This window comes from Caretta caretta, chromosome 16, assembly GCF_965140235.1.
Source record: "Caretta caretta isolate rCarCar2 chromosome 16, rCarCar1.hap1, whole genome shotgun sequence".
NCBI lineage: Eukaryota > Metazoa > Chordata > Testudines > Cheloniidae > Caretta > Caretta caretta.
In genome coordinates, this window is record NC_134221.1 from 19,324,741 (window position 1) to 19,467,879 (window position 143,139).

A 143,139-nucleotide genomic window follows, 5' to 3' on the forward strand; every position below is an offset into this window, starting at 1 on the left:
TCAGGGGAGGAAGGAGGAAGTGTGTCAGGGCAGGAAGAGTACGTGAGTCTGTCAGGGGAGGAAGAGTCCGTCCGTGTGTCAGGGGGGAGGAAGGGGGGAGTGTGTCAGGGAGGAAGAGTCAGTGAGTGTGTCGGGGGGAGGAAGAGTCAGTGAGTGTGTCAGGGGAGGAAGGGGGGGTGCCAGGAGGAGGAAGGAAAGCTCGCGGCGCGGGCCCGGGGGAGCGGAGCCGTGGCCGGCCAGGCGAGGCCAGGCGGGGCGGGGCGAGGCGAGCCCGGCCGATCCCCTCCCCCGGGCGGGGTGCGCGAACCGCCCCTTAAGGGCGGCGGGGGCCGCCCCTTGGCGGACGGGCCTGAGTTCGGGGCTGACTTCGCCGCGTCCCCGGCCGGCCGCGGAGGCGCAGCCCGGCCTCGAGGGTCCCCGGGCAGCATGGAGCCGAGCTGGCTGCTGGGGGGCGCAGCCCTGCTGCTGCTGCTGCTGCCCGCGCTGCTGGCGCTCAGCCCCGCCGCCCACTTCCAGCTCAAGATCGGCGTCTACTGCGTCCTGTGCCTGGCGGCCTCGGCGCTGGCCGTCCCGCTCTGCCTGCTGCGGCACGGCGGCCGCACCGTGCGCAACATGAGGCGAGTGCGGCGGGAGCGGGGGGGCCCCGGCCCCGCTCCACCTCCGGCCCCGCGAGCGGCTGAGCCGGCTTGGGAAGCGCCCCCCGGTGGGGAGCCGGGCGGCCGAGCCCCCCGGGCAGCCTGTGGGGAAACTGGGGGGGAGCGGGCGAACCTGCTGAGCGAGGGGGGGTCTTGGCTGGGCCCTTCGGGTGCTGCTCACTCGTGTGCCCCCCACCGGGGACCCGCCAGCTCCACTGACCCTGCTCTGGCCCTTGCGCTCCTGGGCTGGGGGGCGCTCAGCGCTTTAAAGGGGGGCTTGTTTGCCAGCTGGGTGTGACAGGGCGGTCGCTGGGTCCTGGGGCCGCTTGTGAACACGCTTCTGTGCTGCTCGGCCCTGCCGTTAGCCAGTGTGGAAAGGCTCCACACCCCGAAACGAGTCTTATGTTGTAACCCCAGCGTTGTCCTCGTGATAGCCCGGTTGGACTCGCCCTTCCTTTAGTGATGGCCCCATCCAGTAGTCATGGTGCTGCAATCCTTTGCTGTCAACGCAACAGCTAGGTCACAAATACTGTGTTGTGACAGCTCTGAATGGCTTGAGTAATAGGAGGCTAAAACAGGTAACTGCTTTCTGTTGGCTTACAGGCCTTGGTAGCAGGCAACACTGGGAGGAGGAAGAGCTAGGATGTTAATGCCTCCCCCCACCCCCCAAAAACAACACACCTCCTTAGAGGCTTACAACCAAAGCACTGACGGCTTTTAACTCTGGTGGTTAGGTACCGTAAGCTATGGAACTGTGGCCCATTTACCACGAGTAGCTTGCCAAGGGATGTCAGGCCACAGGGTGCTGGCTCTCTTCCTTTCCAGTTGTTAACCTGCATTAGAAGGTGCGATGGCTAAAAATACATTAAATACTTTCCTAACCTTGTTTGTCCCTGTATCCAGTTGCTGTTGCAGCCCCAAGGATTCATAGATACTAAGGTCAGAAGGGACCATTATGATCATCTAGTCCGACCTCCTGCACGGCGCAGGCAACAGATGTTAAAGCTATTGCAAATTGGCAGAGAGGTGACCTGTGTCCTTATGAAGGAGAGGTCTTCATGAAGTTTCTGTTAAGATGTGATCTGCCCCATAAACATCCTTGGGACTCTTTATTATTAGAATGTCCTCCTTTCTGCTTCTTAGGTGTGTAGTTTTGTTTTGAAGTGGGAGTGTGGATTTTCTATAGCTTTAATGCATTCAGTTGCTAGTTGGAGGACATGTATTAGTTGGACAGAGGTTTTTTAAATACTGTATGACTCAAGCAGTTTTAATCTGTTCAGTTTTTTATCCACCCCATTGCCTAGAGTCAAACACAGCAGGCTGAGGGGGTGATCTGTTAGATTGAGTAACTTGTCACTTACGCAATAATGCACCTGATTACTGAAATCGCCAGAGGAGGATGTGAAAGCTTGGAAGTCACTTAACGTAAAAGAAAGGTAGTGAGCTGTGTTCGGGCCTAGGTAACCTGTTCCAGTTGGAGCCCTGATTTGTTTTGCCTCTGCTTAACAATCTGTCCCAACTCACATTTAGCTCAGATACTCCGCTTCCTTCTCCAGACCTGAAGAAGAGCTCTGTGTAGCTCAAAAGCTTGTACTTTATTGGACCAACTTCTGTTGGTGGAAAAGATAAGACTTCTGTTTGCATTGCTACATTTAGAGGTTATGTTGCTCTGATTCTGACAATGTTCAGTCCTGGTTGGGGTGAGGATCTTCGGGAAATCGCTTAGTCACACAAGAACACTTTTTTTGAGAACACTTGGGACTTTCACAGCTGTAGTATCTTTTTGATCATGCTGGTTCTGGCACTCCTGAAAGTGGTGTTGTACAGAGTCCAGACAAGCTGAAGATGGCTGTAGAATTTCCTGTCACTGTCCTGATTTACTTGGGAGATAGATCCCCTGACTAAACAAAAGTGTCTTTGCTTTTGCAAGGGGGAGACCGGGGGGCGGGGGGGAGAGAAGCAGGGAGGGCAACTGAAAAGAGACACTCCATATTACCATTTCTTGTTACAGGCACATATGTGTCCTGACCACGTCCCAGAAATCTACAAATGTGAAAAATCCATTGTGGTAGCAGGGAGCTAAGGTGCAGGTGTGATGGATTTAGAGTGCGGTAGTAAATTATTTTTATTTTTTTTTCTCTGGACAAAAAAATAAGTACATATTTTTGAGGTCTGTTCAAAAGCGTCTGGCAGTCCAGATTTGGTGCTGGTTTGCCTATTGACGAACCCTGATTTAGAATGGCTGTGCAATAATTAATGAATACTGTATGTTGCCCAGGTTATTGGGATGCTTACTGTATGACTGTATTTGTTTAGTTTAATGGAGGGCTGGGGTGGGGAGAAAATGGCTCAAGACAGGCCACTGCTCAGCAGACACTTGAGAATTAGGAGATGATGCCAGGACAGGAAAGGGCCTCGGAATACAGGCCATCAGAAGAGTGGTGGCAGGTTTAAAAAGGAACACTATGGGCGATGGGGTGTATTTTGGCAAGTCAGACTGCGATGCAGGAACCTGCTAAGGTGTCTGTAGAAGCTAGGCCTGCCTAGGTTACCATCAGAGGATTCTTAGGTAAGATAGACATGCTGGTAGACTTTTTTTAACATCTAAATGCTTTGTTCCTACTGCAATATAAACAGTACTTGGTTTTAAGAAGGCTGTTTTGTCACTGTAGAATCTGTAGACTGTTGGTCAGACGCCTTTGGAGTCCAGCCAAAAACGCAGTCAAACCTGCGGGATAAGAATGGCTGATAGGCCGGCCCCTAGGTAAGAGTGGGAGAACTGTGGCATTCCACCCCAGGAGAGGTAAAGGCGTGAGAGGTGCACTCAGACGAGCAAGTGTTCAGAGATGCTGCTAGTCCTATAACTGACAGGACTGTATTGAACTGGAGCAGGACCGTAAAGCCTTTCCCTCAACTGGGAAATGCTGTTGCTCACTCCATGCTGACGCCACTTGGCTGTATTGGGAGCCTTCCTGTCAAAGGGCTGCTGGCTTTTTAAACCATCCTTGGGATTCCTGCTCAGAGCAAAGTTAAACCTCTTTATTCCCCAGATATGTCCATCTACAGTTATAGCTGTCGCTTCTGAAAGTGGTGTGTCCCTTTGCTCTTGTCTGTATGTTGGAGCTTGGCTACCAGATTCTGCTTCTGTTCTCTCTACACACAGTGCACATGTGGCAGCTTCATGTTTATGTCCGCTGCCACGGTCCTCTTTCCCCATGCCTCCCCACTCCTCAAAAAGTAGTTTGAAACAGCAGTGATTATGGGTTAGTTCAGCATGAGGGTGCTTCTGCATTGGGGTCATATGAGGTTAATTATAATCTTGTGAGCAACCAAAGGAGTTTTCAGAGAGCAAACACGGATCTATCCTGACGCATAAAACTGTCAGCTTTGTCTGTTAACTCTCAAGTGTGTATCTGGAGGTGCTGTCTTTTGAATAAGATGTGAAAACACGGGGCTGACCGGTCGGTATCTAAGCGGACCCTCTTCTGAAGTGTAGGGATGTTAACCTTTTCGAGTCCTAGCCAAATTCTAGTTGTGGTTTCACATCTGTAAATTCCTTGGATGGTTTCCATGGTCTGACATCCTTATTCATGTCCCATCTCTAATTGTAGCTGTGTGCTATTAAGCAGCTTCTGTGTACCACCCTGGAGGTAGCTATGTGTTAGTGGTAGGTGGAATGACATGCCCCTGGATAGTAAATAAAGATGGTCTGAGACAAACGAGTGGTTTTTTGTAGTCTTACTACAGTGCAATGGTAATAATCCTGTTGTGGAAGTTTAGTAGCTAGAGTGTGACTTCTATTGGCACATGATGTAATCTGGGATGCAGAGGCCAGAACTCTGTGTTGAGCTTGCATATGAGCAAAATGAGTTGATTCAGAATGGCTGTTTCCCTGCATGCTTCAAATCTATATTTTAAATGCAAAGGTGTAGCTGTCAAAACAGTGCCCTGGTACTGCTGTATACCTTTTGACAGCAGTGGCCTGCCATGGCCAGAGATAGGAATAGTCTACCTAGTTTTCCCTTGAGCTGCACGCAACAATCCCTGCATCTTTGTGTCCACCTCTTAAGCCATTCATAGTGCACAACAACAGATACTCAAAAAGAAAAGGAGTACTTGTGGCACCTTAGAGACTAACCAATTTATTTGAGCATGAGCTTTCGTGAGCTACAGCTCACTTCATCAGATGTATACCGTGGAAACTGCAGCAGACTTTATATACACACATGAATATGTGATATATAAATATCAATATGAATATGAAATATGTTTTATATTCTCTGTGTGTATATAAAGTCTGCTGCAGTTTCCATGGTATACATCTGATGAAGTGAGCTGTAGCTCACGAAAGCTCATGCTCAAATAAATTGGTTAGTCTCTAAGGTGCCACAAGTACTCCTTTTCTTTTTGCGAATACAGACTAACACGGCTGTTCCTCTGAAACAACAGATACTGATCTCTCAAAACTCAGGAACCGCACTGCATGTTACCTACTTGTATCTGACCTATCTATTGGCTGTTTACATATACAGCTGTCTCTTACAGAACACTAGTCTAACAGGAACCAGTATTATTGTGCTAAAGAATATTTCTGCAAAGTATATACAACATACTTCAGCTGAGGATACAGAAGGGCTTGTAGGAACCACCACAAAACTGAAAGACACCTCAATCTATTGAGACTATACAACTGTCCTTTCAAAGCAGGCCGAAAGTGTGCTTGATGTAAAAGTACTTTTATAAAAGCAAAAACTTCTTCTCCTGGGCTCTTGCTGTTGATCTCGCTACCATGACCTCTCTTTAGATCTGGAGGAAGGAAGAAAAATCTAATTGTACTTCATTTGACCTCCGAGGCGGTGTTCTAATGTTGTCAAAGCAACCGCTGTACTTGAAAGGAAAGTCCTGCTACAATGAGATGTTTAAAATTTCCTTGGGTATAACTGAGAACTCTGAATCTTTCATCACTTTCCGATGTGTATATTTCTTGAGATCTTGCCTTCTGTGTGGACCATTGAGTCTTTCTGACAGATCAACAAAATAAAAATTCTGTTGCCTTGATAAAAAGCGTTCTGTAGCCGTGGGTAAAAAATATCGGCACGTTGGGGAAATTTTCTTTATGATATCATAGCGTTTGTAGTTGCAACACTTTGGTCTGAAGACTTTTTCACTTCAGAAAGAGAACAATATTCAAGGGCTTTCCCTTTTCCAACAAGCATTCTTTGGAGAGCTGACTGACTTGTCCTTGTTTGGCTCTGCTGGCTGTCTGTTTTTTAAATTAGTTCTCCCTATATCACCACCCAGACATCTCAACTACTCTGGTCTCCTTTCCCTTGCCTACGTGTGTGTGTGGGGGGGAAGGGGGTGGTAGGGAAGCAAAACTGCAGTAGAAGTGTGGTGGGAGAGTCAAGAGCCTGGATCCCTGGAGTGATAGGTTTGGCCCTCCTGCGTGAGGGGTGGGTCTGACGGATTTTTCACCAGAGTGGGTGGGGAGTTGAGACCAGCAAGAATAGTGACTTGTGTAGAGGGACTGCAGGCAAGAGAGTGATCAGAGGACTGACGTGGCAGATGGGGGAAACTGAAGACAAGATTTTAGAGTGGTAGCTATGTTAGTCTGTATCAGCAAAAATAACGAGGAGTCCTTGTGGCACCTTAGAGACTAACAGATTTATTTGGGCATCAGCTTTTGTGGGTTAGAACCCACTTCGTCAGATGCAAGATGTAACTATTCCGATAACCAGGTATTGTACTTCCTCAAAATGAGTTTTTTGGGATGGGGAATGCAGTGACTCAATGCATGTAAAGGCATACAAATAAGCCACCGTCCTCCACTTCCTGGGATGTTGCCAGCATGGCCCTGTGTGCTGCAAAGTTTATACATAACTGACCTAACACAGTTCTGCAGTTACAAACGCCCCTGGGAAATGATCCAAGTAGAACTGTCTTTCATGGAATTAAAAGTCCAGTGGAAATGATTTCATTAAGATTCAGAGGGTTGTAGAACTGTCTCTATCTTGGTGTTAAACTAAACTGTGCCCCTTTAACTGTAAATGTGTGTTGTACCAGCATGCTGCTTGTGTAACGCAACCGCTGCACTAGCTGCCTACCTAGTGCTGCTCTGTGGTGGTCATGCATCCTGGCAGGCGTATGATGACTTGCTTTGCAGTCTATGAACTCTGAATGTATTGTGCCATGTTAGCAGGATCGTTCCCTCTGAGACATGCCAATACCCCGGCCCTCTGATTGGATGAAAAGACTAAGCACAATGATGAGAATTACTATCATGCACAAAGTATCACACTTTTTATAGATGTGGGGCATCAAGGTGCAGAGGCTCTCAGGGCCACAAAGGGTATGTCTGCACTGCAATTAAAAACCTGCAGCTGGCCTGCCGTAATGCTATGCCTCGAGGCAGCGCTGGTTCTGGGATCTCAATATTGGGGGCGGGGAAGGTAAGCTGGTATTTTGGTGCCCCTGGGTATTACTAGTTAAACAACCTTTCAGGAGTCCTGGGCCAATTACCACCCAGGGTGGCAGATAGTGCTGGGCCTGCCTAGAGGCAAACTGCCTTCTGAGGAAAGCTGGTGGTGGGGGCTCCTGGCTTTAACTTGTTGTGGTTAGAACAAAGGTCAAGTTATTTTAAAGTCCAGCTCCACTGTGGCGGGATTGCACATGCTGAATGAGAGACTTTCTGGCATAGCCGCTTCCTGGATTGTCTGTGAGCCAAGTCCCCTGCTGGGAGGGGGAGAGTATCCATGTTGCATCTCCTGTTTGGTACAGGTTTCAGAGTAACAGCCATGTTAGTCTGTATTCGCAAACAGAAAAGGAGGACTTGTGGCACCTTGGAGACTAACCAATTTATTTGAGCATAAGTTTTTGTGAGCTACAGCTCACTTCATCGGAAGTGAGCTGTAGCTCACGAAAGCTTATGCTCAAATAAATTGGTTAGTCTCTAAGGTGCCACAAGTCCTCCTTTTCTGTTTGGTACAGAATACACTATTGCTGTAGATAAGGGGCGGGGCTGGGCTGACCCTGCCTTTTCCAGGAAGGACAGGTGCCAGGCTTTACAGCAGAGCTGACGGTTAGTTTGGGGGCTGGTGTTTTGAGCACAGCTGAACTGCCTGTGACTCTGTGTGTGTGTGTGTACGTACTTGAAATACAGAAATGTGCCTTGGTATTTCTGTAAGCAGTTAGTGCCTAATTCAGCTTTGTGTTTCAGCTCTGATCCAGATGAATTGAAGTGTGAGCTGTGCACCTGCAGAAGCTCTGGATTCAAACTTTGAGTTATGGGACCCAAATGTTTGCTGGGTTAATTCCGTACCCAGGTGCCAGTGATTCCCGTACTGTTGTCTTCAGGTAGCATCACTGAAGTCAGTGCAGTTTATTCTCAGTCTATCTCCAAAGGTGGTAGGAAGGGTAGAGGGTGGGTGTGTGTGTGTACACCTGCACACACATCTGGGAGAGTGGGGGTCATGGTATGAGGAGTAAGTGTAGATTTTGGCTTTTAACCCTTAGCACTAGTCTCCGGGCATGTCACCTGGCTCCATTCTCTAGTCTCTGCACCTAGACTAGTGGATTAAGGTTTAACCTGCACTGATGAAAGTTGACTAAGTGAATGATGCACACAGCTTAGAGATACCCATGGCAGGCTTTATGGCCTGGTACAGAGATCCTTGCCCCTACCGCTGATTCAACTCCTGGCTCCATAACGTCAAACCCAACATGACTGAGAAGAGGTCACTGTGTGCCAACGTGAGGCTCAGATGTCACTTGTTACACACAGCCGATTGTGAAATCCCATTAAAGCTGCCAACATGTAGCCTGCCCCATTAGAACTTCAGAAGGATGAAATGCACCCTGCATTGACAATATATTCTGGTGCTGGGGGAGGGGGGTGCACTGCAGTTAGACACCCGCAGCTGGCCTGTGCCAGCTGACACAGGGCTCAGGCTGTGGGGATGTTTTAATTGTGGCATGGAAGGTCTACACCAGAACGTCTGGCTTGGGCTGCAGCCAGAGCTCTGGGACCCTCCCACCTCACAGGGTCCTAGATTCCAGGCATCAGCATTTACACTGCAATTAAACAGCCCCACAACGCAAGCGTTGTGAGTCTGAGTCAGCTGGCACAGGCCAACTGTGGGGGTTTTAGTTGCTGTGTAGACATGCCCTTGGAAATACATTCTTAGGTCTCTGATAACATGTTGGTTGATTAATTAGACTTAATGTTTTAGTTTAACAATCAAGTGTGGCTTGTTGAGGCTTGTGAAATCCAGTCTGGTGGTCAGGAAGCTCTCTCAGGTGAGGGCCTGTGACTTGTACGGAACGTAAGTGTCTCGTTTTAAAATAAGAACTTGGCCTCTGGCATGTAGTGTTGAAAAGAACCTTACAAACATGAAGCGAGCACAGCTGAGCCAGTGTTGTTTACACACACAGAGCAGAGGCCCTGGAGTGACATCGGGGATCTGACAAAGCTGCAGCAGGTTGGCTGCTCTTTCTAACCCTGTGGGCAGCCATGAAAACTATCAGCTAGGTCAGTTTAGTACAGCTGCTACTCCATAAGACTGAGCAGCAGTAGGGTCAGGAACTGGAGGAAGACAGGCAGGATTTATCTGTACTACAGACTACAAAGCCTGGACAGTGTAGCTATGCCGGTAGAAACCCCTAGTTACCCCATCTGAGTAACCAGGGAGGTAAAGGAATGCCGTTTCCTCCTGTCCCCTGCGGACTCTCTCACTAGCATGAGGCTTATGACCTTTGTAATACTGTCCCCACATGTACTGGAGGAAATCCTAGCTGCAATGCCCCTCCTCTTGCCCAGTTAGTGTTGCTGAATGAGTCGGGCCCTGTGTGCTCTGGCTCTGCTCCAGATCAATACTTCACCCTTTATGGTCTGAGCAGTTTCAGGACAACCCCCTCACATGTTGTGCAACCTGGACCTTCCTCTTACAACATCAAGCCACCCCCTCATTCTTGCCAGTATGTGCTCTTGGTTAATATGTAACCAGCTCCTCCTGTTGCTTTCTGCAGAAGCCTAGTTTCCTGAGCAGTGACCTCTCCTCTGGTTTGGCGAGGGAAGGGAGGTGGAGTTGGAGTTGGAGTTGGAAATTGGGTCATTCTCATGGCTAGGATACTGGTGATCCTTGTGCTGACTTAGTCACATTGACTCTCCTAACCCCACCACACAGTCCCTTTGACTTTGTGCCTGGAGTGAGACAAAACGGGCTAAACCTCTGCCTCTGATTCCTGCAAAGAACGAATTGGTGTGTGTGTTTGTGCATGCTAGTTCTGAGCAATTGCCAGTCTCCTGTTCGTTCCTCTTGTAGTAAAATGATCTGTCAAGATGCAGACTTGAATGCAGCCTGGGTTGGTAATCACTGGAGGTTTCTATTTGAGTGTGTGGAGCACTGGCGCATTCGGACACCTTGAGAACCAGAAAAAAGGAAACCTACTTTATTTGTAGCTTCTCAGTGTGACAGGGTCAGGCCAGATAGCTACAGGAGAATTGTTTGTTTGTTTTGTTTTGTTTTTTGGGGGTGGGGGTTTGGTTTTTTGCAGGAGCATTTTCTTTATTTACATATAGAAAATATTTTCGCGAAGCATCGTTTACTTCAGAGGAATGAACCTAGATGAGTGGGTGGCACTGATACCAGGTCTGCCAGGTGTTTCACTGGCTTGTAAGTGATGGAAAACTCACCCAGGTAGTGGCCAATCATCTCGGGCTTGATTTCCACCTGGCAGATATAGTAGCTTCAGGTTAAGTAGGTTCTTTTTCCCTGGGTAAGGTAACAGGGAAGGTTCCAGAACAATCCAGAACTTTCTGGAAACAATTAAGGCAGACAGGCTGATTAGAACATCTGCAGCCAATCAAGAAGCTGCTAGAATCAATTAAGGCAGGCTAATCAGGGCACCTGGGTTTAAAAAGGAGCTCACTTCAGTTTGTGTGGCGCATGTGGGGAGCTGGGAGCAAGAGGCGCGGGGAGCTGAGAGTGAGAACACGGACTGTTGGAGGACTGAGGAGTACAAGCATTATCAGACACCAGGAGGAAGGTCCTATGGTGAGGATAAAGAAGGTGTTGGGAGGAGGCCATGGGGAAGTAGCCCAGGGAGTTGTAGCTGTCACACAGCTGTTCCAGGAGGCACTCGGGACAGCTGCATTCCACAGGGCCCTGGGCTGGAACCTGGAGTCGAGACTAGGCCCAGGTTCCCCCAAACCTCCCAACTCCTGGTCAGACACAGGAGGAGCTGACCTGGACTGTGGGTTCACAAAAACGGCCAAACTGAGGGCTGCCGTGAATCTCCGAGGCGAGCAAATCCGCCAATAAGCGCAAGACCCACCAAGGTAGAGGAGGAACTTTGTCACACCAGACAGGAGCCATTAGCTTCACCCTGGAGGCCAGTTGGTCTCCTGGAGGCCAGTCCATGGGCTGTGATTCACTGAATTAAATGACAGGTTTCAGAGTAGCAGCCGTGTTAGTCTGTATTCGCAAAAAGAAAAGGACTTGTGGCACCTTGAAGACTAACCAATTTATTTGAGCATAAGCTTTCGTGAGCTACAGCTCCACTGAATGCATCCGATGAAGTGAGCTGTAGCTCACGAAAGCTTATGCTCAAATAAATTGGTTAGTCTCTAAGGTGCCACAAGTCCGCCTTTTCTTTTTACTGAATTAAATGAATCTTATCTCCGTCCCCTTCTCTGTGGGTCCGTGTCCCTGGTGCAAACCACTCCTGCAGCTGGAGGAAGTGGGGCTTTCTCCCAAGTTTTGGCGTAGACACTGTGCGGAGTAGGCCACAGTCATCCGGACTGACCGGCCCTGCTGTGTTGGGATCAGTGCTATGCAGAGGTGCTCACGTTGCATTACCTGGGCTATGTCTGGTAGATAGAGGACTTGAGTCTTCTAGCACCAGTCCTGCCGATATCCGACCACGTCTGGTATTCTGCTGACCTGACTAGTTTGGGGAGTGAGTGCTGTCCTGTCAGTGACTCCCGCTGGCTCGCTTGGCGTCTCTCTAGTAACCCTAAATCAATAGGATTTAGTAATGATCCAGGAGGAAAAGTTGCCCTCTCCTGACCTCGCTTCTGTCTAGGAAAACAAGTAGCTGCTGAGTCAGGCTAGTCAGACGCTTTGATCAACTTTGTTAATAGCAAATCGTTTTTTGACAAAATGAGAATCTTTGCAGAAAGCTGCTGCTTTTCTCACTCTCGTTTTTTGTTTGGTCAGAAATGGCTTTGCCTGAATCTGGTGTTTTCCACAGTTGAACTCTTCCTGTGGGAAAACTTGAACATGTGAAAAATTGTCAATTTTCATCCATTTTCTGCAGGGAAAGAACCGGTCCTGACCAGCCCGAGTGCTGGCACAGAGCCCCATGTATTCTCCCTTGGGTGTGGGTGTTGTCCGCCTCTGGCATGCCACTCAGCTGGCTGTAAAAGCCCCAGTCCGTTCAGTCCAAACCAAAACTACTTGCAGAGTTCTCTCAAATTTAGTTGGGTTTTTGAGGAGACTGTACTGTCCTGAGCGTGCAGGGCTTGGGAAGAACTGAGTGGTCCCCTCCCAGAAGCCATGCTGTAATGAAGAGAATCCAGGTAGAGCAGGAGAAATGCTTGGAGTGTCCTAGTGGATAGAGGATGGGGACTTGGGAGAACTGGGTTCTATACCTGGCTCTGTCCCTCTTCTGCTGGGCTTGGGCCTCAGTTTCCCTATCTATAAAATAAGGATAACACTTACCTCCTTTAAAGTATTCTGAGGTCCACAGATGAAAAGTGCCGTATAAGAGCTAGGTGGAGATGATAGGGAGGCGAGAAAACACTAATTTGTAGTATGGACAAGGGTGCTCGTGACCAACTGCAGGCATGCTGGCTTGTGTGGCTAAAACTCTGCTAGTAACCAGGGCAGCTGATCATGTCTGCCCCCCTAACCGAGGCCTAGCTTGGGACATGGGTGTATGCGCCTATGTTTTGCTCCCTATGGAGGGTAGGAATCTCTAACAATGTTGATGATCTGCTTTAGCCAGCCTCTGTGCAGAGCTGGGAGGTAAAGCATCTGGGAGACTGCTGCTCTGTGTGAATGCCCCTGGACATGCTGGCTCACGCTGAGGTGCTGTGTGAGTTCAAATGCATTCAGCCAAGGTAGGTGGGGAGGTGGGCGCAGCTGCACAAACAGTTGTGCTGGCAGAAGCTGCCGTGTGGGCGCAAATGAAACTGCAGCCTTTGCCCTGTCTGGCTACAGAATTGCTGCTCCCTGCCGATGGGGAGGTGGCAGCCAGCGGGAGCTTTGGAAATGGCCATCTCTTTTGCTGGGGGGCTTATTGGAGAGTGAAAATGCTCAACCCAGGCAGTCTCAAGCCTGGTGCAGGGGAGGTGGGGGGAACTTCAGTCTCGGCAAGCGGGGCTGTGCCTGGCTGTCCGGCATGTTCATGTGGAAAGGTGGGAGAGAGCTGCTGCTGCCCATGGTGTGAGAAGGTCTGGTTAGGGTGCTCGCTCCTTCTGCCCCCAAGCTGAGAGCCACTTTAACAAGACACCCCTCCCTCTCCTTCCCCTGCCAGCATTAGGGGAGCATGAAATACTCTGATTCCTCATTAACCTTCCCCAGGTTCCAGATGTGCTGTCACACCTTCATCTTCATCATCCTCCCCTGTAGGTGGCAGTAGCTATACACGCACACCTGAAACAGCCAGTATGCGCTGGTCAGCTGATCTCTGGGCCCCACACTCCAATTCTGAGCTCAAAGGACCCTGTCCCACCACTATGGCTTCTAAGCGCAGATCCAAACACACGCTCTTCTCTTATTAGATCAAGTCTTTTGTCTTAAACAGTGTGCGTGTTACAGTGAGATTTTCTGGCACTTAAGCACAGAAAATAAAATCCGCTCGTGTTCAGGTGTTCCACACACACCCCATCTCTCTTATCCCCTACATCTGCTGAGGGAGGCTGTTGGCTTCCAGCACACTCCCAGCATACACGCTTGCTTCCTCTGCCTCTCCGATGGGGACACCTACTGGCTGCGCCATCCCCTGCCCCCCCATAGCTGTTAGCATGCAGGAGGTGAAGGGCTGAGCGTTGGAGCAGTGAAATATGGGGTTTATCCAGCACAGCAGGCTCTTTGCATAGGTGCTAGAAATGTATGGGCAGCTTATCTCTGGTAGCTGCTGAATGCCCTGGCCCTGTGTCATTGCTCTGTTCGTCCCAGCCCTGTGGCATGCCGGGAAGAGGGATGGGAGGCTTGCAGTTGGAAGTTCTGGTTTTTAACTGTTAACCTTAATTTAAATGAAACTCTGGCTTGGCACTTAATTCCATAAGGGCTCCACCCAGCTGTGTGGGTGGTAGGAGCAGCACCCTAATCTCTGCTTGCTGGCAGGAAGCTTGTGTGCATCCTTGTACAGGGTGGGGTCTTGGTTCTTGAGTCTGCACGAGTCATCCTGTCTCTGCTCCATGGAATTCCCTCAGCAAACAGCCAAACTCTCGCTTTCTTTACTAGAAACTAATCCAGCTGTTTCCAGATTGCTGTAAATTGGCTCCCTTGGTTTCAGAAACAATGACTGCTTGTGCTGTAGGGCGCTGAGCCCAAAACTCAGTCACATCATCAGTGCTCAGCCCAATGTCTTGCCACTGGGTGCTGAGCTCTCCTGAAAACGTGGCTCCTGCCCAAAGAGTCCGCAGCCTAAAGCAGTAGGCAAGACTGAGTGTGTTGGGGAAACCCAACAGTGGGGCTAGCATGGCCCATCTCCAACAGATTCAGGAAATAACTTTTCTCTTGCCAGAACTTCTGAAGCAGCTCTTCTTAGTGCAGCAATGGGGTCTGTGCGGCTGGACCCCAGTACCTGTGTGGGGAGCCCCATTGAAGCCAGTGGTGCTCCCTACAGATACAGAGCTCTCCTCTGAGTTCATTGCGGGATTGAACCCTTGCTTCTTTGTAAAGAATAACTGGCCAAGATGGCACTGAGAAGGATCCCAAGCTGCTCTGTGCCTTCCCGCAAAGCTCTTTGGAGTGAGCATCTCTCCAAATAAGTTGCATTAGGCAGATATCTCAAGTAGCATTACATAAGGGCTAATGTACCATGTCTAGTCATCTTGTATGCTGGAAGATGGCAGGTGGTGAATCTACTGACCTGGTTCCTGTAGTAGGCTGTTTCACTAGACAAAGCTTTCCCCCTGCAGATGGCAGTGTCTTACAATGATGGTGCAGATAGATGTGAAGAGAAATAAACAAATGACTTCCAGGGAGAGGTCTACAAAATCCTGTAGTTTGTGTGTTTGATCATTGAGCTCAGTAGAGAACTTGTTTGCCCTTTGTTTATATGGGCCTTTCAGTTATGTAGCTTGGACTGAGAAAGTCAAAGCAATTTCCCAGACTGGGGAAGAATGTCACACCTTTTTGGAGCACAGCAGGCCTGTGGCAGAGTGCTGGCGTCAGGGGGCGAGCAAATGGTAGTTTGATTGACTAGCCTTGGCACTAAAGTGTCCTATGAGGGGTTCACTGCTTCTCTGCACACCTCTGATCTGGGAGGGCGACTGTTCTGCAGAGCAGTGTGCTGTACTGCACAGAGGAAGCTGGTCCAAAGGTACCCTTGTGTAAGACCTTGTGCGGGGAGGCTGTCGATGAGGGTGGGGTTATGTGACAACTGTTTTGGGACAGGAATTGAGGGACGTTACATCCTCCTGCCCCCCCTAATAAACTACAGGGCAAATTAGGCAGCTTCCAGCTCATGCAGGGATATCCCAGGACATGTGTGAGAGCAGGTAAATGAGAGAGGTGTTGACACCTTTTTTGGTCCTTAGGCCTGTTCCTCTGCCTTAACAGATTCTTTCTCCTGCACTAGTGCTGCATCTTCCACACCGTAATGCAAACATTGTCGACTCCATGAGACCTGCTGCCCTGACTTCGCTTCTCTTTTCTCTATGCAGAATCATCAAAAATATCGTCAAGAACTTCAAGTATATTTATGGCCTGAGGTTTGAGGCAACAGGTCTGGAGAACTTCCAGATCAAGGAGCCATGTGTCATCGTGTCAAATCATCAGAGCATCCTGGACATGATCGGTGAGTTGCTTGGGTTGAGAAAGAAGCTGTCTCATTTGAAAGTGAACTGTTGGGTGCACCTAGCTTTGCTGTTGGGGAAATCCTGCGCTTGCCCCTGATTTGGGGAGTCTCCAAGCCTTGTAGTGGAAGAGGCTCCAGGAGACCTGTCTGTATGTCACACAGTGCATTGGTCAGTTCTGCCTATGGGAATTGCCATTTACGATGTTGAAAGCTACAGCAGTGTTTTGAGTGGGGAGATGCACAGTGTAATGGGGTATTGGGTGAGCAGGGAGGGGTATACTTGCGGTTGGGCTCTCTCCACAGAGCAGTGGAAGTGCTGAGCTCTGTAGCCTGGTACGTAGTGATCTAGGTATTGCCAGACTGGATCAGACCCAAGGTCCATCTAGTCCAGTATCCAGTCCATGACAGTGATCACTGCTAGATGCTTCAGAGGCAGATGTAAGAACAGCAGTGGGATAATCAAACACAGGCACGCAAGAGGGACTCAGTGTGGCTTACAGCAGGGGTATGAGAGTCCTAGTTTGAATGGTCACTGACTGGCTTCGTGCCCCCTCAGGAGAAGAATGTGGCTCCCCCCCCTTTTTCCTTCTGCCCATGCTCTCTAGTGATCCTCTGCAGGATACTTTTTACTACAGCTCACTGAGGCTCTGAACAGGTTTAGCTGTACCACCCCAATTACTGACCCATGGCAGGCATGGGTCAAGTCTTAGCCTTCAGTTGAGTGGAAAGGTTCTTCTGCCCTTGCCCTGAAATAAAGGCCAAGGTCTCCCCATGGCTTAGGGCCTGTTACTTCATTCAGAATTTGAAGGCTGTCCTATTAGGAAGGTTGGCTTGCAGCCCTCTGTCCTGCAAAGACAGAAAAGGCCAGCCATGCAGTGAGGTATGTGGAGTGACACCTGGAGGCCATACTTCCACTTTCTCCAGGTTGGGACAGTAATTGGATCCTGTGCATCATCCTTCCATGGGTAGATATGCCAGCTGGAATGCCTCTTGTTGCACTGTCTGGCTCGCTTGGGTACGTCCCAAAGGCTTGTTCATCTTAATAGATAACGTTAGCATGACAGGGGTAGTGAAAGGGTTTTAACAACAAACCACCAGAAAATAAGCTAATGGAGCCCTTCAAACGAGGGAGGAGACTCTGGTACACCTACTTTCTAGCTGCAACCTGTCTGGTGGCTCAGCAATTGAAACGACATTATTATTATTATTTATCATAGTGCCTTAGCCTGTCATGGACCAGGAAGCCATTGTGCAGGTGCTGTACAAACACAACTAGAGTCTAGGATCACCTGTTTCTTCCAAAGGTGGTGGTGTTGTAACCCCATCTTGCAGACAAGGGAGTAAGCAGGGAGGGTCTAAGGCAAAGTGAGGAGTGATGGCAGAGTTGGGAATAAAACCGCAGTTTCCTCCATCGCAGCGCGATGATCCAGCCATTGGCTCCTGCTGCCACCCTGTAAGTGCAAAACATTAAAAAAATTGCCTTTCTGGGCTGCAGCCCCTGTTAGAGAGGAAGAGGCTCCCCTAGCCATGGCAAGCATATGGGTCCCTTCTGCCATGCTCCTGCTGCAGAACCAAGGAAGCCCCTGAGGCAGAGCTGTTGAACAGGTGGTTATTTTACATCTCCTTCCCTTCCCCTCCCACCCACACCCCTTTCTCGTTCCATCCTCTTATGACTAAGTCTCTTCGGTGTCTAATGCCTGAAAGCTGCTGAAAGGCACGTGGTGGTTTGCGAGCTAGCGATGCTTCTGAATCAGCAAGGGATCATCTTTGCAAAGCTCTCTGGCTGCTGCCGCCCTTCCTGTACATGCAGCCTGTTGCACCCATTCACTTTGGGTGCTTGGCAGCAAGCCTGGGTTGGGTCACTCGTACACTGCCGATCTGGTTTGTGGGTGGAGAGAAGGGTTTTCTTGTTGTCATGGCTTATTGTGGGTGGGCTTCTTACACTCTCTCCCTTCACCCTGGGCTTAGGGTTGATGGAAATCCTCCCAGATAACTGTGTTCAGATCGGCAAGAAGGAGCTGCTGTACATGGGCCCTGTGGGCCTGATAATGTACCTGGGTGGTGTCATCTTCATCAACAGGAAGAGTACGAGCAATGCCAAGACAGTGATGGCCCAGGTTGCCCAGACCATGTTGGATGAGAACGTGAGTACAGTATATGCCAATAGGCTTTGTGAGTGCTGGGCACTGCTTGCATTTGTTACCAAGTAGAGGGCTGCATGTGCTGGAATATTAGTCAGACACTGGATTAAGGATGCGGGAGGGTGGGATACTATGAGAAGTATTGTCTGACCTCTAGTACCTGGTGGCTAGTGTAAACTTCAAATGCCAGCCCTGGCTGTAGCTATATCCTGCAGCAAAATCTTCTGCGGGGGTTCCAAACAACTAGGAACAGAGGCATGCTATCTATGATCCGACAGAACCTCTCTAGAGAAGTTGTGGGTTAATTCTACAGCTAACTTTTGGTGTGCCAACAAATGGACTTCATGGTTTATCTCACTGTCTTACAGGTGAAAGTGTGGGTGTACCCGGAGGGCACGCGGAACGGGAATGGTGACTTGTTACCATTCAAGAAAGGAGCTTTTCATCTCGCTATACAGGCACAGGTAACGCTGGTCAGCTTCTTTCACAGCCAAAGCACTATACGGGCCTTCCAGTGAAAGGTCTACCTATGGTGACCAGATACTGGCAACACGGGGTTCTTTAGCGGTCCAAAATGGGGGCATGATAAGACACCCTTTGAAGTGAACACTGTCTTCAGAGCACCCAAGATAGTAAGTTGCAGAGAGAAGCAGCTTTCTCACCGGGCTCCCAGAAGTATGGGAGCCTCCTTTGAAAATGGCACCTGAAACTTTTTCAGATAAATGGGTTGGTGGGGACTGCCCTCCTTGGTGCATGGGGAGGAGATGATGGCCAGCCAATACCATGGCGTAGCTAGCATTCTCCTCCAGGACAATCCCATGAAACGTGATCAAATTCTGGCTAACTTGGCTCCTTCTACTACTAGCTTGCATTATAGCTTCTAAAGTCCTAGTTCTAAGTCACACATCTAGCCTGCAATAACTTGGGTTAGAACCCGCCTTTGTCAATTAGATCCCTCCTTTAGCCAATTGAATCACTTCCTCGGTGCTGCCTGCTCTACAGTGCATGGTGACCCGGCAGGTGCTGTGGTGTCTGCGTTGTTTAGCACAGTGCAAGACGGGACTGATTGATTAGTGCCATATCTTGGAAGAAACCAAGATTTAAAATGTGCTTCGCTACATACAAATGCTGCATAACCGGGTTTAAGGACTTCTCCATGTTCCTGCAAGTACAAGAACTGGTGACTCGGCAGGTTCTGGAGAACAGCCCTATACTGGGAGGTCTGGGGGATCAGCTTGTCCAACATTGCTGAAGGCTGCAACGTTTCTTGAGTGATCCCACTGAAAGTGCAGAAGGTGCAGGTGCTGCCTCTTGGTGGCCCTCCCGCAGAGTACTCCTGTGGGGCAAGTCTTAAACTTGAAATGAAAGGCACCTTGGAGTAGCTATTAAATATGGCGAACTATGGTGGCTTTAAACCAGTGGCTCTCAACCCTTCCCGATGACTGTACTCCTTTCAGATGTCTGATTTGTCTTGCATACCCTCAAGTTTCACCTCACTTAAAAACCACTTGCTTAGTAAATCAGACATAAAAATACTTTCTCACTTTTTTACCATATAATTATAAAATCAATCAGAATATAAATATTGTACTTGCATTTCAGTGGGTAGTACACAGAGCAGTATAAACAAGTCATTGTCTGTATGAAAATTTAGTTTGTACTGACTTTGCTAGTGGTTTTTATGTAGCCTGTGGTAAAACTAGGCAAATCTCTAGCTGAGTTGAGGTACCCCTGGTTGAAAACCATGGCTTTAAACCCCTGCCTCTACCAGATCCATCAGACTTAATGGTGACTGAGCACAGGCTTCAGTGTACTAAACCTTAGGCTCTACATGCAGCAAAATGTATTTTCCCCCTCAGCCCTAGATGAGCCAAACCATTGAAAAGCATCTGGAATGGGTTTGCAGATCTATAGATAGGACAAGCAGTTGCTTCTGGGAGCATTGTTCCTCTTGTATATTTAAATTTGTTTGTGCCAATGGCTACCTCCTTCCTGGGGATGAGTTACTGTGAGGACGAGAGCCCCTACTGCAGGGTGTGATCTAGCAAGCACTGGGGCAAGGAGAGCATTGGATGCCCCATCTTGCAAGCTTGTCAGTATGGGGCTCCTATAAGATTGAATACAACCTCAGGGGTAAAGAAATGAATGCAAGTCCTTAACACTGGAGTCTTTGTTAGTGCTTGTTCCTTTAAAGCAGCTTCTGGACTCCATTTCTATGGAAATGGCTGCTCCTTCCTGTGCAGCCTGTGGCATTGTTTTATAGGGTCTTCAATGCCGTCTCTTTTTCTTAAAATGACAAGATCCTTGAGTGGCTAATAAGGGAGCACTCAGAACAGCTCCTTATCTTAATTGTTGTTGTTTTTCTAGAATTGCTGAGTGGGTGGGGTAGAGTGACCAGATAGCAAGAGTAAAAAGATCAGGACAGGGGGTCGGGGGGTAATAGGTGCCTATATAAGAAAAAGCCCCCAAAATTGGGACTGTCCCTATAAAATTGGGACATCTGGTCACCCTAGGATGGGGTCTGGCCTACCACTGTGGAGCAGATGCTGCAGCAAAGGTGGGTTTAGGGGAATTTTGAGGACCTGGGAGGATTCCATTCTGCTGAATGGGGACCAATTGCAGTAAGCTAAAGGTCTCTCAGTAGATTCCAGTGTCGACCTCGCCTCTAAGCCCTAAGGCCATGCCACAAGGATGTTGTCTCAAGCTGGCACCATACTGCAGTTCTGCTATTAACTGGGGCCCAGCAGTGTAGCTTATTCTGTAACTCTATCCAGTAGCCACTTGACTGTCTCTCAGCGATATCTGCCAATACATGTGGACCTAACCCTAACACCCGGCTGGGGCAAGCCAGAGGTGAACTTCCCAATCTGAATTTTTTGCCAGATACTCAGCTGCTTGGAAGAGATGCATGATTTAGCTTGAGCAACTGTGTTCCCTGCCCACCCTCCCCAAATCTGTTAACTCTTCCCCTAAAAAGGCTTAAATATTTTAGGTGACGATGCCACAGAGGATAATTTAGACCAGATTTTTGGCCTAAATTATCCTAATTTGGATAGCCATCAGTTACTGCCTCGCCAGACAGTGCGAACAGTATGACTTGCATCTTAATATTGGGGTTTCCTTTAGCACATAGACAGGCCATGGGGAAATCCTTGAACTTGCGTGACTTGCAGGCAGCCTTGCTTCCCTGTCTTAATCCAAGAAATGGCTCTTGGCAGGTATCCTGCAGAAGTTGGACCTGAACCTAAAGAGACAAGAGTTTGGCCTAGATTTAGACTGGGAGGACAAAATCTTGGACTGCGTTAGTTCTCCTCTTCTTGGTCGTGCTGGTTTCCCACATTGGTGCTTTGGTCTTGCACCAGCTCTCTTGTATCCAAAACAGGCCCCCAAACAACAAACCTCAACCTCTCCAAAGCTTTGGGAGCACGTAGGCATGCATATCCTGGTTTAGACACACCAAACCTCCACAGTGTGACACAGGCTCCATAGCCAGACATGCTGTACTCTCAGCTCAAGCAGGTTTTTTTCTTTGCATATGAAGATCTCAAGCTCAGATACTACAGTGGTAGGTTCCAGGGAGAAACCATAAGACTTCTGCGCTTTGGGCAAATGAACTTCAGTCTTGCTGGCTTAACCATTGTTGGCTTATGGAGGTGTCTCTGCAAGCCCTTCTTGGCTGCTGAACTGATCTGAACCTCCAAAACCAAAAATTGTTCCTGTCTCATTTGTGGAGGGCAGATTAACCACCAGTGAATGTTACTCTCTGCTGCACTAGAAACGAGGCATGTTTCAGAAGCTGTGCCACTTGTGGGCTGAAGGTTTGGTGCTCTCTGAGACGTGCAGGTGTCTGATTTCTCGCCACTCCCAAAGCAGAATCCTTCAGTGGCCCCAGCCATTTGCTGACCGACCATCTGATCTTAAATCTCTGGGCTTTTTTTAAAGTTAAGTCCATGCTGGTGAAAGATGCAGCACCACAGCCCAGGGAAAGTATCCTTTTTGATCTCTAATGGGTGCGGTGCAGGCAGCAGCCATGCCAACCTAGAGCCGCTATCTCCCAGGAGAAACTTGTCTGCAGCCCTAGAAACCGAATACTTCCTGGGGCTTTATATGCTAGTTGCCACCCCTTCATTCTGAAATGGCTGCTGCTAAGCATCTGACAGCCCTGTATTTTGAATGCTTATGTATTCCTGTGTGTCATTGGGGTTTGGGAGGGAGCATATGATTCTAGTCAGCCATTCCTCAGGCCTTGTCAACCCTCCAAATGCTTTGCCAGGATAGCTAGGCTAACGCTACCCGCAGTGTAGACACAGTGAGGTGGCAGAAGGAACTGTCTGCTGGTGTAGCTAAACCCCCTTCCTGAACAGCACTTCTGTGCTGACAGAAGTGCTCTTTTATTGACACAGCTGGGTCTACGCTGTACACTTTTGCCAGCATAGCTAAGTCGGCTGAGGGGGTGATACTTTTTTTCCTTTGCATGCTGCTAGCCAACATAGCCCAAAACTTTGTAGCGTAGACTATGCTCCAGTGCACATGGCATCCATCCCGCTCTCTGTTGTGCATCCTGGGGAAACAGCCACAACTTATACAGGCTGTGGTCTGGATCGTTTAATTTCCAACTCTGTGTAGTGGCTGGTTAGAGGAGTTTATTAAACTGTAACATGGTAGGTTCTACAGCTGAAGATCAACTCCTGTCTGTCATCTAAAGTAGTTATCTTTTGTGACCATTGTACTGTGACCATTTTTCTCTTCACCCAATTCTTTCTTTCTTTCTTTTTTTCTTTTTAAATACAATTTAAATGGTCTCCAGCACACTGGAAGCGGATATCGCTTGCAATGGTGCAGTGGCCTGCTGAGCAGATACATGGAGGATTCTAGTTTCCCAGGCCGCTACTTTGGAACTTTACGAAGTTCACTTGAAGCGGAGTAGCTAGGCAGTTTTCTTCCAGGTTTCTTCAGGCTAGGAAGTCCTACCAGACTCTGAAAACCAAACACTGTACTGCTTGCTATCTCAGGTCTATTCTGTGTTTGTGGAGGGCATGATGTTTGTATGTAAACAAGCTTCAATATACCAGGAGCAGAAGGGACCATAACTGACAGTGAAGCAGAAAATATTGAGATTGTAGCTCTTAATCTATTTCCTGTATATTTGTCTCCACCTCCTTGATCTCTAATGGGCAGATCAAACCCAGTGTGGAGCCTGTGACTTGATTTAAGCCAATTGCAGCTAAAGACCACAAATCAATGTACAAATTAACCACCCAGTAACAAGTCATTAAAGATGGATTTCTAGAGACTGGGCTAAGGACAACATCTGACAAGGTGGCTGGCTTCATTTACATTCTCAGTAAGTTGCCAATGATAGATTAAAAATAGCTGCCTTTACTTCTCCATCTTTCTCTGTGAGAGGCATTGCCTTGCTCATAAATGATTGCAAACAGTGATTCCTGTTCCTAAATGTTTAACCAGCACTAGCTGGCCTGCTCCCTCTTGTGTGCTCAGAGGCATTTGCGGTGCATGTTCGAGCTGCTTTTCAACCTAGGGAGTTGCAGGGTTAAACGTGGCTGAGGAGGATGGTGGCTTGAGGAGGTTTTGAATTGGGAGAGTAACTTTGTGGCTAAAGCACTGGCCTGAGACCTCAGGTCAATTCCCAGCACTGCTGCAAGCTCCCTGTGACCTTAGGAAAATCACTTGGGCTCCACAAAGGTGTGGCAGTGTCTAATTTTCAATGGGAGTTAAGCTCCTAATACCATTCTGAAGATCCAGGCCTTAATCTTTTACTCCATTTTACATATGGGAATGGAGAGAGTAACTGACTCCTACCCTCTGTTGGCTTTGGGGACTGTAGGCTCATCAGAGTTACGACTCTGCTCTGTATTTGTAGACAACCTAGCACAATGGGGGCTCAGTGTTGGTGGGTGCCAGGCTATTGTAATACAAAAAACCTCTAACTTTCTGGTACTTTTTTCCTCCCCTTTAAAGGTTCCAGTTATTCCTGTGGTGTATTCCTCGTTCTCTTCATTTTACAATCCAGCCAAGAAGCTATTTACATCAGGTACTGTACTGCTTTGAACCCCTCTTATTTATGGGTGGACTCTGTATTTCTGGTCTCCCAGCAGAAGAAAAGCTGGGCTCAAGGCAGAGTTGTTGAGACACCTTTATTTGGGCATTCCTGTCACAGTGGCTGTCCTCTTACTAAGTTCTGTTTGTTCAGTTTCTTGGAGTCTTCCAGAGCCGGATTGTCCAAGGCACTCAGTACCTATGATCAGGGCTAGATGGTTTGTGGTGGGTTGTTTGTTTGTGTGTGTTTGTTTGTTTTTTTTCCCAGCAGAGCTGGTCTCAGATAGTGCTCAGTCAATTGAGCTCTCTTGACCATCTGGCCCTTAGGTGCCCAAGTAGGAGCTCAGCTCTTCTGAAAAGCAGCCTCCAAATCTCCTTCACTTAAACTGTTGCACTCTGACCCCAGTGGTGAGAGTAGCATATGGGCAAGAGGGGGCAATGCTTGGTGCTGGGCCAGGATTGTTTCTATGTGCTGTGTTGGGCCAGCTGCTCTAAGATGCAAAGCAGGGTGCATTTAGGCACCTCTGGGGACCAGGGATCAAATTCTTGCATCTTACAAGCGTCTTAAGCAGCTGCTAACCTTCCAAAGCCCCCCAGATTACTTGGCTCAACAGGCAGTCTCCCCTGGGAAGGGTGGGGAGGCCCAGGGATAGAATGTCAGGGGATGCTGTCGGTGGGTCACAGTTTGCTCTGGCAGCATATCGTATGCCCGGTTCCTTTCAGCTCCTTGCTTCAATGAGCAAATCCAGTAAGGAGTCAGTGACAGCAGCAACTAGAAGCTTTTTAGGATAATCCTTGGAGAAAATCATCTGCTTCTGTCTCCTTGCTCTTTTCGCTCACCACCAGGCCACTCCTGTCCCAGTGTCCCTCATCTGGCATCTCAATTCTTCTCCCATTGTCTGCGGGTTTAGTAATCTCGCTGCTGGGCTTGTCCTCCAGAGGTGATGAGCCTTGGGCTAGGGGGCTGTAAAATGGAGAGGACACTGACCTCCTTTTGAAAAAGCACTTTGAGATCTTTGGATGGAAAGTGCTATGTAAGAGCTAGGCTGTGGTCTTATTACCTAAAGAGGCAGCTCTGGACCTGTGGTAGAAATATCTCTACAGAAATTGGGGCGTAGGGAGAGGGGTAAGCACCCTGCTGCACTAGAGAATTGGCTGAGGCGTGGTCCAGTTAACTCTCATCTGGCCCATACTTGCAATAGATGATGGACAAAAAGAGAATGTGTGAACAAAGCATCTGACACTGTTGTGTTGTGCACAGTTGGCAATGTCCTAGGCTGTCGTAATCAGCAGATGCTTCCTGTGCTCCGGCCTGCTTCCCCAGCACGTGCAGGCTAGGTCACTGGGTTGGCTTTTTGGCTGACCTGTTATCTCAAGAATATCAAATGCACCTGGTCCTGTAAGAGACAGCACCTAAAGGGCTCCTGCTGCCTCCTAAACACTCTTGCAAGGTGAGGCTGGAGTTTCTTTAACTGATCACTCAGGAGCTTTTGGCGTCAAAGGAATGAATTGTAATTCTCTCCCCAAGGACTTCCTAAGTGTTGTCCTAGCTGGGTTCGGCAGCACCTGCTCTGCCTGACGGCTCTACCCAGCCCTTGTGACAGTAAAGGGCACCCTGAGAACTGAGTAACTAAGAACTTCTTTCAGAAGTAGCTATTGTTACTTTTCTTGAGTGGGTACTTAGCAGTCCTGTTGAGTCCCGTAAATGCCATTGCATGCCACAGTGGTTCCTGCTGCTTCAGAAGAGAATCTGGGGGGTATGTGGCTTGCTCTAGCAGGCTTGTTGCAACAGCAGGGTCTGTTGGTTTAATTATCCAAAAAAATCTTGCTCTGCACAGCAAAAACCACCACCAGAGAACTGTACTGCTGGGCAGCCATGGGGAGGGTTGCTGGCACTTCTTACAGTCTGGGGAAATCCAAACAGGATTGCATGGGTTCCAAATGAATGTGTGCCCCCATGGGTGGGAGGGTTAAGGGGGAAATATCACCTAGCCAAATCAAAAATGTGAGCCAAGTGGCCTGGCCTCAAGTGAAGCGCACCTTGGCTTGATTGTGGCTTTCAATGACCGGGACCTAAGCAGATTAGATAAGGCCAGAGGGTGTGTAGCTCAATTGAGGAGCAGAAGTAGTTTACTTGCAGAAGCAAAGCTTTAAAGATCGAGTGGAAGTTTCTTGTTTCAGACCATGCTCTTACTGTGTATGTATTAACTTACCCCTATGATCCCACCAAATACCTCCAAGGATCTAAAGGTTCCCAGAGAGTAAGATCTTGTTCCAGGTGGTTCAATTCACTCCCTAGGGTGAGGCCTAAGACACACTTGGGTATTGAATGTAGAAATGCAAAACCCTGGGTGTCACAGGCCTTGTATGTTGCGTAACGTTGCTGCTCATGACACGACACAGGTCCAAGAAAATCTGCTCTGTTGAATGCTAATAGCCACTTGCTTGTGTATGTAAGTGGGTTATGCTGTCAGAATCCTTTCTAGAGAATCTTTGTTAGTAACAGCTACAAAAATTACCCTGCTTTCTAAAAAGTCACACCGGTGACCTTTTGCAATGGACTCTAATTGGAGGCTCTTACGGTCTCTGCCACTAGCCTGGTGGGGACAGGGAAAGGAGTTGCAAGTTCTGCCAGGTTCGTCTGTTTGCAGCATTTCCTGCAATAGGAAGCCATGAACGCTTGGAGTCTGAGTTCCTGCTGCCAGGAACTTGTACACAGCCTTGTGACACAGATGAAAATGAACTATCCCCACTAATGGCTGTTCCCGCTGATGTAATGGTGCACTTAAACTGTATCGTGGTAACTAGCACGTGCGAGCTTTGCTATGCTGTCTGCTGTGGCCATGTCTGCTGGGCTACCGGGAGTTGTGAAGTTGGGGATTATGACTGGTATCTTAGTCATAGGGAGGGTGGAGAATGGCCATCTAATGGCCAAATGCAGAACTTAAGTTCCTTCTCCTGTTCCTAGGTAAAATCCGGGTTGAAGTGCTCCAGCCAATTGAGACCAAGGGCCTGAAGGCTGAGGATGTCACGGACCTCACGGAGAGATGCTACTGCACCATGAGGGAGACCTTTTTCAGACTGTCTGGCATGGCAAATGAGGCGAACGGCTCAGGGCACGGCCCTCAACAATAGTATTCCCAAATAGCAGGGACTGAAAGGACTTGTTTCAATTGCCAAAATATCCAAGGGGTTTCTCCCCGTCGTTTGCAGCAGGTTTGGACAAATCCTAAGCCTCTGCTTAGGGTAACCTTAGTTGACAAACACCATTTGTTGGGCCAGTTCTACTGTTCAGTGAATCTCTTTGTGGGTTCGTTATCTCCCATGGGGAAGTGTCTCCTGCACTCAGTTTCTCAAACACCCTACAAGTGCTAGTGAAGCGCTCCTGTCCTGATGCCCAGTGCAGTGACCATTCTGAACTCTTCTGCAAGCTCAGACCACGCAGCTTGGACAGTAGGTGTTGCAGAACACCACGTTAAGGTCCTGGCATTGACGCTGTAAGCCTGACGCTTGCCAGAGCCAATCCACTGGATGCCAAAGACCGTGTTAGGTACATCTTTGCAGCCTCCAAAGGATTAAAACTTGCTTTCATCCTGTCCCTAGCTGTTGGTGCTTGAGGAGATGAGGGTGGGAGCAGTTATTCAGACAGCGCTCTTCATGCGGCTGCACTCCACTAGTACATTCCCAGTGCTTATGGGCAGAAACTGATGCCCTAGTGATAAGTCTTGCTCACAGCTGAAATTCAACTTCTAAGGTCTCAGTTTCATTCTTTCTCGCCTCCGACACAATTTTGGTTTTTGCTGAATCAACCGGTTGGGTTGTTGTTTAAAGACCCACTAAGCATCTGTGATTCTGCTCAGACAAAGATGGGAGACCAACCGCTCACCGCTTCCTGATGGAATGGCCAAGTCCTAGGACGTAGCAGGGAACTGAAATGTCCAGGATTCTCTTCCCAGAAGTCCTGGGGCAAGCTTTAGACAGATGTCAGTCCCTTATTTGCCCTCCAGACAGAGTGAATTCCCCACCAGTACTTCTAGCAATCTTGCAGCCTAAGGCTTTCTTTAGGTGGGCCTCTACACATGCTTCCTTTGGGCGCTGCTGGGCTAGGACAGATGTGCCTTATGGGGCCAGCTACTCTTGATGCTGTCCCTTAATGAAGTCAAGTTTCCATGTCCACTGAGTGGACAAGCTCCATGTGGACTTATTTAGGGGTGGGGCAGGAGGGGGAAATGTGGAGACCTAAAAAACCCAACCAAACCTGCTGTATAGTGTCTTAGTAGGTTTTATCCAAACACTTAGCCTGATGGCTGCCGTAAAGCAAACCTCTATGGGGATCCTATCTCTAAACAAAATCCCTGGGGTTTGTAAGTGATGCATGAACATGCCAAGAACTAAACTAAAAGATGAGAGAAACCCACAAAGAGACAGGGACTCGTCTCTGCTCATCCCCATTGTTTTGCATTACAGCCAGCATCCCTGACTTCATATTTAGTCTTTTACTCCACCTGATGGCTTGCTTTTAGCATAGTGCCAGGTATGATGGGCTGAGGGAAGGGTAGATCTGGCACTTCCTTGGTATTTGTTGCAACACTTTCAGTGCTCAAATGTGTTTTTTTTTTTTTTTTTAATTGTTTTTAATCTAGGTTTTGTACCTAGATTCTTTGTTGCTGCTCTTTCTTCCTAAGGGCTATCCTCTGCTGTTCGACACATTGCACGTCTGAAGCATTGACCAAAAGACAGTGCCTGCCATACAAACATGTCTTGGAACATTCGCCTTACTAGGACTGTTCGTGTCAGTTGCAAAAGCCATGGTGTTGGAGATGTAAAATATGCTGGATGGGAGAGGGGTATGATGGCCCTGAACCAGTGTTTCCTTTGGTCTGAATTTACCAGCTGGGAAACAGTAGCTGGAGGGATTCCCGGAAACTGAGTTTCAGACTCTCCTCACCCAGCAGTAGAAATGTAGAGCCCCTCTCAAAGGGAGTAACAGCAGAGATGATGCTCTCTGGGGGAGCAGGCCTTAGCCATGAAAACTCCCAGGGATTTGATGAGAGGCCTTGTCAGCTTGAGGCAACATTCCCACAAAGGCAGTGCATCTCCTCTTGTAAAGTAATCTTGTGCAATGCATCGTCCCCAAGCCTCCTCCTGCTCAGTGGGTGGCAGTAGAGATGATGCTGTCTCAATCACTGAATTCCTGTTTTTTCTTCCTATAAAGGACACCAAATCTAATGCTTAAAAAGCACTAATGCAGAACTGGGAGAAACCAAATAGAGGATGCTGGGGGTAGGTAGCTCCACAGGGCTCAAAGCTGTAGCTAGAGCTGTGTTTACAATCTGGTACAATCCAGATTTCAGAACTGAAAAGCAGGAGGGTTTTCTTCTTTTACTGGTTCTGTACTGAAATCAAAGCAGCACTTTTCCCCTTCCATAAGAACGGCAGACGACATGGCTATGTAGTTGAAGCAAACATCCAAGTTCTTGTGGAGATTTCATACCCTCCTGCCCAGCAGCTCCGGTCTGGAGTGAGCAGTTGGGATGGTAAGGTCGTAACGGGTGGATATTTTTCTTTGGCCAATGATGACTCTGTATCAGATGTATAAATCTAAGTCTGTCTGTTTATGACGGAGGTGGGAAAAGAGCTTGAGCGTGTTCCATTCTTTTAGTTGTTTAAATGTATGTTTGATCAATGTACATTCTTATAAAGCAGTTATTTAAATAGAAAGTCTTGTGTGGGGTTTATTCGAACCCAGGTGGGGTTGAACTTATTGCCTGGAGGAGCATTGCCTGGAGGTGGAGGAGTGTACCCAATATTGTCAGTTTCCCCTTTGGTATCTGAGAATCTGTTGCTACCCACACTTTTGCCCCCTGTGAGTGTGGTGAGGTAGTGGGTGAAGAGAGCTGTGTCTGGACCAAATCTGTAGGAGGTTCTGCCACTTCCACTCTCAAATGCATCGCTGTTAGTTTGGGCACAATACATGTCAAAGATTGCATGGCCGTAGGGATCACTGCAGAGATCCTGCCCTCATTACCAATTTTGTAGAAAATCTTTAGTGTTCTCGCAACCAAGCACTGAACAGCTTGGGTGAGGTTGGCCAAGTGAGCTTCCTGCTGCTAATGAGCTGGACTGAATGACTCCTGCATAAGGAGTGCTTTTGTCCAAGCTTTGCAGGGAGGACTTGTTTAGACAGGGTAATGTGTGGAGCCCTACAGATCCAAATTTTGGATTTGCATCCACTCTGCCATCCACAACTGCAGAGATCTGTGGATATAAATCCAGTATCTGCAGACGAGTGGGGCTCTGTATGTGCTATATAGTAACATGCTGTATGGACATAGCTACAGAGCACTGGGTGCCTGAGTATTGCCTGGCATACAATCCTTTTCACCCAAGTGTGGCTGAGGCTCTGGGAACACAGCCTGGGCTCCCTTCCTCTTAACCCAAAGGTAAGTACCCTCTCCTCCCCATAAAAGCACCAGAAGGACAGATGAGCTGGTCTTGAGTAGCTTCCTTACCAGCCCTTCCCTTCTGCTCCCCTATTTCCCAGCAGCAAGCCCTCCACTAGGCTCAAGCAGAGCTGGTGACCACACTAAAGGGTTCCAGTAACTTCAGGCCTTCTAGGAGCCATGCTCCTATGTATGTGTGGAGGGGCTGGACATGTTCCCGAGGCAGCTGTTTGTACCCTCCACTTCCTGCTGGATCCCATTGCCCCCTTCAGGCAGTGAAGAAGAGAGATGCTACTGCAACCCTTCCCCATGGTTACCATGATGATGTTCCCCCTTCCAGAGGCAGGAGCTGGGGAGAGATGCAGACCTCTCTACCTGCAGCTTCCTACCTGGGTGTGTGCATTTAAATCAAGTTGCACCTTGGCTCCAAGTGAAAGGAAGCTGCTACCCTCCTCAGCCTGACTCTGCTTCAGCAGTAACTGTGCCCTTAAGCTTCCATGAGTGAAATCATGACCTAGGGTAGAATAACTGGATTCCACTGGGCCTCCTTCATGGCTCAGCACCTTGACCCACCAATGACAAGCCCATGCTCAAGAGCTGTACAGGCCATAACTTTAATACAAAAACTGCACCACCCTACACAGTGCTCGGCTAATAGACCTCAAGTCTCCAGCTGTTTATAAGTAGAAAAGCATTGTACCATAGAAGACTCATTAGTTTTCTAGAAACATTAGGACCCTTCCTCCAGCAGCCTTAAGATAACCATGTGAAGAGGCATGAGCACGGCAGGCTTTGCCCGCAGCAACCTGGCAATGTGCATCTGTTCCTACTTTAAATACAACTATTCTACCACTCCTAGTTCCAGTCTGAGCCAAGGCTGGTTTAGCTAGCAAAACTGGCTGGTTATCTTGACACATAGGCAAGCAAGTGTGCCAGGCTTCAGTGTGTAAATGATGCCAATTTTTAAGAAGCAAAGGGATTATCCCTCTCCTCTTGCCACACCCTCTAGCATTTCAAAGGGAGAATATATACTAGTTCTCTCAGGGGCAAGGTTTTAGTGACCAGATTTGACTTGGTCCATTTTGAATCTGTGTGAATTTCAGGTATGTGTAAAAAGGAGGTGGTGGAAAAGCCAAGGAGCAGAATCCAGCCCTCCTGTATCTCTATCTGCTGCTCTAACAGTGAAGCAATGTGTGGTTTGGCAAAACTTTCCCCCTGGGTACTAGCAATAGCAAGGTCTGGCTATATAGGCTCTTAACAACGTAGACTTCTAAGCTAAACAAGCTGCGGCTTGCACAGATCATCTCATGCTGCGGTACCACACAATTAATTGTTGGCCCAGGATTTCACCTCACTCTCCGTCACAAACAAATTAAGCACCAAATGGTTTTGCTTTTAGCAAGTCTTGTGTGGCACTGGCTGATGCTGTGCCAGCTGGCCAAGCGCTTGGAAGAAAGTGTTATAACCCTGAGCATCTCATACAACTTTGCCATAGGGGCAAAAAATAAATCCAATTTAAAATCAGTCTCTAAGCACCTCAATTCTTAGAACAACACACTAGGGCCCTTCGTATCAAAATAAGCTCTTTATGCCTCCATCCCACATCGTCCTGAAGGCGTCGTGGCCTCTTTCGCCAGGCTGGGTCAAGAGGTGCTGAGACAGGAAATCCAGGGTTACAAATTCACTCTGCTCCCATAATGAAGTACTGCTTCTCTTGTTATTAGCGTTCGTTCTTACATGAACCTGAAACCAGACAATTCCAGAGCTAGCGTTAGTCTAGGGGCCGGTGATGGGGCTGGGGCCTGGTCTACACACTGATTTTGTTTTAGTATAACTTCCTGGGTGTGACTGGACTTTGTTTTAAATTGGGTGTAAAGCTTCACAAGCTCAGCCAATCTGAGGGTGTTTGTTTGTAACGGGGGTAACTTTTGACCAGCACAGCTGATCAAGTCCCAGATTTCAGGGAAGGTCCTAGGCATTTATGGGTAGAACCCTTACACAGTCAGTCTGGGAATGAATTTAAACCCAACCGTCTAGTAACATCAAATGCTAAACTATTAAACCATAGCAAAATAACGCTTCCAAACCACACAATGTTAGTTGAAGCTAGAGGATTTTAAGGGCCTTGTTATTTGGTCTTTTATCCACAAAGCATTTCACCATTTAACACATCTATTCCACTCCCTAGGGGGCTCAGATTTTTCAGGACACAGTACAGTTAGGGGATCCAAAAGTCACTCTTATCTCAGTGCTGTAGGGTCACTAAGCTACAACAGGCCTCATTCTAAACCAAGAACAGCTGCATTTTTCTATTTGTGGCTGCTGATTGCTGCCCATGCAGCCAGCCAAGTACCCTGTACATAGAACAGTGGGGAAGAAAAGCTGTGCCTGCGAATGAAGCCTGCGGACACCACTTCTTAAAAACCTGGAGTCCTGCTGAGGATGGAAGGAAGGGAATTCCAGCTACCTTCCTAAGCCCTGTTCAGGGGCAGGTTCTGCACCATCAATACGCTTTAATTGAGTGTGATGGGTCTTAGTTTCCATCTTAATTTTTCAACATTCTTGTTTTCAAAGGGCAAAAACATCCAGCTGGCAGGATGTGACCTGGCACAAATTAGTGACAGGTGTGAACTGTAGGCAACATCACAAGGTCGTGTGTCAATATTCCAGTTTACAGCACCACATTCCAGGGTTGTGCTGGTGATGATAATGTGTACTTAAAAGACTGAGTGAGCCTATTTCAAAAAATGTCACTACAGAGCAGTAACTCTGGGGTAGTTGACATTTTCCCACAAACCTATAAGGAGGTAACTTTTGACCAGCACAGCTGATCAAGTCCCAGATTTCAGGGAAGGTCCTAGGTGGTTGGTTGGTGTTTTTTTTAAAGCAAATAACAGAAAAAGTTTTGCCCCTTTATAATAGGAACCAGCTGGAAATTGACTTTGTCTTGTAGGGCCTGTGTTTTTACACACACACAAGCAACTCTATGGGAATTAGGTATATTGTAGGACTTCCTCCACCATTTAGAGGCAGAGTAACTAATCAGGAATTAAGCTGTATTGTTGCTGAGCACCAATTCCTGAGTGGACAAATGATTGGGTTTCTCCGCAAGTTTGATCAAAAGCATTTAATGGAAAACAAGGCTTTCAAATGCAAAAGTTGTAAACGGCTGGCAAATTACATACTAAAACAAAACACACTAGAATTGTAATGGGGAATAAAACATTATACTATCCCAAGTAGCAGTGCTCAACTGTGGGCTCTGTACACTGAAATTAATGCAGCTGTGTGAAAACCCAACCCTATACAAGGCTGCATGGTGAAATAAGTATCAACATAAAGCTTGCTGTTAATTTCCATGACCCACATACTAGCTGGATAACTACAGCTGACATGAACATGGTGGTGGGAAATTAAGCCCCATGCCTGGTCATTATTCAGCTCGTTCTACTTTTTCAGAAGCGAAGGTTTTCATCAAATGCTTTTGTTCAAAGTTGTGTAGAACTTGCCTGTTCTAAACAGCACTGATTTGCTGCACTGCAGAAAAAAAATTTGTAGAATTTTAGGAGCAACTTCCCCCAGTGTTCCCTGTACTCATGATCTGAACTAGTTCTGTACTCACCAAACTTACTTGGACTGTTAACTTTTGTATTGTGTTTCACTAAGGAGTGAGTTCTGACACTGCACCCACAAACCCTAGAATCTGAGGCAGTTTCTGATGTAGATGCTTATGGCCCCTGAACAGCAGTGGCATGAAAACGAGCTGAGATAATATGTATCCTTGCCACCATGCAAAAACATGTGATCTCCATGCAGCTGTTTATCATCTTTGGATGCTGCACTAATGGATCGGGTTCAGCACCCGCACAAACAGCTTTGAAATGAAACTGTGCCTGTTTGTAACCATCTTTTATTAATTACAAGCTGATGGGTTTGGAGTTGGCATGGAAGTAGATTAACTGTGGCATAGACATAACCGCTCCAGTTGGTCTGCACATGCGGGCTATGCCTGCCATTCTACTTCTTAGATCTGCTTTACAAGAGGGAAGCAGTCTGGCATTTGTACTTTAAATGGCCCATTTTTTGGTGCATTCCTAAGGGGTAAATCAGAGCATGTCACTGCTCCCCTCAAGTTAGTGATGTGGCTTTTTGAAGTGAGCTTGTCTAGATAATGAACTGGAGCGACATTCCCAGAGTGTTCTAGCAAAACGCAGGTGGTGATTACTCTTTAAAAACAAGGGCTTCTCATAGGCTGAGGAGGTGAAGCGCTGCCCAGCGATTAGAACTCAGCAGCAGGACCCTGTCTGCCTTACAGTGTCACTGTAATAGGTGCAGGGGGAGAAGAGAACTCCCCGGTACAATCTCTAGCAATAACCAGAACCAAGGGCCTTCTCCTTGCTGAGCACTGCCAAACTACTTACACGTCTCCAGTCGCTCCTCCAGGAAAGAGATCTGCTCACTCAGGGACTCAATTCTATCCAGCTGCCGCAGGGCGTAGAACAGCTGGCTGATGGGGTCGGTGCTGACATCATCCGCTGCTGATGGCATGAGGTTATGGAATGGAGCCAAGAGTAACTGGAGTTTCTTTTGAGAGCGAGAAAAAGAGAGGAGCTGTTAGTTTTCATCCCTCTCTGTTACACTATCAGACCCACCCAGCGTGACCTGCCAACAGCTGATACGGCCAGCGCGGCCATCTCCAGGGCTGGCAGAGCCGAGGGTTGGGGTAGTTGACTAGTGCTAAGAGGGCTCCTGGCGGGGAGAGTTGTTACAGTGGTCACTGCAAGCGGTGGGCGACGCAGCTGGGAATGCTAATACCAGAAGACAAGACTAGATTAGGTGGCGAAATTAAAAATAGAGCCGTTGAAGGGCAAAAATTCTGGATGTGAACAGCTGTGCAATGACGCGCTGGAGACAAATCTTCTGACTGTGAATTACAAGTGCATCAAAAAAAGGCTGAAGTACGAGCACCTGCGTCTCTGTCTGCGCTCGCTGACGGGAGCTCACCTGCTCCAGCACTTCCACCCGGCTCCTGAGGGCTTGCATTTCTTCCTTCATTTCACTGGAGGCGCCTGCCATGAGCAAAACACCACAGGAATTAATAAAATCCCTCAGAGTGAACTGTCCTCCTCAAAATCGGGCCGTGATGGTGGAGCAAGGGCGGCCACCTCTGAGGCACAAAAAACCCAGGAGCCCCTAAATGGGCAGAGTTGGCTGTGTGGACTGAGCCCCCTGACGGATTTCCCAGCCATCCTGGGAAAACCTGGACAGGTGCCACTGGCAACCCTAGGCGGAGCAGCAGCCGAAGGGTTAACCCGGAGGTCTGCCGGACTGAGGGAATGAGCTGGCTGTGCTCTGCCACCCCAAATGCCACCCTCTGACATGCTTGTTGAGACCAGGATGCTCCCTTCGCTGTTCATTGACCAGCTGCAGGAATGAAAACAAGCGACAGTTCCGGCTTCCCCCCTATCAATCTACGTACAAGCTAGACATCCCCGCCGAGAGTTTACCAGCAGCTAATCCAGGAACTTTGGCAAGCGGTTTGTGCAGTAATGACCAGCCAGGACACCAGTGTCTGATTGAAAACACACAACTGCCCTCAGTTGAGCCCCCGAGGAGGGCTGGTTCTTACTGAAGAACGTGGTTCTTTGCACTGTAGCAAATCACAAGGCATTGAAACACAGAAAGCTGTCCAAGCCCCAGCCTCTGACCCTAATCCTGATGGGCACATTACCCCACAAACTACAACCAGCCTTGGTTCTTCAGGCTGAGATCAGTTCACCTTTTTCCCCCTCACAGGGTAGTAAAGCATGGGTCCAAAATGTGTGTGTGATTCGGGGAGGGGGTGGGATTACCTTTGTTCTGAACAGGAAAGAGATGAATGTTTAGAATTATTGCCCGGCTGTAACTAATTGGGTGGAAACACAGGAGGTTACTCCAGGGCCAAAGGATATTAATTAAGAGAAGGCCGTCAGCCTCTGACACTTTTCCTTAGAGAGGCTCAGGTGCCAACGATATTTAGAAAGTGATTCATTTTCATTCCTTGGCTTTGGCAGGTTTTCAAAAGGCAGTTTGGGGTCTGGGATCCACAGGGCCCTAAAGCTGCACTCCTCTGGCAAAGCAGGAAGGGTCTGACACCCGGCCCACAACAGTGGGCTGCAGCAAGGTACAATTAGCAATGGGATGCCCCATTGCCCCGTGCTAGCAATTGTCCTTGTGCATACGTGATTGAGCAGGGCCTTGCTTTCACTTAATGAGCTCGCTGGAGCCTGCTCCCCGTCCGCAAAGCCCAAACAAATAGCCACTGATGGTCTGCTGAACGGCGCAGGTGTTGCTAGGCTGGGCTGTGGTGTATGCATGGTCTGTCCTACCCTTCCATGGGCTTGGATGACAGCAACACGGGTTGGATCCACAGCAGAGGCGAGCCAGCCCAGCTTCATTGACTTCAGTGGGGCTGTATCTACCCAGTGTGAAGAGTAAAAGGGCACCTGCACCCTTCCTCGAGCACTGTCCGCCACGCTGCTGCTGTCCTCAGGGCTGGGCAGCTGGGGTAGCAAAGAATTTGCTCAAGAGGGTGGGACTCTATCCCGTTCAGCCCTCTGCCTCCTGCATAGGACTAGCGATAAAGCTGGAGCCGTGGGTGGAACTGTGCCCCTTGTACCACGACAGAATTATTGACAAAGAAGGCTACGATTCAGTCGCGGAGGTCACGGCAGTCACAGATTCCATGACTTTACCGGACCTCCATGACCTCTTTGGCTTCAGCGCCCCTGCCCTGCAGCTGGAACCCGGACCGTGCGCTCCCCTGCCCCGTAGCTGGGGCTGGAACCGGGGCTGTGTGCCCCTGCCCTGGGGCTTCCTCCGGGGGCTGCGGTTGGGGCCATGTGCCCCATCCTCCAGCTTCCACTGGGGGGCCGGGGCCATGCGCCCCCCTCTTGGCTTCCCAGGGCTGTTGCGCCCCTTCCCCCCTGTGGCTGAGGCTGTGCGTCTGCAGCTGGATCTGGGACTGTGTGCCCCTGCCCCCCAGCTCCAGAGCCGGGGCTGTGCGCCCCATCCCCTGTGCCTACTCCCCACCCCATGGTTGCAGCCGCTGGATCCAGGGCTGTGCGCCCACCTTCCCCCAGGGTTCAGATGGTCCGTCCCTCCGGGACTCCAGCTCTCATTCCTCCCCACCACCCAGCCCGAACGTCACAGACAGCTCACAGGGTCCCGTGTATTTTTGTTTGCTGCCCGTGACCCGTGTGTCACGTTTACCAATAACCGTGACCAAACCTGAGCCGTACTGCTAAACGTGCTGCAGTGATGCAGGAGGAGACGGCCACGATTGCCCCAAAGGCGGAAAGGTGCCCTGCCCCGGTAGCTCTGGAGAGGAGAAAGCCGAGAGGGCAGGCCCCGGGGGATCACGTCCACGGCCACACGGGCCGGCGCAGCCCTTCCGCCCCGCGCTGCTCCCGTCTGTCGCCAGTGCTGGCCGCAGCGCATTATTACTCACGGTACGAGTTTGAAGTGTCACAGCGCGTACCAAAAGTAATAATGGGCCGGCACCAGCGTCGCCGCCACTCCCGTCCTCGTGGCGCTGGAGTCACGCGCAGAGAAGAGGTGACGGTGCGCTGACCCCATTGTCTCCACGCTGATCATGGCGTCTCAGGGGCTTTGGAAGCCAGCTACTGGCCAGGCCGAAGTCCCACCAGCGAGGGGGCGGTCTCGCCCAGTAATCGGTTAAACCTCACCGCGAGCCATTAGCCCCATTTTACGGCCGAGGCACGGAGTGGGCCAGCGACTGGCCCAGGTCACAGGTCAGCATCGAACCCAGGAAGCCTGGCTTCCAGACCCCTGCTCTAGCTCCTAGAGTCCCCCGCTGCCTCACACCCTTTGGTTAAGGCTATGCAATTAACATCCAGCCAAGCAGTAAAATGCCCAGGGACTCGCTCCAGCCCATGCAGGGGTGGCTGTTACCTGATCGATTGAGGGCGGGGAAGGCAGAGGCCTCTGTCTCAGTGGGCGGTGCCGAAGCATGGCATGATTTCCCATCGGCGGAGAGCCTGTGCCCAGCCCGACAGGCACAACCATAGCTCCCACGCGTGTTGACACAATGCTGGCTGCAGCCGTGGTGCGGGCCAGCGCATTCATCCACATCTGAAAGTACAGAGGTTAAATTCACAGGGGCTCGGGTGAGTGTGGGCCATCAGGAAGCAGCCCTTGTGAAGACAGGGTGAGCACAGAGCGCGGCAGATTGACACCACCAAACAAGACATGGGCCCCTCACAAAGAGCGTACAGGGGACAGCTAAGACTAGAGAGCAGTCAGCCATCCCTTGTGAGACGGCTTAATCCAGGCTACAAGTTGGGGAGACCTGTGCGGTGACAGCAGGCTGGATTAGTTAGAGAGCACCTCCCAGGGTCTGTCCATACCCAGGCTGCCCCAGTAAAGAATCTCTTTTGCTATCAATGCAGCCAGCTTGGGTCTCTCTTCTAGCAGGAGCTAAATTTCATGGCCCTAATTCGCCACTGTGTTACTCCCATTTTTACGCCACTGATGCTGCACCAGGTAAAATGGGAGTAGCCCCGTGACGCATCAGGCCCAGTACGTCTAAAAAGGGCAAAAACAAAGCCCCTGATCTGAACGCTCCCTAATTCTGGAGCTGGATCCCACTTCCCCCCGATCGGGTGAGCACTGTTCACCGCTGGCTCTGGCCACGCACCAGCCCATCCCTGGTGAGGTGCTATTAGCCTTTCACGTGCATGTGTGTGAAGCCCAACAGCCTTGCCTCACACGGGGGCAGTTATTAAAGCCGTGCCCACAAAGTGAAATGAACATGACAGCTCCCCCCACGTGCCTGAGCAAGTCTGTTCTAGGCACCAGGAAAATCTCTTGAGCTGGGCTCCAAGCTGTCACTACAGCCTGCCAGTGAGTCGTGCCTACTCCACACACATGCTTTGGACTTACAAATGCGCCAGATCCTCAGCTGGGGGACGTTCGTGCCGCTTCACCGGCTTCAAGAGAGCTGATTTACACCTGTCAGGCCTCTGCCTCCAACCATGAACTGGACTTATTGGGCCTCTGATTTAGCCTGGGATGGGTTTTTACACCATTTGAATCCACATTTACTCCTGCGTTACACTGTGGTAAGCGAGAGGAGACCCAGCTCCACCGCCTGCACCACAAATAGATTTTATTGAGCTGCGCTGTACCGAGAACGGCGGCAACACCTTGCAGGCCTCCGGAGGTGTAACTCAGCAGCGCTCCCTTGCCGTCCCCGGAGCCAGGCCGATTCGCAGCAATTGTGGGACTAGCTCACGATTCTGGTGGGTCTCTGCTAAGGCTGAGCGACTCCCACCCACATGGGACATGGCCTGGCACACAGCTTGCCCGAGCGGTGCCTATGGAAAGGCTGCGACAGGACTGAATTCCTGGGCTGGGGCTGGGCAGGCCTGTGCCTGCTCCAGGTGTGTACCATGAAGCCCCCCCAAAATGAGGCTTCTCGAATAAAGTGAGCAGGAAAGGCCATTTAGGGAGAGATTCTCAAGTGGTGTAAAGCAGCCGAGCGCCCCCCCCCCATCACGGGCGCGTCACCCATTTACCCCAGCTGAGGCTCTGGCCTGTTTGCTTTTCAATGGCATCCAGCCGCAGCACTCACAGAAGGGGGAGGGAATGGAGGGAAGGCCTCCAGCGCATCTCCCACAGCTAGCACCCCCCCACACACCCCCAATCCACCAAGCAACCCGAATGCCTTACCCCAATCTGCCAGCTACAAGCTAGCTTCTGCCTCCCTCTGCTGGGTCAACAGTGTTACGCCATCCAAGCCCTCCCTGCTGGTCTGTGGGAGCTGTGGGCACGAAACAGCGCTTCCCCTCCCCACGCTGCCCCCAGACCTTTGCTGTCAGCGAGAAGTCCAGTGACCTGCCCAAAGTCACCCAGTGCCAGAGCCCAGATCCGCGAGCCAGTCCTATCATCCCTCCCCCAGCACTGCCCATGATCGACAATGCCCACGCCCCTGGGAAGGCAGCCCTTGTTCTAAATGACGGGGCTCACCCACGAGGAAGCAGGGAGCGTCTTTTGCACAAGCACCTGGCCTGACCGTTGGTGAAGGCACAAGGGCTAGGGCAGCACTAAGCTGCTGAAGATGCCTGATGGCCCATTACATGCGTCGGGTCCAGTGCTGATGCCTCGCGGAGGGGCTGACCAAAAGCATGGAATGGAGGCACCATGCAGCTGGTGTCACGGGTGGGGTAAGCGTGCTGGGTCCACCTTTGCAGGCAGGTCCGTGTAAAGACTCTCTGGCAGCTAACAGAGCATGGAGTTACTCTCTCAGCCCACAGCCTGGGACGTTGGTGGTGCATGGCTCAGGTTCACTCCCTGCTGAGAGCCAACAGAGGAAACCATGAGGCCTGGGTGTGCTTCACAGTGCCACGGGCCTATCCAGGAGATTCTTGGCAGCCACAGCAAATCACCGTCTACGGGTCACCTGCTATATTCCGCTGCCCCCCCCTGCCCCGCTCCCATCGCCCCGGCAAAGGGAATCCCAGGGAAGATACAGAAATACAAAACAGGGAAACCAGAGCCGTTACCTGTCTGGCAGGATTTCCCCCTCCAGCCTGGGGGACAGGTGCATCTGTCTGGGGCTGAGCAGCTCCCTCCATTTTGACAGGGCACCCTGCAAATGGCTGTAAAACAGTAACGCATGGTCACCATGTTGCCGAGGCAAATGTCCGGGCCTCCGCCACATGCAGCTCCCACCATTGCGGATTCCTGTTGTCGGGGAGATTTTATTACACACTTGCGAACTCCTGTCCATGCCTTTGTGCCACCAGCAGAAGTCAGGAGACTGTTAAAGGGGAGTGAAACCATGGGGCCGGATCCTCAGCGGCTGTCAATACCCATAGCTCCGTTAAGATCAGTGTCACGCGGCCCCTTGCCACCAGCTGAGGACCCCACCCCGTGAATGCCACAGCCTCCATGTGAATCAGATCTGTATTACGCTCAGCACGACCAGTGAGGCTGACAGACGTTCTGCATGAGACAAGCGGTAGAATACACCACCGTGACTCACAGAGGGCAAAGGCTGTGAACGCCCCGATCCCATGGGCCAGCAACGAGACGACGTGTGCAAATAGCTGCTCCCAGTGGATGTAAGAGGTTCGCAATCCGGCCCAGAGTTGGTCAGAGATCCCTGAGCAGATCAGAAAGGAGACGTCAGCCCCAGAAACTCAGTATAGGGTGACCAGATGTCCCGCTTTTATAGGGACAGTCCTGATATTTGGGGCTTTTTCTTCTACCGTCTCCTATTATACCCCACCCACCCCCGTCCTGATTTTTCACACTTGCTGTCTGGTCAGCCTAACTCAGTATTTTCATACAGCCTTCTAATAACTCCGGGAGCTCATCAAATGAAGCAACAGATCTAGGACGGTGTCTTGAATGGCACTGAGGTGATGCCTGGAAAGCCTTTCCACTTGTGCAATAAACAGTCTTTCATTTGTAGCTTAACCCATTCCAGCCCTGGAAAGAGGAAGACATCTTTAGAGTCTGCGAAGGAAGTGGGGTGGGGGGGGTGAAGAGGGGGTCTGCAGCAGCTCTCAATCAGTGACAGGCTCTGGGAAGCGTTAGTATATCGCAGTCTGGTTTGATCAGAGATCAGCCTCTGATGTGCTTGGCATTCCCTTTGCGCTGTTCATCACTATTTCCCCTGAAAAGCAGAGCTGTTCCATTACCGCTGATTTATGCGGAAAGGGTTTATTAATTTCTCCTCTGGTATACGCCAAGCTAATAAAGCGATATATGCACACGGCAAGCAAAGCAAGGCTATAAATGAATGGCTAATTGAAACCGATTTGTTCTCACAGGCGGATGTTGGAAGGAAAAGTGCCTGCCTAGTACAAGAGCGAATTACACTAATTTCAGACAGATCTGGTAACAAGGGCAGTGACTGGATAGGCTTTTGAGGCACACAGAGGTCGTGATCAGAGAGGCGCTGCGAGCCCTCGGCAGGGTGTTAACAGCCCCTGTCTGCACTGTATTTCCTTTCCACCAGCTGCACTGTGTTTCCTTCTCACCAGCATTCTGTACTAGGAGAGCCACGCCCATACTTTTCATTCAGAGATCTCAAAGCACAAACCCTTTTGCCAACATGGGGGTAGTAGGTACAATCCCTGTGTTACGGATGGGTGAGCTCAGGCTCCAAGAGGGTGTGATTGGCCCCTGCCAAGTCAATGGCAAAGTCAGGAACAAAATCCCCATCTCCGGACTCCCAGGTCGGTGCTCAAGCCAGGCTGTAGCTGTCCCTCTCAAGGCTATGGGACTGATTCTGCTCTTTTTTACACCAGTGTAGATCAGGCAGAAAGCCAACGACATCAATGAAAAGAGACAGGTGTAAAACCAGTGTAAGGGAGAGCAGGACCAAGGCACCAAAGGGGAGATGCTGCAATCTCATCACGATCCATATTCTTCTCTCTCTGCCACTCATTTACCTTTGCTGCATCCGACTGCGTGGGCATTTGCCCGTCTCCATCCGGGGCAGCACATATACATGGGCTGGGAAAACCTCCTGTAGGCCAGGCGATAGGCAACCTTGTATGTGGTTCTGCAATAAGGTTCAGGAAAGGAGTTAGGGACTGAGCCCATATGGGGTGCGGAGAAAGCCGACTGCTTCACCCTGGGGAGAGTCACAATCCTTCCCCTGCCGTGCTCCTAGGGTTAGGGAGTAAACCAGGTCATCCCTTTGCCACTTACTTCCCCTGTTGTGCCAGCCTGGCTCTGCCGACTCCCTATCCCTCCCTGCCCACATGCTCCCAGGAGTAGGGGCCAGGCCCGCACCCAAGATTCAAGTACTGCTGTCTTTCCCAACAGGGGTACCGGGGAATGGTCTTCCTCCCTTTAGGGTGCAGGGGTGATCGCTCCTTATACACCTCTGAACAAGCACCCCGGGGAGATGCTGTGTCTCTGGGCGAATCCTTGTCCTCAGCTTCCCCGGAGACTGTAATCCAACCCCGGAGCAGACTGGCTATGCCAGATGCCACCTGTCTGTCTGCAGCGATGGCGCCCATCATTCCCTGAAGCAGGCTGCTCTCCTCACCTGTACGAACTGCAGAGCCAGTGTCCCTGGCACGTTGTGAGGTAGGGCTGGTAGACAGGCTGCACGTGGGACTCCACATACGAAGCGGCTCTCTTCTGCATCTCTACAGAGCACACCCTGCGGCTAGACAGAAGGCATCGTGTCCCACACAAAGCGAAAGCGACAGGCATAAAGCAACGGGGAATCAGGCCCAAAGGCAGGTGTAGGAATGCAGGTAAGGAATGTGCTCTGAAAACCCCTCCATGGGGCCAAATCCAGCTCCGTCTATGCAACTGTGTCCTCTTACTCCATGGCTGCATTTGGCCCATGAGGGACCTGATTCTCAGCTAGTGTCAATGGCCCCATGCCTCCAATGGAGCTGTGCCAATTTCCACTAGCAGAGATTCTGGCCAAGAACCTCACAGAGAGTCAGTTAAGATGCAATTGCTAAGGCCCCCGTAATTCCTCATTTACTGGAGCAGAGTTATTGGGGTGCAGTTGGGAAGAGGAGCTGATAGGGGCTTCCAAAACTTAACATGAGTAAATCCCTTGAATATCAGCTCTATATCCTGCCCCACTGCAGCAGGCCTCACGCAACTGAGAGCTTATATTCTACACATATCTCGACGAGGTTCTACACCCGCAGGTTCGCTCCCTTCCCCCCTCAGAGCTGCAAAGCTACTCTACAGTTTGCTGGCTGGCCATCTCCAATCTCCCTGAAAACAATGCCATTCATTCCAATGTCGGGAACAGGTATCCGCAGCGAACGGGCTGCTGGGTGACTGCATGCAAGGTCTCAGAACAGAGGCCTACACAGACTGCTGTAAAATTACCGTACAAAGGAGAGGAATCCAAATCCATTAGTGGGGGGGAATCATTTTCCCCTGAACAGCAGATTAAAGGGGACATGTCAACGCTGTAAGAAAAATCATTTATTTTTTAGCTGGCCTTTGATTTGTTTTCGTTCCGAGACCGTGACAGCACTGAAAAACAACACCTAGGTGATGACAAAAATCAACAGCAAGGACCAGATTCTCTTCAGTGTGGTAAAATCCCTTCCACTAAGTAGCTCTAAATTTGCACCGGGGTTGCTGAGATCAGGATCTTCTCCCCCCCCCCCCCCACACACACACACACACACAATGTAAAAATTTCATGAAATTCACATCCAAAGAGTTCTTGGTTAAAGATTTTTGCACCCTTTTGCCAGCTTGCAAGGTTCTGTTCAGCTGGATGTTGTCTGGCACAGATCTTAGCCTCTGGAGTAGAAGCCCATTAAGAAACCCGATTATTTGTGGCAGCTTCCCAGACAAATTAGAAACTTGAACTAAAGTGCTGAAAATTAACACTGATACCAGATGCCTTCCATTAACTCAGAATAACTCATTTCATCCTGCTGGATTAATGGTATGAAAGAGGCAGTTTTGCTGACGTTATTATAAAGATCTATCTACTCTGGCTGTGTGTATGTATATCAGCAGCCAGCCTTGTGTGTGTGTGTGTGTGTGTGTGTGTGCGCGCGCACACATGTGCATGTGCACAAGACAGAGAGATTCAGCTTGTGGACTTCCTTACTACAGGACTGCAAAAGATTCAATACTGTAGCAATGGGCTGGGTCATTCACTGTAAAACCATACGAGACAGGTCAGAACTACAAAACTGGGGTCCAGATATCAATATTTCCAAAGTTAGTGGGAAATGAGTTAACTCGGGGAGGAGGGGAGTCAAATCCAGACTTCCCTAAATTTTAAGATGGCAGTCAGGGGGAAGTTTTGCTTTGGAGCTGGGATGCTGTTTTGACCCATTAGAGAGCTGAGGGCTCGTTGCCCAGCTTATATCCAAATCTGAATTTCCCCCCAGTTCAAAGTGTTTCGATCCAGGGGTTTGGTTCAAACCCATCTCTAATAACAATATTAATAGCAGTTATGCATGATCAGATAGGGGACATCAAATCCCATGCTTCAAGGCACAAACTGATTGACACGGTGGTCAGGAAGGAATTGTTCCACCATCTACAGCATTGCTGAGTTAGGGGTATGAGATGTTGCCCTAGTTTGATGCCTCTCATATTGGCTGCTCCTTGTGGCAGGATATTGAACGTGGTGAACCAGTCATTTGTGTGTGCGTGCATATATACATGTGTACGGGCTGGGGGGTGCATCTGGAATGTGTAAGTGTGTGTGAATGCATGTGGGTGGGTGTGTTGGTAGTGTGTTTGCACTTATGCTTGAAGGGGGTGTTATGCATGCAGGAGTGTGCACTAAAGACACAATAAGAAATCTTTAGCTGTGTGTGCTCTATTTAGCTTTTTGACTCCCCAAGTCAAGTGACAAAGATACTCTCTTTGTATATGCTGCATGGACCTAGACCAATAAGCTTGAATGTATTTGGATGGCTTTCTGCTTTATGGACGCAGCAAACAAACACCACAAACGCTTGCTAACACCTACACTACCCCAAGAAGCATCTTCAAGGTTGTCTCTTGTCTGTCCCCACACCTAGAAAGAGGCTCATTCATGTGCAGCAGACTGGCTGAACTTGGCCTTTCATGTCTCCTTGAGCCTGGCCCCCTGAAAGGCCAATCCTTATTGTGGCTTGCAGAGAAGCCCAGCGGTATGCATGTGGCAAGCCAGACTTCTGAAGGATGGACAAAGAAGAGGCTTACCCTGACTGGGCAAAACGCTCAGTGCTGGTCACACCAAGGATTAAGACAAATCCCGTGAGGAGGCAGCTGATTCTCTGCATTTCCTGTCCTCTGCTGGCTCTTTCTTTCCTGCTGTGCGATATTGTGTGGCATGAAGGGGTGTCACTCTTCAGTGGAAAGCACTGGCTCTTACTGCATGTCTCTCTTCAGTGGGGAATCCTGGAACCAGAAGAATAATGACCTTACCAAGCAGCGTCCTTTCTGGGACGGTGACATTTCAATAGCCCCCTTTGGCCCTATCGAAAAAGACAGCACAGGGGAGCAAGGTGTTTTGCTGCTTTCACTCCAAGGAACTAGGAATTTCCCTGCTGTGCGCTAGCAAAGCAATGCGGGATACGCTCTTACAATGATGCAGTGGGAGCTAAGTAGGTTTTAAAAGTGAAGCAGCAAAAACAATAATTTCATGGTGTTGTTTCTGGCTTGGGACTCATGCCATCTGAGTTCAATACCCAGCTCAGCCAAAATCTCCCGGTGTGACCTGGGGCAAATCACTTTAGGTGCCCCATCTGGCACTGGGGATAAAAATATTTCCTTTGTCTCGTTAGACCCTAAGCATTTTGGGGCAGGGACTGGCATTTCTTATTTGTCTGTACAGCCTCTAGCACGGCCTCGTTGTTACTGCACGATTAGTAACATTAGGATAGCAGTCCCACTGATGGGTTTTAAAATAAACAAACATCACTAATGCCGGCCACCCACTGCTCACAAGTAACCCTACGACGACAACGGAGCATGTGCAGCCCAGCCCTCACGAGCGAGTCGCCCTGTAACAACAAACCAGTATGTCCGGCCAACGCTCACAACCAACCCTACAATAACAAAGCACCCATGCAGCCTGCAGCTCACAAGTCACTCTGCACTGACAACCCAGCATGTACAGCAGCCTTCCGATACCAAACCATTGTGCATGTACCAGCAAGGATAAGAAAAGAAGGTAACAGAGCTGAGCCTGCAGGGTGTTCCATGTAAAAGTGCTTAAAAAAATTAGAGAGGGTTATTGTTATTTCGCATCTGATTCACATTAAGTACTTCTGGGTCAAAACTTCTGCTGGCATAAAAACCCACATCGCTCCAATGAAGCCAGTGAAATTACGCTGATCTACACCCTCTGAAAATCTGGCCTCACAAGTTTCTAAACCCACAAGTTTAAGAAGCTTTTCTTTTTCGAGGAATAGAGTAAATGGCTTGTTGAGCTGTGGCATATTTCAGAATGATACTAGTGCCAGACAGGGAGGCCAGTACAAAGGTCTGCAATATATATGGCATCACAAAGCCGCACATGTCTCACTAAATGAAATAGTGAAATCAGGTCTCATTCCCTCTTAAACACAAGGGTCCTCTCCAGGGCTTTAGAAGGCTGAATCTTTTCTCTGCAAAGCCAATACTAACCAAGTTGGGAACAAAGAGGCATTGATTCTGCTTGCAGAAGGCAAATACATAAGGCAGCGTTCTAGCGGGTCAATAATGATATCTAATTTAAACAATCCATTGACCTCCAGGTGATGGAAGTTAAAGGGAGAAAAACAACAAATCAAATACATGACAATGAAAGAGGGTCAGCCTTTCTGACTGTACCCTCTGAAACAAATCACTTTTATTGGGAGACACAAGCTTAATAAGAAACAACCCCATGGAAATGCGATATCACATTGATATAGTGAAAAGCTTGTTAAAGGGGAAATCAAGGCTGGAAATAGAGTTGGAATGATCCAGGCTTGTGTCATGGCACTTCTTTAGAAGAATTTCCAGCTCTCCAGCTGGTATAGCTCCACTGAAACCCGGTGCAACGCCAGCTGAGCATCTGGTTCAAAGCAGAGCAAGGTGGCCACATGGCTAATAATGGTGATGGGACACAAACCAACTCCTCATGGATTGGATCCTATGTCCAGAGGTACCGTGGAAGCGGTCAGAAGCAGCGAGGAAGGTCTGGAGCAGAGGGGAAAGTGAGGTCCAGAACAGAGGAGGAAGAGCTATAGAAAAGATAACACAGGGCCTCGCTTCAAACACTCTTGCTCAAGGTACGGCTGGATTAGGTCATCTACAGCCAATGAGGGGACCCATATTAGCAGGCAGGTTGTATCCTTGAAGAGGACAAATGCAGTGATGCCCAGGCACAGGATTGGGCCCCTAGAGAACATGAGGGAAACGGCCCACAGAAGCAATTGAGAAAGAGACGGATGGCTTGAAGCTGGTTAAAATCCTGAGCTCAGTAAACCCCTGACAGTTCCGTGGACTAGATCCATGCATTTGAAGGCCAGAAAGGACTTTACAGTCACCTGGCCCCAAAACAGCACCGCAGACTCCATCAGAAGGCTGACGAGCAAACCTCCCTCTTCTTGTAAAGGCACAGAGGCTGCCATCACATCACCCTATTTGGTCTGATTAATCCTAAATAGTTTGTATTTAGGATCATTGATAGTGTTGGCTGCTTCCCATGCGCCCCCTCGTGGCCGGGGCGGGGGGGGGGGGGGAAGGCACGTGCAGTGCCCTGGCTCTGTTTTCCCCTTCTCCAGGGCTCCTTAAACAATCACCATTCCAAAGAAAATTAAAACATTCCCCACCTGGGAGCTGAATGTATGTGTTCACTCCTTAAGCACATTCTGACCCAACCCCAGTACAGTTCAATGGCTTCCCAGGAACCAAACTTGCTCCCAACAGCAGCTTCTTCAAGCCAGCTGCAGCTCCTTCATCTTCTGTTGCCCAAGGAATCCCCCCACTTCACTGCAGCCCCCTGCTGCTCTTTATAGGGAATTACTTGATCTCATTCAGGTGGGGCTCATCCTGTATTCAGGGCTGGCTTAGCCCTAGGCTCTCCAGCCCATGGGGCAAGCCACCCCGTTACTGGTGCCAAATCACCACCAAGTTGTTTTGTTGCCCCTTTTGGGTGGGGGGAAGGAAAGGGGCCAAAAATCTTTTCCACCATGGGTGACAAAACACCTGCTCAGATGCTGCACAGAGCTTGCGCTGGCTGTCTACGCCGAATTCACCCTCTAGTTAGTAATTTGTGGTGCTGGCCTCCACAAGGAATCAAGCTTAGGTTCATTTACAGAAATAAGAACGTCAACCACCAATGGAAAGGAAAGAAAACTCTTTTGCACACCTCAGCGCACAGGGAGACATCTTAGAACGGCTTGGGTGGTCTGATGACCCTCCTAATTCCCTCCAACCTCACCTAGGCTAGAGCAGGGTGCAAATTCTCAGTGAAATCATAATCCTCCATGCCAATGGTATTCCTTCAACGAGACTGAATTCCGCGTTCGAAATCAAACCCCGAAGATCATCTCGACCGAACTCCACTGATGGAGGTAGGAGTTTTGCCTGCGTGGGGGTGGCAAAGAGGCCTGGGTCCAGAAGGACAATTTGTTTTGTTCTGTTTTTAAAAATCAAAGACTCTAAAACAGGATTGTTTTGCCCCTCACCCGTCAGACTGTATCTCCGCCTCCACAGTGTTTTAAAATCAGGGTTGTTCAACGTCAGCTCAAGATCCAATCTTGATCAAATTAGATCTGTTCTACACATTTTAATGCCCATAGGAAGCCAGGACCCCTGAGAGCTGCAGAAGACGCCTAATGCTTGTTTGTCAAATTGTAATTTAGCGCTGTCTTTTCTCTGATCTCTTTTCTAAAATGATTGGCAGCGATAACAATGCTTTTCCTGTTTATGTCCCAGAAAAATCTGTGTGTGACGAGAACAAAACCCCAACACAATACATTTTTGCACACTCTCTCTAATCTCAACAGTGCCTCACGTTTTATAATGTAAAGTACGTTGCTTTGTTCATATAAAGCTACTGTATGTAGCTCTATGCTCCTGAAATGCTAGGAAGCACCAAAGCCTTGTAATATGAGCCTCTGTAGCCAAATATGATTCCAGTGGTTGCATCTGACTTCTATCCAAAAATATACGCTAAAACTCCTGCCCTCAGAGCTGGTCCCTAAGCTACTGCGGGAGCCAACAGAAAACATTATCACATGTTGTGTGTCAGCTGTCCTACTTTCGCCAGCTCTGTAGCTGAAACCCAAGAACCGGTTAAAGTCTATTATTGAATCATTGTGTCGGGGACTATTTTCTAAGTGGCGCAGGAGGGTTCAGCCCCCCCCAGCTCACATTCACCTCCGGGCGTGAAAACATTCCTGAAGGATCCATTCTGACATTCATCATGTGGGACTTCTGGGAGACATGTTCCCATCACGGGAGTGCCCCGATCCTACCTGGAGATGTGTAATTCAAACTCTTCGGGACTTGAGCAAGAGACAGAGCAACTTTCTCAGGGAACCCCAAACTACTCATGGCAATTCTTCCTCCAGTCTGCCAGGACAGGTGCTGGGGCTCATTAGTATTCCACAGGCCTCTGCAGTAGGGTGCTGCGCAGCTGAAATGTCATATTCAGTAAGCATATTAGGACAAGATCCTGCAGTCAGTGATGCTAAAGATAGAAGGGGTGGATGGGGATGGGGGGGGTGGATGGGGATGGATAGATAGATAGATAGATAGATAGATAGATAGATAGATAGATAGATAGATAGATAGATAGATAGATAGATAGATAGAGGGGGTGGATGGGGATAGATGGATGTGGTGGATGGGGATAGATGGATGTGGTGGATGGGGATGGATAGATAGATAGATAGATAGATGGATGGATGTGGTGGATGGGGATAGATGGATGTGGTGGATGGGGATAGATAGATAGATAAGATTAGAAAGAAGGGGTGGATGGGGTTAGATAGATGGATAGACAGATAGACAGACAAAAATTTCAGATGAGCCCCAGCTCAGATCCAAACTTTGCCAAACTTTGGGGTGTCTGGTTAAGAATTTGAACACATCTTTTTCTAAATTAGCCATTTTTTAAAAACAGAGATGACTCTAACATCTGCCCTTGTGGCACACAGGGAAGACGTGTCTCCTTCTGCAAGCGCTACAGGATTCTGCTAAGATTGTCAACCCTGAAGGTCAGTCACCCACTTAAGACAACTGTCAACAGCCATCAACTTCCTGAACGAGGGAGTTGTCCATCTCGCTGCCTCCCCTCCTTTGGGCATTTCAGTCTCAGAGCCGCTAGAGGGGGCCCTTTCCTAAGGGTCAAACAGACCCCTGGAGCTATTCCGAGCTCCCCTGCAAAAGACAAGCCAACTGTTGCCGGCGTGGGCGCGCGCTGCGGACCCAGTGACCCAGGGTAACCCTGCTGGGGGGGACCCCATGTTAGGGGCTCCATCAGGGCAGGCCAAGTCACCAGCTCAGTTTCTTTCCGGCGGATCCAGACACGCGTCTGGGATGACTGGGTGCAGGGGCATCTGTGATGCCGGCGCAGGTCCTGATGCCGCTACCTTTGCATCTCTGCAAACCCCCCCCCCCCCACCACCACCACCACGACCTGGCCCCATGCTCGCCCCTTTCGGGTCTGCTCCTGCCGCTTTGGGTACCCCTCCTGCCGAAGCGCGTCAAGATTTTGCAAATAACCCAGTGCATCCATTCCCTCCCAACCACCATCGCTGCCTTTTTGCAAGGAGGAGGCTTCCCCCACAAAGTTAGACCCAGCAGACACAGCGCGTGCAAAGAAATCCGAATTGCAAAGCAAGCGGGGGTGGGGGGGGGGAGAGACCTCAACGCACGTGAGTCGAAACTTTGCAGCCCCCTGGTCAGAGCGGTTTGCAAACCCGGGGCTCAGCCACGAAGTTACAATCTCCAATTTCCAGCCTACTTACTTTCCCTGCCGCTCCGAGGAAGGCGAATTTGCAGAGAGAGGCAGAGAGCGCGAACTCCCCAGAGCTCGCCTGCCCCACAGTAGCTGCGCACACGCAGGAGCCCCTGCCCCCAGCTTTTGCCTCTTTGTCGGACCAGCCCGCGGTCTGTAGCCCCTTTGCATGTCCTTCCCCCCGGGGCTGTGCCGCGTCCCTCGCCTCTTAATCCAATGAGCTCGTGGAAAGGATCAGAGCCGAGCCCTGCACCGGGGGAGTGAAACCCACAAAGCATTTCGGGGGAGAATCCACGTTGCACCAAGGAAGACCCAGCCTCCCCTTCCCCCTGCGGCTGGAAACACCCCCTACCAGGGGGGGTCCACCTGCAGCCTCTCCCGACCCCCCCAGGGGAGGGGGAAATCCTCCCTCGCCTTTGCACCTGCGCCTAATAGTCACCTCCGGGGTTACCTCTCTGGGTAGTCTCAGCAGGGGTCCGGAATCCGGATCGTGCCCTGGGGATGACTGCTTACCCATCACAACGGGGCAGGGCCGTGCAAGGAGGAGCAGGGTGAAGGGGGAATCCCAGCGGGGTGCGTGTTCCGCGGCTGCCCCCCCCCCCCACGCGTGGTACCCTGAACTGGTTTCTAAAATCACCCCCTTCCCAGGGAAGCAACGTGCGCTCCGATCCAGCCAGCGCACCCCTCGCTGCGGATTGCACAAGGGGGTGGCGAATGAGACTGAATTCTGGGCTCGTGAGCGCTTCCTGGCTCCTCTGTCAACGATCAGCCCTGTCTAGGGTCCCCTCAACACAGCTGCTAGCCAGCCTGCCAATGCCAAGCTCTACAGCACACCCAGCCGCCTTGCACGGACACGGGCGTGAGGGTGGCTCGAGGATTAGGTCTCCAGCACGCCACGGAGTGTCCAAACCTAAACTGCTCACCTGCCTGTCGTGCTCGCTAGGGGGCGCCAAGCAAACCACCCATCTCAAAGCCAATCGCAATTTGAAAGCTCTGGGGGTTAGTTTCCCCCCCGGTTCTGTTTCCTTGGGTGGGTTAAATTGCTCTCCATCCAACTCGACCGAGTTGCCTGGTGTGTAGACTGCTGCTTCCCCAGAGAGAAGAGTTCATCCCGTGGTGGGGTGGGGCTTTTTCGGGTTAACATGTTCCCCCGCAGAATGCAAAACTAAACCATGTGTTTGTCACATGTGTTCTCAATGCACTTTAGAGCAATGTTTGCCCCCTACTTCATGGAAATAGCAGGGCGGGGTGTTTTTGTTTGTTTTGTTTTGTGGGGGGTGTTAATTCTGCCTTTTATTTCCAAGTGGTCCCAATTATGTCATTGTGATTAAAGGGTTGGGTTGTGAGTGTTTGGGTTTTTTTCAAACCTCTCTTTCCAGAGGTTGATAACTCAGTTCAGTGTAGGCTGAGGCTCGGTGCACAAGGGGTTAGGCTCAGAAGCCAATCTGTTTCTCTTCGCAAAACTTTGGAAAACTCTTTCTAGTGGGTTTTGAGGTACCCAAAAGCAGCAGTGAAGGTCTGGATGTCTCAGGTGCATGACCGAGGAATGCCATTATTAATCGGAGTGGCTTGTACACTAAGAATGAGTTAAAGGGAATTTGAATTCTGGTCTGAGAGTCAGTGAAATAGCCTTCAGAACTCTCCAAATTACCAACACATCTCAGGGTACGTCTACAGGACAGCCAGGGCTGCGGCCACTGACAGTGTGCCGCTCTAGTGCCCTAGTGTCGGAAGGGCTTGTTCCACCTACACGGTTGATCCATCTCTACGAGACGTAGTAACTAAGTCGACGCTAGAATTCTTCCTTCAACTTAGGCATGTCTACAAAGAGTCAACTTAACAGTGTCGCACAAGGCGCGACATTTCTCACAGCCCTGAGCTAGGTAGCTAGGTCGATCTAATTTTTACCTATAAATCTGACCTAACAAATCCTATGACACTCCAAGAACCAGGCATCAAAGCTCAAGGGCAGAGGGCCCAGTTCTAGTGAAGACAGGGGTGCTCAGCAGTTCGCAGGATCAGCTCTTTACACATGATGTTACACAACAGAATAAGACAAAAGCCTAAATGCTACAGCCCAAATGTGTCCCTGGTGCATTTTCATTTCCTCTAACCCAGTTTCACTACAAGGAACACATCAAGCCTAATGGCCCAGCTGTCCACAGACTTCCTCACTTTGCATGTTATTTTGTTAGACGTGTTGGTCAATTATCAAAGACAATTGTTCAGTCCCTTTGTGCAAACCAGGATTTGCTTTGTTTCTATCTTTCCTCATAAGGAATTAGAGCAAAGTCGCGCTATTGTTCCTAAAACAACTTAGCGCAGTCTCCTGCCACCTGGCCGTCCACAGAATTTCCCCCAAAGCCAGCAGGAGCCTGGTGTGTGAAGGAAGGTCAGGATATGGTCCACATGGGAATATTTGTTACCCTCTGGCTTGGGTTGGGGGTATTTTTTAGCACACGGACATTTAGGGGAAATAGTTAGACAACAGCAGCTCAGAAATTGCTGGCACGTCTACTGTCTGGGAGTTGTGCAGGCTGCTGATTTAAGCCCAGCTGCCCCCTGCCCACAGTCACACCAGCTGAAGGTTGGAGCTAGAGGCTGATTCTCCGCTGCTGTGCATTCACTGACACCCGTGCCAAGTGAGCGTGAAACACAACGAGCCAGATCCTCAGCTGGCGCCCTCGCTCCATCAGCCGAGGCACTCGCCCCGCCGTTGTGGCTTGAGAGCACGTTATCCCCCCTTTGGCCTGGTGTAAATGACAAGGAGCAGGGGCGTGGAGAATGAGGTGCCCTGCGTGTGATGGGACGGAGCGAGCACATGAGAGGAGTCCGGGTCCCCACAGGCAAAGGTGATAACCGGCCCCACCAAAGGAAAAGGTGATTGGCTCTGATTGAAAAGGCAGCTCCCCTTTGTGTAGCATCTTGCATTATGTAAGCACGAAACGGGAACTGTTTTATTCCTCCGTCTGGATCCATCTACCCCTGGGGAATTATTTAAACTCATTTAATCTCGTAAACTCAACGCACAGACAGCCCTTCCCGAGAGCCTCACAGGGACAGTAATAACCTTATTGCAGCTCGACTGCCTGGGGGAAATGAACAGTGCCCGCTATGAAACTCTGCTTCCAAAGATATTTCTACTAGCCAAGTGAAAAGCTTGTCCATAAAGGTGTTGGATTTCATTTCACTGCTGTGTCACTCACCTGATCTGTTGAAATCAGTCATTTGTCATGAACGGAGGATGCTTCCTTTAAACGGCACCATGATTTCTTACTGTCGGAACAAATAAAACCAGGTTATGCACGGCCATTCTCCTGACGTATGATTTCCTTGATTCAGATCTTGATCATTCTGGGCCTGCTTTTGGATTCCTTGTGCACCCAGCTCTCCCTCCGGACTATCAGGGTGGGGCAGCAGGAGTACAGGATCAGGCCCAATCTCAATGCACACTTTTAGCGAATATTTATAATGGAACCACACTACAAAAATGCAACCATGTGTTGGTGGCGAAGGGATGGAAAGAAGTGACTGGCGCTGTTGTAGGACAGCGTCCGTCCTTGGGATGGTACATTTTCTTTCTGTGCAACGCAAGTCCTGGAGGACACATTTTCTCTGTGGGGTTTGCATGAGCAGGATCCTTTACACTGGTAGAAATTGGGGGTATCCCCACCAAAGTCAGTGGCGTGCCACTGGTTTAAACCTGGCACCAGAGGAAAATCAGGTCCTGTGTGACTTTAGATTGTCCCAAAGTCCAGTTATAAAATAGGCAGGAAAATGAACATGTTGATTCAAAAGAACTCCAGGTGGGACCATCTAACTCAGAGCTGGTATTCATCCCCCAAGCACTATGTTATGCTGTATCCAAGTCATTCCAAAGCAATGTGTGAGGCTGAATTAGGTGCTTAATTCCCATCTTCCTTAAGCTCGTTTGAAAATCCCAGTTTTAAAGCATCAGTACACAGCCCCAAGCAGTGTGTTATCCCATCCCCAGGGCTCGTCTGCATGGAGGAATAGCCCGGAATAGTCATTCTACACTAGCTCTCCATGTGTATGCTCTTATTCTGCACTGCCTTTGGGCAGTTTAGCGTAATCCCCTTTGGAAACAAAAAGCCCTCCCCTCCCACTCCCCCCCCGAGTGGAATAAGAGCACACCCTAGTTTATTTCACAATAGCTTCCCCATGCAGCATGTTATGCCATTCTCAGTGGCCCACCCCTAGGAATATGCTATGTCATCCGCAAAGCGAGTGTTATCCCACCCCTAATACTCATCCTTGAGCAATGTTATACATACTCAGTGCCCATCCCTAAACACTATGTTATACCAGCCACAGTACTTTCAGACATGTGTTCGAAATCTGCCAACAAACACAGAAACACAACTCCATGGACAAATATTTCAGTTGTCTTTGAATTCCTAGGGCGTATAATGCTCTATCAACATGCACAATGAATCCTCATCTCATCCCTTGGAGGGAGGTCAGCGATATTATCCCTGCTCTACTGATGGGGAAATGGAGGCAGAGCGGTTATGTGTCTCACCAAAGGCCACAGGAAAAGTTAGTGTCAGAGCTAGGCATAGAATTCAGGAATTGCTGGTGCCCTGGCCTGTGCTCAACCCACTACACTACACCACTCTTTGCCAAACTGCATCTGAATTTAAGGTGAAACATTTGACTGGAAAATTTGGGGCCCAATCCTGTAAGGTTCCAAGCACCCTCAGCCTCAAGTCAATGAGTAGCAGGTGCTCAGCTTTGCAGGATTATTCCTTAGTTATGTAACAGAAGTGTAAAATCATACTCAGATACCAATGTGTGAATGAGGGTGGATTAATTCACACCTAACTGCATTCACGGCACACAGTGTTTAGCTTCACATCTAATAACAACACACTAGGTAGGAATAAAGAAAAGGAGTACTTGTGGCACCTTAGAGACTAACCAATTTATTTGAGCATGAGCTTTCGTGAGCTACAGCTCACTTCGCTGTAGCTCACGAAAGCTCATGCTCAAATAAATTGGTTAGTCTCTAAGGTGCCACAAGTACTCCTTTTCTTTTTGCGAATACAGACTAACACGGCTGTTACTCTGAAACCTGTCATTAGGTAGGAATAAATACACCATAATTCAAGCTCTCTGTTATCTTATTGCTTAATTATTTCTGAAGTGCATTGCAGCAATTTATAATTTTGCAATTATTTTAATTGCTAAAATGTTTGAATTTTTGCTCCTTTTTCTAGGACAAATCTTTAATCAGGCAAACTCTCACTGACATCAGTGTCACCTAGGGAAGGACTGAAGATAAACTGATAAAAGTCTATTTGATCCCCTGTCTGTGGAGAAGCATTCAGTGCCCAGGACTGTAATATTCACTTCACCGGGCCAACGCCCAGATCTTCAAAGTTATTTAAATACCACTGAGTATCTGGGCACAAATCCTCAACTGGTGTAAACTGGGATCTCTCCCGTAATTTAAATGGAGCTGTGGTAATTTACACCACTGAAAATCTGTCCTATTGCTCTGTTAATGCTATAGAATTTCTGAAAAGAATGTTCATGTCTTTTAGTTCTTGAGTTTAAGTCTATCTGAATTTGATACCATCCCTAAACTGATAGTCTGGATGATTCACCCACGGTGCACCCCGTCAGACATTAAAAGTGGACTCCTGCTATGTCTAATATTATTGTTTGGCTCAAGACCAAGAAGGAAACATTCCTGCATCATCTCTTCTTATTTGTAAAAAAGTTGAAATCTGTCTGCCAATGCAGAGTCTTAGAACGCAACGCTGCTTTCCCCACAGACTAAAATGTTAATTATTCCACACTCCAAATGCTTTACAGCATCAGTTCTAAATTAAAAGCCAGGTTAAATTTTAAGGGTAAAATTCTTCTATCACACCCTCATCCTCATGTCACCTGCAGTGCAGATTCTTCCAGCATGTGCTGCAATATGCTAGGCACACTGCTTCACATAAACCCACTGACGTCAGCAGAGCTGACATGAGATCCTAGGCACTGAAGGCTGAGTGTGGGATAAAGATAGGATCCTGGACCCCTTGCACACCCAGTTCCCAGTGACATCAGAGTTTTGGGTGTGCAGCAAATGCTGCAGTAGGGCCCTGAGGGAGGACTACAGGCTTTGGCTCTAGGTCCACAAGGGACTTGTGGCTCTGAAAGAAAATGGTGCCCTGTATATATGAAAAATGGATAGGAATGACTAACAGAGGGGACACAATAGGAGACGCAGTACTAAAGCCCTGATTCAGGAAACTATCCCTATTCAGGAAGGCATGAACATAAGAGAATACGAACAGCCACACTGGAGTCAGACCGATGGTCCATGTAGCCCAGTGTCCTGTCTTCCGACAGTGGCCAGTGCCAGGTCTTTCAGAGGGAATGAACAGAACCCGGCAATTTATCAAATGATCCATCCCCGATCATCTAGTCCCAACAAAGTCAATGGGACTTAAACATGTGCTTAAGTGCTTTCCTGAACTGTGGCCTTAGAGGCAGTAAAGGGCAGGATAGATAGATAGATAGATAGATAGATAGATAGATAGATAGATAGATAGATAGATAGATAGATAGATAGATAGATAAGCAAATTCTTAAAACATATTTGCAACAATTTTGCTACAAAATCAAGACTGACCCAGTAGCTGTTCTACACAATGACCTCTCCTGGACTGCAGTGGGGGGTTTGCATGCAGCATAGCTCCAGGAACAGATACCTAAAGTAACAAATGATTCTTTAGTGCTTCTTTTTTAAGATACCAAGCATTTCATTTTTTAGGGAAAACCTTTCCAATTGAAATGCTTGGAAGACTTTTAAAGGGGTCTTTTAAATTAAGGAAACAGAGGAGCAACCCCTATTTCACAAAGTTTGCTAAGAAAAAAGACTGCCCACCATTCTGTTCTCTACTGCACTTGCTGTGGACCAGACTCTGATCTCAGTTACACGGTGTAAATCCAGAGTAGCTCCACTGAAGTCAGTGCAACTTAAAGCAAGTGAAATTGAGATAAGAACCTGGCCCATAGCCTTTAGCCTGTGAGCTCACCTATCGCCCGGTGCTGTGGGCACCTCTGATGCAAAGTCAACAGTCATTATTCAGGCAAATAGGTAAATGTTTTGCTGGTGTAAAGACAAACACTGAGTGAGGACCTCAGGACTGGCCTCTTATAATTAAATACTATGGCAATAATTCACTGCAGTCTAATTTTCTCCACCATAAAGAAAATGTATGAGCAACATTAATATTATTATTTAGCCAGGTTTTTTATATATTACTTATGCTTGCATATTATTTGCACAACATTTAGATGAGACAGTGATGGTCACTGTATAAAAGTCAAGAGAGAGAAACTTACAAAACACGGGTCTCTATTGCACCTGGATCAATCAAGAGTCACGCCATTAACTTCAGTGGAATTACACTAGTGTAAAATGGGCATAAGTCAGGAGAGAAATCAGCCCCCATGTTTTTTCCTGTACATTCACCCAGCAAATTACTCCCTAAGGAAATATACTGCCCTCAATCCATTGTGGGAATCAAGCTGAGTTGCATGCATGGATTAAATTGGTCCTTAAATCACACCTCTGCCAACAAATAGTTGCTTCAAGAAGAAATAATTTTAAAATAGATCATTTTTCTCTTATGATCCTTTGATTCTAAGAGACCGTTTCTGGTTCGAAAGTGATTGCACATAAGCATGGACCAAAGTAGAGCTTTTCTAGCTTATTGGCTTTACAAGAAGCAGACCAGCGAGGAATACTGGAATTCCCATTACTGTAGGGTGGGTATTGTAGTGGGAGAGGAGGGCAGAGAGAGATTGAATATGGGAACATTTTAATTTCTCCAGTTTGTTTTTTCTGCCATCCGTTCTCTCCCCTCCCCTCATTCCCTTTTTTTTGTTCTTTTGTGTCTATTTTGAAGGCACACATTAAATCTCCCCCCTTATGCTCTGAATTGACTTACTGTCACATTGCCCATGTATATTGATTGAGACTTAGATTTATTTTGCTGCAATTTGTAAATCTACTGCCCCTCCACAAAATCCATATTATAAAGAAATATGTCAAAATGAGCAAGCTTCGAGATTCAATTTCTCTTCATTAGCTGTGGGGGAACCCACTGGAGTTGGGTCTCAGATATTACTGAGGGGTGCAAATTCAGATACCAGAATTAGACTGTGGGTCACAGGGAACAATGTTTAAAAAGTCAAACAAATATACACACTAGTTACAGTCAGCGTTTTCTTACCCCACTGCTAATTCCGCTGTGATCCACAGTAGATCCAGATTTAATGATGGGGGACGGGGTCTGAGTCCAGCCACTACATCTGTGTCACTGACTCATGCAATCAGCTTCCCAGGGCCAATGAAGAGAGTGTCAGAAGCTTGCCCATCAGCTCATCACCTACAATTCCTTGTTCTTTTATTCTTTGCTTAGTGAATTAATCCAATTACCATGACAAAATCGTCTTTTCACTCAGAAAAAAATGCCCAATGAAAAAGCATTCCCTAACATTTTACTTCTGTATATCTTCTATCTCCAGTGCCAGCCACCTTTTGAGTATCACAATAACTGACACCCAAAGTACCCTCCAAACTAAGGACAAAAGACAGACCGCCCACCCACATTGTGTTCTGCCCTGGATTGCGGGCAGTATATGGCTACACACACACTGTAGAGATGTAACATCACCTACCCCTGAAATGCAGCCCCCTCTGGGGTGAAATGTGACAGCTCTTTAACAGCACACAGAACTCCTCAGGTCAGTTCAGGGAATCAGGGCAGAAAGTATGGAAATCACCCAGCTATATAGCAGTAACTTCAGATGATCTTTGACTTCTTGCTTGCCAGAATCAGATAATTCTCAGCAAATAGAAGCACACTAAATATCCAGGATATGCTGCCCCTATTTGAGATTTCTGGGACGTTCCCAGCCCCTGGGGATCATTCTGCGCTGTATTTTGCCTAATGACTTTTTTAGCATTGGTAATCGAAAACAACTGGATCTGATTAGTAATAAGCTTTGCATTAGAGCTCTTTGAATCATTGTTATGCGGGTGATGAGGGAGGAGAAAGGGGTACATATTTGCACTGTAGAGCTATGGACCAACATGCATGTATCATATGCAGTACCAATAGCAATCTTAATCATTGTACCAATATGGGGCAGAGGGGAAAGTGAAAGAAAGTAACTTTATGGAAACCAATGAGCTCTACCTGTATAGTTCTTGTCACTGTCTCTGTTTGCTCCCACAGCCTTAAAACCCAGACTTTGACCTGTACATGGACAGTACATAAATTAAACTTCTTATATTTGACCTCCATCACTCCTCTTTTCAAGACAAACAGCTTGAGAGATGGCAAAGTGAAATTAAAAATTTGCACGAAGGGCTGGATTCTGCCCTCAGCAATGCTGAAGACAAAGGAATTCCTCCGGATTTACCCCAGTGTAACGGAGAGCGGAGTTGGCCCTATGTGAGCACACTGGGCTCATCTCAAAAGAAGCCAATAGTTGCTTTAAAAAACTGCTTTGCTGTAAGGATCATTACTTTTTTTATTTATTGAGCCAGACCCTGAGGTTCTCAGTTCCTTTCTCTGGTCTCATGTTCTCTGATGTTCAAAGCCGTGTTGAAGCCACCGGAGAGAGACCTCAGGAACTGGCCTGTTGCTACTGGGATAAAGTAGGCTCTGATTGGCATCTCTTTTAACCCTCATGTGCTGGCTTTCCTACCCATCCCCAGCACCTGCAGCCCTTGGGCACTATGCCCACTCTGGCATACAGTACCTGCTACGTCCTCTCCTCCTCTCTGTGCCCCTCTGCAGCAGCCATGGGAAATGGGCCACCTTCTTCTGCTCCAAGCAACTCTCCACAACCCAGCCTCCACCTCCTCTGCTGTTTGCCGCTGCTGCATGGCCAAAGCCTCTCCTCCCCAGCTGGCTGCATCTGCTCCTCTCCTGTGCCTCCCTGGCGTGGCTGGTCACTGGTGCTGCAGGCAGGCAGGAGGTCCCTTTAGAGGTGGAAGGGAGGCTTTTTATGCTTTTCTTCCTGTATAAATCAGGATTGGAATGGACAATCCCAGACAGGACTTCCTGTGTGTGTTGCTCGCTGATAACGAGCTCAGAGAACAGAACAAACACAGCGGACAGCTCACAGCAGGCCGAGAGAAGGACAGGGCCTAGGGACAAGGCAGAGCTAGCAGCCCTCGTGGGCTCCCCCGTGACACCCCAGTCATAGCGAGGGGGGGGCTAAGAGCCTCTCTAGGCCACTTCCAAGCCGTGTGGTGCTGGGACCCACAGACTGACAGAACACGGACAGCCCCAAGTGGCTGCACTGAGAGCCCCTCTCTGGAGCTCCCCAAGCTACTCTGAGGGTCACCCTCAGACCGGGCAGATAGATGGGGGGAGCTTTTCAGAGACACTGGCATGTCTTAGCTTTTAGCAATGAGCCTGGCTGCCCCTCCGGCTCTGTGTTAAACCCAGACCCACTGCCTAAAAAACAAGGTCCCGTCACACGGCTTTGGGATTGGCGCTGGGGGGAGAGCTGGGCACCACTTGTGCGCCGAGTGGAACTGACCCCCCCGCCCTCCATCCCGGAGCACACCCCGATGCTTTCCATGGACATTCTGGCTGCACTCAGGCCAAGATCAAGTGGGACTCTTTCTAGAAGTGTTAAACCCCGCCCGGAACACAGCATCCCTTTCACTCCCACCGCACTGAGATATTTAAACACACGGGCTCTCAAGTGGCTGATGGGTGAAGAAAACCTACCCACCCCTAAACACCTGGTGAGCCAGAAAACCCTGGCCAAGCCACAACTGCATTGGACAGAAGATAATGAGCCTTTCCTATCTGCTTCATCAGTTGGAACTCATCCCAGGGCAGCAGTGACTGAAAGCCAGTAGCATCTGCTGGCTGTCCGGCAGCCTACACAAAATGAGTCTCAGTCAAGTTCCCAAGGGGGAGGCATGCATGTCCCCAGCTGGTGGCCTGCTGGAAGTCAATGCTCTCACATGGCCTCTCCAGGTTTAGTTCAGGGCACGCTGGTGGGAGAAGCTTGCACAGTCTATGCTGTACCTGGATTTGGATTAATATCTAATTATATCTATTATTAATTACTGCATCTATTCATATCTAAGTATGGAATTATACATCACAATCATTAAGGGATTTTTTAAAATTCTCACAATAACCCCTGCAAGGTAGAGACGTGTTAATCCCATTTTACAGATGGGGAACTGAGCTACAGGGTAGAATAACAGGTTTCAGAGTAGCAGCCATGTTAGTCTGTATTCGCAAAAAGAAAAGGAGGCCTTGTGGCACCTTAGAGACTAACCAATTTATTTGAGCATAAGCTTTCGTGAGCTACAGCTCACTTCATCGGATGCATTCCTGAAGTGAGCTGTAGCTCACGAAAGCTTATGCTTAAATAAATTGGTTAGTCTCTAAGGTGCCACAAGTCCTCCTGTTCTTTTAGGGTAGAATAAGTGACTTGTCCCAGATCACACAGGAAGTCTAAAGTCAAGCTGGGAACTGAACCTCACAGGTCATCCTTCCTCCCTTAGCATTTAGTCTAGAGATCGCCATCTGGCACGTTAGCATCCGCTCTACATTCATTGGGAAACAGAAGAAGAAAACATTGGGATGCATAATATTACAGCCCATCAGAACATGGGAATTTTGTCCCCAGGCCAACCCACCGATATTTTCATCCATAGTTTGTCAGGATTTCAAAATTCTCCACAATCAAAGTTTAACTACCACGGCTGGTACAACTGCCAGCCGTAGCCGGTCAAAGATTGGGGGCGGGGTAGAAATTCACGTATTTTCCCCTTTTTAAAAACATTGACATTCACAGTTTGGATTAAAAGAAATGACGTTTTGAAAACCATGCTATGCCTTGTAAGATATTTGAAACTGTTGCTCATTTTACCTAATCCACCTGCAAGGAAAGAATCCGAAAACACAGCACATGTCTTTACAGCTGCGCTGCCTCCCCTTCTCTGTGCTGGTAGGGGTGAGATCTTCACTTACACCTGTGCTCATTTACACCTTGATTCAGTCACACACATAAGCATGTCCAGACACCCCCATTCAGCGCAGCATTTAGTCATGTGAACAGGCTCATTGAAATCACAGCAACTATGCGCATGTCTAAAGTTAGGTGCATACTTCAGTGTTTTAAGGCCTTGAGATAGCAAAACACTTTAGCATGTGCTTAACTTTAAGCACACAAGTGACCCCATCCCTATTTGGCAAAGCACTTAAGCGTGAACTTAACCTTAGCTGAATCAGCTGACTGTTTATTTCCCGGATTTACTTATTTTCCTTAGTGGGAGCCTTTTCAATGTTATTTTTACTACCATCATTTTAATTTGATATTTTTAAAAATATGTCATTTCAAACTGTGTACAATTCATTATTATTATTAGCATTGTTTTCCAAAGCATTTATCTGTCACCCATCACCATGGTATCTGGGTGCCTATTGGGTAGTGCATGTTGTCCTGAATAGTGTATTTAGGGCCTTTTCCAAAGTCCATTGAAATCCCTGGAATGACTTCCATTGACCTGCGTGGCCTTTGGATCAGGCTAAGGCAGATGCATTATACACTGAAAGCAATACAGAATTGTAACTAACCAGAGCTGGGAGGACAGCATAATGTCAGATCAGAGACCCCGCACACTGGGAAGTTCAGATCCAGAGTTCATCTAATGCTCTATAACGTGCAGTCATGGATTCAGTTCTGCAAGGTGCTGAGTACTCATGTGAAGTGCTGAGCAATCTCATGTCCCAAGATCCCTAGGTCACCAAACTCAAACCCCGCCCCCCCCACCCCCCGGAGTTTTGGGAAAGATCCGATCCAGACTCAGCTCCAGCAACTACCTCTAGCTCTAACCCATCCTTTCCCATGTCTTCTCGCTTACTCATAGCAATAGGTCACAGTCCATTGTTGAGAGCCTATCAGCCACCCACCCAGCAACAGATCACAGGGAGACAAGTGGAGAACTCTTTTTCTGACCTCTTCGTTCAAGCCAGCGGGAATGAAAATGTGATGTGTGGAAAACATTTCCTGTTTACTGAAATGTACCGTTCACGTTAACTGGTGAGGCAGGAAATGGTCACAAGAGGCCACAACATTGTGTATTTTTAAATTTGAAATAATGACACTTCATCTCCAAGAGATTTGTTATCCTTTTGTGGAGGTCAGGACTTTTGGTAAAAACGGTCTGGGTGGTGTGTATGCGCGTGTGGGTGTGTACACATTCAAAGTGCGATATTGACTTGTAGATAGTACTGCAATCCGTGTGTGTGTGTGTGTATACATTCAAAGTGCTGTATTGATTGTAGATAGTCCTGCAATCCGTGTGTGTGTGTGTGTATACATTCAAAGTGCTGTATTGATTGTAGATAGTCCGGCAATCCGTGTGTGTGTGTCTCTGTGGGTGCATTCGAAGTGGTGGGTGGGTGTGTACATTCACAGTGCTGTGTTGACTGGAGCTACTCAGGACCGCAGTCCACGTGTGTGTACAGTGCCGGGCTGAGCTGCTGCTTGGGAGGTGCTCCTTGGTTTGAAGGGAGGCGCATGCTATACCTGCAAGAAGGGGCAGCCCGGTGCAAGCTGAGTGAATGGCGGGGCAGAGAAGGTCCCCTGTTGGAGGTGCTCAGGCTAGGGCACTTGTGGGAAATAACGAGTGCTGAAGAAAATGAAGACAACAAAGAAGCAGGGCTTCCTAGCCCATGGGAAGGACAATGAGCAAAATGCTGTGGGCCAAACTCTGCCATTTCATCTGTCTTGAGCAGGGCGTACGGCGCTTAGAAGATAAACCTTTAGGATCGTTTAGCCGGCTCTCCTCAGGCACCCCACCCCTTGTTTGGGCAGTTTGGCCCCCGGGGCACATTCAGGGGCAGTCCTTACACCCTGCACCCAAAGGTTTCCATGTGGCCCTCTAGGAAGTCCACTAGGCATTGGCATGGAGATCAAATCTATCAGCTCAGCACTCATATACTACGCTGATGGGCACGACAGAAAAACCCTAAAAAAGAGAGAGAGAGAGAAGCCAGGACATTTGTTTTCCTTGCCCCTGTGGCTGTGTTCTATCTCAGCGACATTCCACGGCCCTGATCCTTTGTCTCTGGTGGCAGTTGAAGTAGAAGAACCACTAGCTAATTTGTTCTGTTATTGTCCCACTACAGGAGATCCATTTGCTCATAAATGTTTATTCCCCCTAACTCCAAAGTCTCATCTCTTTTTCAGAGAAGCTGAATTCTGCCTGGTTTGAACTTTTAGTTTTTGGAAACTATGGGCACGAATGCAGCTGGTCCCCAGTAGGATACGCTTGCCGCAATATTCTGTTTGCTCGCATTTTAATCAACAACCTGAACGATTTTCTGGGAGAATATTATTCCATGAAAAGGTGTGACATTTTAATTAACGTCTGCAATGTCGTATTAAAAGAAGCAGGGAGCAAACTAAAGCAGATGGCAACAGCACCATTGCATGCCATGGAGCTTTAATGTACAAGATTTCCACTCTTGCAACTCCTTTTATGCCACTTGTCCTTGCTCCTCTCACATTTGTTTTAGGCACCTGTGCAGGGCCACATCCTCAATTGGTGTAAATCAGAATAGCTCCATTCGCTTCAGTAGCGCTATGCTGCCTTACACCAGCTGAGGATCTGGCTTCTGATTCTTTAGCATTGAGCTTTGCTACGTTTACAGAAACCTTGCCAGTGAATTAAACAGTAGCTAGGGTGCAATGTAAATCCTTTGCAGGCTTCTATGGCAACACGTTGAATTTGGGAGGATTAGCTAGTGATTGGGCTTGGGCCTTGGTTTCCTGCGTTCTAGTTCGGTGACTTCTTGTGTGATCTTGGGAAAGGTATTTAATCTTCGTGCCTCCATTTTCTCATCCAGGGATAATAAAACCTACAGCGCAATCACAGGGGTGTTGTGATGCTTAACCAAGTGAAGTCTATAAAGCTTTTTTTAGATTAACGCATGAAATGTGCTACATAAAGGTGACTCCTTTTATTCCAGGTGACATGGAACCCCACTGGCTTTCTTTCCCTTGTTAAAAAGAGAAATCAGATACTTACCTGAGCTGGAAAAGGTGGCTGGAAATGGGATTTTAAACCTGAAACGCTTTGGGGACCCTGGGAAAAAACAAAATCTTTCCGCGCTGGGCCTCCATGGCACCTGGCTAGTGGCTCTCATCCTTTCATGCCTCATTGATTTGCTGGGGGACACACCTGTCAGCCAGCAGCACAGCAGGTGTTCATCACCTAGGAGCGCCTGGAGTGAATAGAAAACACTGACATGAATGCTGGGCTCCAATATGCCCATGTTGCTCCCATTGAATTCATAGCCACATGTGCACATCCAAGAACCTGGGCCCAGTGCATCACACAAAACTTCACCCCTAGAGTACATCCTGTTTCTGATACATGCTACTTGCCCTGAGTTGAACTGCAGCTATTCTTATCTTTGTCTTTTCTTTAATAGGATTCTCATAGTGGATATAGCCAGGGATGCACTGGTGGGTTATGATTAAAGCCAACTCTGGGATTTCGATGCACACCGCTCAATAATTGCACAGGGGAATCCCAGCTGTCCCAGAGCCATTCCTTCTGACAATCACAGTGGAACAAACAAGGCAGAGTCTGAGAATCCATCCCAGATTTTACAGTGAACCTAGCACATGCTAGACCGGAACTTTGGGAGTTTAGGGAGTGCTGGGTAACTACCCATGCGGAGCAGACATGGTTAACAGAGCGCTTTGAGGAAAGGAGCTACCATGGTGAACCTGGTGCCCCACAGTACAGCTGGTCAAAAAATGGGGGCAAGGGGAAGCCTGGCAAAAATGAAAGTTTGGACAAAATGTTTGGACAAAAATGAAAAAGATTTTGCCAACTTTTCTCATCAGAAGTTTGGGGGCTTTCATAGAAAATCTGAAAACTGTGGGGTGAAAAAAAGCAACCAGCAATTGGCTTTGAAAACAAAAAGAGTAATTGACATCAGACATTTCCCATGGCAATTTGTTTTCATGAAACAGCCATGTTTTGTTAAGAAAACAATGAAATAACATCAAACAAAATGAAACAACAAACAAAAAATATTTCAGTGAAGAATTTCAGCCAGGTCTGAACAACATTTCCCAGCTTTTCTCAGCAGGAAACCACACAATGCACTCGGGTACTAAGGTGATGGGGAATGGAGGACATGTCAATTAATCTGTCTAATCTATCTGTCTGAGGGATTTATAACATGGCCAAGAGCGTCAAAATGGCTAATGATTTGGGTTGCCTCAGCCTGTGGGTGTCCCAAGTCAGGGCACAGGAGGTATTTCACACTGGAAGGACCAGAAGGAGAAGTCACTTTTGGACTATTTGGCTGCATGTCATTGGTGTTTGTGATGGGGGTTTTTTAATGATCTTATTTTAAAGAGCCGATCTCAAACAAACTTTTTTAAAATAAACATTCTGGAAAGTCTGTTCACGTCAAGTCTTTCCCATATTGTTTCAACTTGCCTGATTCTTGTTATCAATTCATAGTTCCCAGGAGGTGCTTCCGAGCTGTCTGAAGATATGAATTAGAAAGGGTTTCTAAGTTCCAAGATCAAAGCTGCACCTTTACATACTAAAGGAAATAGCTAGAAATATCAGATTTTACCCCATCTCATTCAGAATTCAAGTTTAGCACTTCTTGGGGCAGGAACCATCTCTCATCTCTGCTTGCACAGCACCTAGCAAAATGGGGCCCTGACCCCTAACTGGGCCATCTAGCTGCTAGCAGAATATAAATAAAGAAAGGATTCATTAATAGTCTGATCCAGCTGCACTGAAATCAGTGTGAATCCTTCCATTTGGATCAAGCCTTTTATTGCTACATCTCCTAATTTAACACCATGAGCTAATCATTATTGATTTATTATTTAAAACATTCAACTCCTTGGGCCCAGTCTCACACTGGAAGTGATAAGGGTTTTGACCAACGGCAGCCTGAGGATCTGATCCCACCAATGCTGACTTGCATGAGCAGTCCTTGTGTGAGTAAATGGCCCCATTGACTTTAGCGGAATGACTTGCTCAGCTAAGGACTACTTGGGTAGCTAAGAGTTCACAGAGCCTGGATTTAAGGCCCCTATTCAGGAAAATATCTCTGTTGTGGAAACACTTGAGCACGTGCTTAAAATTAGATATGTGCTCATGTGCTGTCTCGAAAAGGGAGGGACTGGAGCACATGCTAAATGGCTTTTCTGAATCAGGACCCAGGCGAGAACGATATGCCGTGGAAAGTGCTCGACTGCATTCTCCCTGCTGCCACACCACAATGGAAATTGTACAGCAGCATTCTCTGCACTGACAATGACGCTCCATAGAGCCAGCCTCTGTGTAGCTAATGTATTAAGTTCAAGGTGGCTGTTGCCGAATCAGACCCCCACGTGCTATTAACCTTGCCTCTTGCTTCTGGTATGTTGCTGATCTCAAATGAGAGTTCCAGGGAAACCAGATACAAGAGAGAGGGAAGGCTACCGAAGAGCTTTGCAAAGTAATGTCTTTCTCGCAGGCTGGGAAATCTGGGTGTAGCGGGGTGACTACCCCTCTCCTCCCCTGAAGGGGTTAAAGCAGCCCTGCAGAGGGCTGTGAATGGGAAAAGCAGGCTCATTGGGAAAGCAGCCACAGCTGGGGCCAGCTTAATCAGGGTCCAGCTGGCCCTTATAAGAGGGCTGGGGGCCAGAAGCAAAGACAGATACTCTCTCTATCTTTCTAGAGAGAGAAGGACCTGGCTGCCTGGGAGCTGAGAAGGGTATCTAAGGTGGAGCAGGGCTGGGGAAGGGCAGAGGTTGCTGGGGAGCTCCAGCCTAGCAAAGCCCCGGGCTGCAGGCCTAGTGAAAATCCTATGAAAGGGTCCTGGGGCAGCCCAGAGATAGGCAGAGGCAGCTGGTCCAACCCCCCTTGCCGATGGTGAGTGGCTATTACAGATAGCAGTCTGCCCCAAGGAGCAGGGGCTAGATGATGACCAGCAGTAGCCCCTTAGGTAAGGTGGGGATAGAGGGTTGGGGGTTCCCCAGAGTGGGGAGACCCAGACTGTGGGTTGCTGCGGTGGGCAGCACCCCTGGGTAAAGGGCACCAGGGTCCTGGAGGGACATGGGGGACAGCGGTGGGCGAGACACCGGCCTGCAGAGGACGCTCCTGGCCGGAAGAGGTAATTCCCAGGATGACCAACAGGAGGCGCCACGCCCATGAGTCACTGCCCCATGACACTGGGTCTAGCAACAAACACAGAGTAGGAAAGCGGGGGCAGAGTAAGTTATCAGAGAAACAGTGGCTGAGATCTTTGAATGCTGCCTAGGAGATTCAGATCCCTAATTCCCATTCATTTTAGCAGGAAGTAGGTGCCGCAATCCGTTTGGCAGCATAGAAATAATCATCCTTTATTTGAACTTTCTAATATCATGCATTCTCCAAAATGTCTGTAAGATGGAAACAAATGTCATGAATGTAACAAATGACGCAACACTGATGATTCAGCTGATATGCATTTGATGAAGTGGCTGGGAAGGGAATGAACTCATCTTCAAACTATATTCTCGGTGATCAGCCCTTGGTATTCTTATTTGTAGAGTGATAGGGCCTGGGATGGAAAAGAGAAAATCCGTGGCAGTAATTTCACAGCCGCTCTTGAGCCAAGCTGACTCAATAAAAGTTTCCTGGTGGTTTTCTTTATCTTCTCTTTGGTGTGGGATAATGGTTCATGTTTGTCTTGCCAGAAAGAGTTTTCCCTTATCTCAAAGATATCTCCCTTGTTGAGGCTAAGGTGCCACAAGTCCTCCTTTTCTTTTTGTGAATACAGACTAACACGGCTGGTCCTCTGAAACCAGAGAAAGGAAAGAAATGGAAGGTGGGGCAAATCACATTTGTGGTTTCAGATGTTTCTCTTTGTACGGCTGGGCACTAATGGGCTGTGTTCAGAAGAGGCATGGTACACACCAAGGTAAATAGCTTTTTTCCAGGGCTTAGCAACTTGTAGGATTGGGCTCTGAAGACCTAACCTAGTTCTCATCTTTCACTGAAGCCTATGATAAAAAGGACTACCAAAGCCTGAACAAGAACCTGAGTATTTCGTGCCAAATTATTTACATTGGTTGAAGATAGGGCAGTGTGTGTGCATTATACATCTATTCTTTGAATGTAAAAAGATTAGATCCTTGAATTTACCTCCACCTGATCAAAAACCCAGAGAAGTAAAACTCTCATTGACGTCAGCGGGCTTTGGATAAGGTCTGTAGTGAGGAACTCTTACATTATAAAAACATACATAAATCCAGTCATTAATTTCATGCAGTTAGTTTCACCTATCTTTCATTTCCATTAGAAGGTTCTGTACAAACAGTTAACCATGACTTCCATAATCACCCCACTAATGTTTTTGGAAGCAAATAGACCTTAATGTTTGTCTCTTTCTTTTTTTTTCATTTCCCCTTAGTTTTATATCAGCACAGGATATGTCAACAGATCATTACCTAATGGCTGATATCTGCTGCATGCTGTCTTGAATTACATGCATCATCATTCTTCCTTTTTTTTTTTTTTAGTAACCACTTGCCAACAAAGTGTAACTCCTAAAAGCTGAGCTCCTCTTTCAGCAAATAAATAAAATATACGTGTGGAATGTTCTGTAGTAAATGACATTAAATGATCAAATGAGTATAAATAAATCCCAGACACTTCCTACACTGTGTGAATGCAGCAAAGAAACATTCCCCCGGTCCCCCTACCCCCCCGTTTCCAACCTTAATGATCTGCTTGTCTGGTGTCTGAACATTTTTAGAAGTAAATCAAGTTTAAATGTTTAAAAATCAGCATGTTGCCATTGCTTCTCATATAGGGAACCTGATGATTATGCAGGTTAATGAAAGCTGCCTTCTGCCGTTGACTCCAATGACTTAAAATCCCTTCAAGGTTGTATACCCTTCAATCTATGTAGCACTGTGAGGTATGGCTCCAAAAAGGAGATAGGTCATCGAAAAAGGGTACAGAGAATGAAATTCATCCCTGTGCAGCAAAAAGCCTATGCACCATTTAAGTTCTACACCAGCCCATAGAACAAGTTGGATGAGTAAGTGGGACTTAAATGATACATAGGGATTACTCACCATAGGGCTGAAGTAGGCCTTAAGTGGTACGTTTGTGTTGGCTCTCCGCACAGAAGTGGATTTGACCCCATATGAAGAGACCTTACAATAAGAAGGCAAGTATTTTCCCCACCTCCTCGAATGGCACAAGACGGGATTAGAATCCTAGAGGCTGTTTCTGTGCGACACGTCCCTCAATCTCAGCAGTGATAGCATGCACATCACTGAGCATCCGATTCCAAATATCTTAATAAAGATATAGAAAAACTGCAAAAGAAAAAACAAATTCGGAAGCATAGAAGAAAGGAATAAACACCATGGGTAGACAGAGGCTTGATATTCGATAATGATGTAGTCACAATAAGTCAATGAGAAACGCTTTGCAGGATGAGATCTATTATTGATTAATAGAACAGTACTGAGCAATGAAGAGTTTTCCTTATTGAAAACCTTGTCGCAGTGAAAAATATACTCTAAGGACCTAACTCTGATCTTGGTTGCACAGGTGTAAATCCAGATTAACTTTCCTTCTGGAGCAGTCTATAGAATTTAAAAGACACTAAACCAGTAGGGTTCTATAGAAATGAACTAGAGAGCTATAGATATTATTCGAAAACCTACAGAATTGAATGGAGCATGATCTTTTTCTATAGAATTATTAAAGCCACCTGTAGTGTGGAATAGAGAATTATACCCCTGTCAGCAAATTCTCTCCATTGCTTTAAAGACTCTATACAAAAGAAGTTCTCTGTCTTCCACAGAATATCATGGTCAGAAGGGACCTCAGAAAATCATGTAGTCCAACCCCCTGCTCAAAGCAGGGCCAATCCCCAATTTTTGCCCCAGATCCCTAAATGGCCCCCTCAAGGATTGAACTCACAACCCTGGGTTTAGCAGGCCAATGCTCAAACCGCTGAGCTATACACTCCTGCCTTTCCTTCTGCCTTGATTGGATTTACCCCAATGTAGCAGAGAAGCAGAATTCAGTCCCAAAAGTCATGCAATGAATGCAGAAGTCCAAACTTAGGAAATAGGAAGAACAACAAAAAAGAACTGTTGATGGGGTTTTTCTTTGAAATTTGACGTGAATCAAAATGGCCACAGCCATGTATTTTGTTGAAGCACTTATCTCAGCCAAAGGAAGAGGAAATTCCCAAGAATGTGTGTTCGTTAAAAATATTAACTAGATCTAATGATTATTTTTGGTAGCTAAAACTTCCTGGGCGGAGGGTTTTCTGCATGCACTGGGCTTTACCGAATATTTCAGTGCAAGTTTAATAAATACCCATTATGCTCAACTCACTACACAGTTTACAATGCAATGGATAAAGGGTGGAGATGTGTTTCTCTTTCTTTTGTATTGTAAGCCCCTGGTAAAGTGCACGGAGTTGCACTGAATTAGCGTTTGGTTATTTTCTCGTATCCTCAAATAAAGGACGCTGGTTCACACAGTCCGAAATCTCTGTTTCCTCTCTGGCAGGAAACAGGAAGTGAATGCAAGGGGGAGATTTGGAGTTTGCTCCTAAGAACAATTAAACTCTCCTCCAGAGGGGAAAGGGATCTGCGTCAAAAGGAATTCACCTTTTTTTGGAAGGGAAGAGAGACTGACCTTTAGTTTAAAAGCCGGGAAGAATAAAAAGCCGAGGCATTTAGAGCTGCCTGCACAAATAGAGTCATAAAGGCCTTTTCCTGATGTAATGATTCCAGAAGCCACAAGTGACTTTGTTCAAGTGGTTCATACTGGCTGGAGTGGTGGGTCCTTACTGAAAACGCCCTGACTTGCTATTCCAGGTGAAGGGTGTTGCCCAGACCAGCCGACTATCCCTGTTTCGGAGGGACAGTCCCTGTTTTTTTAGCAAAATATTTCCCATTTGTTACTGCAGCCCTTCCAAAATCTTTCCTGGCCCAAGGCACTTCAACGGACTTCAGAGAACTGTCCTTATCTTCCTTCCCAAATATCCCTATTGATAGCTCTCCAGCGCTGGCAGGTAGGACTTCACTACAACCTGCCCCCGAGACAAGAATTAACAGTGGAACAGCCAAAGCTGCTCTCTTTAAAGTTAATGACAAAACTCTCACTGAACTCCCTCAGTGCAGGATTGTGCCCCATAGCCCTGATCCACCCCCCAATGAAATTAATAAGGGTGTTTCTATCGACTTCACTGGCTGTTGAAGGGAGCCCTTAATTAGCAAATGGGGTCCATTTTAAGAGACATATATATGTTGGGTCAAGTTCTTATTCATTTTGTGCCCATACCTTACTCAGGCTTAAATACAGTCTGGAAATCATCAAAATACAACATCCAGACCAAACTCAGGATTTATCAGAGCTGCATACTTCCAACACTACTTTATAGTCCCCAGTGCAGAATGCTGGGGACTGACAAAGTATGATACGTCCAAATTGTCTTCATTCCATACAACCTGCCTCCAAAAAATCCTCTATCCTTTGGCCCAGAACAATCTCAAACCAAGACGTATTCACACAGTACAGCCAAGAGGATCTGAGCACCATCATTGCCAGGATGCGTTGGAGATGGATTGGCCATGTGCTTCGGATGGACACTGAGTCCATCACCAGAACAGCAATCAAATGGACACGTGAAGGCAAGCGAAAACCAGGCCACCTGAAAACAACACAGCGAAGAGCTGTGGAAGCCGAGCTGAAAAATCTTGGGCACAGCTAGGGAACCATTGAAAGACTTGCCAGAAATAGACAGGTGTGGAGGAGCTTCGTTGCTACCCTAAACACCAGAGGCGTAATGGGTACTAACGAACTAACTTACTTACTCAGGCCAGGTTCCCATTGGAGATGAAGCCAATGGAAGTTCTGACCGGGTATGAATGGAGAGCCTGAGGCTGCGGGTACCAAGCACCCTGAATTCCCACTAAAGTCAATGCTGTGCCGCACCAGGCAGGATAAGCCCTTGTAACATGACTTCAGATCTTGGCCCAATGTAACTAAACACAAGGAAATCGCACGTTTCACCTCCTTCTGGTGTCTTTTTCCTGGAGATCTCAAAGCACTTCACAAGTATTAATTAGACTTCACAATGGCCCCCTGAGGTAGAGGCTGTTAAACTCCCTGTACAGATGGGACCGCTGAGGCACTGGTGAAATAGTCAAGACTAGAACCCAAGAGTCCTGACTCCTGGCTACCGGCTCTAATTACTGGACACTTTGGGTCAGATCCTCAGCTGGAGTAACTCAGCAGCGCTCCATTGGCTACCATGGGGCCATGCCACAGTTCTCACCGGCTGAGGACCCGCTGCCTTAAACTGATGTTCCAGTTTTCAGCTCCCTTTTGGCTGCTGCAGCTAGAGCATCATTTTCCCTGTCATGCTTGCCACACGTGTTGTAGGTAATTTATAGGGGATGGTTGATTGAGGGCCTTTGGGATGTTGCAAGAATCATTCTTCCCACATATTTAAACAAGCTAGTCCCGAGCAGGTTTCCTCTCCTCCAAGCAAAATATTTGTTCAGCCCATGAAACCACAGCTGGGCAATGTCAGCAGTGAATGTTGGTGAAGTGTCAGTGGAAGGAACAGAAACTAATTAGACAAAAGGGGCGAGATTCCTCCCTGGGAGAACTCTGCTGAAATCCATGCAGGCACACCAGGAAATTTAATTTGGCCCAATAAGTAAATCCATAATTTTTTTGCTCCCTTCCTACATGAACAGGCTTCACTCAGGCAGGCAGTCCCATTGATCGCCATGCGCAGCAGAACCAGCTTCTTAGTGCCCAATCCCTTTCCAGTTGAACTCACTGAGATCAGAATTCGGCCCTATGACTACACTGATTTATTCTCTGTGATCTGCACTGGCTACCTAGCAAATACCAGGTTTTAAGGTTCTGGGGACAAATGCTGGACTCACTGAAGTCGTCGGGCATTGGCATAGGTTTTGGACCCTGGTCTTTGTCTCTCAAGCCCTAAATAGGCTAGGGCCTTGCAACATGAAGATACACCCTTGTGAGATAGCTGCATTTGAGAGGGAAGCTAAGGCTGGTGGAACCCAGATTCAAACTCTGAGGGAGAAGGTCCACACAGTGCTCAGCAATGGGGTCTTGGCCAAGGCATTCACAGCCAAGGCAACTGGACTGAGCCTAAGCTTTGCTACTTGTCGGCAGCACTGCTCTTTTTCTGCAGACCTTCTCTCCCGTATCTGCCCGGAAGGACCGCCCAAGCTGTGGACTCTCGGGAATGTACCTCCTAGGTCTGATTCCTCCTGCATGACAGCTTACATCTGCCCATGGGCTGGGAGAGCGAATGCCTGCATCTCTTAAACTAATGATTGCTACTTTGGGGTACATGTAATTGGTGGGCAAATACGACAGAGAGAAGCGTTTTCGAAAAGTACATCAATGAAAACCTGGGTGAGGGAATATCTTCTATTGGATCAACTGGCGTGGTAAGAGAGACCAAACCCAGAGCTCTGGGTAAAGATGGTCCAACCAAAGGTATTACCTCACCCACCTTGTCTCGCTAATATCCCGAGACTGACTCAGCTGCAACAACACTGCATAGAATAAAAAAACCCTACCAGGGAAATCCGCTCCCGATGCTAAAACTGCCATCCTCCAACCATATCTTGGCAGGCATTCACATTCCTTGTCCTGAGGACCAGGATTCAATTGGCATGCAGCTGGAGTCGCATCACCATCCGTCCAGCACTTGGAAACACGCAACCATAGATCATAGAGGAGCTTAGTGAAAGATGTAATTGTTTGTGAATGGAGTGGGCATCACCTTTGTCAAAATTATGTGTCATCTGAGCCTTGTGCTGGACAAAGGTGCATCTGGAAGTGGCCTCTATTGTTATTAGTCACCGTATATCAGGAAATGGTGTCATTCTCTATGGCTGCTCTGTCTTCTACGGTTTCATTGCCCGTGTTAACCTCTAGGCTGCTCGGAATTTACATCTTTTACCTTATTAGCTGATTAATTTCACCCAAGGCCTAACGAATGTAGCCAATCAACCTACAGCAACAAGACAGAATTTATTAGAGTTCAAGGGAGAAATTCTTGCTCCCTTTAGGACAATGGCAAAACTCCCATTGACTTCAATGGGGCCAGGATTTCTCCCCTTATGTATTAAACTGTCTCTTTAACATATTAAGCCCTGAGGTCACGGAGGATAACGAGACTACGTATATAAGTATAGTTTCCACACTTGAGTAAGAATGTTCAGGATCAGGCTCAACTGTGTTCCGTTCATATTTCTGGGTTATCTGAAATCCTGGTCAGCCTGGCATTAAACTCTCCAAACTCTCACCTAGTCATTCAGACTACAGAGCTTCACAATGAACTTGGCCCACTGTAAGAGAATGCACAAATAGCCTATCAGGAATGCAGCCTGTGGCCTGAAGGGCGAGAGCAAAAAGGGAAAGACAGCGAGACGGATAAAGAGAGAGAGAGTTGGTGGACTATGCTGAGAAAGAGCTAATTGGCTGACACGTCCATGGAGAAAACACACACCTGAAAAATGAGCGCAGTCACCTGGGGTGAAATTCTATCATGGGATTCTCTCCCATCATCTGAGATAGAGCTTTTGACGATGTAAACAGCTAAATAAGAGGAGCCTGGGTTTCCTCCCCACTTCGGATTGTGGCTATTTACATTGTGTAGCACAGTGGTTTTCAACCTGTGGACCACAGACCCTTGTAGGTCCAAAGGTTATGTCTCAGGGGTCCATGAAAGGTTGTTGTTACCATAAAACAGTGGTTTTCAACCTAAGATCTGTGGACCCCTGGGGTCCACAGACTACATCTAAAATTTCCAAAGGGGTCCGCACCTCCATTCAAAATTTTTTAGGGCTCCACTAATGAAAAAAGGTTGAAAACCACTGGTGTAACATAACACTCAGCAAACAGTTCTTTGAAGGGCAAGGAATTGGCTTTGTTCTGGCTAGAAGGCAGAATGCTCCATAGCATGGATACCCAGTATATATTTTATCTTCCACAAAGGAGCGGGGAGTCACAGCACTGGACTTGTGAATCTGGGTTCCCTTCCCAACCCTGCTACAGACTTAGTTCAATTACCTCAGACATGTCACTTAAACCCTCTGCGCCTCGGTTTTCCCTCCATAAAGTGGGGCTAATACCTATATCCTAAGAGAGACCAAATTTCTTACTGCTCCTAAAGCGCTCTGAGATGCTTGGAAGGAAGATGCTGTAGGAGGGCTCTGTGATGAGCTCAGGGAGGTTGTACTGTACACAGGGGGCTGGCAGAAGAAGGGGTGGAGGTGACTGTGTGAAGATGACAAGCAGCTGGACAAGGCAGGGGCTATTAGCAAAGCAAGGGGCAACATGGGTCCGCCTGACAAGCACGGATGTCAATATGGTCCAGAGAGCTCCATAGGTTTCTTTCAGCACGGAGGTCCTGCTCATTTGATACTCAGTCCTTACTCAGGCTTTCACTGAAATCAATGGGATTTAGCTAGGAGAAGGACTGGGAGAAAACAGGGGAAAGAAAGGACCTCAAGAGTTAGACTTTGATCTACCTTTGCAAGTGCCATCTATATGCATTAAACGCTTGCACTGAGAGGAGAGCGTAAGGGGAAGCAGACATGCTAGAAGCAGATACAGCTTTTAGTGCGTTCCATGGCCAGTCTGAAGATGTGAAGGTTTTCTCTCCACTGCTATAGGATCTTTCTTACTCAATGAAACGCAATGGAACCTGTGCCAGCCAAAGAGATTGCTGGAAGGCCGGGGCCAATATTTATTGGCAGAAAGAAAAATAACCCTTTAGCCTCTTTATTCATAAAATGCAACATCCTTTAACGAATCAGACTCTTGTGAAAAGCTGCTCTCTCACTGGCTGAAGGGCACAATGGGTCTGTTCTCTAAGCCAATGAGGACTTTGAAGGTCAGTAAAGGCACAGTGAGTTAATGTCATAGACAAAGTGATAACATCTATACCAGTGGGTTGATGGAATAGAGACCAACTCATTGGGCCAGAACATTGTCACATGACCAGTGCCTCCTCTTTTGGAAATAAACATTTTCAGTTTCGACACATTTATTTTCCATCAATGCATCAAGTTTTCTCTCAGATTTTGGGGAGAGTAGCGGCAGGAGACCATTATCTCCAGAGCAAGAGCCGTACCTCAAACCCAGCACGATTGCTGCTATAGCCCTGTGCCCACAGCTGCTGAACGCCCTGCAGTCCTAGGACTGTTCTCTAACAGATTATGTATGATGAAAATCATTGGAATACAGTGGAACAGATTAAATATGTATTTCATCTTATTGTTTTTCTTCGTTTTGTTTTTATTTTTCTATTCTCAGACCTAACGCAGCTAGCAACACACCCTAGAGCTAGCTCAATGGCAAGTGTATTTTGGCAAGGACACATTTCATGACACTGTTTTGAGAGCCAGCATTTGGATTTGCTTGTCCCTTTGTGCCTGCTGCAGGTTGTTGTGAGAACAATTCGCTCTGGGAGTCACTGTGCACGGAGCTGAGCAGCCCTTTGCACCCAAGTGATTTTGTGCAGGGGATAACAGCACACTGGCTTGGTGTTCAGGGAGATGACATTCATTTCCCAATTGGCATTGTTTATAGCCTGCCAGGCAATATGGCAGAGAAACAACATGCTTCTCAGGAGCTATTTTCAAGAAGAAACACTGGGAAAGAATGTGCGAAAGATAAGAAAATGCATTTTTGCAGCATCTGGGAGGCCCTTGTGCAAAAGGATAAAGACAAAGAACGAGAAAGCTCTTTATTTGTGACAAATTTTCCAGGCTGGGCAGCCAAACAGGACATCCTGCTTCAGTTCTCCTTCCTCTCCTTAATTAGCATTGTGTTCAGGACACCACCATTACTGTTGGCTCAGCATTTCCATTACGAAGTCCTGTTTTCAAGAGAGTTTAGGAACTGGGCCCTAGAAAATTTGCTGTCAACATAACACTGCTCAGCCCAGGGTTGTCTCTCTCTTTCTCTTTTCCAGAGAAAAACAAAAGCACTTTAAGGTGCGGTTGACATGATCATCATGCAAAACGGATGCTAGTTTAATGTTTGGTGAATGTTTACATTGTCCTGTACTTACAAACAAAGAAGAGTCTGAAACCCTAGATCCATACTCCTCTGAACTTTGGGAAAGTTTAGGTTCAGCTCCAAACTATGGATCCTGGGCTCAACTCAACTGGAGATGTCTTAATTCTCATCTGAAATTGTCCCGGACATTTAAATCTGTAACGTTGATTTAAAATTTGGAGGGCTACGTTTTTCAAAAGCGACCACTGATTCTGGATGCCTCCATTTTCAGGTGACCAACGTGAAATGCCTTAAATGATGATTTTCCGTGGGCGAGTGCTCAGCCCTATCTGAAAATCAGGCCCATCTTTAAAGGGTCTCAAGTTGGGCCCTGTAAAACTGAGGCACTCAAAATCTCTAGTCACTTTAAAAAATGTAGACCACAGGATCCTAGTACAAGAGCTGCATTTTCAGCGGCATTCTTCACACCTGAAATTAAATTCAGTCCAGATTCTCAGATATCCCACATTAAGGTGGGCTCCAAATTTCTCAGTGGGAAAGCATCAGGCTAGCTTGTTGATTGTTACATATTTTTAACCCAACTTCTTAGTCCCTGTTGTTTTCCTTCTCTGACAGAGCTCAGGGTTTAGAGTATTTCAGTTATTTTCTAAGCATGTTTTAAGGGTTTCCACCTTTTTTGCTCTTTCTCACGCATGCAGGAAAAACAGCTACAAATGATATATCATAAAAATGCTGTTTACAATAACAAACCAAGTTATATAGGGGTGGAGGCGGTGTGAGGGGGTTGTAAAACTAGATAAAGGAACCAGAAATCCCACACAGGCCGGGGGGGTGGGGGGGAACTACACAATGCTAATGGCAGTGCTGGCAAATGGTTTGGCTATCGAATGGCTTGTAAAAATGGACTTTTGACCATACCCGACTGAAGCCTAACAAACGTGGGGAAAGGTGGATTGCTACAAAGCACAATCTGACTGAATGTTGAAAATCCTCCTGTAAGAAACCCAACTCAGATCAAATGTAGCTTGATGGGTTTAACACACCAAATGAAACCACCTCGCTTTAGGTCCTTCAGCATCAGGTCCTGTAGAGAGAGAGGTACATTCTAGTGACCTGCGCAGCAGACAGGAATTCTTCAGTTCTAATCCCCTGGCTAACACAGTCCGCTCTGTGGCACTAAGTAGGGCAAGTTACCTCTCTGTGATGAAAGTACCAACCTCGTAGTAGTACTGAGATAATTGATTAATGAGTGAAATTCAGCCAATGAAGTTGATTAAAGAACTAAGTATTATTAGTGTAGAGGAAGCATTTCTACAACGTAGAAAGGCGGGTGGTCTGATTGAGCATATCTTTGTGTTTCTTCCATGCCTACCACCAGAGAGAAAACAGGGTCACTCTAGAAGGTGCAGATGTCGCTGCTGGTATTTGCAGAGCTGTATCCCTGGAAGAAGATACAAAGGTGCAATTCAGCAGAGGACAGCCCCAGGCCCGAACTGAAGACAGAGGCAAGCTGAATGTCCTTTCAGTCCTTTCAGCACAGAACTGGCACTTCCAGGCCAATGATTCAACGATCCTGTCTGCCCTGTAGAAATGCTGTGTTGGGGACCCATCATACACAGCCATCCCCAACCACATTTAAAGCCTGGCATGGTCTTGCAGAGCAGATGGGGCAAACAAGTTCCTATAGCATGCCTCAGCTGTGGGCTTTGCAGGGGTGTAGCACAAACAGTTAAACTATGATTCAGCTCCCATCTATGCTGCAAATTCAAGATTAAATCATACCGGGGGATGGCTGTGTTGAATCAGGTGCCCTGGTGTGGGTCTTTCTCCAGTGTATATGGAGCCGACAGTACACAGAGCATATGTTAAAAAAAGTGTATCGGTAGGCAGAGAACCTTCATTAATAAAAACTATTTGAAACATTCCAGTGCGGAACCATCAGCCCTGACAAATTCTGCCAGACTTCAGCCTCCCCACCCGCACGATGGCACCTCTCCTTAAACAATGGCCTTTATTTACATTAGACCTCTCGGCTGTTTCCAGAGTCCTGAGCTGAGTGCTACTATTTTGAGAGCCTCCTGTGCCATTAGCTATTGCCCCTGGGGACTTCCACATGCTGGAAGAGTTGTTAACAGCATGAGAGGTTCTGTCCTGGGGTCCTTTACACAAGCCCTCTAGAGACGTGCGACCTCTGAGCAAATGTAGCAGGGACTATGAGTGTGAGGCTTGAATTAAAATGAAATGACGGGTAAGCAAATGAATTCCCCCTCCTCAGTAAATCAGCAGTCTTATTTGTTTATCACCAGTTCTAACTGCAGTTGGGTCTTACTATTTATTATCATTGCTAGATTATGAGCTGTGACGAGATCGAGAAAGGCAGCTCCACACATCAGACACTAGGATTTTACATACTCCAGAGTAGAAGATTTAGATACCCAGTTTCCAAGACATTTAGTTTTAATGGGATGTGATCAAAATCACTTAGGCAGCTTTCATGGAAGGAAATCCACAGCCCAGGTCCAGCCTGGCCAGCAGCAGCAGCATGAAGTTCCCCGACATCATGCCATACCAGGGTACTGCCAGCCTAACCTAGCGATCCAAAGGGGTTTTCAGTCTCAGCAACCATTCAGTCCTAACGGGGAACCAATTCATGCTAATCGGGACTGTGATGTGGATGATTATCAATGGGGAACTGGAGTGAGACCATGAAGTTCATTTTATATAGGGCACCAAATAGCCTTCAGGTGGGGATGACTTTCGTGTGCTACTGACCTGGGCAGCACTGGGACCAGTGACTCAGAAGCAAAAGGGTCTGGGGCCTGGTAAACACCCTTATTACGTTGTATACCACACTGGGCGAGCCGTGACGATGCCCGGAGAGAGGCAGGTATCGTGTAACCCTGCACCACTAGCATTAGCTTTGTCCGTTAATGACTTTTAATTAACACCAGTCATTTCACAGCTTGCACTGAGTTATTTAAAAACCCACAGCCCAGTAAAGCTGACCCTGACCCTGTTGGGACCGTGGACATAACCAGTACAAGCACCTCCCCAGGGATAACAGAGCTTCTAGCTCTGCTGAGAGCTATCGGCATTATAAATGCATTTGCACCGCCATTTGGCTCCACCACCCCTCAGTAGCTCTCCAGGTGGTGCTGTCAGACGATTGCTCAGGCAACCCCCATTAGCAGCAGGTTCATGGGGTCGACTCCCTCACTCTCGCGTATGGTAAACCACAGTTCTAATGTTAAGTCAAGGCAGGAAGAGACCAGGCGGAGATGAGTGTTTCCTGCTTCTCTGGAGTGAAACAGAAAAGAGCAGTCAGTCAACAGTCCCCCAAGTGCAATGGCAAGATAACTTCAGATACAGCAGGCATCACTTCCGCCTTTTGTCCCTGGCTTTTTTCAGGCCTTCCTGACGAGGAGCGTTCCGTCTCTGAAGGAATGTTGTTTCCACCAGCAGGCAAGCTGTTCATTCAACTCCCAGCAGCCACCTTGTCTGTGCTTTTCTTTTCACTTGGGACGAGCACACGCATGCGGGCATGCATGTCCTTTACAATCCATTGTTGATGTCACTGCCTGGTCTCATGGATCCTTTGCTCAGGGCTCCAGGACACATTAAACAGACTAAACCATCCGAGGCAATTTGGTGGGGGGCGATTTCATGGGAGATGTCTGGAAATTTACCATCAGTTGATTTGCCATTTAGCAGGGTGCTGGACAAGTGACCTGTGACACTTAAAACTGGGTAAAAACGGCATGGCCTTTCCATTCCTGACCTTCGTTGTTACACATTTCCAAGGTGAAGGACAGTTAGTCATGACTCTCACGGGATCCCTTAAGGGAATAGCCCCACTCAGAAAAATGTGGGAGAAATTTAGCATAGATGATGCTGTGTCCCATTCACGGCTGTTCCCAGACTGGCTCTGCAACAGGGCAGATCCATGTGAGGGCTGCAGGTGCTCCAGCGGCCCAGACTGTGCCCATCCCAATAAATAGTTCAGAGAGAGGCACCCACAGACAAAAAAGCCTTCTACTGACCCACAGGACAGGGACAGCACTTGGTACCTACCGTGCAAACACTCAGCCCTGTCGCCGCCCACCCCACCCGCTACACACACACCCCACCAACGTGCGTGGGCCTGCCTCTGGCTGTGAAGACAACACCCGTGTCCACTCCATAGCCCAGGCCTCTCAGCGAAAACACACTTAGTGCTCCCTTTGCTGGTGGGTTTTGTGATGTGGCGACGGAGGCCACTCATTCATTTCACACAGGCCACCAAGCAGCCATCAGATGGTGCCAATTTGAGTCAGCGGGGAGCTCTCCCAGGAGGTGGATCTGTGGCTCCGTCTGCTACAGATTTGACAGGAGTGCCCGGAGGTTCCGATTAAAGATACCACTAAGTGCAACCACCACTGCCTCGCCGCTCCCCCAAATAAAACGATGTGAATGCAGCACTGCCGCAGGGATTTAACATGCACCAGGGTCAGGAGATTCTAAAATTATCTGTCCCTGAAAGCATCCTCCTTGTCAATTGCATAGAACTTTGTGACAGGATTTAGGGTGCTCTGAGTTCTTTTGATACTTCCCGGAAAGTAGATGCAATTCAGTATTTGTTGATGCAAGAAGGACCATGCCCCTTATTTCTTATGTACCCAGCAGTCACCACTCTCTAGAGGATGGAATAGGTGTAAACCAAGCATCTTCTATCTAGAGGACACTGAAAACCAAATGTAACGGAAGCTGTCCAGCCATTATGCTAGGGGATAGACTGGATCATCAGAGGGGTCTCTAGAAGTCTTCGCAAAGCCACATGCTTCTATGGAAATCCCTTTTTCAGCCCCAGTTCTGTCATAGCCCATTATATGGAAGGCAGCCCAGTTTAGAGGAGAATAGTCGTTAGACTATTTGGGTTCTGTGCCTCGCAGTCTCTTTGCAACTGACCTCTCTGCACCTCAGTTTCCCGGTTTGATAACAACGTTTCTCTGCATTTTAAAGTGCTTCCAGATCTAGAGCGGGGGAGCACGCTGTTCGTATTGTATTACTTGGTGCTCTGACTGATTTCACGGACTCCAGTGTCAATCAGGCATAAAGCTCTGTCTACACTACAAGTGCGGGGTGTGGTTCCCCGGCTGGCGTACACAGACTCCCACTAGGTCTCACTGAGTTAGCATCAATAGAAATAGCAGGGCGGCCATGGTAATACAGATAGCGGCAGCGGAAACATGGCTGAGCTGTGCCTCCTTGTGCTACCCTGACTATACTGCTAGTTATGCTTGTGCTAGCCCAAGGAGACAGCGCACATGCTTGTCCGGTAGTCCCACACACCCGCTAGTGGGGTAGACATAGCCGTAGCCAATGGAATTACAGCCAATGTAAGTCAGTCCAGACTCTGGCCCCGGCGAGGAGCTGTGTTCTCCACAAGTCGAATTTCCCCACGCCTTTGAAAGCAGACAGCATTTCCACCTCCTACATTAGCTTTTTCCAGGTTCCTGTTCCAAACAGGCTGCTAGGTGTTGTCCACCTACATTTAATGGCCCTGTTGTGAGCTATTTTGGATCCAAATTATCCTGAGACCGTCTCTTTTATTGAAGTAATGAACTAAATAAATGCCACTTCCTCTTTAGATGAAAGAGAACAATTAACAGTTAATATCTCGGCACAGGGGGGTTGAATTCCCATTAACCCCATCGACCTTGATAGTCACGAGGCACACGCCCTGGCTGTCACATCTTTGGGAGTGAGCGGAGCTGGTCTCATATTAAAGGGTGTGATCGATGAGTCTGGAATCCAATGGTGAGAGCAGGAAGCTTGGCCTCCCTGTAGGAGGCTGGGACACAGTTTCAAAAGTGGCCTCCCCTTTTGAGTTCCTCAGTTTTGGGGGCTGATTTTCAGAGGTGCTGAGCACCCACTATTCCATTTGAAGCCAGTGGAAGCCACGGGTTGCTTTGCACCTTGACAATTGAGCCCATACGGTGTCTAAAGGTGTGTACCCCAAATTAGAAGCTGCTAGCCTCTCTCTACCTCTTTGCTCCTTCCTCTGTACAATGGGATAGTGCTTCCCGATGTCAGGATTGTTAGGAGGCTGTGTTAATCCATGCATGGAAAGGTGTCTGAGCGCCTCAGATGGGAGATGCTAAAATATTTATTTGTTATGACCAAACTATGTGCTGAAGAAAAATTATGTTTCAAAGAGTTTGAATTTTTCTCAAAAGACTTGGATCAGAAAGACCTCAGCTGTGATTTGCTCCTCATAGACAGCAACGCGCCTGACCCTAAATCCTGGAAGGATGAATGTGTGGTTTAAGGCACTGGATTGGAACTATGGGGGATCTGAATTCATATCCTGGCTCTGCCACCACTCCCTGTATGCCCTTGGGTGAGTCAATTAATCCCTCTGTGCTTCAGTTCCCCTTATGTAAAATGGGCATAATGACCCTTTCTGGCTCTGACTCTTCCTCCAACTTGTTTACTTAGAGCCAGACTTCTGAAGGGGTTTAGGTGCCTCACCATCCCCTTGAAATCAATGGGCATTCGGCACCTAAATACCTTAAAAAATCTGGCCCTTCGATCACAAATGCCATACGTGGGTTGGGGAAGGAATTTCCCCCAGATCAGATTAGCAGTGGCCTTGGGGGGTTTTCACCTTCCTTTGCAGCGTGCAGTGGGGGTCACTTGCCAGGATTATCTGAATCTATAGCAGGCAATCATTTCCCTGCCATTGCAGGGGTCTCAGGCCCGGTGCCCCTCAGTCCCTCATCTTCTCCGCCCGCGGCACATCATGGGCTAGTCTCCTGTGGGCTGTGATACTTGGGTCTCGTTTCCATTTTTGGGTTCAGCGTGAGGGTGCTGGGTGCTGGTGGTGGCCTGTGATATACAGGAGATCAACCTAGATGCTTTAGTGGTTCCTTCTGGCCTGAAACTCTACGACGCTTGATGGACTCTGAGGCAGTGACCGTGTCCAGTGCTTGGCCCAATGGGCTCTGGTCTCAGCTGGCACCACCAGGCTCTGCACAGGGCAAATAATAATTGTAAACAGCCCTGAGCTTTGGTTTGGTTCAGAAGCAAAACTGGATTTGTGGCCCAGATTTTACACCCGGTCCCTATGAGGCAAGGCCTGTCGCCAAAGATCCCTGAATTAGAAAGCATCACAGGGGAGATTAAGAGACCACTAGAGCATTTCACATCTTTAGGAGAGCTGCAGAGCCGATACCGGCTTTCAAAGCAGCACAGGGAAATTAAGGGCCTGATCCTGCCAGATGCAGAGCTGTATGTGGGGGCGGAGGGTTCCTGCCATCTTGCACCTTGCAGAATTGGGCCCTAGAAAAGGGCAGCATCAATATTCCCAAAGAGCAATCCAGAATATTAGTCTTTTATATTGTTCTCCCCGGACTCCCCTGTAAGGACAGAAAGTCTGAATATTTTAGAATGGCATTTCCATCCTGGGGTCCTTTGTTAGCAATTATCGTCCCCTCTGGTCCGATCTAATTTCCAGTAAGAAATCACTACTTAGAGATAACCGGCCCTTTGGATGAAGTTTAATGGCGGACGTGTGTGCGCACGTCTGTCATCTCCGTACATTCTTTCCCCCTTTCGGCTCTCCTGGCCTTTTTGTTCTGACATAGACCCTGCCACACCATACTGCTGCTGGGCCGCATCTCTCAACTGCAGGGACCACCAGGTGATGGATCTTTGTTGTAACACGACCTCTTTCTACCATTCAAAATGTTTATCATAAATAGGGGGCCCAGGCCTGTCGCAGACAGATTCTTGTATACACAGCCCCCCGCCCACACATGGGAGCATCGCTGCATGAGCTGCCCTGGCTAAGCTTTTCCATTAGAAAAGCGTTTCTCACAGCAGCTTACAACTCAGCCATAAATATTTGCAGATTTCCTAGGCGAGATCTTAGCCTGAGAACAATTTTTGTTTGAAACAATCTTACTCTGGATGTTTACTTTTAATCCTCCCATCAGTTAAAAATGCCTTCATTCTAAATGTAATAATAATAGTAAATCCCTGATGGCTCCCTTTGTTGGGTTTTTTTTAAGGACTATGGAAATCAAAGGCCAAAAACGGTGGTTTGACTCATGCTGTCCCAGCAGTTCAAACAAAGCCTGACTCGGCTCTTCGCCTTGAGCTACGCTGGGGACTTTGCCAATGATTTCACAGGTTGCCAGCGCTAACCGGGAATCTGGGTATTGTCTGGTTGTTTTCAGGCAGCTAGGCCCAATACAAAGCCCTGGACTTCCAACTTGACAGCCTGGGACCATCTCTGCTCTCAGTGCTATTTGTAATGGAGTTTTGGGGCCAGATCTTCAGTGGGTGTCGACTGCGGGGGATCTGCCCTGCGGGTGTGTGATACGAACAATGGAAACACCTCTGCAGTCTCTGCGGCTATCTTTATTGCATGTTTGCATTCTGTTCCCAGGTAGGAGACACCCATCGATATCAGTGGATGCTCAGCATGAGGAAAGAGATGCGCATAGCTGCAGTGCAGAGGAGAAGCTGGTCCTAGAAGAGGTCCCCTGCTGTACTCCCCCACCAGACACACACACACACACTGCAATTTGCACATTTCCACTGCATTGAAACTCACTGCATGAAACGTGATGGTTTCCATTGGACAAATAGGCCTTTCCATAGAATTCAGGGCTGCTCAGATTCAGGTCTGGGATCAGGCCCATCTCCGGCTTCCGGAGCCCCACACAAACATTGTTCTTCAGTGTTGGTCATGTGAGTTAGCACACACCTCAGATCCCAACATGACACTGAGTCTAAGGCACATGCCCATGAGTTCAACGCAGCCTGTAAAGCAGAGTGAGTTTACTCAGTGCTTTTGGGTGAGGGTCTGAGATGCAACTGTAAAGAACTGAGAGCCCATGGCTTTGTTACAGCACCATCTCACAGCTCTAAGGGTCTGACTCTCAGCCCATTGAAGTCAGCGTCTTTCCATTGACTCAGGAGCTTTGAATCGCTCCCTCGGGGAGGTAGCCCAGACTTTCCTTCCCCTTTGTTGCAGAGAGAGGGCCAAGTTCTGGGTGATGTAGAAGGCAGAGCCCCTTGCAACAACTTAGCTCCCCTCATGCATGGGTTAAGTGGGTGTAAGGGAGCATGAGGGTATGGCTCAGCCCTGCAGCACAGCCACGGCCTGCCTGGGCCAGCTGATTTGGGATAGTGGGGATCAGGCTGCGGGGCTACAAATTGCAGCATAGACATTTGGGCTCAGGCTGGAACCCGAGCCCTCAGACCCCACAACGCGGGAGGATCTCAGAGCCCAGGCTCCAGCCTGAGTCCAAATGCCTACACTACAGCAGCCCCGCAGCCCAACCCTTGCGAGCCTCAGTCAATTGACCTGGGCTCTGAGACTCATGCCTCAGTTTTCTATAGCCGTGTAGACGTACCCTGAGAGTCCCAAGTACACCACCTGATGCATCACCTCTGAGCCTGGCTCAAGGACCTGACTCTTGGCTAAGCAGCTTGTACTGTAGGTTTTCCCTCTCTGTGTGTAAAGCAGCTCCCTCTGCCCCCTGCTAGGTGAGGAGTAACTCATCTGCCTGACCCTGACAGCCAGGCTGCCGGAGGGAGGGAGCTGGCCAGCCCGAAAGGAAAAGGATATCACGCTTCTCGGAGCTGCAGCCGTTTGGAGGCTACAAAGGGCCGTGGGTCGGAATGTTATCCAATCTCTCGGAGCAGACATTTCCGGCTGCACTTTTATTCTGCTTCATTAATAAATCACTAATCCCGCCTGCCTGTGGCTGGCCTTGGAGAGGAAAGAGGAACCTGTGCGAGTGTGTATGAGAGCGTGTGTGTGTTACAACCAGCTCCACACAGAGAAACAAAACCCTTGGTGCTTCTTCCTAGAAAGGGGTTTACAGGTGTTTGAGACCCGTCCTCATGCCAGTAACTCTGACTGGCTCATGACATAGCAGATCTTTACTCATAGACCATGGCAATCCCTTTACTCATAGACCATGGCAATCCCTTTACTCATAGACCATGGCAATCCTCGGAACAAGTGAGAATCTGCAGGCAATAAAGATCCCTTCTGAGTGCCCTTCTCTAGTGGCTCCCTTTTTATCCCTCCATCAGATAACCCGCCAAGCTGTGACACGTGGCGCGCTTCCTCACAGCGGTGTCCTACCAAAAAATTCACAGGCTTGCCAGTTGTCAGGTGTGGCCCAGCAGGTTGCAGCCCTCCCCCTCCTCTGCTTTGACGAACGGAGGAGAAGGAGGAGCACTGATTAGGGACGGTTCATGCTGCACTCACTCGTCAAGGCTGTGTCAGCATTTCTAGGTGGAAGCCTCAGGATCAGGACGCGTCTAGCTCAGCCATGAAGGAGTCACAGCGGCAGGAGCCCTGGCGTCACAGAGGCCTGGGTCAGGAAGCTCATTTTGTTTCCAGCGAACACACTCACAGTCAGTTTTGACACAACGGGTGCTTCAGGAACCACAAAGACGCAGGCTGGGCAGCGATTGAAGGGCTGGATTGCAGGATGCGCTTAGGGAAAGGGAAAGGGACATTAGCACCAGAAAGAGCTGATGATGTAATAAAGAAATTACAACAGTAGCTGATACCCACAAGAGATGGGATTAACCCCAAGGGGTTCAAGGCGTTACAAACCCCCAAACAACTTTTGGAATCTGCAGAACTAGTTTGCTTTGGAAACTATTTTTCCCTGTAATTTACACCTATCTCCCCCACCCCTTCACACCCCAGTCCCAGCACACACACCCCTCTCCTGGACAATTCACGAACAACGACAGCCAACACAAAGATGTTCTTCTTGCTCAAGTGCAGCTTATGCATAGACAGGACAGAAGAGCTGCCAGCAATGCCTCACAAGCTGGCTGCCCTGTATGCAGGATACAGCACAGACGGAAAGGAGCCCATTTACTCTGAAACAAACGCTCTCCCCTGGATTCCAATACTGATTCCTACCAGATGAATGAGCTAAGCGTGGCCCTAATGCCATGGTGTAGCAGGAGTGGGAATGTAAAGGTGGCTTTAAGTCTCTTTTGTCCCCAGTCCAGGGCTCATCCAATGTATGCTGGTCCATCTGCATTCCATTCCCTATAACACGGATATGCTTCTGAGGGTGACGGATACAAGATATGGCCTTCTCTAAGTAATTATAAAAACTGGTCCTACCAGATCTGAGTTGCCACTTTCTGCGGTTACAGTAAGATTAAACATATTATGTTTGCTGGAGAATAATTTACAGAAGCCACTCAATTCTGACCTGGCTGTGCTTCAACACGTTTAGCTCACGTAAGGCATACAGTTTTCCTAAACTCCCTATGAAATTTTATAGTTGAGTGTTCTTCTTTTTTGTAAGTTCACATCATACAGCCCTTTACTCCCACATGTTGTGGGTTTATGAATACTAGTTGATTCAAGATGCAGGCTGAAAATTTCAAGTCTTGAAAAATCCCCACGGTTCCATTTGGATATTCTGTTCTCCTTATTTCTTGGGCTAGCTTGCAGTGTGCAGATAAACAGCTACCATGTCATACCCCAGAGGGGGTTGCATTTCATTGGTGAGTGAAATGAGAGCTCTCTTGCCTACCTTTCAGGGGGGTAGAGATGTTGATTTAATTGAATTCATATTTATAAAATCCCTTGAGAGCTTCAGATGAAAGGCATGAGAGAGTTAAGCCCTGAGTTTTTCAAGCCCTGCATTATTCAAATGTAGGGCTGGAAAGGACCTTGAGAGGTTTTCTAGTCCAGCCCCTTGTGCTGAGGTAGGATCAAGTAAACACAGACCATCCTCCAGCGATTTTTGTCTAACCTGTTCTTAAAGCCTTCAATAATGGGGATTCCACAACCTCCCTTGGGAACCTATTCCAGTACTTAACTGTCCTTATAGCTATGAAGATTTTCCTAATATCTAACCTAAATCTCCCTTGCTGCCGATTAAGCTCATTACTTCTGGTCCTGCCTTCAGTAGCCATGGAGAATAGTTGATCACTTCCCCCTTTCTAACAGCCCTGAGCATATTTGAAGACTGTTCTCAGGTCTTTCCTGCTTTTTTTGTCAAGACTAAACATGTCCAGTTTTTTGTAACCTTCCCTCATAGGTCAGGTTTTCGAAGCCTTTTATCACTTTTGTTTCTCTCCTCTGGCCTCCCTAATTTGTCCACATCTTTTTCTAAAGGGTAGCTCCCAAAACTGGACACATTATTCCAGTTTAGGCCTCACCAGTGCTGAGTAGAGCGGGACAGTTACTGCCAGTGTCTTACATAGAACACTCCTGTTGGTACACCCCAGAATGATATTAACCTTTTTCACAACTGCATCACATTGTTGACCCATACGCAATTTGTGATGCACTATCACCCCCAGATCCTTTTCAGTTGTTTTTCCCCATTTTGTAGTTGTGCATTTGATTTTTCCATCCTAAGTATAGTACTTTGCATTTGTCTTTATTGAATTTCATTGTGTTGATTTCAGACCAATTCTCCAATTTGTCAAGGTTGTTTTGAATTCTAATCCTGTCCTCCAAAGTGCTTGCAACCCCTCCCAGCTTGGAGCCATCTGCAAGTTTTATAAGCATAGTCTCCATTCCAGTATCCAATCATTAATGAAAATGTTGAATAGTGCCAGGTCCAGGACAGACCCCCATGGGACCCCACTGGAAACCTCATCCCAGGTGACAGCAAACCTCTGATAACCTTTGAGTAGGACCATTATTTATTATTAGAGCTGGTTGAAAAAAATTCAAGAAAACTTTTTTTCCATCAGAGAAATGTGAGAGGGCGCAAGAGCCACCTCAGTGTAGCCTGCTGGTTAAGAAATTTTATTCAAAAGAGGGACTTGACCCAGGATATACCCTCTCTCCTCGGAGGACCCTAAGTACCAGGCCATTCTGGGCTGGGTAGGCTAGTCTCTCTGTCCTGTATTTTTCATAAATATTTTCAAAAGGTCTCCACTTCATTCGGCACTAGAGCCAAAACATTCCGTAACCTTGGCATTTTTTTGCAAAACAAGATCGTTGCTTTCTGGCCAGCCCTATTTCTTATGCCCCTTGCCAGAAGGCCACCTCCTGCTTAGGAGCTCCACAGGAGCCTAGCTTCACATGGATTTCTGAAGTCCTTCAGGTTACATGCTAAATTGCTCATTAGCAAAGTTCTGCTTAGCTGCGAGTTTAGGAGCTCTGCCAAACTGAAGCTCCTGAGTGCCCCCCGCCCCCACTTCACAAAGGTTTCAGATGCCCACTTTAGTAGTGGGATGCCTCTGGTGTCCGAGTGAATGCTGCAAACCTGAAGGGAACAGATACAGCCTCCTGGGTGGAAGGAAGCTCCCTCTAGGAGCTCAGGGAGAATTGAAATCATCTTTCTTCTGCTTACTCTGAGCAGCGCTGGATGGAGATGCCCCCACGTTGGCGCCCATCTGCACCTAATTGAGCATCAGCGGCCGCAAATGCCCAGCAGTAAATGAGTCTCATTGCCCCCCCACCCCTGTTACTGTCCTCGTTCCCTTCAAACCCAGACTTCCCCGTGCCGCGAGCAGCTCAACGTGGCATGGCCCAGCCCCGGGTGGGAAGCTGTTCTCTGCTGTTTGCTCAGAGGGTGCCTTCCCCGCCTCAGCTGCCTTTCATCAGGGGGTAGCCATGTTAGTCTGTATCCACAAAAACAACATGGAGTCCGGTGGCACCTTAAAGACTAGCAGGTTTATCTGGGCATAAGCTTTCGTGGGTAAAAACCCCATTTCTTCAGCTGCCTTTATATGAAAGCAAACTGAAAGCAAACAGTCTGAGTCTCTGCAGGACCCTTCACCCCACCCCTAAACAACGCAAGCAGCATCCAAACCTCACTGTTTCTTTGGGAAAACAAACCTAGTTTGGAGAAGGGCCGTTTCAGAGTGAACCGCAGAGCGAAGCGAGTTTTTTCGGGGTGTTGGCTGCGCTTTCCAGCCTCAGGCGAGGTCTGATACAAACCTGAATGTGCCTGCAGCTGGGCTGATGGTTAGATGGGAGCAGCCAGCAACTCGCCAGACCCCAGCTCAGGGGCTCGGTCAGAAACTGCTTCTTTACTCCCTTCCAGCCAAGGATCTCCCAGCACTTGGGCGATTAATTCTCCACCTTCCTAGCCAGGTGGTGAGGTGCTATTATCCTCCTTGCAAGTGGATGCTCACTTGCAAGTGGAAAGAGAAGTGGATGCTCAGAGAGGCCAGGTGATTTTTGCTCAAGCACGCACAGTGGGCCAGGAGCAGAGCAGGGAAAAAAAGTCAGGAGTTCTGACTCCCAGGCCCCTGCTCTAACTGGGGTGCCTTTGACAGTCCTCATTCACTTCCCCCCCCCCTCACCCCTTCATGGGAAAATGAAAGAACAAAGGATCCTGCGCAGCTAACCGTGGAAAGAGACACCCGAGCAAATCTCCCCTTGCACAATCGCAGCTGTGCAGGGCTCACGCCCACTTTACAATGCTGCCCTGGGCTCTGCTCAGGTCCCCAGCATTAGAAGAGGGCAGAGGAGATGCATTTTTTGGTCCGTCTTGGATATGAAATAATAAAGAGATCACTTCTCATTTTAAATATCACAATCCACAGCTTTAGCCACTAAACCGGATATTCTTATTCCTTTCCCCACCCGTTTCTATCTAACTACATCCGGTTATCTTATACCCCCACGTAGCCTCACTTTTATCTCTCTAGGTGCACCCCCGTCGCCATTGTTAATGTATTTAACCTGGCAACATCCCTGTGAGACAGGGCAGGCCTACTGTTCATATGGAGAATTGAGAGGCTGACCATGATCACACAAGATGGTCCATGGCAGAGGAGGGATGGAACCCAGGTCACCCATGGCCCATGCTAGCCCTCCACCCAGTACTGAGGAGCTGAGTCCCTCCTGCCTTCTTGCAGTTGGGTTCCCAGAGCATTGCAGCAGTGGCAAGCTCCAGGTTAGTAACGCAGGGGTGAATCAGGCCCTTAAACTACAAAACCAGCCCACTAGTTTAATGCAGTTCCAATGCAGCCCCTTGGAGCAAATCAGTGAATCGGGGTGGAATTTCCAGCTTGGAAATCCGGCACCCGTATACATTTGCAGGAAGAGATCCTAGAGCTAACACTGCCCTCTGAGTCTGTCTGCCGTGGTGTATCTTTACTGTGTAAACACTGGTAAAACGGCACAGCGGGATCACTTACAGATGTTTCTACACAGATAACATAAGGGAGTCCCTCTGGACCTGAGGCATGTTCAACTATTAGTCTAATGTGTCAGCAGGATTGATGGGGGGAGGGCGGGCGGGGGGGGAACTGGAGCTAGTGCCCAAAAGCTCTTTCTGATCCACTAGTAAAGCATCTGAACCTTTGCACTTTAAAATATCACCTTGAAAATTACAAACAGAGCTGCAAAGAAATAAATAAACCCCTAATCGGACATCAAATTTAGCTGACTAAATTACAGCAGTGACTATCTCCGGGTTTCAGGGAGAGGTGTGAAATGGGTTGGTGTCCTACGAAGGAAGGTGGTATGTTTGCTAACAGTTTGCTCTGTCCAGTAAACCCCTTCCCCTGAGTTTGTGGGGAGCGGCGGAATCATGATTCATACTGTTAGAAGGGATCCTAAGGGTCATCCAGTCTAACCCTGGTCTTGCGTGATCTTGGTCAGTCTCTCTGTGCCTCAGTTTCCCCATCCGTTTGAACTTTGGTACTTTGATGGCACGTTTGTAACTGCGACTTTGTAAGATGCTGGAGCAAAGTCAGCCCCACAAACCGAACTCCACTGAGTTACCCCAAGAATCAGCATCGCCCGTCATTTCTTGCTGTGTCATGCCCTGACCTAGAAAATGTGCTATGGGGAACAATCCTGCCCTGAGTGATGAGTCTGCCTCATGGGGGTGTAGTGAAGCTAAAGACATTAACGCCTGTGATGGGGGAGTGCCTGGAGAGAGAAGGGTGGGGATAGATGGGGTTATGCGACATAAGGGTGTCTTTAGGCCGCTTTTCTAGAGTGTCCAAGGACCAGATCCTTAGCTGGTGTAAATCAGCATAGTTCTGGGTCAATTTACATCAGCTGGCCCTATCAGGCAATGATCATCTCTTTCATACAGCAGCTTTGGCCTCGGAGAGGCTTGGCACTTAGGGGAAGTTTGGGGAACGTTTTGAAGCCATTTTTTTAAATTTCAAAAGCCACTTGGTTCCCTCCCCACTTCCTCCCACCCGTCCCTGTTCAAACAACTGACTTTGCTCATGGCCCTTGCCCACCGTTCGCTCCCTCCGATCCCCATCCAGCTGGCCAGCCTGAACGTAACCTCAGCGCTCAGTGTCCTGCTGCCCTGCGTGTTTTGTAGCTGTTTACACCCAGGAAGAGCAAGTGTGCAAAGCCACCCAGTCACTTTGCACTGGGTGTAAATGATGACACACGGTGCAGGCCAGCTGTGAATTTCTCCAGCCTCTTGTAGCTGATTGAGCTGAAGCTGGATTTGACCTGCTAAAAGTGGAGTGCGGGTTGGGGTCCTGCAGGCCGCATTTCCCATCATGCTTCATCAGCCACATCTCTCCCAGCTGAGTCACCATATCACAGCACCCAGCTCAGCAACCAAAGCCCAATACGAAGTGTGCCTGGGGTATACAGATGCACTGGACACTAAGCTGTGCTGATTTCTGGAACAGACGAGATCGAGAACCACAGCAGCCTCGCCCAGGCTCTGGGTCCCTGCTTTAAGCTGTGCATGACGCGACGGTGCCCCAGCCCAGGCCTACTTTGTAAAAAGCCGTAACGTTAGCTTGGTAATAAAACAAATCCCTGCAATCGACTCCATTTCCTGTTTTCCCGTTAAAAAGGGATGGTGCTTAACCAGAGCCCTTGACCCTGGTGAGACAATGTTAGAGAGGATGTGATGGAAATACACACACACAAAGGCACATTCCTAAGCTGGGCTAGGTGGCAGGAACGTATACCAGAGGCTGCCGATTTATTTGTACATCTGCCTAGACACAATAGCCTTGCCATGCCTTAAGCCCAGGCGTAGCTGCCAGTTTCCTCTGAAAAAAGGCAAGAAGCGTCTGAGAGGGCCAGGCAGAGAAGCAGAACAATGGAAAGGAAAATCTAAGCTGCCACTGTGATTTAAATTGCATTGGTTTTCCAGAATCGCAGGATCTTTCCATTCACTTGCTTAATGCAAGCTGGATTCCTCCAGGACTACTTTTGATCCCAAAGAGTCCGATATAAAACCTGATCCCAAAGCTCCTAGAAACACAGTAGAAGTCTCCCATTGTTTTCAACGGGATTTGGATCAGGCCCCTCTTTCTTACAAGCACCTGTACCTTTGTGCAAGACAACCCTGGCAGAAGTGGGGCTGCCCCATTGATCGCTGCAGTCCTTGCTCAAAGGAATTTGCAGTCGCACATGTGATTACCCCACCATAAACACCAACCAGGCTTGCAAAACTTCACCACAAAATATACCAGCGCCGGGTCCAAGATGCTACACAATGATCTTGTTCATGGTGGTGACAATATTCAACTTGCCCATCAAAACAAATACAGCAGTCCCGGGCATGTGGACAAGGCAAAGTTTGCACTGCTGAGCTCATACTATCTGGTTCCAGCATGGGAGCAGACAGCATCAGAGAAGATGACTGCAGCGAGGCTAAGCAAAACCAGGGGATTAGATGAGAGAGAGGGAAAAATTTGGGTGCACAGAGGTAATGGAAGCTGCTGCTGAATATAGGATCGTATGTGTGTGTTAATTTGCCTTCCAGTTTGCTAATTGCATTGCCTGAAATCCTGGTTCTATTTCTTGGGTCCAGCCCTATTGTGTGTGTCACCTGAGAGCAGGCTCCTTCCATGAACTGTCCATGAGCTAGCAAGAGCCCTGGAGAACATCCCCATCCAAGATCCTTGCACTGGCCACATGCAGCCAGGCCTCCCCTTGTTGCCAGACCCCACCAGTTTTCCCCAGGGGCTAGGAAAGGGGAGTGTCCTCTTAATTGAGAGGGTGAGGAGCTGGCTTCAGGGGAAGGGTTGTAATAACAATACCTAGCACTTTCCATAGATTTCAAAGCACACAGAGAAGGGAAGTGACTTGGCCCAAGGTCATGCTGCAGCACATTCAGTCCAAGTGAAGTCTTCCCACTAGGAAAGCAGGACAGCCGATGCTCCCATATATAGGTCTGCTCTTCTCTGTAGAGGGTAGAGTTACAAGACTGGCTCCCTTATTAAAGGGCCAGGCCTTATACCTTTTGGATCACCTTGACCTTCTCGCCAGCAGATGGAGACATTTCTGACCTCACCTTTCCTCCTCCACACTACAGCGCTGCCTAGGGGATACCTGGGGATTATCTACTTCCCTATCAAATAAACGGAGAGATGCCAAAGCGCTGCGTTGGCGATATCCTTGTCTGTATTGCCCTTTTTGTCATGGTACCCACACCTACAGAGCTCATGCTGATGGAAGGATGACAGCATTTGCTTGCTGGGTTTATTTCCTTTGCATCTTTTCTCTCCACAATGGTAAAAGCTTATGTATTTTTAGTTTCTTTTTTTTTTTTTATGCTTGATAACTAAATCCAGCAGTGCTGCACCTGGTCAGCTAGATGTGGGGGATGAAGAGAGAGGAGAAAGAAATCATTGCTAGAAAATGGTGGTCTAAATGGAAACAAACGAAAAGTCAAGGCTGCTTCATGAAACCCACCATCAGCTGAGTGAAAACCACCACTCAGAGTTTATATTGTGTCTGGACTTTAATTATCGGGTCTCCTGGTTCTCTCTCTTAACAGCAGACGTGAGACAGAAATAAAGATCAAGGGAAATAGCAGAGGATCTCCGGGAAATATTTTGACACAGAGAATCCTACTCGAACATTTGAAAATCACACCAGGAAGTCTGAAGAGCCTGTACTGGGAATTTCAGAGTAACAGCCACGAGCACTGAACCCTGGCAGGTGGCGCTTTTGAAGGGCTGCTAATGAAGAAACCTCCCTCCCCTGCAAACGGCTCACTTTGTCCCATGGCAGGTGAAGCCTTTGAGAGAGCAGAAGGGAGGAGGGGGAGGCCGCCCTGGGCCTTTGCTGTCTCCACCCTCTCAAGCTAAGGAATAGGAAGGCAATGGAGGGATCCCCCCTTTGGTGCCACCTAAGGCAATGGATACTCTACTAGGAGAGCCACCAGGCTTAGCAAATTGAGTGACCGAGGGATGAGAACAGTGGGGTGCCTTTAAAAGCAATGGGGGGTGAGAGGGAGATCCACCTTCTTCTGTACTTCCCCCCTCCCTCCATCTTCTCATTTTTACAGTTCAGTTGCTCCTTGAAAGCCTGCCAGGGAACAATGGCACAGCGAGAGCCTCGCTGCGTTCCTGTCAGAGAGCGGGGCGCTTCCATTCAGCTGCCTGGTGCGGCATCCACAAGGCACATTCCAGTGGCGCCCTCGAGAGCACAGAGACTCTGAAGAGGCAGATAATTAAGCCTTTTTCCACGGTGGGTAATTTCAAAGTGCCCCTGTCTTGTTACTTGGCGGAAAGCCGAGTTCAGCCGCTCGGCCTCCCGGCGCGCCGGCAAACCCCCAGCAGGCCCGTCGCCCTCCCGGACAACACGAGCCGGTCCAGGAGGCCCAGCTATTCCCACCGCTGTTGCACAGAATAGAATGCAGGAGTCACGGCCGGAGAACGTGGGGAGCCACAGGCAGTGAGAACGAGTCATCTCCTGACCTCCTAGAGTCAAGGACTCAGGAAATCAGGGCAAGGCCTGGAACGCGCAAGGCAATACTCTCTAGGCCGAATCCACTGGGAAATAGAGGGTTAGATGGTGACTTGAACTATGCACACACCTAGGGAGGAAAAACCTCCCTTTCACCTCACCCTTAGGTCCAGGTGCATAGGAGCAATGGGGCCACTTGCCAACTTACACCATCTCTGGAGTTTCTGGGCAGGGAGTTGGTGGAAATCATGCAGGGACTGAGTTGCACCCTCTCTTCTCATTGACACATGGAGGGTGCACAATCTGGTGCTGATACAGCCAACAATAACCCATGCCAAGGGGAAGAATGAGCAGGCATTCTGCCTCAGTGCGGTATCTCAGATACTTTTGCATTCTGAGGCTACCGCTGGGGTGGGGTGGGAGCTTACACCCCCCTGCTCAGGGCAGCACCTAAGGTCAGAATTAGAGCTGGGGGGGAGGATTTTCTGATCAAATGTTTTTCCATCGGAAAATGCCCACTTGTCAAAACTGAGAAGTTTCCCAGAAACGTGTCGCCTTTGATGAAAATGCATTTAGAGACAAAACGTAAGAGAAGCGTTTTGATAAGTGGGTTGGTTTTGACCTTTTTGTAATTGTGACATTTCAATTTTCTGTTTCAAAACAAATTTGTGTTTACATTTTTTTAAATTCTATATTATAAAATGTACTATAGAGTGGGAAAAAGTTTAAATAGGAACAAAACATTGCCACTTTGTCAAAACAAATGTTTAAATCAATCCAAAATGAATATTTTTTTTAGAATTTTGGTTCACAGGAAATTTTGAATTTTTTTTTCATTTTCATTCCATTGTGGAGCAAAAGAAATTTCAAAAAATCACAAAATTGCCCCTGAAACTCCAATTGGACTCCAAAGTCCAATTCTTGCCATGCTGTGGTCAGAATCCAGCCCTCCCTGTACATCCTAGCCAAATTGTGCACCGAAACCTGGTTACAAAATACCCCAGCACACCTGACAGCAAATAACAGTGAACTAGCTCCCCTAATCCTGTGTCCATTGTTAACATCAACACAAATAATTAATCTATTCTTTGATATTGAGGTTCTTAGACCATGCCCATCACTCTGGTATCTGGGCACCTGAAGGTTCATGCTTAACACTAGAGCTGGCCAAAGCATGACAAGTCCATTCTGCAAGTTTTCAAAATTTGTTTTTGTTCCACATTGCAATGAAACACACACCTTTTGAATGTTGTCCTGACATGCAATTGGATCAAAACATGACGTTTTGGCTTTAAAAGATCAGGTTTTCAATTCGGGTCTCTCTGATCAGAAGTGGCCAGACAACCCTCCAGTTGAAAACCTCATTGAAATCAATGTGTCTCCACAAAACATTTTGGCTTTGACAAAAAAAAATCATATTTTGATGAAAATACGTTTCATCGAAAATCTTCTGACCTGCTCGACTTGATACCGTTCCTTCATGAATTGCAAAGTGCTTTGCAAAGGCAGGTCAGAAGCATTGCTGCCAGGATGAGCTAAAAGTCTCCCTCTCCAAAAACAGCCCTACTACAGGACCCACTTACAACACATTTAACCTCTCAACCGGTTAGACTTACAAGGCTTTAGCTTGATTACACGACAGGTTGGAGACAGCTAGGCCCCACTGAAACTCAACTTTTCAATGTGCTGTAACTGGACCCCTGGGTAAGTTATTTTTATAGTGCAGAGAGGCCCCCGGTGTTGGGTTTTCAAAAACACTCCGCACCCATTGAGACACCCAGACGAGAGGCCAGGTTCTCAGAGCTGCTCCACCCACTGGGTATACAGCCCTTTGGGAAATCTATCATTTATTTAGGTGCCTAATTGGAAGCTGAGTTCTTGAAAATCCATCCTCATTGGTGGGTGCTGAGCACTTGCCAATCTGGTGCTCAGTGACTTGCCCACAAGTCTCCTGACCCAGCATTCCGTGTGCTACCAGTTACAGCACACTGCCTCCCGTGGGCTCGGACACAGTCAAATAACATTCCCCCCTCTGCTCATTTTTAAACTGGGATCCAGCGAGGATCAGCAGGGGAAAGGAAGGGAATCCCTAGAGAAAGTGTCTTCTCAGGAGATTCCAGGTCAGGCCTACAGACTTAAGAGATGCCAATATAACCTGATTTCCAAACATTTTGCTCCCTGCCTTTTGCCCCTCAAATCCCTGCCGGAATGATCCATCCCAAGATTATTTAGGGGAGCTGATTAAAGGCCTGGTTAAAGGTGCAGAAACCCAACCTCATGCCATTCCCAGCGTACTCCAGAAGCAAGGAGTATAAGCTGTTTGAGGCAAGTGCTGTCTTTTTTAATACAGGTGTGTGCAGTGCCTGCAATAATGGGGCCCAGTCCCAGACTGGGGTCTTGAGGCACTCTTGTGATGCAAATAATTAAGAATATTTTGCATTTCTATAGCACCTTCCATCAGAGCATCTCAAAGCGCTTTGTAAGCGCTAAACGAGTTAATCTTCACAACGCCCCTGGTGAGCTAGGTCAGTATGGTTATCATCAGCCTCGTTATCAGATGAGGAGATTGAAGGAAAAGAGGATAAGTGACTTGCTCACGGTCACGTAGTAAGTCGGTGGCTAGCCAAGAAATGGACCCCGCTCTCCTGGTTCCCAAGACCACACTCCCCACTCAGATCAAACCAGAGCCAGTTTGGTTTCTTTATGATTTTTTAAAACTTTTTTACAGCCAAGCACAATGCAGTGGCACAGTCCAGCAGAAATACAAATCCTATCTTTATTCAGAACAGGTCCAAATACAACAGAATGGGAATCTATCAAGAGATAGACTAATGAAAGAAACAAAGCAGTCACTGGTAAACATAGGAAACAGTTTAATGTCTTGTCACATGGCCGATGTCTGTTAAAATAACTACTGGACATGCCAGGATCGCCCTGGCACCTCAGGAAAGACATCATAACACCATCCAGCTCTCATTTTAAAAGGACAGTTCCTACGCCTTTTCCTTGTGAACAGCCTTGCAAACAAACTGATGTAAGTTGATCACAGAATCATAGAATATCAGGGTTGGAAGGGACCCCAGGAAGTCATCTAGTACAACCCCCTGCTCAAAGCAGGAGCGATCCCCGACTAAATCATCCCAGCCAGGGCTTTGTCAAGCCTGACCTTAAAAACTTCTAGGGAAGGAGGTTCCACCACCTCCCTAGGTAACGCATTCCAGTGTTTCACCACCCTCCTAGTGAAAAAGTTTTTCCTAATATCCAACCTAAATCTCCCCCACTGCAACTTGAGACCATTACTCCTTGTTCTGTCATCAGCTACCACTGAGAACAGTCTAGAGCCATCCTCTTTGGAACCCCCTTTCAGGTAGTTGAAAGCAGCTATCAAATCCCCCCTCATTCTTCTCTTCTGAAGACTAAACATCCCCAGTTCCCTCAGCCTCTCCTCATAAGTCATGTGTTCCAGTCCCCTAATCATTTTTGTTGCCCTCCGCTGGACTCTTTCCAATTTTTCCACATCCTTCTTGTAGTGTGGGGCCCAAAACTGGACACAGTACTCCAGATGAGGCCTCACCAATGTCGAATAGAGGGGAACGATCACGTCCCTTGATCTGCTGGTAATGCCCCTACTTATACATCCCAAAATGCCATTGGCCTTCTTGGCAACAAGGGCACACTGTTGACTCATGTTGACTCACTGTTGACTGATGACTAGGGCTGAAAGAAACAGGCCAGGTTCTACTTCTGACGCACAAAACTGGGAGGGATTTTCCCCCATCATACACACATGCTTTATTTAAAATTGATCTGTTTGAGATCTAATTACCTTCTCCCCTGGCCCGGTGTATGGGAGGAGGAGCATGGTGGGCAATAATCAGTTACCATTGTCTCTCATACACAAATTGGTTATGTTATCCTGGTCCAAAACAGCAAAGGCTGGTTCTGCAATGTCTTTTACTCTTCTTAGCCCTGTAGGAGCCATTACAGCCATAAGAGAATGAGTTGGATTCTGGGCCAGCTGAGTTCTGCTTTGCCTTCTCAGCTCTCCCTTGCTGCCATGGTCATTTAAGGGAGCGGTTCATTGCATTCTTCAGCAATGTAATTTTGTGTCATGGTTCACCTAGTCTCTGCCAAGTAATTCCCTTTGCCTTGATGGACCTGCCAGTGCATATCGACTGGATGTTGTTAAATCTTGCATTTAAGTTGCATCTTGTTCATAGTGGGATCTCAGAGCAGGGCACTGAGTGGCGATACTGGCTGGCTCAGCGACATGGAGCAGTGTCCAGCAAGGAAATGGAATTAGACAAAAGTGATACTTTAAAAAAATAGTTCCGTTTCATCATGTTGATGATTTCAGAGCAGCATGGAAAGAAAATGCCCCATATTTTTAAAAAACTTTGCATTTCATGATGGGCTCTCTGGATTGACGATGCTGCACTGCCTTCTGTTTTCTGGGTACTGTGCCTTTTAACTTTTAAGGACTCTCCCTGCAGGTAGAATTCCACAGCCATTTTGTTCATAGAGAAAACACACACTGCGATCTCCCTCACACGGACTTTACTTTTGTCCTTTCTTGTTGTTGTCCTTAACCCAAAACAATTTAGGCTGATTGCATATGGAAAACATAAAAACACAGGATTTAAAGAAGGTCTCCTTAAGATCAGTTCAAAGCCAATAGGGCTGCTATACTGAGATAACGCCAAAGTAGCTCCACTGAAGGGAATGCAATGGAGATCCAAATTCAGCCCAGAGGAGACAGCATGGTCTAATGGTTAGGGCACTGAACTGTGTCAGGAAACCTAAGGTCTATTCCCATCTATTCACTGTCGCTCTCTTGCCCATCCCAACCTTTGTATATTTAGACTGTAAGCTCTTTGGGGCAGGAACTGCCTCTCTCTGTGTGTTTGGATCATGCCTCTAGGCGCTACAATGATACAAATTATAAATAGTATGTCTTGCCCGCCAGGTCTAGAAACACCTCCTCTTGCAGACAAGTGGTGCTTTTCCAGCACAGCTGCAGCCCCCTCTGGAAATGGTGTCTGGGGATACGCAAAGAGAATCAGCAAATTGGTTCGAGCGTGCACTGAAAGATATATAAGCAGAGGAAACAGATGGGAAAGGCCTTGTCATTAGGTTTATTATTTTGTTTAGAGCACTAAAACATGACTAGCAGTTGCACACAAATGGGTTTAAAATGGTACCTTCACAACTGGTGCTTTCTGAGAGCTTGGACAAACTCCCCCAAAAGGCAGTTCTGCATCTTTTGGGGGAGCGGGGTCTGACCTTTGTTCTAAAGGAGGTTTCAGGCCTGAGCATCCAGGGAGATTTTGACAAGAGTCATCAGAATAATCTGTTAGCAAGAAGAAAAGCACTTACTGTAACTGGGGTATGTATTGCTTCACTCACTATAGGTCTGGACTTGGAAAGTACAGAGTGAATGTCAGCTCAACACAAAATCAGTGGGAGTTCAGGGTGCTGGGCCCCTTGCAGGATGGAGCTAAATTTGCTCTCCCTAGAGTAACCGTGGTCTTGAGAAGGTGCATTTGTGATCTTAAATGCCAAGGAGCAGATCAGCACCCAGCTTGCAAAACGGCCTTCTCTGCGGCTATGGATTTCACCAAAAAAATGGCAATCACTATTCATGGTAAGGGTCAGGCATTGACTCTCCAACTGAAGGGCAAAATTCTGCTCTCGGACCTGCATGCCAGATCTCAGTTCCACCTTCGCTTGTGATGCCTGGGTTTCATATTGGTGTTAATTAGAGACGAGATTGAGCCAGAGCCCCAGCACCAAACACCGAGAAACATTCGTGAAGCTCAGGTCTGGACCCAGATCCACATGCAGACTTTCTATCAACCCGAACAATGAAATCTACAGATGGAAGAAAGGCAGAATTCAGAGCTGGAATCTGCCATGCTGATCTGAGAGCAGAACTTTGCCCCAGATGTCTGCAGGTTTCTAGCAGGAGGAGAGGTAAAAGTATATTGTAACCTCCCCCACTCCAAAAAAACGTTTGCACAGGCCTGAGTTTAGGAGCCGTGGTGTTGTCAGGGATGTGAAAATGTCTGACACTCTGCCTCAGCCTTTGATGGTCACAAGGACACTGTAGACATGACTGGGCATGGGTGAAATGAGAACCAACCCAAACCCATGTCCAAGCCAGAACCAGCAACTAATTCAGAACTTTTCAGATTATGGGTCAGATGATGTCAATCAACACAGCTCAATGGAACAACACCTGTTGGCACCTGGGGAGGATTGGGCCCTGTACATTTATTTCAGCATACACAAGTCACAATATTGTGATCCAGATCAAAGAGCTGAATTTCCCCCAGAGTTCAGGGAAGATAGAACCAAAGCCCCAGAGCCTATCAGTCTACACACCTGTGTATCTCTAATGTGCTCACCACCATGATGCGTAAGAACTGCCCCTTGCAAGGCGGCGAGCACTCCTGCGGCATGCTGAATGCTCTGAAATCCCATCCAGGTCAGTGGAACTGGTGGATGCTCAGCGCCACACCAGACTGAGCCCTACATGTATCTGAGCAGGGCTTGAGTCCATCTTGTTTTAAAATTATTTTTTCATGTACCTCTGCTATAACCTGAGACCAAAATACCACAAGGATAGCTGGGGCTGCATGATGTTCTCTCTGTCCTCCATATAAAGTACTTCGCTGACCCCTGTTACCGGGTATCTGAGCACCTCACAATTTTTAATGTCGTTCCCCCTCACCACACCCCTGTGAGGTGGGTCAGTGCTGTTTTCCCCATTGCACCGCAGGGGAACTGAGGCACAGGGAGTCTGGGTGACTTTCTCAAGGTCACACAGGATGAGCGAAGACCTGAACTCAGGTCTCCTAATCTGGCGCCCTATCCACTGGGCCATCCTTCCTCTCAGTGTTCTGGGAAGCAGGGAGGCAAGGGGATCTCTCAGTAAGCCTGTTCTTGTGCTATCACCTATCCCAGGGTTGGAAACCCAAGTCATGTTTGGAATCAGCATCCACATTTTTGAGAGCTGCTCTGAACTGACTCCAGACCTCTGGGCCTCCTGCAGTTTGCCTGTCTGGGATGTGCTGTAACACCCAAAAAAGATACAATGGTTTGTCAACGTGATGAGATATTGTAGGTCTAAGAACAATGCTTTCTGGTTGAGTTAGATCCAGTGGATCCACTTTCCCAGCACTGACCAGGGGCTTGGGATCCCCAGATCAGCAGCACCTCTTGGTTAAGTTGATTGCCTTCATTGTCTTCTCCAGACATTTCTTTCTTTGGACCTTTCTGGGCAAGTGCAATTAATACCTAAAATCACGAAAATGAAGGACTGAGACTTGGGCGTAACTAAATTGCCAGTTGGGCCTTGCAAAATGAGGGCCAAACCTGACCAACAGCTCCCTCTGCTGTTCTCCTGGCATATCTTCCTGAGCATTGCTCCAAAGCCTGCTCCGGTCGAGAGCGGCATTCAGCTCAGCTGAGTCCAGCAAAGCCGCTCGGTTTGTTACCTCGTCCAGATTAGAACACAAGCCTCCAAAGGTCTGACAGGCTAACGGATTGGACCCTACACATTGTATGGGAGTGTAATAGCTCACGTCTCAAGAACAAAGCGAGAGCTGATTAGATTCCAAAGACGTTTGTACCCAGCGGAGTCCACGCTAAACCATGTCGGTTCTGCTGTTGCATCAGACACATAGATAAATACAGAGCCAGGCTTTCTAATGGATGTGTGATAAAGACACAATCCTGCCTGTGGAAAGAATATATTTCTGGAAGGTAACATATCATGTAGAGCACTCCTGCTCATGAGCTGGACCTATTCAACAGATACTTACAAAAGATCCAAAATCTATTGGATAATCCAAGTAAAGACCCTCCAGTCACACTTTCTATTAAGGGGGAATTTGTAAGTGGTTTCAGGTTAATAGCGGATTACTATGCACCGGAAGCACGTTTCAGACATAAGCCATGTGTGTTGTAGATGGTTGTGAACGCATTAACCTAGTGTCCTGGTAGAGGCTATAACAATCTAGAACAGTTGATTAGCCATTTATTTAGCCATCTGCGAATCATTTCATAACAGTTTATAAAGTATTATGAATGTGCCTTTAATGTGAAGCATACCTTGTCCTCCTTTTAAAACGTGGCTCCAGTCTGACTGTGTACAATAAGGATTCAAACCCAGTGCACACTCTGCTGCTGGAACTTGTCCCGGCTATTGCATGGGTATTTTATTGGCAATATGATACTACGAGCGCTGTATATACTGTGACAAACTTCCTCCTCTACCCTGGTGGGTCTTGCGCTTATTGGCGGATTTGCTCGCCTCGGAGATTCATGGCAGCCCTCAGTTTGGCCATTTTCGAGAACCCACCGTCCAGGTCAACTCCTCCTGTGTCTGACCAGGAGTTGGGAGGTTTGGGGGGAACCCAGGCCTGGTCTCGACTCCAGGTTCCAGCCCAGGGCCCTGTGGAATGCAGCTGTCTCGAGTGCCTCCTGGAACAGCTGTGCGACAGCTACAACTCCCTGGGCTACTTCCCCATGGCCTCCTCCCAACCCCTTCTTTATCCTCACCATAGGACCTTCCTCCTGGTGTCTGATAACGCTTGTACTCCTCAGTCCTCCAGCAGTACGCGTTCTCACTCTCAGCTCTTAGTGCCTCTTGCTCTCAGCTCCTCACATGCACACCACAAACTGAATTGAGCTCCTTTTTAAACCCAGGTGCCCTGATTAGCCTGCCTTAATTGTTTCCAGAAAGTTCCTGATTGTTCTGGAACCTTCCCTGTTACCTTACCCAGGGAAAAGGGACCTACTTAACCTGGGGCTAATATATCTGCCATTTATCACTCTCCTGTAGCCATCTGACCTGACCCTGTCACAAAACATAGAACATTGCGCTCTAAAACCAGAGGGCTGGATTCTGATGTTGAGTTATGTCAGTGGGAGTTATGTCAGTTATGTGACCCAGGGAGCAAGGTGCTAGTCCATGGAACGGTACCAGCATTATACACTGGTAGACTGTCTTCCAAGACAGGGTGGAGGAATATTTGCAAGGACGTACGTGTGTGTGAAAGCTGCTGTCCTTGTTGTACCTGTTTTCTGGCTCAGGAGAAGACTTGAGACTCCAGTGCTATCCCTTGTGCACCTTTCCCCAGCAGTCTGGTCACCCTTGGAGAGAGAAAGGAAAATATTGGTGCAAAAGCCAACAGTTGAAAACCCCCTTTTCAATAAACCCGGACACCTACCCGCATGGAAAGATGGTGAGGACTCATGTGCTGAAGTGTGTGTATTAGTGCAGCCGGACAGAGCAGAAAACCACGCAACCATGGGCCCAAAGCAACATCCTTTATTTTCTTCCTTGTCTATCCATTTAATCTATCACCCAGGAGCCGGAGACGTTTCTGATCAAACTCAGCCACTACAAGAGTAGCTGCCTGGGGGAAGCTTTCTATTCCCACATAGAAGACAGCAGCAGACACAACAGAGAATGTGGAGGGGTGGTTTGTAGACTTGTTCATATCCTGCCAGCATCAGCAGTTTTTGTCAAGCACTGACTTCTCACAGCACTTTCAAGCCCAGTTCAGGGTCAGAAAGGTGAATAGGGGCAGCTCCAATTTGCAGACATTTGTGTGAACATTTTCTGTCCGAATGTGGCTCATGCAGAGGATGAACCAAGAGGGCCTGGTGAAGATAGCGTGGCAACAGACGGTGGTAAGAAAGAGACCCCAAGGAAAGCCAAGGAAGAAATGGCAGGATTGCACCAAAGATGATAAGCAGGTGGACCTTCATGCTGCCTCCGACAAAGATGGCGGACGCTTGCATGACAACCCGACCTGTGACGATGAGATAAGGGGAAGAAGGAGATATGGTTCATGCAGCCCAGGCTTACTTTGGGGTTTGGATTTGAATGGAACCAGAATCACCTTAAATTTTGGAGGAAGCCACTGAACTCCATCTGGTTTCACGAAGCAATGACACAGCAGCAGGTTGCGCTAGCCCTGTAAGGCAAGCTACCGGCCCAGTTGCCACTTCAGCCCAGAGCCCAGGCATTCTGGAGGCCGTAGTCCCCAGAGGGGCTGAGGGAACTGTAGGGTCTTGCTAGACATGCTGGGAAGGATAGTGGGGGACATAAGAGGCAGCCTTCCCTCAGAAGAAGGAGAGTGCCCAAGAGGAAGGGGCTCTGGGAGAGGGGAAAGTTAGCTGAATGTGTGGTTTCTTTGTGAACCCCCAAGATACCTTGGTTCTGGGCTGGAACAGGGCTGTGTCGGGTTTGTCGCCTGCTTTAAGGGACCAGCACACCCTGTAGCCGGCACATTCACCATGTCTGCAATATTTTTAGACCAAGCTGTAAAGTGGCCCAGTTGGCTTGAAATGCCCCATCTCAGACTGCATTGTGAAAAGGAAACGACGTAACAATAATACCTCAGAGTTAACTTGAAGATCTTAACACATTTTATAAAGGTGAGTAACTATTACCCTCTTTCTACGTCGATGAAGATGTTGAGACACAGAGAGATGCAGAGACAGGACTAGAACTCAGGTGTCCTTGAGCCTCCTCCCCTGAATAGCAGAGCATGTTGCAGGTATGAGAATCCAGCACAACACTACATCTGCTGGGATGGGGGGGCAGTTCTAGCTCCCCAAAACTGCCATTGCACGTTCTCTTCCTATCAGACTGCTTAATAAACTTCCGAAAATGGGCTGCCACCCGGCACAAATATTTTCAGAAAATAGTTCTCTAAACCAAAGAAACCAAAGGAAATTACATTGGGCTTGTGGCTCACGTTCCACATGGCCACCAGCCTATCTGGAAACCCAGACAGAACAAAAGTGAAGGGAAACAGCTTGGTAAAACTCTAACCAGTTTGGGTAGGGGCTGTACACAGCACCTAGCGTAAGGGGGCCCTGATCCTTGGTTGGTAGCCTATGAGCACTGTTGCAATACAAATAATAATAAAGAGAACACTCCCATTGACTCCGGACAGAAATATGGAGCTCGGCTTTTTGTGCCAGTATCGGTGATGCTGGGACATAACGCGCGAGGCCATGCATGGGCAAATAACGTTCCATGGGATGCTGTCATGGGCTCACAGCTGGGAAGAGCCAGAGTGTCAACAAACAGCCTGCTGTTTATAAAGTGGCGGGGTTAGAGAACAGGACCACAGAACGCCGGCTTCTTTCCAAAGCTTTAAGTGACCCGTGTAATTATCTCCTCACCCTCTGACCTGATCTTGCCTCACACACCTTTGAAAGTCTAAGGAAATAAATGACTCCTGCATGTTTGATTTATTTCTGGCTCTGTGGCACGGATGGGAGGTGTTTCAGGGCTAGGATCGCTGGCGAGTTGGACTGACCTACGGTGTCACCTAAGCCAGGGAGATTCCTTTCCTTTGAAGCAGAAAGCACTTGAAATGGGAGGAATTCTGGAGCCTTCTCCAAACACACTTAATCAATTCAGTTTATCACAGGAACAACATCATCATCAAAACAGGGTAAATGCAACTAGGGTCCCCCTTAGGACCAGTGCATGCCTGGGAGAAGGAGCCTGATCTGCATAACGGCTGCCAACGGGAGTTTAACCAGCAACGGCAGCAGTCGCTGCTTCAGGTCCTACTCGGGCATTTCCTCTGGACAGCAGAAGAGCTCTGAAATAGGTAGGCAAAGAAAGGGCCACACTTTAAAAACAACAACTGTCTATTGCACCCACCACTTCATGCCAGAAATCAACTGCAGGTGGAGAATTGCTGGGGCACTTGACTGCAAGCACAAATGCTAGCCTTTAGGGGGTGCATTTTCAGAATGGAAGGGGCTTCCTTTTTGCAGGGATACCTCTGCACCCAGAAAATGCACCTGCAAATTGGCAAACATGGTTGAATCGTGGCATAAAAATCTCAGTACTTGTTCTTCTACCCTCCTGCCTGTGGATGCTAGTTGTAGTTAAAGTAGCATGTCCCGCGATTTGCACCAGTCAGGTGTGGGTGGGAAAAGGAAGGTACACATTTTAGGCCAGCGGGACCTCAGAAACTTACACTTACCCTCTCGCTACACCTACCCTCTCAAGCAGCAGCAACCAGATCTACAGGCATTACAACTATCTCTAAACATCAGAGCAGGGGAAATGAATGGGCCTAGCAAAATATTTGTAATTAATTACAGGGTTGTTTTTTTAAAAATTTACAAGTATCATAATAAACTTGATCATCTTAGCCAAATAATTAACTAAGGGATGGTGCTGATAGTAGGAACATGCCCTGTTCTGTTCATTCCCATGAAGCACTGGGCATTGGTCACTGTGAGAAGACTGGATACTGGGCTAGATGGACCATTGATCTGAGCCAGGATGGCCGTTTTTAAGTTCTTATGACTATCCCAGGCACATCTCTCAAAGGCTGTAGTGTCCATCTGGGGAAAAGACAGGAGCAGTGCTGGTCTGATGATAGCAGATGGTGCTGGTGAGAAGGGCCATCAAAAAGAGTAGGAGATCAACAGACAAGCTCACATGGTTTATTCATCCAGTCACCAAAGAATAAGGGCCAGATCCTCAGCTGGGATAAATCGCCAAGTCTCCATTGAATTCTGTGGAGCTACATTAAGTGTCACCAGCTGAGGATTTAGACGTTGGATGCTCATAAACAGGATCAGGAGGGGGAAAGGAGAAGTCTCTGGGTCTACCTTCATGGCAGAGTTGGCTCAAGCTACCCCATTGAGTAGAGCAGCCACCCTGCAAAGTGACACTCCAGTGGCTGTGTCCACACTGGTGCTGGGCTCACTCCTGTGTGGCACCCGGCTTCTGGGGGCATCACCCAGGGCTCCTAGCGTGGCTTTAAGCTGAGCCACTCTGTGAATTCTTTCCCAATGAATTGTGGGAGAATTTGTTTATCCTTTTTGTGAGTTCTAGGTGGGCCTTGGAGGACCATCGGCACTTCAGTGGCGCTAGCTTGTGTCCACACTAGGGCAGCTGCTGAGTTGAGCTAAATCCAGCTTTGGCCTGTATCCCCTCTCAGCCCAGGCAGCTTCAGATAAAAGCTCCTCACTAGAGTGACGGGGTATTGTGTGTGGATGGGACGGGAGTCAGAGGCAACACTCGAGTTAACTTCGCAGTGAAGACAAGGGCAATGATGCAGATTCTATGATTCTATGGTTCTATGTTGCACTTTGCAAGAATACAAGATATGAGAATAACCAAAGGGAGGAATGAAAAGCTCCTTACGATGCCAGTGAGGAAAGAAACCAATCAAATCATGAACTTAGAGCAGAAATTAGTCCTGCTTTCGGTGATCCTGAATCGATGGAGTTTTTAATAAAAATGGCTTTGACCAAAAAAAACACCTTTTATTTTGGTCAATTTTTTTCCAGTTTTTAGATGAAAAACCAAATAACTCCAGGTAACTTAAAAAAAAAAACGAAAAAAAAAAACATTTTCAGTTAAAAAAAAACAGGGTTTTTTGTTTACATTTTTTTGTCATGAGAAATTTTTAAAACTGAAAAAAATTAACAATTTCCCATGAAAATACTTGATCTTCTCCCACCAGCTGTCATGGAGCGATGCCAGTATCAAACCAGCCAGAGTGAAAGAAAGTCAGGAATAAGGGAAGAAACCAGGCTGGCAGGCAGTGTCATCTAGTGGCTAGGGCATTGTAATGGGATTCTGAAAACTTGAGGGGGGGGTCTATTCCTGACTCTGCCACTGGTTTGCTGGGTGACCTTGGGAAAGTCATTTCACCTCACTGTGCCTCGGTTTCCCCATCTGTACAATGGGGCTGATGGTACTGAACTCCTTTGTAAAGTGCTATACGAGAGCTAGGTGTTGTTATTATTGAATGACAGCACCTGAATTGTCTGCAATGTTCCCTGCCTGTTTGTCACACAGCCTTTGAAGTGGGAAGGCCCTGCTCAGGTACATGCCAATGGATGTTAACTGGTTATATACATTACAGTGAAACGTTGGCTGGGTTAGCGCCCTATAGCACTGCTGGCTCACGCGGGCCCAAAGGGTATTTCGCCGTGTGGTGTTAATGCAGCAGTGTGGTTTGATTTTGTAATCTCTCTCTCTCCCTCCAAAGATAAACCATGGTGGGGGACTGCCGTGTAGCATGCAGCAAGCCTGAAATGCATTCCAGATGTTACAAGGCAGCACAGCCAGATCTCTCCTACTGCCAGATTAATCAAATCACCTCGGAGTCGCTGGCTCTAAAAGACTTAGTCTCTTTGCACTCTTCGAGCTGGGGAGTGTGACTTATTTCTGACTTAAGGGAAAGACTCAAGACCCTACTAGCCTCAGTGTCCATCATGCTTACACTCAATGAAGGGGCTGATCCTAGAAGCTGATGAGTGCTCTCAGCTCCAGCTGGAGCCAAATGGGGGTGGCGGACCTTGCAGAATTGGGCCCAGTGGCCGCAAGACTCATCATAACAAAGGAAATGGGGAAACAAAAGTTTCACTTCCCCCGAGCTCTGTCACTAAGGCCATTTTAAAGATTTGGTCTTTTCTGTGTTGGTATAATGGGGCCCTCATATCAGCTGGGGCTTTGGACACTTACCATAATGTTTACCACTAATAACTTAAGCTTAGTGGACTCCCTTCCCCTGCTGCTGGATGGTTCCTCCTCGATATTAGTGCATCTATTTATTTTCTGTACCTTTTCCAAGAGAGTGTTCCAGGGCAGTGTGGTAATGGATCAATCTCAGCAAGTTAGTGAGGGAGGCATCTCAAAGTCCCCTCTACATGAAATGCAGACTCCAGCCTAGATTTGAAGAACGGTGAACACCATCGGCTGGTGTGAAAGAGAAGCTATGCACGTACGCTGCCCTGCTCCTAGAAAGGGGTGAATTTCACCCCTGTGCTGGGGCCATCACAGGGTTGATGCAGTACTTATGAGGCTCATCAACTCTTAAGAGTCTGGACCATCCGGAGTCAGATGGAAACGAGAGTCTCAGACCTATGGCTGTGAAGGGTTCTGTCATGTGCCTGCCACTCGCCAAGCTGACAGGTCAGCAGGACGGACAGGATCTCCTGCTGAGATTCCCCATGAGAACACAAGGTCCTTTGAATGCTGCTGGCTGGCTGGACTTTACATGGCACCATCAGTGCCATCTGGGGGCTAAAACACAACCTTGTCCAGGGCTAAAATTAGAGCTGCCTTTTCTTGCACAGATTGGCAGTGGCTCCAGGTGAGGATGGATTGCTTTGGCTTTGCAAAGTCAGACCAAAGTCCCACAGCAAAACCCACGAGGACAGGAGAGAAGAGAGTGCTTTGGGTGATCTTTACAAATAACTGTTCATATTTCTAAATACAGATCAATAAAGCCAGCCTCTGCTCCATTTGTCTGTGCAGAGGGCAGCAGCTTCTGCGGCTACGTCTACACTACGAGCTGGGGGAGTGGTTCCCTGGCTCGTGTGCTCTCTCATTGAGCTCAGGAGCAGAAATAGCCACTTAGCCACAGTGGCCAGGTAATGGCAGCATGGCTGAGCCAGGCCGAGTACCTAAGCCAGTGGGTACGTACTCTGTACAGCTCAGCCGTGATTCTACCTGTGCTATACGGCTATTTACACGCATACTAGCCCGATGAGAGCAAGAGCGAGTGTGAACGTAAGCAGGAGAATCACACCCCGAGCTCGCAGTGTAGATGTAGTCTAAGATGCTGCATTAAGGAGTTAACTATGCTCAATTTGAAATTAAAGGGCAGCAGGAGGCAGAGTGGGTTGAAAAAAATGTGATGAATTTTCCCCCCCATCGAAGTACTGTTGCATTCAGATCAAAACGTTTCATGGAAATGTATCGCTTTTGATGACAGTTTTGTTGGGACGGCATCTCACATCCGGGCACTAATAGGGTTAAAGCTTCACAGTGTCTGTAACTATGTCCACCAAGCTGAGTTACGGGTAGGGGAGAAGAATTGGAGAAATACCCTTCCAGCTCTTTTCAAAGGGGATTTAGTTCTGGTGAACTAACAGCCCTGGCACAAATTAGCGCTTGACAAGCCCCTGGCTGATTCCCTTTGTGGTGAGGAACCCTCGGGCAGCATCGAGCTGCTCTGGCAGCTGGGTGCTATTCTGAAAGGTCGCTGGTGTACGTAATACAGCAAGGTTCCTCCGTTCCTTGAAGGCACTTATAGAGTTCCCGATAGCATCTTAGCACCTCAGAATCTTAGGTATTTAGCTTCTCAGACCGCCCCCCGTGAGGCAGGGCTGTGCTATTAAGCCCATTGTACAGATGGGGACCTGAGGTACAGAGACACCAAATAACTCACCCAAGGTCACATAGGCAATTTGTGGCAGAGCAGGAATTAAACCTAAGCCTCTGGCTATCCCCCCAACCACTGCACCAGCCTTCTCCTCTCCCTCAGTCTCTCACAGCTGCATCGACACTGCAATCCTGGCTGTTTCTCCTGATCAGTCCAAGCTGCTGACCTTCACTGATAACCTTGGAAATGCCCCCTGCTCTCTGCCTGGGGCCTGGAGAGAGGAAGAGCCGGGGAGGAGAGAGGTGTGAATGGGAAAGAAGTTGACTTTTAACCCCCCCGCCACAATTCACTTTCCTTCTAATAGGCACCGAGCGAGAGTCCAGCACCAGACAATTTCCTTCTCCCCAACACTCATTCATCTTATTTCTGCTGCCTGGATTCAGCCTTGGAGAGACACCCGTTAGCTGTGGTTACCCCAGCAGCCTCTGTCCACCAACAGCACCCAGACACAACAGGGATGGGTGTGCTGGTCAGGGAAGTAGAAAGACCCCCCCTGCCTCTGAACGACAGAAGAAAGCTGTCAAACAGACCCGCTTGTGTGGCACATGTTCAATCTAGCGATGGCTATGGAGGTACAGCCGCCAACCAAAGCCTGGCCTACACCAGGAAATGAGGTCGGTATAACTATGTCACTCGGAGTGTGAAAAATCCACCCCCTGAGCGGCGCAGTTAAACCGCCCTGACCCCCAGTGTAGACAGCGTCAGACTGATGGGAGAATTCTCCTGTCATCCTAGCTACAGCCTCTTGGGGAGGAGGCGTACCTACACCGACGACAGCCTTGCACCAGGGTTGTCCTGGCCCGGCCCACCACAGTGCATCAGTAGCCTTCCATGTGAATATAGGGGCTAAAATCCACCCTTGTGAGCTAGCTGCTGCTGACCCCCGGCGCTCCCACCCAGGTGCTAAGTGTGGCCAGTGATGCCACTGTGGCTGAGTTGGTGTTGCTAGCCACGGGCAGGACCGGCTCCAGGCACCAGCAAAGCCATCACGTGCGTGGGGCGGCACAATTCCCGCGGCGGCGTTCCGGCCCCCTTTTTTTTTTTTTTTTTGCTTGGGCAGTTGCACTCTCGGAGCTTGGGGCAGCAAAAAACCTCAAGCCGGCCCTGGCCACTGGTCCGGTTGGAAAATGGAGACGGATCTGTTCCTGTTTCTTCTCCAACACCTTTTGGACCGGGCTTTCCCAGCCAGCTTTGGTCTCGTTATCGGGCTCGCTGTGGGGAATTCCACAGCCACGGTTACGCTGGTGAGACGAAATGGTCCCTTCTGGCCTTGACATCCATGGCTATTGATGCAAAAATGACGGAAGCCAGGGCCCTGGGTCTCCGGGCAAGCTGCCCAGTTTGGGGGAGGGGGGCTCCAGCTGTAGAAGCTCAGCCTCTGATCAGAAGCTCTGTCTCCCCAGGTCCCAGGACAGAGGACGGCATGGGAGGCGTTATCTGGGAAACGTCTCTGCACTCTGTCACTGCCCCGACAAAGAAGACCCACAATACTGATGAAGCAGCTAATGCTGCCCTTATCGGAGCCGCTGCTGGGGCCCTGATGATAAAAAGGCCATCAAGGAGGGAGGCAAAAATCCATCTCTAAACAACAGAGCACTCAGGGCCCGCCACAGCCAGGGACAACGCTCTTCCTGGGGGTCAGCGTTAATTTCTCTGGGGCGTGCAGCTTCCGAGCTCCGTAGTGACACCTGCTGGAACAGGCCAGCACATGCCCCAGATGCCTATGAAGTTAATTTCCCCAGATGAGAAGCTTGTCTCTCTCGCCAACAAAAGTTGGTGCAATCAACGATATTACCTAACCCACCTTGTGTCACCAAAATCCTGGGAGCGACCTGGCTACAACAACACTGCACCCAAGACTGAAACAGACACTTGTCCGTGGAATCAGCTGCAGGGTTTGCCCAGGTACCTAGTCTCTCTCTCCCTCTCCGCGTTTCCAAGTGGTGCACATTAAGTCTCATCACAGGGGATCGGCTGCTAAAGCAGGGGACACAAAGTGCATTGTCCTAATTGCAGAAGGAGGAGGTTTCCCAAACCTCACTTCCGCTCCCACTTCTGTGTTGCTGAGCGCTGAGAGCTGTTCCCCTTCTTTGCATTCTCCCTCCTCTTTTCCCCCTCCTTTCTTCTGCCTGGGCCAGAACCATCGCAGGGAAATTCAGACACGACTGACTTCCCATAATCAGGACTGGCCTTAGGGTTAGACCATGTGGGCAACCACCCAGGGAGCCCTACTCGGGGGGGGTGTCGTCCGAGTGCTGCAAGCTGGTGGGCCTGGGCTGCTGGAGTGGCGGTGAGTGCGGGTGAGCCCGGGGTTGGAGCCCCTGGCCAGCTGGGCAGGCAATGCAGGCAGCAGGGCTCATCCCTGCCGAGCCAGCGGGCCAGCCCCTGGTCTCCCCTTCCCGTGGGCACTGGCAGTGGCTATGCACTCGCTCTCCTCCTGCTAGGTGGTCAAGGGGTGTATAGCCAGGGGAACCCCTGGGCACAGACACTCCTCCCTGTGCAGCCCGGCCGCTGTTCTCAAACTCAAAGAAAGGGTGCCAAAATACAAGTTTGCCCATGGTGCCATTTTCCCTGATGCTGGCCCCACCCGTACCCTATGTGGCACTGGAAGTATAAGCCCCATGGGCTGGAGATGCCACTGCAAATAGATGTCAGCTTCCAACCTTCCTTTCTTAGGCAGATTCTCTGCAACAGGTCCAGAGGAGAGCAAGCAGCAGGTTGTTAATTAGATGAAAATAAAGATTCAGAGTTGTACTTAGAACTGCAGGGTGCCTTGAAAGAGATGGGAAGAACAAAGACCAGGACAGAGACAGAATTTTGCTCATATTTTTTTCCTGTGGGTGAATTTAAGGGGCAGGGAAATGAGAGGCTAATTGCATTGTGCAAGAGCCAACCACAGGGCAGATGAGTGCCGGGACCCCGTGCATCTGTGTCACCAGCCCTGGGTTTCTCCTGAGCATACCCGACAATCATGCTGGATAGTCTGATAGAGGTGCCTAAGTAAGCCCGTCCTATGCTCAGCCAATGAGAGCTGCTCTGATGATGCAATGATTTGAGCTGGTGTTTCATTGGTTGAGCGAGTTGCCACTCCGTACCTTGCGAGTGGACTTTCTCTGGCGCTATCTAGAATTGGAACTGGTTGCTTTTCACTTTGCTCATGCCAGTCCGTTCAGCTAAGCTTTCTTCCAAGGCACTTATTTTCCTGATTCCTCTCTGGACTCGCTCTGTTTTACTCCAAGCACAACAACTTTGTGATGTGACTTAACATCCACCATTGGGCTCACCAAACTCGCGTGCACCTGGGACCTAAGCCAGAGTTTGAAACCTAGCTCGTTGTATTAACCCTTGGAAAGAGAGAGACTTTCCAGGGTACCCATCATAAAGGCTTTCAGAGCCTCTGAGTAGGAAGGAACCGGTGACGTGACCAGTACATCACATCCATGGTATTGTCAATCTGAAAGGAAGACATTCTCCTGAACAAGTTGCTCTGGTACCCAGATAATAGAGAGCTGCCCATGCAGGTCGGCACAGCTGTGTGCCCAACATCTTGACAGAAAACCACCCGCTATGGGAGTGATCATTAAGGCAATAGCAAGCGTTTTAGGCCTTATCGCTACCATCTGTGTTCTGTCAACGGCTTTCCTCCTCTCCCTTTATGGCTATAGTGACGTGTAGAGTTAATCCTCGCCATCTGTAGCGCATATTACAATGCCTGCAGCCCAGCCAAGAGTCATAGGCAGCAAGCTCTCCCGCCTCTCTCATGCCGCCATGAAGGATACGCTGCTGGACTGGAGCTGCAATGCCCAAGCAGTAGCTTCCAGCCTTCCCAAGGCTGTTGCTGCCTATTTCCAGCTGATGGAGGAGAGCTAGGCAAAGTGTAGATCCATAGATCCATTCACACCCCTTAGGAAGGGCCCCATCTCTTAAGGGCAACCCTTGAGAGCTCCGTCTTAGAAGAAACTATTATTCACCATGCCTCATCTTTATATTCCCCTGGAGGCATTTTAAGCAACCGATTTCATTAGGAACAGAAAGGGGCTCAACTTACCGCCTAATTTCCTGTTCCAGCTCATTGGAGAGAGACGTTTTTAGAGCTGGGGGAGATCTGTGGCAAAGTGTGTGGGGAGGGGGGGGTGTCTTGTCAGTTTACACTGTAAACCATTTGGGTGCATTATGTGTCTATAAGCACCTAGCACAATAGGACTTTCATCCTGGTTGGGGCCTCTGGGTGCTACACAGTAAATATAATAATAGATCAGATCTTGAACTGATTCCTGTTTTTATTCATTCCCATCACCAGAGCCCTTTACTTTTATTATATTCAGTAGCCAAGGCGCCTAACATTAATAATGGCAGCCAGCACACAGAGAGTAAGAAAGGTGCCCAGACCATGATACTTTGCTCTCTTCTATTTTGTTCCCTCTGGTAACCCCAATGCCCTCTGCACATGTGGGTTTCACAGCTCCCCTGCGAGGGGGCTAAGCATCATTATCCCCATTTTACAGATGGGCAACCCGAGGGACAGGGAGATGAGGTGATTTGCCGATGTTGCCTTAATGATCACTCCTGGCTCCCAGTCCATTGCTATAACCACTAGATATCACTACAGTAGAGTCCCCTGTGCCCCTGGGGTATGATGCTGTCACACACCATTGGGTTAGGTGCAGGTTGAAGCGGGATGGAAAAGCAGGGGGTGGGGTGAGCCCCAATCCAGCTCTGCTCCACATATGCTCTCACCTTCCAACATGGCCCATCTGGGCCTTTGGCCTGGAAGCTTGCTCTGGTGCCATTCCTGTGGTGTGGAGCCAGGGCTCCAGGGCACTCAGTAGAGCACCTTTCACCACTCGGGGAATTGGGAGCTGAATTCCACCTTCCCCGGGGACGAGGCAGCCACGTCACTTGCGCTGTTCCCTCCTCTAGCTGCTGTCCGTAGTGCCCAGCTCCGAACGGCCAAGATTGTCTCAGGCCTGGCCACACACTGGGTATGGAAGAATTCAGAGCAGGGGCCTGGGGCTCATTTAATCCATTCCTGGTGCTCACGCTAGGGATGGGACAGCGAGGTTAAGATGGCTTTCAGCCACCTTTGCCCTCCCTGTATTCCGGAGCTGGTAGGGGGCAGGGGCTCTCTGGCCCCTGGGGTACGTTAGAGCAGCCTCCTTAACTGTCGAGATGGTCCCTGCCTGCACTGAGTGCATCTGACCCTGCAAACTGGGTTCTACCATTAGCCTCCTCCTGGGCGCGGAAGGACCAAAGCGAGATGGGCCCTGCAGTCTCCGTGAGTGGCCCCCCGTCCAGATGGTGAAGGTGGAGTCGGACACGCTGCATCACAAGAGACCCAGGAGCTTGGCTCGCAGGCCACACCTAGGATGGAAGGTGCTTAAGAAGAATGGGGACGATGGCCCAATGGTCCGTGTGCTATGCTGGGAATGACAAGACATGGGTGCAATGTCCTGGTCCATCACAGACTTCCTGTGTGACCTTAGGCAAGTCACTTAGCTTCCCTGTGCCTCAGTTCCCCCATCTATAAAATGGTGATGCTAACACTGCCCTACCTCACAGGGTTGTTAGGAGACAATCAGATGGGACAGGAGCTTTACAGATACTTATGACAGAGTCGAAGAACCTGCAGTTCCCTTTGACTTCAGTAGGAGTTTGGCGATGCCCTGCACCTCTGACAAATATCAGACTTTTAAGTCTATTTCAGTCAATTTCACACTTTCAGGTTCTCATGCCCTAGCACAATGCTGCAATGTTTGGGCTGCAAAATACAGCAGGGAACATGCTTATTTTGAAAGGGTTCTCTTGGCATTGTTTTTAGTCACGAAGACAGTTCCATTCAGAGTAGCTTTTGCAAAACCTTTTTTAAAAGTCTGTAGAAAACCTAAATATTGGGGGCTAGCTCCTCATGTGATGTTGATCAGTGTAGCTTCAATACCTGCTGGGGATATGGCCCTGGGTCTAAACTATCCAGCATGGTCATTGCATTTGAGTTTGACTACTTCACTTTAAAAACCCTCCACACGCTTTGACTCCTGGCTTTGATTCTGGGTTTTGAACGAGGTTATTACTTTTCCGGGCTCAGCCATGTGTTACTGTTTATTTGCGTTGCAAACCAGTACAATCTTCGGATAAGGATACATTATGTTTGCATGTGAGCTGCAAATTTGATTTTAATTTGGTGAGTATGAGTCCCAGGGGCCTCTCAGATGTATTATAAATAGTCTCTGGCTCTGAAAGAACTCTAAGCCACCATGCACTTTAATCTAAGCCTGGCTCTGAGGCAGTGGGGGGCAAGGCAAGAAGTGGGAGGGACAGCCATGGGGAAAAAGGACAGAGAGGTGTTAGCAAAGGGACAGAAGGGAAACGATGCAAAGAGAAGGAATGATGTTCCCACCACTAGAAAATGTCCTAGGAAACCCTGCGGGGGCAGGGAGATGGATTAGATCGTTTTCTCCACGTGAAACTTAGGACTGGATCTTCAACTGAGGTAAATCAATATAGTTCTGTTGACTTCTGTAGAGCGATCACCCATATACCCCTGCTGGGGATCTGGCCCATTGCATCTGATCCAAATATGTCTGCAGAAAGCAAGGCATTTTCCCCAATGATTTCTGCAAAATTGTACCCCACCTACAAGCTAGTGAATGTGTCTCTCCCCTAGGCTATCCCGTTCTTTCACCCCAACAGCTGTCTCACACCAGATCTTTCTTTCCACGGCCTCTCTCAAGAATTTCCAGCTACCTGCTTCCCCCTAGTGTGCAGTTCCAACACACAGCAGGAGTCTGGGAATTTTTGCCCATTCTGCCAGGCAGGCAGCTGCTTTTCACGGGCAGTGGGCATGATTCTGAGTCCCTTACGCCTTTGGCAGTGGAGGTCAGGGTTAGGTGCACAAGGAAGACAGCACTGGGCCTAATGTTTACAATCAGAGCACTGGCAGTTCAAACAGACACCCCCTGTTAGCTCATGTCTCATTGACTCTTGGCTTCACCTGTTTTAGGCTGCTAGACCCAGATCCTCAAAGGTCCTTAGGCTCCTAACTGAGGATCTGAGCCCAAGTGACCTATGCAGACCTAATGAGCTGGGTGCTCTCATGCAGCAAGGAGTGGCTGGGCTGTGACACCTGCGTGGCAAAGGAGACCCAGACTAAAGAAACGTGGCACAGCCCAAGTTGGGGTCACCCAGCCAGTCACCACTGGATCCAGAAATGACAGAAGGGATTCCAGGGTGATTTAGTCCAACTTGAGGACAGCTGATGGGCCAATCACTTTCTGCTTTCAGACACAGGTTTGTAATTGTAGGATCCCCTGAGAGAGCTCGGGGGAGCTGCCTTCGGTGCAAGTGTACAGGAGAGAGAGACCGTTGGCATTTGGTATTTGTATTGCGATAGCATCTGAGAGCCCCAGTCAGACACAAGGACCCCGAGGGGCTTGGGGCTATACAAGCCCAGAACAAAAATCTAGCCCCTGCCCTAAAGAGTCCACCGTCAGCATGGCACTGACAAGTCACTCGATCTACTGGGATCTGAGTTCTGGGAAAGAGACATGGAGGCTGCCGTCAACTTCAGGAGCCCTGGCTGCATTAGGCTACAGTTTCCATCAATGCAACTCCACCTGGCGCAGTGCGACAGCTGCCATTCTGGCAACACGCCGGGGATGGAAAGAGGGATTTCCAGAGCTAAAAGCAGAAGCAGCTATAGCTTGAGCTAAGGAATCAAGGCCCCCTAACTGTGGCAGTAACAGACTCACATTCTCTGTGGGGATCAGCCACAGAGGAGAATGCATAACACCCACTTGCTAGTGAGTTATAATAGCAGCCCAGGGAGCCTCATCGTAGACGAGCTCTGCCTTGAGCAGCATTAGTCCAAAGCGGGCTTAAAATGCCGGCGGCTGCCCGGAGGTCTGTCTACATTAGCACACCTGCGCTTGTTACCACTTATGAACCTGCACTGTGGAGAACAAGAGTAGGAAATTTGGAGCAAAGGAGAGCCTAGTGCAGACGCCACCCAGAAAGATTGGGCAGAGCTCTGTATGGCCATGGTATTGGTGGCCATTAGATGGCAGTGTAGCTTAAACAATGATTGTGCACGGCCAAGGATGGATTTGAAAGTTTCGGGTGTCTCAGTTTCCTGCCCCACCTGAACAAGCTCAAAAAAATCTCCCCATCCTGCCTATCGCAGAGCTGCTCTGGGGAGCTGCCCAGAGAAACTTTTCAAACTGAAGACCACAGTTTTGAAGCAGCTCTCTCATCTTTTAAATCCAGGAGTGTCTCTGATATTTTACATATCACCTTAACCACTGGAACAAGAGCTTACTGGCTGAGTAGGAAGTGTTAGCTAGTGGTCTGCACAACAGACTGGGATGCAGGATGCCTGGCTTCTATTCCCATCTCTGGTCACCACTGGGTGACCTTGGGCAAGTTACTTTCACTGCTCTGTGCCTCGGTTTCCCCATCTAAGTCATTATAATACTTGGTGTCTAAGGATTCCAAAGCTCTTCGCATGACACAGTTACAACAGAAATGCAGCAGCCACCACTGGAGTGGAGGAGGGCAACAATGAGCCATGGAGCACATTGCTCAGCCCTGGAGTTGGGACACGTTTAGCCAAGGGCCCCTGTTGATTCAGTTCCTGGAGCTGAAGGCCAGACTATAGCTGCCTGTCGCAGGAGTCAGGATGGGGAATACCTGGAGGCACCAAAAAGGAGCAGTCCCCTGTTTCCAGAAAGCAATTTTTCTGCCTAGCAATCGAGTGCTTCTCCCCACACCGCACCGCAAATCTTCTCCTAAAGCCAGAGTGGTGGGGATTAATCCAGGAGGAGGTTAACGGCACTGACTCTCAGTAACGCTGATCCATGGTAACACGCCTGTCTGATTTCCATTCCTCCATAGTCCCCATCTGTGAGTTGCGAGCCCGTTTGGAAGGAAAAGGGGCTGGAGTTTCCACTGCACTTCTGCTTGAATTAAATATGGGTGAAGTATCAGCTAAGATCTAGGTGCAAAGCAGGGTTGGGTGCGGGGGCCAGGATCTCTTTCCCGTCACCTCTGGTACTTCCATCACCCCATTGACATTCAGTTGGCAGGACCAATGGAGGTGTTAGCATATAGCGCTCCCCTCGCCACCTGACACACGCATCAGCACAGCAGGTGCTTTCCCCCTGCACCATCCATTGGCACAGCCAGTGCCCCTAGCTGCATAACGCCACCTGTTCCAGGGCTAGGTTATTCCATAACTGTCCAGGGTGGAATTTCCTGCACCTTCCTCTGAAGCAGCTGGTGCTGGCCACTGTCAGAGACAGGCCACTGGGCTAGATGGACCACTGGTCAGATCTAGCAAGGCTGTTCCTACAGACATGTGGGGACAATTCAGTGTCACAGCCTATCCCTCAATAGACCCAGCTTGCTTGGCAGCCATGTGGTTATTAAGGAACAGAGTAACTTGGCAGGATTTGTCTTTTCCATTGAGGGGGGCTTAGCTGGGGCATCCACCAGACGGGCTCAGCCTATAAAAGTGGTGTTTATTTACGTTGACTTGAAATGTGCTGAAATGGAAGTAGAGAATGGGGGAGGAGTAGGGGTTGCCTTACATTTAGGCTGGACAATAGTGAGACCCGGTAAATTGTGGGTGAACGGAAGTGAGATAGCTAAGATGCAAGTTAGAGATAAGTGAAGACATCTCCCCAGGACATGTTGTAAACATGCTTGGTTCTACCTGGTTTTCATAAGAGTTTTCAACAAAATGTGAATGTTGAGGATACATGCTCTCTATGTTGATAGTTATTGGAATGGCATTTATGCTGCTGATAACTAAGGTGAGGGTTAATAATTAAACAGCTAACAAGGGAGTAAAAGGTATTTTACTGAGGGTAACAGAAATATATATATGGTAAAAGGCAGGCTTACTGCTAATTAATTAGGGGATTCTATTATAAAGGATTATAACGAGGGTCGTACACTAATTTAGATTAGCACACTCATCCGCCATCGAGGTACCGCTAGAGAAAGGATTCTATTCTCATTCTTCCATCCAGGGAGTGACCCTCTGGTGCCCCGTTCGCCTTGGAAAGGGAGTGCAAAATGCAGCATGAGATTAGGTTGCGATGCCTGCTTGCTTTAACTAATTCTCTTATTTTAAATAAAGTCTTCCGGCCTGTCGTTCATTGTGTCATTCACAGACCGCCACTAAATGAAACTGATTGGTAGCTGCCCCAGAGGCTAGAACCTGAAGCATTTGAATGGGTTCTTGGTATTATTGTTTATATTTAAAATATGAATTGACAATATTTAAAACAACGGTTATAACTCCTTTGCCACTTGCCCCCTACAGACCTGGTGAGACACCCCCCTCCCTAGGGGAAGCAGCTTCCCAGGACAAGGGGGGCCTGCTCCTCCCATCATTACACCAGTGTAAATCAGGAGCAACCCCACTGAAGGCAGTTGTGCTGTGTTCAGAGCCTTCTGCAGCCCTGGCATTGGCGCACACGGTAGGGGATGGCTGCTGCCCACGGGCTGGGCAGAGAGGATTGTTGCTCTGAGGCAGTTCACAGGGGCTCAAAGTGGGCCTGGTAAAGCTCAGCTGAGTCACCCGAACCTCCTGGAAACAGCCCGTTTGACAGAACAAAAGGGGCTTTTTGGTCGGGCGGGTGGGAGGAACATGACCTAAAAGTCCCGTGGAGTGACCCAGCCACCTGACCTAATTATTTTCAACCCGTCTCGAAAGCACAAGTGGCACAAAGGGGCGATTTCCCAGGCCTGCTTCACAGAGCTGGCAGGCTGGGAGGGAGCAGGCGAGGTGCGAGGAGCGCCGGCTGCTCAGCTGGGGAAGCCAAGATGGCAGCTCCGTAAAGCCAACGGCTACTTGCAGAGCGCTTGGCCTTTTCCAGTCACTCCTCGCTCGCTCTTGCCCAAACAATGCAGCAGCCGAACAAAGCAGGAGGGAGCCAGAGGCCCAAGGGGAAGTGCCGGGCGAGGGGCTCTCACCAACGCTATCTTGCTGCCACAGGAAAACAAAGGACTAATTGTGTTGCCGGGTAGGGGCTTTATCAAGCTGGAGTTGTTTTCGTTTGAAGGCGAGTAGGGATGGGGGGTAGGGCAGGGAAATGCCCAGGCGGGAATGGCTGCTTCCATCTCTGGCACCAGTGATTGACACAGTGTGGGGAAAAAGAAAAGGTTTCAGGGAAAGGTGGAAGATGACGAGATGGTTAATCCAGGATTCATAGAGTCCAAGGCCAGAAGGGACCATTGTGATTGTCTAGTCTGACCTCCTGGATAACACAGAACTTCCCCCACAATAATTCCTAGAGCAGATCTGTTAGAAAAACATCCCATCTTGATTTTAAATGGCCAGTGGTGGAGAATCCGCCATGACCCTTGGTAAGTTGTTCCAGTGGTTAATTACTGGTTTCAGAGTAACAGCCATGTTAGTCTGTATTTGCAAAAAGAAAAGGAGTACTTGTGGCACCTTAGAGACTAACCAATTTATTTGAGCATAAGCTTTCGTGAGCTACAGCTCACTTCATCGGATGCATACTGTGGAAAGTACAGAAGACGTTTTTATACACACAAACCATGAAAAAATGGGTGATTAATTATTGTGTGTATAAAAACGTCTTCTGTACTTTCCACAGCAAGCATCCGATGAAGTGAGCTGTAACTCACGAAAGCTTATGCTCAAATAAATTGGTTAGTCTCTAAGGTGCCACAAGTACTCCTTTTCTTTTTGGTTAATTACTCTCATTGTTAAAAATTTACACCTTATTTCCATTCTGAAAGTATCTAGCTTCAACTTCCAGCTATTGGTCCATGTTATACCTTTCTCTGCTAGACTGAAGAGCCTATTATTAAATATTTGTGCCCCATGTAGGTACCTATAGACTGTGATCAAGTCACCCCTTAACCTCCTCTTGAGCTAAATAGATTGAGCTCCTTGACGCATGTTTTCTAATCCTTTAAGAACATAAGAACATAAGACCGGCCCTACTGGGTCAGACCAATGGTCCATCTAGCCCAGTGTTCTGTCTTCCGACAGTGGCCAATGCCAGGTGCCCCAGAGGGAGTGAACAGAACAGGCAGGACCGGCTCCAGGCACCAGCAAAGCAGCACGTGCTTGGGGTGGCACAATTCCAGGGGCGGTGTTCCGGCCCCCCCTTTTCTTTTCCGCTTGGGCAGTTGCGCTCTCGGAGCTTGGGGTGGCAAAAAACCTCGAGCCGGCCCTGAGAACCGGTCATCACCAAGGGATCCATCCCCTGTCGCCCATTTCTAGCTGCTGGCAAACAGAGGCTAGGGACACCATCCCTGCCTATCCTGGCTAATCCCTTATTCATTCTTGCGGTGCTTCTCCAAACCCTCTCCAATTTTTCAACGTCTTTCTTGAAATTGGACACCAGAACTGGACACAATATTCCAGGGCCAAATGCAGAGGTAAAATAACCTCTCTATTCCTACTTGAGTTTCCCCTGTTTATGCAGCCTGGGATCGCATCAGCCTTTTTGGCTGCAGCTGGGAGCTCACATTCAGCTGTTGGACAGAGGTCTCTTCTCATAAGAGTCAACCCTCCTGGATGGCACTCTTGATTCAAAATCATTCATTATTATTTGTATTGCAATAGCACCTCAACTGAGATCAGGGGCCCATTACGTTAGGCGCTGTACATACACACAGCTGAAGATCTCACCGGCTAAATAAACAAGACAAAGGTGGAAGGGGATGCATAGATGGGAAGTGACTTAACCAAGGATACCCAGCAGGCCAGTGGCAGAGCCAGGAACACAGCTCAGGTTTCCTCAGCCCCAGTCCAGTGCTGTATCCACTAGACCATACTGCCTCTGAGAAAGGTGCCTTGACACCACCTGATGGGTCTTTGCTGTGAAATGAGTTTTGCGGGTCTCTGTTTCCCCCATGGATAAGTGGCTACGTCACAGCAGTCACCATGAAAGGGAAAGGCCAAGGGTTGAATGAGCCCAGGAGACTGAACTGTCCCTCGCTGTATCAGTAATTCTCTACATTACGAGACTCGGCCCCTGATTCTTTACTGCGGCAGGTCTGGTTATTGACACCTGTGCAAAGTGGGTGTAATATAGCCTGGGTATTTGTATTCCTATAGCCCCAGGAGTTCCAGTCGTGGGCTAGGATCCCATTGTGCTAGGAGCTGTACAAACACAGCCTTTTAACCCCCATCTTGCTCAGGTGAAGATAGCTGCACAAGGTGCAGGAGGTGGAGAATTAGACCCTTTAACTCTGTAGGTTTCAGCTGTTGAGTGACATTTCAGCTTTTCAGGCTGGAGGGAAATCCAGGCAAAGGGAAGGTTGCCCTAGTGGCAGGGTTGATATGCAGGCAGTATTTACCAAGCCAAAAGCTTTGAAGTGATTTGTTTGTAGAGCAGCCCAATGGTCCTGTACAGCTCAGCTCTGACATGCAGGTCCCTCACCCACACAAAACCCCGCCTATATTATTCAGCACAGACCCAGCAAACGCGGTGTGACCAACATTGCCTGCTTTCAGCAGATGGCACACAGCGGAGTCCATGTCGCAATCATGCATGAGTAAATAAAGACAGAGAGAAATATGGGGTATGTAGCTTCTGTAACTTGTGATGCTTTTTCTTCTCTGTCTACTGCACCTTTACATTTCTAAGAACTCTTCCTTAGTTCAGAGCTCATCAGCCATTTTGTCCTCAGAATGGCGGGAGCATATTCCAAGGACAGAGACACCACCTTGCCCTTTCCTGGAGACTTTACTTTTGCTCCTTCCTCTTGTTTTCCTTAATCTGCCTGGAAGCAGATGCTTCGCTCAATGTACAGAAATAGCACAAGAAACTGGCTTCCTCACGTCTAACGGGAATACCAAATCCGTAACTTTCTTAAAACCATCGCCACACCAGACCTCCACTCAAGGTGTGGTAAAGTTGGGCCCAAAAACTCTGGTCTCGACAGGACCTAAAGAACAATCCCTGTTCCAAAGAACTTGCTATCTCAGTAGCCAAAGGAAGATTATCCCCAGTTTACAGTGGGCAAAGTGACGCCATCAGTGACTGAACGATTCTCAAGGTCTGTATGCAGTGAGGAATCTGTATTCCCCTCCCAGATCTCCTGCATCCTTGTTTAGTGCCTTAACCACAAGATTGTCTTTCCTCTGCTCAAATGATGCCCCTTTGAATACCCTAGCTAGCTTCACAAGGCACATATACCTTTCTCCCCATCTATAAGGTATGCCCAATCCTGTCCTTCACCATAGGACCATTTGCTGACAGGGCTCTTCTGTAGCTTTAAGATGCTGCCAGAACATGTAACATGTTGCTCTTCCCATCCTCCACTGATCTTCTGAAGTCAACTTAGCGAAGAGTAATTAGTGTGGTTATCAAGGGAAGAGGTGGATTAATGTGGGAAAGTCATTGATGAAGGCGGAGGAAGGCAGATGCTTTCCTGGAGTCCCCAATCAATGCAGACCTTGGAGGATGAATGAGAGCTTCAAAGAAAAGCATCAGTGAACAATTGCATGCGGCTAGCTCCCGGCTGGCTGCTCTGCCTGAAGCGATGAGTGAAAGATGGCACACTGCACACGGCACACTGTAGCCATGTAGCCCTAATTTTGTGTCTTTGAAATGAGCCACTGCCCATTGGACGGCCCCACGTGATGGAGGAGAGAGGAGGAGGCGGGATCCACAAACAGCCAGGGGGGCAACGTTGCACAAAAGATGCTGGTAGTTGTTCATTTGAGTTTAATGCTCGGAGAAGCGAGGGGCTGAGACTGCGCATCATGAGCCCTGTGGAGGCCAAGCGAGCTCCCTGACCCCTCCTTGAAGGTTTGCAGGCCTGTGGAGCCCACCCGGGCCCCCGATCCAATCCCCAGGAATGGCTCTTGGTCTCCGCCTGCCCTCCCACAGAGGGTGCATTCTCACAGTGACCAAAGCTGGGCATATGTACAGCGGGCGGGGCTGTCTGTGATAGTCATCATGCTTTGCATGATGGGATAGCAATGGCCCCACACTCACGCCTGCTTAGGCCATGGGATGGGCAAGGGTGGCAGCTTCCCGAGATAAAAGGGGCTTAGCACCGTGGCACAGCATCTGTGCTGTTAGTCTGGGTGACATGAGGGGCGATGACAGCTCTTTTTGGGAGCCCGGTTAGGAACGGTCACAGCAGGAGTGTGCTGCTTGCCCTGCCAATGGCCCAGGCTATCTGCGGTGTAAACGGGACCACCCACCTCCAACCATTGCTTCATAACCTGTTTAGCTAGTCCTCCTCCGTTCCCCTTCCGTGCAGCGAATGTCCCACAGGGCCGTGCCCCAAAGGCTGCTGGAGGTGCTCTGTGGGCATGCCCAATGGCAGCTCTGTCCCCTTCCTGAGGCACTATGGGAAAGCCAGATTTCCCCTGAAAGCGCTTGCACCAATACAGGCCAGCAGCCTGGAGAGTGTGGGGGGCGCACGCATGGCGGTTCTGCAGAAGTTCTGGCCTGGACACAGCTCCACAGTGTTGTAGCAAACAGGATGCAGAGGCCTCTAGCATTGGTGGCCTCGGTCCCGATGCTGACTCTCCTTGGATAACCAGGTGTCCTACTTTACCGGGAAGAAGGGAGGAGACATCCTAGCTATGCCCCTGTTTTCCTCTAAACTGCCCATCTCCCAGCCCCACCCAGGCACTGCACCCCCCCTCCGTACTCAGCAGCCGTATGGAGGATTCAACAGGAACAACTGGAGCATGTTCCAGAGCTACGGTCCAAGCTCCCAGCCGCAGCGGCCAACGCCCACTCTGTCATCCCTCCTTTGGAATGCACATCTGAATTCCTCACTGGCTTATTGCTTGTTGCTGGCATGTTTGGTTTCTGATTGTTTGGAATGATTACACTTTTCCCACACTTTGGGAAACAGCAAGGACTCACCGCATGGCACTCTGCTGGCTCCATATCCCCCCCGGCACAACCTACTGGAGCGAACACAGGCAGGGCAGCAATCCAGAGGATGGGGCCAGATAAAGACGGTGTTGCATGATTCACTCCTCAGTCATTCAGTGCTGACCTGGCCCATCCTCTGGGGCAAGTCCACTGATGCCATGAGTGAGTACAATTGCAAATATGACTTCACTGCAATCTGTCAGATGCTTCCCTGTCAGATGCGTCTAGGCAACCAAAATAACAAGCGGGGCCTGGCCTATCTTTGAACATCTGGGACATGAGGAGCAATTGTCACCTTCTGAACATTTCTGATCACTTCTGCATTGATGTCTATTGAACACGCCAGACACATCCCTTAACATTTTCATCATCTAACTTTACCTTTCACCACTGATGCTGCGTGTTTATCTTCTGCACTTCACCCAGCTGGGACACTGACACCCAGCTGGTTAATTTCATATCTGCATCCAGCTGGTTTCATGTCAATGGTTCTTATGCACTGGCCCAGTACTGTTGTGTTTGGGCTCATAACACTGCAGAGAGGATGCTGAGGATGTTTAAGGAACAAGATTAACCAAAAAACAGTGCTCCCTGAAATTAGAAATAAAAAGATCTCCATGTAGGTTAGGGTTTGTAAATCTTTGATATGTAAGCCTGGATCCATCTATCTATCTATCTAGGGCAGTCCTGTTACCTTAGCATCTGAGCTCTCACAGTCTTCCATGTTATCCTGACCCACCCCTCTGTGGCAGGGCAGTGCTGTTATCCTCATTGTACAGATGGGGCACTGAGGCACAAAGCTGCTCAATGGCTTGACCAAGGTCACACAGGGAGTATGTGGCAGAGCCAGGAATTTAATGCAGGTCTGCTCCCAGGCTAATATCAGACTTGCCCCCACAGTTTCTTATTATCACTGATTTACATCTGGGAATGCTAAGGGGCAGGGACACTGAGGACCAGATTCCAATACTCTTACATTCCACAGCTTCACCAGTCACCACTGACTTCACTGGGGACTGTCTGCAGCATAAGGTGCTACTCATCTCAGCTCGAGTTATGGGTACGAGAAGCTTACCAAGGTCACCTAGGGAGCCAGGAATGACCCTAGAGACCCCTTGCTTTAATCCCAGACTTGGGTCCCTTTTCAGACTTGAATACACTCACCTGTTATTTGCGAACAATTCACCCATGAGTACTAGGCAAACAAAGGAGTGTAATCATAGATCCTACATAACACAACACCAAGCCCTTGACTGTAAAGCGCTGTGCTGATTTGCTTCTGTTTGAGTTATTTTATTACAAGACTTTTAAATCACTCTTTTTATTTGAGTTGCATTAAAGCTAACAGGGGAAAAATCAGCACTGCCCGTGTTCCTGGCAGGGTTTCGGTCCCTATCTCTCTCTTTCTCATAGGAACCCCCCATAAACCTGATGAGAACAAAACACCCACAGCATCGCCTTCTGTTCTGCTCATATCAGAAACCAAACACAGCGGAAGGTGAATGTAAACAGTTTCTCTAGCCTGAGCAAATTGCCAGCTGTCAAATTAGCACACTCAGTTAAGCTTTTGCCTTAATTACATTGTTTGAAGTTCTAAAGCAGACTACAATCCAGCCCCACTACCCTGGACTTTAAATAGTGACTCAACAGCCAAATCCCCCTGGTATATCTAGTTTAAGTATGGGTTGGACTGATGGGTAACTTTGCCCACAAGTGGCAATAATGGGGTATCCGCTCTACTAATTGTGCAGAACCCTGCTATGCTTTCGTCAAGCACATGTTATTGGGTTCATTCGTGGGTGGGATTCTCTGTCCTGTGTTATACAGGGGGTCAGACTAGGTTCATTCTGGCCTTAAAGTCTATGACTGTGGGTAACATGGGTTGGCCTGGGGTTTTGAGTCATTGCTATGCCAAATGGCACCAGAAGTATGAGCCAGATCCTGTGCTGGTGTACATCAGCATAGCTCCATCCAAATCAATGGAGTCCATTTTCACCAGCTGAGGATCTGCCCCATGGGTGTGGAATGGCTGTACTTTGCATAACCCAGGCTAGAGGTGGAAAGATGGAGATGGAAAGTGAACCAGTTCCCATCTTAGCAAGGAGCCAGAGTACTTTAGAACGCCTGTTTTGTCATGCATCTCCCATCAAGTCTAGCATCTGTGTTCAGGGACTCACACAAGGAAGGACGACCTTGGGCTAGGACTCAGAGGTGCTGGGCTTAATTCCCAGCCCTGCCACAGACTTTGTGTGTGTTCCTGAGCACGTTACTCCGTCTCTCTGTGCGCCAGACTCCCCTATATAACAGGACAATGCTTCTCTACCTTGCAGGGGTATTAGCAGGCTGAACACATGGGAGATGTTCAGAACACGTGAGGATGAGGGCTACAGATACAGCAGGTCATCTAGACTGCACTGCAGTCGATAGAAAGACTTCAGTGGGCTCAGGGGCAGGCCCTGAGGGCTGGACAGCAATTTTCTCTGCAGGGCTTGGTCTATTTTTAAATGCTCTAAGCCATGAGGCTTCCACCACTTCTCCTGGGAGATTCTTCACTCACTCTGGCACACCTCCCCGTCGGGAAGTTTTTCCTGATATTCAACCTTTTTTTCAAAATCATCCTATTATTCTTGTACCCTGCCCCTAAATAATCCCTCTGCTGCTTTGGTATCTAAAGCCATTTCTGAAACCCTCTGTCACTCCGTTTCTCCTTTGTAATCAGCCACCCAGCTGAGAGACTTTCTGCTGTGACATCTCTCCAGAATTCTCCCATTCACATCAACTGTTACTATTACCCTTGCAGCCCAATCAAACCTGCATTGCCTCCGGTGCCATGAAGAGAGACTTTCTCACCTCTTCCGGCCCTTGCTCAGTTTTTCTGTAACTTTGCGGCTTTCCCTTCTGGGGCTGTAACTGCCCTCTGAAAATGATGGAGCTTTATTAATTTGATAGAGTGTTCCACTAACACCCACACTGCAGGGCCTATATCTGAGGCTCCCTATCTTGCTCAGCTCTGCCAAGGGCTTATCGCCCCTCTCTGTTGTTGGCACTTCATATATCTTGTTGGGTTTTGTGGGAAGTGTGTTATTTTTACACGACTGGGCCACTCATCACTTGGCCAGAGGTTTGCTTCCCTCCAATCAGTGGATTCTGATGCCCAAGGAGCCAGCACTCAAGATCCCTGCAGAATGGAGGAAAGAAAGGCCACTGAGTGAGGCGGATCATTGCAGCAATCTCAGCTGGCTCCTAGGATCTTGTCCTCTCCAACTCAATAGATCCTGTTCCACCATCGCCAAGGGCACCGTACCATCAAACCATGTGTTTGCACTGTCTAATGACACTGGAGGGAATGGTGTAGCCAGGCCAGTCAATCAGCATTACCCTGCTATGTGATGGCATTCCCAGGCATGCCTGCTTTCAGAGTGGACATGATGAGGGCACCACAGAGCAATTCCTATGCTGTAACAGAGGAAAGATGCCCCATATGTGGCAAAACCCTGAGCTAGAGGTGGGCATATCTGCACCCAGCGGGAAGGCAGAAGAGAGTGATACTGTATCCAAACTGTTTTGTCCAGCCCTGCTTGCTCATGGTTCGAGACAGGGCACTGGATCCGCACAGAAGATCTGAGTGTGGAGTATGTCTTAGAAAAGCCAGAAACAACCCACGCTTTAGAATGCCAGCCGTTTTATCCATGAAGGTGGAAGGAAGGGGGAGAACCAGGCTGCTGGGTCGTACAGGATAAGATAAAGCAGATAAATAAACCATGGCAGAGCTTGCTGTAAGAAGGCTGTTAGCACTCAGCAGAAAGCTCGCTAACCCTGCAGCACCATGACCTGGGCTAGCAGCAGCCACACTGGTCACTGTTGACAATTCTTATCAGGTTTTCTCAGTAGCAGAGTTGTCTCATTTTTAAGACAATGAAGGTCAGGGGTGCAGAGGGATGTTTGATTTCTTGCCATCAGAACAGTCCCTTTTTTTTTTTTCCTTCCTCCCTGTCAAATTCCAGGTCTACATACACAGTAAACCGGTGAGAAAATGTTACCTTGAAGCACTCAGGGGACAAGAGACAGATCCTGCAGGGTTCTCGCCAACCGTGTTATCCAGTGGCAATGCGCTGGAAACTAGCCTTTGCAAAATGCAAGCATGTTTTATGAAGGTCCACCAATGCATTTGGTGATGCGCACACAGGTAAGGGCATGCTTGCAGTCTTGCATACAGAGTAATAGGCACAGTCTATGTGAACATGTGTCTCACTGCCATGTGCAAGGTGTACGTGTCTCTGTGCGTTTATTGCAACCGTCTGGCTATTTTGCACCACTGCCCTCTACTGGATGGAGTCGGGACTGTTCAACTGTGGATCATAGGTCCTAACCTGCTAACAGCTAGTTGAGCTTCCCCTTTTGCTCAAGTGGTGAGGCCCCATGCTCTTGGAGCAAGCGGAGCCAAGCTCTCGTCCCACTGCTGCGCATGATGTTCCCAGTGGTGTCCTGCCTACTGACAATCGTGAAGTCAGGCGTGGCCACAGGTTTGTTGCAGTCTAGGTGGGAATGCGTTTCACTGTGTGTAAGCAGTAGATGCAGGATTATCTCTGCCCTCGGAGACTCAGCAGCGGAGAGTAGGTGCCAGCTGCACCTACTCGATATGGAACCCTTCCCCTTCGAAATCGAGGCACAGAAAGTGCCTCGTTCTTCACAGGCTCCAAAGGCCAAACTCATCCCCAATGAAACGCTCCTGATCCGGATGGATTTGGCTCACAGAGGCTAAGTGATTGGCTCACAGTCGCTCAGCAGGTCATTGGCAGAGCCATGATTAGAACCCTGGGGCACATGGCTACCAAACCACATTGCCCAGGTACTCGGGAACTGCCCCATCTGCTGGAGGGAGAGACCAGCACCAGCCCTGCCACCATTCGGGAGAGAAAGCAATAGCCCCCTGCTCCCCTGTGGCAAACAGGGGGAGAGGATTTGAGTGCTGCTCAGGCATTTGTTCTTTAGATACTCCTGTAACAGACAAGTGCACCCTGGGACATCCCTGGTTTGGTGTCACATTATATATGTCTGTGTTCTCTGGATCTCTCTTTCCTAGTGGCCTCCTCTTCCCTGCCTGGGCTCCCTCTCCTTCTCCCCTATCCCAGCTCCTATCCGTCAGGCCATGCCCTCCTGCAGCTCACTTGCTGGTGTAACCAGCCTGGGCTTATGTTGACTGCATTCAGCTGGCTGGATAGCTCAGTAAATAACAGCAAGAGCACCGGGGAAGGTTCTGCTGAACTTTGCTTCCTCTATCGATAACAGAGTGTTCTTGGCTGGAGCCCAGCAGCGGATTCCCGGGGAAAACGGACTCATTCCCGCCGTTGTCCTGCCACAACGACTCTGCTGGACGTTGCTCACGGCCGCAGCATGTGTCTCCTCCTCCCCCGAGCAGTTTGCCAATGGGGTGGCCTCGTACCTTTGGCCATCACCCTGCTTTGCTAAAGCAGCTTTTCCTTAGCAGGGACAGAAGAAAACACTAAGGGACTTTGGCCCCAGTGAAATCTCCTCTGTGCCACTCCAAGGGTGCAGGGGGAATTGCCAGGTGCTTATAATCATTTAGCTGAGGCTTCACCCCAGTGCTGGGGAACCTTTACTCCCCCTCTTAGCTCTGGCATCGAGGTCGTGTTGGGGGTAAGGAGGTGGCGTGTCGGGGCAGAGCTAGAATGCAACTGTGCTCCAAAGATCCCTGGTAGAACAGTCCTGCCAGCATAGGTTAGAGCAGGCCAATGCCTACATCTCTAATGCTCAGGACCTGTTCAGCCCTAAGGCTGGAGGCAATAGAAAGTTGGTTTAGAGCCATCTTTGCCTTGCCCCACTCAGCTAGAGGGAGGGTGAACTTGGAGCAGCTGAGGATTCAGCCCTAGATTTTTTCCTACCCTGTGTCTGAATGTAAAACTCCTAAAAGTGAGGGGTTTCTAGCTCTGGCTTGCCCAGAAGCCAGTGCTCCTTCTCTGGGTACAGGGGGCTGCAGAGAGAAGGGGGATCAGGGGAAAGGTCTGCCTGAGACCAGCCACTTTGATGCCACCGAAATGCATTGCTTTCCCCTGAGCTTCTCACGGAGGTTTCTCTGAGACAAGCCTGAGCACAAAAGGTGGGGTCCAAACTTCCCTGAAACTGGGGACAAGTGGATGGTGCTTGGAGCAGAGGGTCTGGCCTGGCTCTTGATGGAGAAGATCAGTGTAAAACTCTGATCTGGAGACTGTCCCGCAACCCCTGTGAATAGGGGGTGTCGGATTGGGAGCCCCTCACTGCAGGTTTTAGGTCCACAAGACTCCAACACTGAAAACCAAACTGGGAGCACCTGGCACTTCCATCCTGCTCCCCACTACCCAGCGCCTCCCCGTCATAGAAGGGCTTGTTCTTACTTCCTAGCTGGCAGCACCTGCTGGGGCTGGAGGAATGGGAAGCAGGGTCTATTTGTCTTTACATCAACTGGTTGAATCTTAGGTCAGGCAGGGGCTCTGCACATCGAGGTCGGGGTGGGCAGGGAAGAGGGTGATGAGTCTCTTTGCATCAGTGTTGGTCAGCCAGGATAGGGGCTGAGGAGGGAGAACTTAATATTTGCATTTCAATCCATTGACTAATCCAGGGTCTGGGGAGAACCTGCAGCAGCGGAGAAGAGTTTGCTTATTTCTAAAATCAATTGGCTAACTGGGATGAGTCTGAGGCGAGGGAAACATCCTAATGCTTAATTGCTTTAATTAGCCAGGCTTGCCCTGAGCAGGCTCCCACAAAGAATACTCAGTGCTCTATTCTGATCAGCCAAGACAATGGGCGGAAACCTCATAAATCCCTAGCGAGGGGAGAATTTACCCCTTAGAATAGCAGGCCCAGACTTCACTAACAACCCTTTGAGAGAACTCAGAGCCGCTAGCCAAGCCACCTAGGACATGGCCCATACCGCTTACTGTAGGGTTCCTTAGCCATTCTTAGCCGTCTGAGGGTGGTTTCTCTAGTCTCCCCAAAGGTGAGTGAGTTGCATCCTGAGATCCCTCTGGGTGGGTTTGCCTTAGGGAGGAATGATCTTGGGGGTTGGCCAACGGAGATCACATAGTTGCTTCCTTGCAGGCAATGTTCTTTGGAATGGGGAGCCAGGAAGCCGCTGGCCAGTTATAATTAGAGCTCTGATGGGCTTTTGTCTTTTCTCTCCACGACGGAGATGGGCAGGGATGGAGGATTTACCTTTGCTTTGCATGACCGGGCCTGACGGTGTGTGTGTGATCTGCCCCTGGGGCAGTGGCTCAGCCCGTGTTGCTATGACGCTATAGAAAGTAGCGAGTAGGAGCACCCTTGTCTCTACTTGCAGCTTTCCCCGCTCCGGGGCTTGATGGTGGAGATAAACTGCCTTGATGGGATGGCAGGACAAGTTCCAACATTGCTTCCCGGAGCCTGCTGCCAACTTCAGAGCGTGAGAAAATACCAGGAAGGATCAACTTTGTAAGGACATTTCCATATGATTGATATTTTCACGGTGAAGTAGGTTTTTGGGTTTCTTTCCCCCCTTCCACAGAATCCAACGCTCGTGCTCTCAGGCACGTGCTTGACAGAGCTCAGCCTGCAGGCACCACAGACAGCCTTGGACCCACTCGTTACTGGGCTTTCTTGCACCAGTTGAGCTATGCACCACCACAAACTGCCAATGTACACACACTGTGGGACTGCAAATCATCAGGGTTGGTGACCCCAGAGAGAGCCCCTTTGGGCATTAGCACGGCGTGCCAACAGTAGGGGTTTTTGCTAGTTTAACTGCACTCTTAGACAAGTTACCCGGGGCACTTTTCCTTGCTTTAGACAAGCCCTCAGTTCCAAGCCCTCAGGACTACAGACCATTTTCAAAAGTGTCCAGTCTTCTTCAGTTCCTCAGTTTTGGGAGCCCCAACTTCGGGCATCTCAAAGGGGCCTGATTTGCAGAGGGCAGATGCTCAGTGCTGTCTGAAAATTGGGGTTCAGCTTCAGCCCCCTCAAAAATCAAAGCACCCAAAATCACTAGTCACTTTTGAAAATTTAGGCCAGTGTTCCTGTGCAGTTGGCAGTCACAGAACCCAAACAGCCCCTCCCCCACTCCGTAATGGTCCCTCCATCTCGGGGTCAACCCGTATTGATGGGGCATGGTGTGGACGCAGGGCGTTTCACTGTCTCTGTCCATACTCTCTCCCTACAGCGCTTTCACCCAAGGGACCAGCAAAAGCCAATTGCCTTATGGAGTCAGCCTTCTAGTAAAGCTGGAGCAGAACTGCACTCAATGCACTTGGGGGTGCAGCAGGGTGGTCTCTGAGAGCAGGCGGCTGCCCAGTAAGCATGGTCCCTAATAGAGGCTACACTGTATTATCCGTAGCTAATTCGTCCCCAGTCCAGGGCTAGCTGTTCAACTCTAAGTTTACTGAAGCTTTTGCTCTTCAGAGGGTTTCCTTCACACCTAGCAGGGCTACATTCACATTGGGCGAACACTCAGTTGGCAGAATAACACCTTCAGTGCCCACCGGGGAGGGGAAGACGCGCCCCAAGATGTCAATTCTGCACCGTTCTCCAGCACTCAGCTCACCCCACTAAGGAGATTAACACTAGACTGGACGAAGCACCGGGGAATAAACTGTTGGGAGTAATGCCGAGCTTCTCACACGTTGCTGGACATGCCCAGACATAAACCATTCCCCTTTGCTGGAACTGCAGAGGCTGAGAAATCCCACAGCTCAGTCGCAGTGCCTCTCCTTCCACCTGAGAGAGGAGATTAGAAGTGGGCAGCCCCCGTATGTGACTCCTGAACAAAAGCACACAAATCCCAGACCTGCGTTCTCCAAGAGAGAGGGTGAGAGCAGCTCTCAGCTACTAAGGCTCTGTAGGGAATGTCTGAGTTGTCTTAGCCCAGTTCTTGAATGCTGAATTGCACTGGAAATTCCTTCAGGGTGCTTATCTCCACCCCGTGAATAGCACCTGATTATCATTAGAATAAATGACAAAGGAGCTCCCAGCCCTCAGATATCCTTCAACCACGTATCTGGCAGCCTGGCTTCTCTCCGATTTTCCCATTATTCTGGTCTCCCTCTCTGTTAACATTGGCTTATCCTAGCCACCCATATGCTGGTTAGTGGTCCAGTGCTGGGAATTATTTGAGGACTCCATGCTTGTGCATGTTGTATTCTCCCGGTCCAGAAGTTAACTGCAAAGAAAAGAACGATTCAACAAACAAGAGCCCTCACTAAAACATGGGTAAAAGAGCACGAAGTGTCAATATATGTTCATTTTAACCACCATTGTTTGAACTGTGAATTCTTCCAAACAAAAGGGCATCTTATCAGATCTGGGCCAGAGTCAGTTTAGTTTTTACGAGCTGTATCTTTCGCACTCCTGGCTAGGTATTCATACTGTACTCATCCGCACAGCAGTGCCAGCATCCCAATTCAGCAAAGTAGTTAATTCAGTAAGTAATTCAGCACACCTGGGGCCTAAGCACATGCTTAAAGGGTGGCATATATTTAAAGTGCTTTGCTGAAGTGGGGCCTAAGCACCTTATGGAATCAGAGCTATATGTGAGAGAGAGCAGGGGAACAGTCCTAGACACTGCAGCGAGGATGCTGAGGCACCACTGATGTTGTTTAAGGAACAAGGTTAACAAAAAAAAAAACCCTAACGCTCACAGAAATTTAGCGTTTGCAAACCTCTGGTATGCAAGCTTGGATCCATTGAGCTATCAATATATGGCAGCCATGTTACCTTAGCATCTGGGTACTCACAGTCTTCAATGTGGTTATCCTCACCCACCCTCTGAGGCCGGGCAGATGGGGAACTAAGGCACAGAGCTGCTCACTGGCTTGTCCAAGGTCACGCAGGGAGTTTGCGGCAGAGCCGGGAATTTAATCCCGGTCTCCTGAATGCCAGGCTAATAACAGACTCATCCTCCTAACCCCAAACCTACTGGAGTCTTTGCACTGACTTCTGTGGGGTTTGTATTCAGATCCAGGCTGGCAGGCTGGAAGAGGCCAGTGTTTCCTGAATGATATTGTTTTATTTCATGACAAAATAAGTTCCTTCTCCAGAACAGCACCATTCTGGAGAGAGAGAGAGAGCTTTCTAAATGGAAACAAGGCTGAGCCATAGACAATGGGAAGTGAACTAGACAGACAGCCCACTTAGCAATCAATTGCATTGCAGAATAGCCACATGGGGAAGTCTCTACGTAAAAGAATAAATGGACACAAATCAGACGTCAAGAATTATAACATTCAAAAACCAGTCGGAGAACACTTCAATCTCTTTGGTCACTTGATTACAGACCTGAAAGTGGCAATTCTTCAACAAAAAAACTTCAAAAACAGACTCCAACAAGAGACTGCTGACTTGGAATTAATTTGCAAACTGGACACAATTAACTTAGGCTTGAATAAAGACTGGGAGTGGATGTGTCATTACACAAAGTAAAACTATTTCCCCATGTTTAAACTATTTCCCCATGTTTATTACACACACACACACACACTGTTCCTCACAGGTTCTTGTCAACTGCTGAAAATGGCCCACCTTGATTATCACTACAAAAGGTCTTCCCCCCCCCGCCCCGCCCTCCTGCTGGTAATAGCTCACCTAACCTGATCACTCTCGTTACAGTGTGTATGGTAATACCCATTGTTTCATGTTCTGTGTGTATATAAAATCTCCCCACTGTATTTTCTACTGCATTTATCCGATGAAGTGAGCTGTAGCTCACGAAAGCTTATGCTCAAATAAATTTGCTAGTCTCTAAGGTGCCACAAGTCCGCCTTTTCTTTATGGGAACGAAGACCTTCAGAAATGCTTCTGGGGAATCATCCTGACCATCATTAACCCCTTGGGCATTTATTCTACAGTTAACCATGCTACACTGGTATGGGGCTGCTTATTACGGCTCCAGGAAGATTTTCTGTGTATTCAGCATTTGGTAAACAGACCGACAGCCTTTGAACATTTTTTGTCCTTTATTTCTGAGTGTCTGGCATGCCAGCCACCTCCTGGGAGCTAGGAAAGACATGGTCCCTACCCTCAAGAGCTTATACTAAATCTCAGAGCCCTGCAAGTCGATATTTAGTTTTGCCTTCTCCCCTGAGGAAGGCAGATGTAGACTCGGGTGGTTTTGTGGGGGAGTCATTTGCCGGGATACTCTACCTGCTCCCAATCTCCTTGCTTAGGTGGAAGAGAAGGCACTGTAGAGAAGGCACTGTAAGTGAGGTATCCTCCACAGTTACAGCAAAGGGAACGGTTTGTGTCCGGGCATGTCCCAGAGCACGCTAGAGCTCAGCATCTGCTGGCCGGGCCCTGGTTAAATGGCAGAGATGCTGCAAAGACAGGACAGGCTCAGTTTTTCAGTGGTGCTGAGCACCCACCATTCTTACTGAGTCAGTGGGAGCTGCAGGGGCTCAGCACTTGTGAAAGTCAAACCCCGCATGAGGTGAAGCGGTCCCCTGCCTCTCTCCTGGGGATTG

At 48.5% G+C, this 143,139-nt stretch overlaps 2 protein-coding genes across 17 annotated transcripts; one reads left to right on the plus strand and one right to left on the minus strand.

Moving 5' to 3' along the window:
• Positions 1-287: 287 nt before the first annotated feature.
• AGPAT2 (1-acylglycerol-3-phosphate O-acyltransferase 2) lies at positions 288-29,584 on the plus strand. The gene is made up of 6 exons (XM_048822656.2): positions 288-617; positions 15,532-15,665; positions 17,634-17,809; positions 18,175-18,270; positions 23,786-23,858; positions 26,832-29,584. Exons 1-6 carry the CDS (start codon positions 427-429, stop codon positions 26,996-26,998), a joined length of 837 nt encoding a protein of 278 aa, XP_048678613.2. The 5' UTR covers positions 288-426; the 3' UTR covers positions 26,999-29,584.
• On the minus strand, positions 28,473-61,796 carry EGFL7 (EGF like domain multiple 7). 16 transcript variants are annotated; one of them, XM_075120492.1, is made up of 14 exons: positions 61,556-61,796; positions 60,988-61,047; positions 58,410-58,488; positions 54,964-55,033; positions 50,271-50,431; positions 46,021-46,218; positions 43,376-43,498; positions 42,771-42,883; positions 41,354-41,473; positions 40,872-40,967; positions 38,260-38,439; positions 35,275-35,375; positions 34,728-34,890; positions 28,473-32,049 (listed from the first exon to the last, which is right to left on the minus strand). In XM_075120492.1, the coding sequence occupies exons 6-14, from the start codon at positions 46,098-46,100 to the stop codon at positions 32,027-32,029; spliced, it is 999 nt and encodes a 332-aa protein (XP_074976593.1). In that variant the 5' UTR covers positions 46,101-46,218; positions 50,271-50,431; positions 54,964-55,033; positions 58,410-58,488; positions 60,988-61,047; positions 61,556-61,796; the 3' UTR covers positions 28,473-32,026. The 16 variants fall into 16 exon arrangements, with proteins under 16 accessions (XP_074976593.1, XP_074976592.1, XP_074976587.1 ...); XM_075120491.1 differs by lacking the exon at positions 58,410-58,488; XM_075120486.1 differs by lacking the exon at positions 50,271-50,431.
• Positions 61,797-143,139: the final 81,343 nt, after the last annotated feature.

Excerpts from the sequence above, each read along its gene's own strand:
- AGPAT2 (XM_048822656.2), top strand. The coding sequence starts at position 427 with ATGGAGCCGAGCTGGCTGCTGGGGGGCGCAGCCCTGCTGCTGCTGCTG. Across the intron at positions 17,810-18,174 it reads AGACCATGTTGGATGAGAAC|GTGAAAGTGTGGGTGTACCC; the intron begins GTGAGTACAGTA and ends ACTGTCTTACAG. Across the intron at positions 23,859-26,831 it reads CAAGAAGCTATTTACATCAG|GTAAAATCCGGGTTGAAGTG; the intron begins GTACTGTACTGC and ends TCCTGTTCCTAG.
- EGFL7 (XM_075120483.1), bottom strand. The coding sequence starts at position 46,100 with ATGCAGAGAATCAGCTGCCTCCTCACGGGATTTGTCTTAATCCTTGGT. Across the intron at positions 43,499-46,020 it reads GAGCGTTTTGCCCAGTCAGG|CCGCAGGGTGTGCTCTGTAG; the intron begins GTAAGCCTCTTC and ends CCTTCTGTCTAG. Across the intron at positions 41,474-42,770 it reads CGCAGTCGGATGCAGCAAAG|GGATCTCTGACCAACTCTGG; the intron begins GTAAATGAGTGG and ends TGATCTGCTCAG.